General features: G+C 36.7%; 1 protein-coding gene across 1 annotated transcript; it reads left to right on the top strand.

Annotated features, from left to right (window-relative positions):
* The first annotated feature begins 50,050 nt into the window (after nt 1-50,050).
* On the top strand, nt 50,051-105,534 carry LOC129250104 (paired box protein Pax-6-like). The gene is made up of 3 exons (XM_054889745.1): nt 50,051-51,776; nt 101,971-102,151; nt 105,268-105,534. Exons 1-3 carry the CDS (start codon nt 51,526-51,528, stop codon nt 105,532-105,534), a joined length of 699 nt encoding a protein of 232 aa, XP_054745720.1. The 5' UTR covers nt 50,051-51,525.
* Nucleotides 105,535-144,179: the final 38,645 nt, after the last annotated feature.

Raw genomic sequence — 144,179 nt, 5'->3', positions numbered from 1 at the left:
CAACCAACTTCAATTCACTAAGTGTTCAAAAAGAGCACAAGGCCTTGAAACAAAAGTTGAAGCCATAAAACAAATCTCCTTTTACCATGTTAGAGAAAGTTTACATTCAGGTATTTTAGAAACTTACAATCAAATAAAAAATAAAATCTATTTCTCTAAGTTAATGGAATTGGTTCACTAGGGTATAAATCAATGTGAAATTTGCCAAGAAGTAAAGTACGATAAGAAACCCATAAAACCGAAATTAAAATTCTCAGAAATGCCAGTAAAGAAAAATGAAATTATACACATAGATACGTATGTCATGAAGGGAAATCACTTTTTAACAGTTATAGATAAATTCTCAAAGTTCGGAGCAGCGTACACCTTGAATGATAGAAATCATATTACCATTGTTGAACAGTTAGAAGAACATTTTGATTTTGCTAAATTAGGGAAACCAAGGAAAATAATTGCAGATAACGAATTTAAGTCCGAAAGAATAAGCGAGTTTTTGGACAATGAAAATGTAAAGCTTCATCTAACAAAACCTAATAGCCATACTCGCAATGCCGATATTGAAAGGTTTCACAACCCGATCGCGGATCAGTTTAGAATTTTATATAAATTAGAAATAGGTTTGCCAATTAAACACTTAATACAGAAAGCCATACGAAATTATAACGATAGATTCCATTAAATAAAATACAATGTATACCAAACGAAGTACATGACAATAAAATAGATCCGGAAATAGTAAAAGCAATTTAGAAGCAAAGAAGCATAAAATTATTAGCCATCTGAATAAAACCAGGGAAGATTATAAAGAATAACAACCAAAGTATAGGAAGGAAAAATTATAAAACATTCATCCTAACAACATTAAAGGACCACTAAAATTTGCAGATACTAACTATGATACTATGGTTAGTGCTGACATGGATAGGACATGGTGACACCACGATAATTTTAACGGAATTGACGGACCAAACAGGATTTGTTGACATACAAATAAAAGACCCGGACATGGTTAAGGACAGTGATATAGTACTCTATATAACTGACGTTAAACAAATAGAAGATATTATTAACGAAATGACAAAAAATATTATACAAGTAAAGACAATTAACAAAAATGTATTAGAAACAGAATTATTAGAAGCGAGAAATAAGTTAATGACATTAATACCCCTTGTCATGTCGGTCTTCTTGCCGCGGGGATGAGGCTTAAGTGGTGAGTTAACCCCATGCTATGGAGATTAACTTACCACGAACTAAGAGGGCAGCTCCATATAGGAATTGGCTATCCACTCATCCGCGGAACGGCGGAATTGGTGGCCACCCAAGTTCTATGTGGAGAGTACCGTACCGACAACCTGGCAGGAGGTATAAAATGCATTTTCCTACAATGTGGAGGCTAACCAAGGATCTCTCTGCACGAGGTAACCCACTTTCGGGAAATCCTCCCGTCGAGCAATCGACGGTTCGGGCATCGGATGTGCAGGTCCGAACCCCACACCAACTTAAGACCAGAACTGACACCCAGGCTTCCGGAGGAAGCACACTACTAGTGGTGAAATATGCCAATCGAGAGCCGAGTGAGTGTGAGCGATATACCGTCTTCGAAACGATCTGAAGCAACTGAACAAGTTGTGGAGTATGTGGAGATGGCGGACAATCTCTCAGTAGACTCAGACGGATCTCTGGTACCGAGTAAGTCTTTGACAACGGTTAAACCTGGTGTGAATCAGGTAAGTACCAGTAAAAGGACTGAAGTTATTGGAGAGTCCAACGCAGGTGTTGGTCTAATCGGAAGGCAGATCAAACGAAGAAGACAGAAGGCGAGGCAAGCCGAAGCACTAGCTAAGGCAAGGACTCAAGCTCAGTCAACTTCGCCACCTGTAACGGGAACGGGAAAGCGTGGCAGAACAGAGGATTCCTCTGTAGCGCTGCGCTTTTCCGGAAACGAAACCGGGTCTGTGCCAACGACCGGGAAGAGGAGAAAGGCAAAGAAGAGAAAAGTCGAGAGACGGAATTCGGAAATGCCTGAATCCTCGACCCAATCCAAGGCAGACAAACCTTTGCCTGACAAGGCAAAGGCTAAGGGACCTCAAATGTCGAATGACACTCGTCCGTCAACGTCTGGCGAATTATTCGGGGGAATGGCAGCAAAGGCAATGACGGTGGAGATACATACCGACAAAAAAGATGGTCTACTGTCCAAAGGGCAACAAGACTATCTTGACAGCTATCTTTGGAAAGCTATCGGTGAGTCGAAAGACGCGCTGACTTTCGAGGGGAAAAGCGTGGTGGACGGCATCGTAAAGGTGCACTGTTCCAATGCTTTTTCCCGAGAATGGATGGGAAAAGCGATAGCAAAGATTCTAGCCTGCGAAAACAGTTCATTCTTGTTGAGAGTAGCAAAGAAAGGCTGGTACCAGCGAGTGTTTGGATTCCTGTAATTCAGCTGAGCTCCTCACACGCATCCGCAGAACAAGGATCTTGACACGACTCTCTGGAGAGTATACTCGTGCACCAGGCAGAAATCCGCTACCACTTCGGAGGCGGGTTCCCACCTGGTACTGGGCATCGATCTTGGGTCCCTCAAGGTTCTTAAGTCGGAGTACGGGTGCCGTCCTCACCTACTTCTGGGGCGAATCCGCTTCCGTGTCCAGGATAAGGTGGAGGACAAAGCGTAAATATACTCAGTCTCATGACTGACTTACACAGATAAATCTGCAGCATAGCAAAGCGTGTACGGCTCTCTTGTGCCGTAGGCATGCAAAAATGCAAACAAACCCACACATAATACTTATACAAGAACCATGGGTATGTCACAAGCGTATCTGTGGTCTCGGTGCTATGTCGTGGGGACAAATACTTCATTGTGAAGGGAATGTGAGACCACGAGCATGTATTATCATGCCGAGGTTGATCGAACACACGATGTTAAAAGAGTTATGCTCCGGAGATATCGTTGCTGCAAAAATAAAGTACTTGAAAAGTGGGAACAGTGTCGATGCTATCATAGTTTCGGCCTACCTACCCTACGACTCTTTACAGCCACCTCCTTCGAGGGAGCTAAGAGAAGTGGTCAAGTATGCAGAATCCAATAATCTAGTGCTAATAATGGGCTGTGATGCAAATTCACAGAACATTGTATGGGGAAGCAGCAAATGCAACCCCAGAGGTTTCAAGTTACTGGATTTTATCCTGTCATCCGATTTGGTCATTCAAAACACTGGTAACAAACCAACTTTTGTGACCAGAAGGAGACAAGAGGTGATTGATTTAACACTTACCAATAGGTCAGTTGGAAATCAAATCAACCGATGGCGAGTTTTGGAAGAGGACTCTCTTTCTCGACTGGGAATTCACACAATATCAATATCTTCCGGTAGGAATCCTTGAAATGTGGACTGGGACAGGTATGGTGAGCTTGTAACAGAGCGATTACCAAACCTGAAAAAACTCAAATCAGCAGAAATGATTGAAGATGGTACTAAGAAATTAGAAGGTACTTTAATCAATTGCTTTGAGGAACTGTGCCCGCTCAGGCAAAGCAGGCAGGGAAAAGCGGTTGTTTGGTAGAACCCTGAACGGTCGAAGCTTCGTGTACGGTCCAGGAAACTTCTTAATAAGGCCTTGAAGACCAAAACAGAAGTGGACTAGGCTAATCATCGATTTACACAGAGAGAATATAAGAAATAAGTACGGAAAGCCAAACTAGAATCCTATAGAAATTTCTGCAGTAACGTCGAAAAATTAGGGAAACAGCGAGACTTTGTACGGTCCTTCATCTAGACCGCTCAGTAAGGCTGGATTCCATTCGAAAACCTGATGGTTCATATAGCATTTCCAAATCGGAAACGTTTAATGCTCTACTCGAAACCCATTTTCCGGGTAGTAGAACTCTCTCTGAAGTAGAGAGTGGCATGAACAATAATGGTAGCGACGGTGGAACCTCCAGGTACAGCTGGTATATTGCTAGTCGGATAGTGACAACAGATTCGATAAGCTTTTCCTTGTCTTCCTTTGAGAACTTTAAGTCCCCTGGACCTGACGGAATATATCCAGTAATGCTTAAAAAAGGAGGAGACAGGCTGATTGAGGCCCTGAAAAGGATGTTCACAGCCTGTCTTGCACTTGGTTATATACCATCCCAATGGCGACGCGTAAAAGTAGTATTTATTCCGAAACCAGGAAAAGGCGAATGAGACAAGGTCTTTCCGTTAATCCGAACAAAACAACCATAGTCTTGTTTACGAGGAAACGGAAATTGGATGGACTCAGTATTCCAACACTGAAAGGTTAGTGGTGACATTTAGTCTTTCTGATGCAGTTAAATATCTAGGAGTAATCTTGGATAAGAAGCTGACTTGGGAGACTCAAGTTTCACTGAAGGTGAATCGCGCATTAAGGATTTTTCAGCAATGCCGTAGAGCCTTTGGGGTCTGAAACCTGCTGTGCTCCTATGGCACGTCACTTATTAGACCAAACGCCTCTGTGGTCTGGTGGCGGCGGAGCATGGTTAAATCCACAATCCGGAAACTATACAGGCTGCAAAGAAGTGTATGTTTATGCATCACGGGTGCCATGAGTACAAGCTCTGGTGATGCCCTAAATGCTATACTTGATTTGCTCCCCCGGGATCTTAAGATACAACAGGAAGCAATAAAAGCAATGTGTAGACTCCATAAATATGGTTTCTGGCACGAAGATGGAACTTCGGGACACAGAGAAATCTTTTAGTTGCTGTCGGAGCAGTATCCACTGTTTTTGGCACCTTAAGATGACCTGATACCCACAGTTTCATTTGGAAGGAAATTTGATGTCAGATGGAATGTCACGCAATGGAGTAATCCAGAATGCATGCAGGGAGGTTCGACGGATATTTTCTTTACCGATGGGTCCAAGACTGAAATAGGGTCTGGAGCCGGATGGTACGTAAACGGTAGTAAAGGAAATTGCCGAGACAATTCCTGAATATGACCCAACAAGCGAAAAACAGTAGATCAATTCGTTGATAGGGTAAACAGTGCCATTGAAGCATATCAATGGGATGAGAAATGTTTACTCTTAGCAGTATATAGCAAATTAAAGGGTGCTGCGAGACTGTGGCTAGATGCATCACCTAAGTTTCATTCGACTTGGAATGGCTTTTCGAATAGTTTAGTCGAAGAATTTAGGTATAAACTAAATGAAGCAGAAGTGCATATTAAAATGTCGAATGCTACACGTAAGCAAAGTGAGAAAGTAATGGACTATTGCTTTAGAGTGAGTGGACTTGGTCGGCGTTATGGACTGAGTGAAAGTGCGATTATAAAATATTTGCGTGACGGGTTGAAACATAGATAACTACAGGTTGCTATATCGGCGGTACGATTTAAATCATTAAAAGAAATGCGTGAAACGATTGAGGAATATTTACAAAATTCGGTGGTAACGAAAACTATAAGAAACGAAACGGCTGATAAACAGTACGTGAATTGGGTTAAGAACGAAAACGAAAAAAGTGGCTACGATAAAACGAGTTTAAAGTGCTATAATTGCCAAGAATTAGGGCATATCGCACTGTAAGAAGCCAAAACAGCCACGTCGGTGTAAAGACTGCACTAAATTTCATGGTGACGGTGAACCGGTAAATTGCGGAAAAAATTTAATGTGAAACGAGCACAAGTCAACCAGCAAATTAATTTTGGAGAAAAATATATTTCAATAAGCGGTACAATGATTATTTATGGTATTTGTGGCGGTAAAAATTGTTTGACAGAAAAGATAAACACAAACATCAGTTGGGACAATGAGGTTGTGAATTTAGATTTGTTTATTGTCGATTACGATATTTTCTCGACGGACATTCTTCTTGGTCAAGATATATTTCAAGGTAGAGATGTTATTATAAAAATTTCAAATAAAAATTTTGAGTTTACAACGCAAGCTGCAAAAGAAAATTCAAGTAACATAATTTGTAACGTTAATGACGATCAAACTAAAGATAAGTTACAAAAGTTTCTTAACGAAAATTGCGACATTTTCGCTGAAAATTTGCATGATATTGGATTAACTAACGTGATCGATATGAATATCGAGTTGACGACAAAAGAAGCGATTGCACAAAAGCCTTATAGAGTTCCAGAGCCGAAGAAGTGCATCATATCGAAAATGATAAATGATCTCCTCGAGTGTGATATTATTACTAAGTCTCATTCTGAGTATGCGAGTCCAGTTGTACTAGTAGCGAAAAAGAACGGAGGAGAACGCCTTTGTGTCGATTATAGGCGAGTTAATAAACATACAGCAAAAGAAATTTATCCGACTCCGAATATTGAAGAACGTTTAAGTGAAGCTATGAGGTTTAAGTATTTTTCAATGCTGGATCTTAATAGTGGATATTATCAGGTACCTATTCGAGAGGAGTGTAGAAAATTTACAGCTTTTGTTACCACTGAGGGCTTATACGAATTCAAACGAATGCCATTCGGGCTTAAGAATGCGCCAGCCGTATTCCAAAGCTTAATGCAGTGTATAGCGGATAAGGTAAAACCAGGTGACATGATCCATTACATGGATGATATATTAGTAGGCAGTAATAGTATCAACGAAATGTACGAGAAATTAAGCAGAGTATTTGAGGCATTGCGGCAACTAAAGTTAACACTAAACGTAAACAAATGCGAGTTCCTGAAGGAGACTATAGAGTTCTTAGGGCATAAATTACATAAAGATGGCGTGAGCCCAGGAAGTATAAAGACATTAGCGATCGAATGTCGGTTCCGTCGGTTTGTTCCGGGGTATTCAATTATTAGCGAAGCACTGAGAAAATTGTTACGAAAAGACCAAGTATTTGAGTGGGCTGAACAGCAAGAGATAGCTTTTAGCAAATTGAAAAAAGCTTTAATGTCAGAACCTGTAATGACAAAATATAGAGTAGACGCAGAACATCAAATTCACACATATGCAAGTTCAGTGGGCATAGCAGGCGTGTTAATGCAAATTGATGAGGGCGATTGGAAGCCAGTGGCTTAGTAGAGCAGGTCTACAACTGATTGCGAAAGAAACTTTCATAGTTACGAGCTTCAGGCGTTGGCAGTAGTTAGCAGTTTGGAACGTTTTAAGTTTTATGTGCAGGGTAAGCATGTCGTCGTAGTTACCGATTGTAGTGCGGTAACGTCAACAATGAACAAGAGAGAGCTCATACCGAGAATAGCGCGTTGGTGGTTGCGAATCCAAGATTTTGATGTAACTTTCGAACATCGTCCAGGTCGGCGCATGGAACATATTGACCTTTTAAGTAGAATACCTAACGAAAATACTGAAGAGTTAGACACAGCATCGTTAAAGGTATAGAAGACAACATTAGAGACAAGCGATTGGATTTATAGCATGCAACAACAGGACGAGAAAATAAAAGAGATTATTAATAAAATTAAAAATGGCGACAATGTTTTGAATGAAGAGTATACGGTAGAAGATGAGAGGCTTTATCGTAAAGAGAAAGGTAAAAGATTATGGGTAGTGCCAAATGCGATACGCTACAAAATAATACAGAGCATGCATGAAAAAGTAAAGTACTTAAGTATCGAGAAGACTTTAGAAGAGACACAAAAATATTTTTGGTTTCCCAGAATGCGTAATTTTATAAAGTCATTTATAAAATCTTGTATTGAATGTGGTTACAATAAACAACGTAGTGGTAAACAAGAAGGCGAATACCATTATGATGAAAAGGAAGCAATACCTTTTAAGACGGTTCATTTGGATCATCTTGGCCCATTCCCAAAAAGTAAAAAACGAAACGAGCATATATTAGTTTTTGTGGACTCATTTACGAAGTTTACTATTGTGAGAGCTGTAAGAAGCACAGCAACACGACATGTTATTGGATTACTAAATGAGGTGAGCAGTTACTTTGCTGTACCATCGAGAATAGTGACCGATCGAGGGACAGCGTTTACGTCTAACGATTTCCAGAAATACTGTAAAGATAACGACATTAAACATATACTCAATGCCGTAAGAACACCACGAGCGAATGGTCATGCAGAAAGAGCTAATCGTACGATCATGAGTATGTTACTTCCGTCGACAAGCGAGAACAAATGTTGGGATGAAGAAGTACGAGCTATACAATGGACATTGAATTCTACAAAGAACAATACTGCAGGTCGATCACCACAGGAACTATTATTTAACTTCAAGCCAAGAGATATATTGCAAAATAAACTTATACTAGCGCTACATAAAGATGAAATCATAACAAACGAAGAACTCCAGGATGTAGAACGAGAAGCAGCAGAACGAGTGAATCAACAAAGAAGAAAAGCAAAGATAAGGTTCGACGAAAAGCATACTCGACCAATACGCTATACTGTAGGTGACTTAGTACTTACAGAAAATGATCCTGTTAGTACGGGAAGTTCACGCAAATTAGAACCTCCGTACAAAGGGCCATTTATCATAACAAAAGTAATAGGTAATTACCGATATTTAATCGAAGATGTGCCAGGTTCAAGTCGTAAACAGCGGCACTACTCCTCGATACACGCAGCTGACAAACTAAAACCATGGTGTATCCTTCCGAATTTTGACGGTTTCAATGATGGCGGCGGTGGATCCGAGGTCGTATCCAGTGATCAGGATTGGCCGAATGTAAGGTCATAAATCCAATGACCTATTCAAGTAATATAGTTACCATCCATAATACATCCCTGCGATGTAGCTAAATTATTATCTTAGTTTATTAGTTACTCTCTTTTATCTAAACATGTAAATATCTTTTAAAATGAATTCCTAACTGAAATGTAAATTTGGACAATGATGAATAAACAAGTCGTTTTATTTTGCCCTGTTTTTTTGGTAGTTATGGTGCTTTTGCCTAAGGCTTCTTTTGCTGCTTCCAAAATATTCGTTTTGATTTTTTCCCAGGCTGCATTGGGACTATCTTCTTCATCCAGACTTCTTCCTTTGTTGGTTGAGTGTAATGTTCGCACATCCAATATGTTATGTGGCATGAATTATCTGCTTGCAATGATATAATCGATCACTGAATTTTGTCCTTGGGAATTTTCAAACGAATATTTGTATTTTGCAGCATGGTCAAAAAAGGTGTTATTAATTCTTAAGTTATTTAGTGCGCAGAGGTTTAATAGTAACTCACCGTTCTCATTTATGACATTCTCATTAAATCGTTGTTTTAGACCAGCGATCGCTGTTTGGCCTATTCGAGCATTTAAAACAACCATTAATATAATTCGCTCATTATTTTTTATAGAATCCAGCTGGGTTTGCAGATTTGCATAAAATTCTACTCGTTTTTCTTTAGATTTTGTTATATCTGGCGCATACACGCTAATCAGGTTGATATCGTTAAGCGCGTTTTTAATTTTAAAGTGTAGTAACGGCGGCCGCCGTGGCCGATTGAGTTGGTGCGGACTACCATTCGGAATTCAAAGAGAGAACGTCGGTTCGAATCTCGGTGAACTATCAAAATTAAGAAAAAGTTTTTCTAATGGCGGTCGCACCTCGGCAGGCAATAGCAAACCTCCGAGTGTATTTCTGCCATGAAAAACCTCCTCATAAAAAATATCTGCCGTTCGGAGTCGGCTTGAAACTGTAGGTCCCTCCATTTGTGGAACAACATCAAGACGCACACCACAAATAGGAGGAGGAGCTCGGCCAAACACCCAAAGAATCCTACTCCCTGCAACCCTAACTGCTTTAACTTCTTTACTTACTCTACTATATATCAAGATATAATCATCAACCAAAATGTTGCCCCTGCCTTTTTTCTTCGTTTCTAAAAGCGCACAAAGATTAATCTTCTTTTCTTTCAACTCCTAAGGTATTTCTTGATCTTTATTTATCCATGTCTTTATGTTCCATGAACCGATTCTCATGATGTTTTTATGTTTTAATCTCTTAGTCCTTTGACGTTGCCATTGATTTATTGTTATTGTATCCGAGGCTTTCTGTAGCTCTTTGAGCACGAAATTTCTAATGTAGTAGGTTGCTAGCCTGACTATTTAGGATTTTACGGGTTTACTCCTATTGGTTCGCAGGTAGTATTTGATTTTTGTTTTCCTCCTGAGAAGTATTGACACCCGTTTCTAACATAAAATACAGACGCTGACCGAATAGCCGCTCACTCTAAGACAGTCGCTACAGATCCTAATTTTGCAGTCTTGGTCCGCGGGTGGTATTTTATTTCCCACCTACCCCGTGTATCTACAAGGCTTTCCCCTGGCAACACATGCGATGGGAGACCAGAAAACTCCTTAGGGGGCAATACATAGAGATAAAACCATAATTAACCAAAAAACGAGATATATAACTTATTAACAAAACCAAAAAAAAACCTCCTTTATTGAAAATAGCACTTCAAGGATACAAATATACACAGGAAATATACCGTAAAGTAGAGAAGTATATTGAACTTTCACAAGAAACAAAATGCATATGGAAACAAAAAAAGTTCTCGAACAATTCCGGTTATAATGTCAGCCTATGGTATGTTACTGGCGGTCGCCGTAGCCGAATGGATTGAAATTCACAGGGAGAACGTAGATTTGAATCTCGGTGAAACACCCAAATTAAGAAAATCATTTTTCTAATAGCGGTCGCCCTTCGGCAGGCAATGGCAAACCTCCGAGTGTATTTCTGCCATGAAAAAGCTCCTCATAAAAATATATGCCGTCATCACAGAATTCAAAAATCGTTGATTCTTCAAACGTGCAATATATCAACAAAGTTTTTAAATCTTTAAATTATCAACGAAATATAATAAGTAACAATCGGAGTGGCGTGGGATGATATTACATAATAATGGTAATATTTAATAATTATAATAATAGCAAATAGGGAGACACCCTTACACATACATATGTACTTCGCTGCGGTACAGAAGAGTTGTATTTGTGTCCGACATAATTAGCTTTCTTTTTCTCTGTGTTGGCCTACCAATGTTTGCCATTAATATACTTAGCATACCCGTGACCTTTGCTGCTTTGGTAGGCGCATGCCGTATCTGGGCTAAGAAAGTAATCCAAAGTAAGCCAGTCAAGTTGAATGAGTAAGTATTTCACTACTTTTTGGGTCACTAAGGACGTGTCGCCTATTTGCATGCTGACCTCAAGTGGCATGTGGCCTCGTGTCATAAGGATGACCTCGGTCTTATTTTTGGCGAGTTTCAGGCAGTGGTCCTCAAACCGTATTTACCACCTTATCATAACTCGGTTTCAGTGCCTTTACAATGTATATCCATCCTAAGCTCTTAAAGGCGCTTGTACATCAAGCGTTGCCAGAATGGTAATGCGGTTCGGGTGTTGACATCTGCGTTGGAAGCTGCTTACCACCTCGTCTATTACACCAGGGTTGGATTTTCCGCGTCTAAAACCCTATTTCCGAGCTGGCAGTCCTCCTGCACTCTCAACAGACTCTGCAAGCCTGCGCTGTATGAGTTTTTCAAGCAATTTCGCCGCGCTGCCCAGCATGCAAAGCGGACGCCAGGCTAATGGTTGCGCTGAGTCGCCTTTACCCTTACTGATCAGCATCAGTTTCTGTATTTTCCACAGCTTGAGTCATATTCTTGAGCGTAGCTCTGCACGGGGCGCCGATGAATCGCAGATTTTGGCAATGAGGTATATCATGGCGCTTGCAAGGGAGCCAACGTCACCCCTAATGTGAGGCCTGAAATTATCATCAAGATGAGCAAGGATTGCTTCAGTGTTCACTTTGGCCATGTTCCATTTGCGAGTGCCCTTTGTTATAGGTGTCAGGAGTAGGGTCAGTTCTCGCACTGATCCCACCCCCTGTATTGCCCCAGCTAAGCTATTAGCCACTAGGGTAATATCCGGTGTGGTGTGTTCACATATCGCTCTCTTGAAAGTAGTGATGCCGCCTGTGTTTTCCACTGCAAGCCGCAGTCTGGCAGCCATGTGTAGTATATGCCTTCCTCGTGTGTTCGTTATAGGGGAGCCCCACTCGACAGCCTTGGCGTTGATGAAGAGGCCAACTATTTCACGAACCTTATCTTCAATAAGGTCCAGCTTCGTTCTAAATAGATCAATACCGTCGTTGGGGGTAAATTAGCAGCTCAACATTGTGAAGCGTTGACGACGACTGCACTACCACTTGGTGGCCAGAGTGCAGCCGTTTCTGTTTTGCCCTCGAACCACATTCCCTTGACGATCCGTCCGTACTGCTCGCTGATGATGACCGCATCTAGCTCTCTCTCGATAGCTATTTGTTCGAGCGAAGCGTGTGACTTCTATGCATATTTATTTTGAGTATTCTCATCAATTCTTAGCTAGAGGGCATCTCCTTGACGCTGGCAGGGTGTCGGTGTGGTCCCATTTTGCTTCTACGCAGTGAATACAATTGGGAGCCGCTTTGCAGTCTTTTATTTTGTGCCCTGGCTTTCCGCATCTGTTGCACGTATTCCTTCTGTCAGAGCCAGTGCAATTTGCTTGTGTGAGCTATATCCCAAGGCAGAGATAACGTCTCTTAATTTGTTCACATGATCACAGCTTGGCTCGGATCGAGTCGATTTTTATACCGCCGAACTCGACTAGTTTCGCGGCCCCTTATGCAGATAGTGTAAGGAAAGCACTTATTCCCGCGCGTTCAGCGCCATGATCCTCGTCTGTATCTGTTCTACTTGGTTGGTGAGCAGTTTCCGGACTGCTGTTTCCACCACCGCCTTGGCCGTCAAGGAGTCGAGTTCTCGTATCTCAATCGGAACTCCTCCACAGAAGCCGTGTCCTGCCCAGTGCTTCTCGGCTGAGGCACGAACTCTGGCGTAACCTTTTCTCATCTACCAAACTCCAGAATTATTACCCCAGCATTCGTTTTCTTGACGGACCTTACTTGACTAACCCGTCAGTCGTAATCTTCGCGCGCAAGTCCTTCTGCACATCTACATAACAATGGCCTTCTTCGGGTTTTATGACAACAGCTCTGGCTTTACGTGTCGTGTTCGCAGCTTGCTCCTTTTGCTTGGTTCGGTTAGTTTATCCCTATGTTTTTTTTGGTTGCGCCTTTCAGTAAATGTCTGCTAGTCTTCATCCTTTTTCTTAGCGGGTCCTTTTTTGTTCCCGCTGGGTTCATTTGCCCTGGGTTTCTTACAGCTCTCAGGGGCAGTTGAACTGGTTAGTGTTCGTTTTGGGTTTGTCGTCACAGGGGTAGGAGTATTTTCTGTTGGTTCGGTGGCAGTGTTCTTACGGGGCTTCGAGAGCGCTCTTCCTTCTTCTGCTGCCTTCCATGAACGTCTGCAGCGTTACATCCAGCAGCTCAGCCATTTCGGATACTTCGTGGTGTTCTTTTGACGTCTGACTGTCTACTGCATGGGCCTCATTACCAGTTGGCGTTGGGAGATCGCACCTTCCTCCTCATGTTTTTAATCAACTCAAGCCGAGCTCTTTGGTGACGATGGTTTCTGTGCTGCCATTCGTTGGGATGGGAGTGATGTGCCGTTCTGGCACTACAAGACTGCTGATAACTCTGCAATGCAGTGCGGGCTAGTCCGCTTCCAGCTGCATTCAGAATGGGTGCGTGGCAGCGGAGATCTTAGCAGTAAACTATTTATTCTGAAGGCTTCTCTTGTATCCACGTTGTCATTTCGACCTTCTCTGCTTCTCACAAGAACTAGTCAGGATTTCTCAACTGAGCATGCACCACCAACATAATGGTGGCATGTTATGAACGTACACGAAGGCTTGCCAGAGTTTTAACGGGATAAAGGCGATTGTAGCATCAGCCATTTTGGTATGGTGTCACCCTCCTGTACTATTAGCTCAGTATACCTCAGAATACTACTTTCACCAGCCCAAAGACTGTCTAATTTAAAATATTTTCCAGTATAGCGCAATCAGGATCTTACTGATGAGCTTTACAGCCCTGCCACTGTAGGTACTCGGGCTATATGATGCCTTTTCGAGCCCTTCCCCTCCTGCCGGATTTTAGTAGCCTCTTACAACAGGCATGCCTTACCGCGGATGTATTATTTTCCCCGACCCGATGAGGTATTTTCCCGACAATAAGTGGCATTCACTTTGACACGAGGCTCGATAAAAACGATTGGAGAGCGTCCATCAGCTTTCGATACATATTTTGCAGATGTTCCAAAAGGCTCGCTCCGCTTTTCAAGCGAGCTGAAGTTCCTTTTCCACGTTTCATTTCTATCTTTGAAAACTTGAGCTCGGATATTTTAAGAACATAAAGTCACACCCAGATAAAAAATGATGTAAAATCAAGCGAATTGCAGGTTGTAACAACAGATTACACACTTAAATCACATTCAAGGGATAAATATGCTAAATTAGAAAGTTCTCTTCTGCTGAAAAGAGGTTTAACAGTTTCACTATTGAACTCTCAATTGTCTGTAAAACTAATCCAATAAAATTTCTGTTATTAACAGTCCCGATGTTTTGCCGAACAGTCCCAACTGTTGTCTTACCACATATTCATGTCAAAATAATCGTACAATGTTTAAACATCTACAAATTTGCTGTTAATTTAATACTAAATGCAGTTTCATTGACAGTCAAAATTGTTGCATACATCTTTGCTTATAGCAAACAACATATATACCTAACAATGGCTTCACATTTTCATTTTACTTTTGTTCAGCAATAAATTAAATAAATACAATTTAAGAATTCAGAACATTTTATTTATTAGATATACTGAAAAATGCTGAATGTTTTTTGTACACCTTTATATGGAGCAATTTATGTTCACTATTGAAATGAGATATTTACTTCTTAACCCTTTTTAAGGCAGAGGCAATATATTTACCACCAACAAAAACTTTGTTTATCTTTTTATGTAAGTTATCAAAAGAGTCCTAATTTGTTGCACTGGCAACTAAGAAGGTCTGGTTTATTATTATAAAAAAAAAAGAATGACGTTTGTGTGACATATTTTTTCTTGGCGCCACTAGCTGTCAAAAATTGCGGTAATTTTGAAAGAAAATTTGTTACTCCGTGAATCTTCATATTTTTTATTTGAAAGGAGGTAAGAAACTGTTTTTTCATTATGTATTTATGTTTATTCTACAAGTTGTTTGCTATACCTTACAAGTTACTATCGTATTTAGATGTGAGAAGACTTTTTACTCGGTGGGAAAAATATTCGCGCTGCCCGTGGCGTGTTATGTACATTTGTTGAACTAGTTCCTTCTTTTCTCAGATTTTCATGAAAAATACCGCGCTATTTGAATGAAAATGATATTGAGCAGATGTTGGACATGCCCGATGATGGCTCAGAAGACGGATTTGAGTCTGATGAGGCAGAAGAGTTCAACGTGAATACAATACAACGGTTACTTCAAGCACCTGATGATTCAAGTGACCTTTTACAAAATTCTCCCACTCATTTGAATTCTACACCTAACAATTGTTCCGAGTCAAGTACATCTACAATAGCACTATGTTCACAATTAGATAATTCGCAGCCAGAAGAGCCCTTGATAGTACAGTCATCATCACCCTTAGAACAAGAATTGACTGATGAATCTGAATGTGAAGTTGAGTCATGGGGGAAGGTTTTCTGGACATCCAGGCCAGATCCCGATGAATTTGATAAGGTGACAATAAAACCTCGGTATTTATTGAATAGGAGAGCACGTCCAGTAGCGCATTTCAAAAAGTTTTTTACTGATGAAGTCTTCGATTTGATTGTTACTCAGACAAACTTGTATGCGGAGCAGCAAAATATAAAAAATTGGCAGCCTGTTGACACACAGGAAATTAGTGCTTTTTTAGGCATTCTCATTATAATGGGTTATCATATTCTTCCACATATCGATTTATATTGTATATCATCGGATCCTTTCGTGTGAATGAAATAGCTGAAGTTATGCCAGTAAAACGCTTCAAGAAAATTTTAGAGACTTTGCATTTGAACGATAATAGTCAACAACCAAGTAGAGAAGATGTAAATTTTGATAAATTGTATAAAATTCGTCCTCTTATATCTTTACTTAGTCAATCATTTCAAAACAATGCCTTCAATTCCTCTTCCCAAAGTATCGATGAGAGCATGATACTATTCAAAGGAAGGTCCAGTTTGAAGCAGTACATGCCGCTAAAGCCCATAAAAAAGGGCTATAAAGTGTGGTGCTGTTGTGATAGTAGCACAGGGTACTTGTATAACTATGAAATTTATACAGGTAAAACAGGACAAGGAACAAAAGAGGGTCTTGGGGCTAATGTCGTAAAGAAATTGTGAAGTAAATTAGCACAAGAAGATTTCAAGTCTCATGTTACATTCGATAACTTTTTTTGCGATTTTTCTCTCATGCAGTACTTGTATGAAAAAAATATTTATGCCACTGGAACAGTAAGAAGAAATAGAGCAATTTTACCTAACATAATAAAAAATAACACAAAAAGAAACGGCAGAAACTAAAGCCTAAAGTTGAAAAAAGGTGAATTCAAGTGGAGAACTAAACAAGATGTAGCATTTACTGTGTGGCAAGATACTAAAGAGGTTTTATTGTTGACAACTGCATTCCATCCTAAAGTGGAAGTAACAACTGTACAAAGAGCGCAAAAATATGGCACCAGGGAAGCTGTAAGTTGTCCTATGGTTGTGAAAGAATACACCAAAAGAATGGGCGGTGTCGACCGTTTTGACCAAGTGAAGGGGACGTATGCTGTCGGAAGGAGAAGTAAACGCTGGTGGTTGCGGATATTCTACTTCTTGGTGGACGCAAGTTTGAGAAACTCTTTCATTTTATATTCCCTAACGTCGAGAGTAGAACAGCTTACCAACTTAGAATTTCGGGTGGCTGTTGCTAGAGGATTGATTAGTGGCTATAGCAGCAGAAAAAGAAGATCAAGCTTGCCTACCTACATATATCTGCAAGAAATCACGCATAGCATGCCCAGAGGTATATCAAAAAACTGTAAATGCTGTACCTGAAGAACTGCGGTTTGTAAACGTAGGTGACCATATGCCAGCAGAGTTGGAGACCTACCGACGCTGTAAATTGTGCAGCACAAAGGTCAAAGATAAGCGTAGCAAAATAAAATGCAGCAAGTGTAATGCCCCTCTTTGCATCACGCCTTGTTTTGCACAATTTGATAGAAAATAATGTCTCAAATTCAGCTTGCATGTGGCTCTGTTGACGGGCAGTGGGAATATTTTTACCACCTATTTTTCCAAAACTTCCGAAATAATTAGTGTTTTTCTTTTAAGTTTATTTTTGTTATATAAACCATTTTAAAACATAGATCCATTTTTAGTAGTATTAGATCTATGTTTTAAAACGGTTAAGAAGTAAATATCTCATTTCAATAGTGAACATAAATTGAAAAAATTTGCCTCATTTAAATGTGGACAAAAAACTGTTTTCAGCATTTCTCAGTGTATCTAAAAAATAAAATGTGATGAATTCAATTCAGTATATGTAAGAAATAAAATGTTGTAAATTCAATTCAGTATAACTAAGAAATAAAATATTGTGTAACAAAAAACTTAATACTAGAACCAGTTACTATTATAATGGGTTGTAAAGTATTATTGTTCTGCGAAAAACATTGTCTTATTTTGACCAATATTTCTTCTAAACTTATACGTTCCTTCCTGAACAGTTACCCTTTTAACCCTAGAAGATCATTCATATTTTTAGAACGTAAAGACATTCTTCGTCGAAACGACGACAACCACTTTTAAACTCATCCCAGATTGCACCTAGGCCCAATTTTTTTATTCAGAATATTTTTTTAATAATTTGTATAGTTGTTCATTTATTTTAGTGTGATATTAACCCTCTAACCGTTTTTTTTATATAACGATTTAAAATGCATACGAATTTCATTTTCCGGTGAATTTAGCAGTCTGAATAATATTGTAATACTGCAGATCACTAAAATTCCCGAAATGAGGAAATTAGAGAGGAAAAAAGTTTGACCGTCTGGTAAGCAATGCATTTTAATAATTCAATTAAAGTTAAAATATACTACATTGCAATGGTTTAAAATATATTACAAATCATATTAAAAGATTATTAATGAAATTTATTTCGAGTGGAATTCCTTGAAGCAAAATTTTTGTTAGGCGCCAAACACAAGTTTATCTCACATTTCGAGGAATATATTTGAGTATCGGACTATTTGCAATATTTGCATCTCCTTTTTCCTGATTTATCAAACATAGCGGGAATGTGTCCAGTGTTATCAAATCTGATGTCATCGATAGGTCTGACACACCTTTTTCCCTGGCTTGTAGTTGGCTGACAGGAGGTTGTTGATGGTCTCCCTACTTTCTTTGGAAGCGAAAAAGAACAAAGCCCACAAGCGATTTTCTCGCGGAAGTGTGGAAGATTAATTTTATCGCTTGGATTGACGCGATGGTAGAGTATATATGCATTTGTTACGGCCATATCGAGGAAATGGTAAAATATTCGGTTCATTGGGTTGCGCGTCTTAAGTCGGATGTGGTATCGTCCCATCAGTCCATCCATCAAATCCACCCCTCCCATGTGGGTATTGTACTATTTTATTATTTGTGGGCAGTCTACTTCGATATACGATTTTTTTTTTACGATCGTAACGTGGTAATTTCGTTGAGACTGCTGTGGGGTGGGTCTTCAAAAACGGCATGACCCCTACATATGTCGATGCAAGTCGAACTGCTCTGTTATCCTTCCATGTCACTGTTGAAATGTCCACACCATATGCTGCACCAACATACTCCACGGAATATCCCCTGCTCGAAACTGAATATTCTTCGTCTTTCTCACTTGGCAACTTTGAGTTTGGAATTCGATTAGAGCGAATAGTTCCCAAAGAAAAAATTCCTTTTGCACACAGATAAACTAAAAGAGGCAGTGAGGTATAAAAATTGTGAAAATACAAAATGTGATTTTGAAATTCAGGGATCGATTGGCTTAGGCGAACTACTACGTTTGCGATAAATACTTCAAACCTATACGCATATCCAGAAGTATCGCATAAAACAAACAATTGTATACCCCACTTGTGTGGCTTATTCGGCATATATTGACGAAGATGATGCTTAGTTTTAGTTGCACACATTTGTTCGTCAACACAAAGGCGTGCTGTTTTTGGCACAGAGCCAACCTTTCATTAAACACTTCCGCAATACGTCTGGCACGATACAACGGATCATAACCAGCAGTTCCTCTTTCAGCGCGTTGCTCTTTGTCAGCAAATGATAAATAACGCTTTATATTTTCAAACTGCCTGCAAGACATTGCTTTTCGTATTGGCTCAAATGCGTTTTTGCTCCATATATACAACAAAATTCCTACAAATTTGTGAATATCTGCTTCTGTAGCTGAAAACGAAGTATTGATATTTTCCTGATGTGCAGAACGATTTGTTTCCATAACAATTAGGTCGACAATTTCTGAAGAAAAAAAGTATTTGAAGAATTGGAATGGCGTTTCTAAATTATTAATGAATGCTGGCAAAGATGTATTGCCTCGAAATGCGATGTCGTTAACGTGAAGTTGTAATGACTTTTTCTTCCAACAAATTTTTTGAAATTCTTTCGATCTGATATCGATTTCCCCCACATTTTTGCAGCTAAATCCTCCGTAAGATGGAATTGACAAAGGTCCCTCGATTTCAATCACAGGAAGTGGAGATCGTGGTCGCTTTGATGGTTTAAAAGATGTTGCTGCCGAGGTGGTAGGGGCTAGTTTCTCTTAAAAATTAAATCGAAATTCAATGTAAAGGAAAGTACAGAGTTCTCAGATATACTTTGTTCAACAGAGCTGACATTCAAAGACAAATCCAAAACATTCAAAAATGCAGAGCTTGTGTTAGCTTCCTCCATTTCATCTAAGCACTCCAATATTGCCCTATCGGTACTCTCCTCGGTACTCTCCTCAATGAAATCATCAGGTTGAAAGTCAGGGTCAGAAATATCGTCGTCACTATCGAAGCCATCATCGTTGAGTTGCTCATCAACTGACATCATATATGCTTCTATCTCCTCACCCGACATCGTAGACAATTGTCCATTTTGTCCATTACTTGAAAAAATACGTTACAAAATAGCCGATATATAAATGAAAGTCATATTTGGTATGAATATGTAAAATTTCGCATTAACCGTTATGACCGTCTACAGACGGTCATCAGAAAATGCTAGAATAATACATATAACCTTCGGCTTACTCAAAGGAACATGATAAATTATCAAAATATATATTATTTTAAGCTTACCATAAAATTTTAAAGCATCAGCATAAGTAAACATTGCAATTTCTTTCGAATCGTAACTTCACCAGTTTTCAAAATAATTTATTTCACTTATCACACTGACCTGCGGCACTACACTAGCGTTTGCGCTCAAAATAGAGAGAAAACTGAGATTGTTAGCTTCACTTCATAAAAAGCATGCTCACAACAGTGCGGAGTAACGGTTTTTTATTCTAAAATAATATTTAAGGCGTAGTTGTTGGCAAAAAATTATTGACCGTCTACAGACGGTCTAAACGGTTAGAGGGTTAAACTTAAAAATTATATTATTGGTTCATAGCCTCTGACAAAATTAAATAAAAAAGTAACATTAATCAATTTAAATTTCACAAATTAGTTCTGAATGTACATTTTACGCTTTATTAGTTTTAAACTATATTTTGCACATGTGGCACATCTAGTAATTTTCTGGCATTTGGCACATGAAAATTTAGTCATTTGCTGGACAAATCGGGCATTTTTTTCTTTTTTTATTAGTTGCTTACTCTACATTGTTGTCTGCATTGTCATCATATTTAGCTTGCACACTTTGTAAATTTAAAACGTCGGCTCGACCTGTCGACGTTTTTAAATTTACCACATTAAGTCCTTTGATTAAGTGCTTTTGAATGAGAGCACAGTGTAAAGATTTAATAAATTTTATGTGGCCAAGGGGTTTCTGCCCCAATTATAGCATATTATGAGAGTATAAAACATAAATATGTACTTATACAAGCCATACTGAGTATACCAAAAAATGTTGCCATTGGCCATATTGTAGTGGGACCACAATATTTTCGGAAAGCGAGCTACGCAATTCATGCACAATATTTTATTCGTATATCTGAGGCTCAGCTATTTGCGTTGACCACTTGCGACGGCTTTTTCCTCGTAATATAATATATCGCACCATCGTCCTCATCCGACCCAATAATGTCATCGTCCTCGGCCAGCAATTTTTCAATTTCAATTTTTTTCATATTAAATTAAATATGTATAAGACACATCACAATAAATTCTAAAAAAATATTGTTTTCTCGGCAAAAGTCACACAAAAGACATTGTTCGTCGTTTCGACGATGCAAGTTTTTTAAAACAGTACTTACATGCAACTAGCGCAGCTGAACATGTGCACACAACTTAAGCTCACCAACGACTAAAGCTGTACGAAAAATTAAAGAAAAGCAATGGGGAAACAATAATAAAATATAAATTGATATCGAGCGTCGTCAAAACGCTGAAGAATGTACTTCTAGGATTAATGGTGCTCACAGTCGCCAATGTAAACGCAGTCCTGTGTCAGCTGATACGATGAAATTAATGGTAGCCCCATGTATGTAAATGATTTCTTACTACCCTTCCGTTCCGTACTATCGTAGATTTTATCGTAGGATTTTGGACAGTTCCGTAGAATTGATGATTGCTTTCTCCCACACAGTGTTGCCACATTTCGAAGTCAAATCGGATGTGTGAAAAAGTGTGTAGTGAAAAATATCAATGGCGACATTGTGTCGATACAACCAAACACACATACACAAACCGATGTATTGTGTAAATATGTAACTAAAAGAACTCATTTGTTTTCTACGGGATACGTTTTGCTCCATTTTGAGTATCCTACGGGCAACGGAAAGGGACTACAATACGTTGGTGAGTGTGAGCACCATAAACGACGGCAACGGGCAATGGGTGTATTAGCAGCAGTAAAGAAATAACATAATTTTTATTATAATATACATGTATAAGAATAACTTGAAATTCGTATCACTTATTTGTCCTTTATATTTGCCTTATAATATAGCATATGTTATGTTAATTGCATGAAATTACCCGCATTGTATGCAGTTGTTTTCCCTTTTTCGGTTTGAGTATATTAAATATGAGTGTTTTTTTATAAGTAAACAAATTTTACCAGTTGTGGACCCGTAACACAATGTTTGTACAAAGACCATTCTTTTATAAGTGTGGATATCGTTTCCACTCTTTCCAATGAATTCTTGACATTAACTTTTCTATAAAGATGTATCGTTTCCCAATTTTCCTCAATTCCCTCTAGTGGACTGTCATTATATAATATTACAGCCATAATTGATAGTATCTAATACGAACTAGTTTTTCAAAATCGTATAACTCTTCTACTCCTTGTTTCTTCTTGTACCTCTTATTTGTGTCATCTTCCTCTACTTCCCTGATTTCACATAAAAATACACCAAAATCACTATTTCCGACGTTCATGTTATCACCTAATTTGCATTTATTTACGCGCACACACTTTATAAGTCACTAAATTTAATATAATTAATTGCACACACTTATAAAGGCCCAACACTCGCACGTATAAAAAGCATCACCTAATGGGATTTAATGTAGTTGTTTTATACTTATACAATTTTACATAATTGGTATTGATTCAAATGCACCACTTGGCATGCCAACTTCCTTTTCTGTTAACAATTATAAGATTGGATCTGTTGAACTAACAGACAAACGAAATTAACATATGTAGTAGACATTTCATTTAACCGTACTAGTTGACAAAACAACTGTAATTACTATTAATAATCAAGTGTGCTGATCTGTCACACAAACATATACTTATATTCAACAGGTTACAAAGAAAAATATTATGGTTCAAATTAACAGAGTGCAGATTATATCAGCTGTAATTTTTGATAATAATTTTCTAAATTTTTATCGATATCTTCAGGAGAGTTAATCTTTTCTAGATTTGTAGATAAACTAATCATTTAAGCATTTTTTATGAAGCGACGATAGGAAATTCCAATTTGTTTTACTATAATCCATTTTACATAATTGCCATTCCAGCGCTATTGGCTGAGTTCATATAATATATTCAAAGCGGTAAATATTTTACATTTCGATTTTAATTTTTAAAAAAGACAATCGGACTATTGTCCGATTTATTTGTCTTTATTCGTTTAAGCTCAACTTAAGATTAATTACATTATGTTTCTTACTTCTACATTACACCTATTTCGACCATCAATATGCTGACTGTTGTTGACTCATTATTTTTGCTGATTGATACATTTACTAATTTGATGTGAATGTTCGTGGAATGCTGATGCAGCGTCAGCGGTTATAACGAATTCACCGGATGTATTATCGGTACCACTAACCCATGGGGTTATTGTCCAATTCGAGTTTTTGTAAGGTGTGGTGTTAACTCCTCCCCTATTAAGTATGACTGTCCTTGATCATTAATAGAAGGGTAACTCGTTGAATTTTACGTATATTGGAATGTCATTACTTTCTTGTGGCGGGCTTCCTGCTTTAGGCTTTGATACTTCTTTCTCGATGTATTGTATCTTTATTGATTTTTTCTTTAGCAAAATGAAAAGCGCAATGGTTATCACGGATGTTATGGATATTAAGCCTCCGATGGATAGTGTTGCCTTTTTGAGAGAATTTATTCTATGTGTGTTGTTTATATGTAAGTCCTTTAGGGACTCGAGCGAAAGTATCTCGATATAGTCCTTCTCTAATGGAGTTGGCTGTAATATTGCTGGGATAGATGTAATTGGCATTCCTTCTATATTACTATATTCTATGTTGTTGATTCTAATGGTAGCGTTGTAAAATATTACAACATGGGTCCCGTTTATCCCCTGTGCCATTTTATCGGCTTCTATTTTACCACTGAATTTATTGAGTAGAATTACGCCTTTGTTTATTTTTTCTATTGTTGGTATGTGGTGGTCATTGGTGGCATTACACGTAGAATTTAAGCTATTTATTATTCTAGATATACATAAATCATTACTAATATCTATGACATCTGCTTCTTTGCAAATCATTAAATCATTGTAAGTTTCACATTTATTTTATCTTTTCCTTTTAGAATTTCTTTGTATTTTGTTTCAATTATAATATTATTCATTTTCTTAACAGGTCTTACAATTATGCCTTTGAATGTTTCACTTAATGTTAGGGGTATTTTAATAATATAAATAATTTTCATATCTTTACTCAAAACGTTTATTTTTGCTAATCTTAGTGCATCTTCGGCACTCGTAAATGGAACATTTTCCCCTTTTAGTTTGCTAATTGAAAATTCGATTTCTTCTTTACTTAGTAATACAGAGTTATTTATATCGCTCTTTGCCCATTGAATGGCGTATCCTATATTAATTAATTTTTCTTTTATTAATCTAATTTTGTTTTGCAATTGACTATAGTTTCCATTACAATACTATCATCTTTTCTGATGGTGTTCAACATCTTATTTACTATGCCAGTTATATTATTTATACGTTTTTCAAACACATTATTTATCATTGTTTTCATTAAGATTATTCAAATTATTAGTTATTATATTTAAGCCTTCGTGATCAGGAGATCCGGCTATAAATTTCCATGCCGTTCCTAATATACCAATTTATCTTTTCCTTTTAATGTCGTTAATAGGTTTTAGAGTATTAAGGATTTCGAAAGTTTTGATTGTTTCATGTTTTAGGACGGGATATAGGAGGTTGTCTTTGGGGATTTGGCCAGTTATTTCGTCGTAGGTTTCCGGCAGAAATTGTTCGTATTTTTCCAGGTCGATGAGATGAATAAGTCTGAATGTTGCTAAAATGAAGTGGGAATATTTCTTGGATTTTACCCATCAGTCTTTCTGTGGTGTATAGTCCGTTGACGAGTGAAGGGTCGACGTAGCGTTTAAATATGTCTATGATGTCCTGGTTAGAATAATTTGATTTTGTAACAGTATGCCTGTGGAAACTAGGAAATGGTAACTGGAATGAGTAGCTATCGGTGTTGCCAATCATTAAGAACAGTTGGTTTTTAAAAGCGTTTATGGGGGCTTCAGTGGCCGGAATAAGGAGGTGTGAGGAACTTTCGTCGCTATGGTCTGTAGTTGTAAGAGTATTAATGTCCGTTTGTGGGGGTCTCGAAAGTGCGCCTGCTACGACGTTAGTTTTTCCGGGTTTATACTTCATCTCATAGTTATATTCTTCGAGGATGCACTTCCACCTTTTCATTTTTCCATTATGGTCTTTGTTGCTTAATGCAAAGGTGAGCGGTTGGTGATCTGTGAAAATTACAACTTTAGCAGATCCGTATAAATAGTTCCTCAGTGAAGTGAGGGCCTAAATCATTGCCAACATTTCTTTTTCATTCTCGGCATAACTTTCCTCTGTCTTATTGAGTGATCGGGATATGAAGGTAATTGGCTTTCCTGATTGTTTGAGGACAGCACCTAGAGCGTAGTTTGATGCATCTGTCGTAAGGTGAAACTCGTCTTTGAAATTGGGGTATGATAAAATAACTTCTTCTGAAGTTAACGCTGTTTTTATATTCCTGAAGGCAGTTAGGGCGTGACTATTGAACGCAACTAGCTTTTTGCTGGAGGCATTTTTGGACACTCGTCCATCTTCCCCTCTCAAAAGCGAGGTCAGAGGTTTTGCTAGCTTGGCATAATCTCTGATAAAGCGCCGATAATAGCCTGATAGTCCGAGGGAAGATCTAAGGTCTTTTAATGTTTTTGGACATGGAACATTTTGAATTGCACTTACTTTGACGGGATTGGTTTTTGTACCTTGCGGGGATATGATGAATCCTAAAAATTCGACTTCCTTTCGAAAAAACTCACACTTGTCCAATTGGACTTTCATATTCGCTTTTTCTAGCGTGTGAAAATTTTTTTCGACATTTTGGAGGCGGCTCTGTTCGTCTTTGCCAAACACTATTATGTCGTCTAAATAGACATAACATGTTTTACCGATATGTTCCATCAATATGTCGTCTAAAGCTCGCTGAAAAATAGCGGGTGCATTCTTTAGACCGAATGGGAGTCTAGTAAACTCATATTTTCCGTTTTTTAATTGAAAAGGCTGTCTTCTCAATGTCGGATTCCTTTAATGGAACCTGATGGAAGCCACTTTCCAGGTCAAGAACGGAAAAGTATTTGTTATTTCCTAGTTGTGAGATGACTTCGTTAATTTCTGGGATTGGGCTGCCTGGACTAAATTCCGTCCTTCTTGTCTTATAATATTATATTGCCATTGTTAAAAATTTACTTCATTTTGGCTTTTAAAAATTAAACTGAAAATTTATTTAATTTTTGTTTTAAAAATTTGAATTGGAAATTTTGATTTCTTTATTTTAAATTTTTACTAAATTTGGTGCATTTTTTTCCTTTCTTAAAGTATTTTTTTTCTTTTATACTTCTCTGGAGGATCCCTTGGGTGGTGAATCGCAGAGAGTTTATTTTTTATTATAAGCTGGAGGGTCCCCCGTTAGGTGGTAGCTTTAAATTATATTGTATTATTGGCTGTACAGGCCCGATATTATATTTGTGAGTATTATTATTATAGTGGATGAGAGAAGAAAAAAAATCTCGTTAAATAAGCGTTTTTTTTTTTCTTTTTTCCTTTTAGATATTTAACCAAAATTTTTGGTTGCATAATTTCCGATGATTCTATATTTCTAAATAAGTTTTTACTTTTTATTACACAAAATTTTAATTTCAAATGTGAAGTTAATGTTATCCTTGTTTAAAATTTAATGTTAAAATATGTTCACTTTTTTGGTGAGCTAATAACCTTCTTTTTTTACACTTTTTCATCATTTGTTAAATATTTTCTTAATTTATATACTTAAAATAACTTACTTAAGTCCTCCTGGTGTTGCGGTATAATTTCCCTTTTGCTGCAGCTACTCGTGGTACCACCAAACACACTTTGAAGAGGAGTGCGTTTCTGTCCTACAGGAATTTAACGCTGCTGTCTTCTGGACCGGCTCTTTTGTTCACGTTCCTTGGGGGTATTCCTACTTCGCATGCGTGGTATGGAAGTCCTTTTGGGATTATTCCACTTCTTTTGCACGCAGACCAATGTCCTTGTTGCAACCTATTCCACTTTATATGCGTGATGTGAATTTCCTTTTGTGAGTGTCTGCGCGTTAATTTTCGGCTGTTCCTTTTTATTTTATTTTTTCTCACAGGCGTTTTATCGTCACTTAATTATTTTAAGAATTTCCCGCGTTGATACTTCTTTTTTCTTACAGGCGTTATTAGTATTTTTTTTCCACTCACTGCCGATACGCGAACTTTAACCGGTCCCTGCTCGGGCGCCAGTTAATATTTTACATTTCGATTTTAATTTTTAAAAAAGGCAATCGGACTATTGCCCGATTCATTTGTCTTTATTCGTTTAAGCTCAACTTAAGATTAATTACATTATGTTTCTTACTTCTACATTATACCTATTTCGATCATCAATATGCTGACTGTTGTTGACTCATTATTGTTGCTGATCGATACAATTACCAATTTGATGTAAATGTTCGTGGAATGCTGATGCAGCGTCAGCGGTTATAACGAATTCGCCGGATGTATTATAGGTGCCACTAACCCATGGGGTTATTGTGCAATTCGAGGTTTTGTAAGGTGTGGTGTTAACTTATATAATGATATATGTACAATATATGTAGGGTTGTTTGGATATAAAACTGTTCTTGGAAAGAATAGAAAATGAGCTGAAAAATATTTTTTTTTATTATCTGCAGAAATAATTTCTATTCCGATACTTTTCTCTACTCGGTATTATAGTAAAGATGCTGCTGAATGGAAACCGAAGTGGTAAGCAAAATAGTTGACACACTCCTCCCAACACACTGTGTTGAGAGGGATGAAGCAACGGAACCTGCCCCATTCACAGAAGAAGAACTAATAGATGCAAAAGCAATGATGTGCAATGAAGCGCCAGGATCTTATGGCATAGTTGCGAAAATATTGAGACTACTAGCAATCTAACGCCCTCGTTTCCTGTGAACATGTAACACATGCATAAAAAAGGAATTTATCCAGAAGTAAAGGAAAAACAAAATCTAGTAGTAATCAGTAAGGGAAAGGGAGACCCACCATTAGCGTCCGCTTATAGACCGCTATGTATGCTGGATATCGCAGGAAAACTCTTTGAGAAACTGATAAAGCGTAGGCTTAGCCATTCAAGACGGAGTAGCTAGCGTAGAACATGCTCAAGCATTACTATCCACACTGGACATTAGAAATGCTTTCCACAGTTTAAGAGGGGCGACTTAATTCAAGATCCCGAGTAAGCTATTCAAGATTATTCGCAGCTATCTAAGCAATGGCGTGTTCTTATACGAAACCCGAGAAGGATTCAAGACAAAAAAATAAAGCAGGTGCGGCCCAAGGATCAACTTTGGAATATAAGCTACGATGAAACCCTTTGAATAGAGTTGCCTGAGGATGTGCATTTAGTGGGATACGAGGATGATATTGCAGCTGTAATAATCATTCGAAACACTGACGAAGCCAAAAGAAAGGTAAATCAGGTGGTGACCCGAGTTCAGACATGGCTAGAGAACAACGGAATTAAACTGGCCACAGAAAAATCAGAGCCCATCGCTCTAATCAACAGATATATCCCATTAGAACTAGATATACAAGTACTCGATGCCACTTTATCGACAAAAAGAGTGGTCAAATACTAGGAGTGCAATTAGACACAACACTAACTTACTGGGCGCACATAAATCATGCTGCCAAAGTAAGTGGCATGTTATTAAGTAAGCTTATGCCAAACATTGGAGGTCCAGAGCAAGCGAAAACTTTTAATGGGCGAGCTTGATTCTTCTATATGGATGCGAAATATGGGCAGATTCGCTAAGAGTGCAATGCCGGCGAAAAACTTTACAATCGGTTCAACGAACCTGCGCTCTGAGAGTGACTTCTTCATGCAGAACAGTAGCAGAAGCAGCGGTTTTAGTTATCAGCGGAACCATCGCTATTGATATTCTAGCACAAGAGCGCAAACGAGGATGAGAGGCAAAAATCTCAGGAATCTCAGGACCATACTTCTCCGACATTAGAATTCAAACGCTCACACTGTGGCAGGCAACATGGAACTCTGAACGGTATGGTAGATAAACAGCGAGACTAATGCCCGATCTAAAAAAGTGGGTAGAAAGAAAGCACCGTGAGGTTAACTATTTCCCCACACAGTTTTTGTCCGGGGATGGGTTCCTTCGCAAGTATTTGTGGCAAATAGGAAAGGTGAACCTACCAAACTGGATTTATGGAATGCTGATTATGATGATACGGATCACAGCTTCTTCAAATGCGAGAGGTGAAATAGGCAAACAAAATGGAATGCCGTCGCAAATTTCGTGGAGGATATTGTCCGAAAAAATAAGCGAGAAATGGAAACTTATGCTGAAGAGCATTGAGCATAGGTTTTCAAAATAGGCGACCCTGGACGCAGGGTGAGTGATTAAGCGTTCTTCTACGACGCCGTCTTGGCCCTCTACCTCGAAGCAATGCGGAAGCAGTCCCAGTCACACATAGTAGCGACGGTTACTATATGGTGCGAAGGCATTTTTAACCCAACGTTACCGCCAAAAAAATAATAAAGGTAATAAAGATGGTACATTTTCTAACTAATGTGGCAACACCTCCACTTGTGTTGATTCCTCTACAAATACCTATGATAAGGGTGATATAGCTTGCCTGAGTGTTTCAGGCAAGTTTCAGAGAGCATACAAACTTCAATACCTTTTTTAACGAGATAATTAAATAGTTTCATACATTTATTACGGATGCTACGGCAATTTCAGAATATTACTTTCAATTTAGACGTAGAGATTACTCAAAAGTTAGCCCAGTAATCTCTTTCTCAGTAAAGAGGCTGTTGTTACATGCATGTTTTGCTATTGAACATTAGGGGTGCCAATATCAGAACGTTAACCGGCTCTCAGCGACTTTGACAGAATTCGCTAATGGGCTGACGTAGCAGGGGTAATGAATCAGTTTGTTTACGAAAAAACTGAAACTATTTCGGTGATATACGAAAAAAATTAACGCAATCCTCCCTCATGTTGCTTTTTTGCCGCCCGAACCATACATAACTAGATGTGAAACACTTCTTTCGTGATAGCGCTGTCAAAATTTTAAATTTTTATAAGATTTGTCAGAATGCCACATCGGCAGAAACATTGATTGCGTTTTTTTTAACAATAATTTCCCAATTTTAGTTTCCACACTCCAATTGAGGATAGTATTTAGGCTGCGGTTCCCCAGTGGGCTTATAACACCCGCATACACATACATACATCTGGTTTCAGTAATCAGTTTATTTCGAAAAGAGGGGGATTAGCCCAGGCTGCTACCTTTGATATAGCTACTGCTTGGTACTCACGCTTGACCTTATCAACTTCGGTGGCCCTGCCGGTAGCTATTTCACTGATTAAGATCCCTCATTACGATAAGACAACCCTCGAGGAGGAGAACCTTCTGCTCCAACTGGAGTTAAAGGAAATTGTATATACACAAATACATATATGTAGTAATAAAAATATTCACAATAATATCATAGTTAAATACATACAAATCCATTTGTGGAACAACATCAAGACGCACACCACAAATAGGAGGAGGAGCTCGGCCAAACACCTAACAGAAGTGTACGCGCCAATTATTTATTTATTGATTTAAATACATACAAAAATAAGCAAAATATGAAAACATTGAAATGAAACTATCCAAATTTAAACACAAAAGTAAAAAACATGAAAAACATAATTATAAAGAAGTACATAAAGTATTGAAGTTTTTGAATTTAACATAAAAAGTGAGTAATAAAAACATATTTGTAAAACAACGGACAGAGTAAGTTAAAGCAAAATAAAATGAAAGTATCGATTAAGAACGAAGATAACCTTTAATTTTTTATAACAAAAAAAAATATTTATCAAAAATATGTTTCTAAAATATAAAAAATTGCATACATATTTATATACATACCAAGGGTGAGGAAGTCAACAATCGCCTTGTATGGGTGCAAGGGCGCAATTGGCAAAAGATGGGGCCTCTCGCCTCGAGTTGTTTTCTGGCTGTATAATTCTATTGTAAAGCCTATCTTGTTATATGGAGTCATAGTCTGGTGGAACTCACTAGAGAAGACGACATTGGTGAAGAAGCTGGAAAGAGTTCAGAGGTCGGCACTCATTGGAATCAGTGGGGTGCTTCGAACGACTCCTACTCTGGCGCAATGTTAAATGTGGTAACCGTAGATATCGCAGGCAGAACTGCCGCTACACGTACCGCAATCAGACTGAGGGGCTGGAGCTATAAGCTCAACCTCCCTTATGGGCACTCAAGCATCCTTAGAAACTTTGAGTTCATCCCTCTGTCAACAGACCAGTGTATACCCCCGTTTAGTCCAACCGGAACATTTTCCACTCACATCCCGTCAAGGGAAGAGTGGACGGGGGGCTACACTTGGGGGCAGGGCCTGGTGAACTTGTTCACGGATGGATCGAAGTTGGAAGGAAAGGTTGGCGGAGGAGTCTTTTGCGAAGGGCTCCCCATCAGACTAAAATTCAGGTTACCGGACCACTATAGTGTGTTCCAGGCAGAGGTAGCCGCAATCAAGGAGGCAGCTGATTGGCTGCTCAAATGTGTACTAACAGTCAAGAAGGTAAATATTTACTCCGATAGCCAAGCAGCAATAAGGGCCCTCGGGTCTATGACGGTGCATTCGGAATTGGTCAAGGAATGCTTGACCTCACTTTCGACTGCGTCCGAATTCTTTGATATCAGCCTCATCTGGGTTCCCGGTCACAGCGACATTGCGGGAAACTGTGAGGCGGATGAGCTGGCCAGACAAGGGACATGTGAGGTGATTTCCCCGCGGAGGGAGAAAATTGGAATCCCCCTGACTACCTGCGGTCTGCTCCTGGAAAGATGGGCATCGCGCAAACTCAGCGAGCGCTGGGCAAATGCACAAACGTGCAAAGTCGCGAAATCCTTCTGGCCACGTGTGGACTAAAGGCGCTCAGGTGAGCTTCTGAGGCTGACAAAATATCAGCTCTCCAATCTAGTGGGTTCTCTCACAGGACACAATGCGCGAGGAATGCATGCTGTGAGACTTGGAATCACCTCGAGTCCTTTCTGCGCTGGATGTATGGAGGATGATGTGGAATCATCTCAGCACCTTCTCCTTAGCTGCCCTGCTCTGGCGGGGCTAAGATTCAGGCATCTTGGCTCTTACTTCTTTGCCACGCCTGCTGATATAGCTGGCGCTGACATTAAAAATCTGATGAGTTTCATCAGCAGCATTAAGCGGTTGACGCAAACATAGTCATCGTTCATAATCCGCACGCTCCTAACCTTCCCGTCACCACCTCTCCCCGCCCTCTCCCTGCACCTCATCGGTCCTTCCCCTCTCCTCACTTCCTTGACAATGGTATCACAAAGGACGAATCCTTCTTCGTCCAAGTGTGGTCACTCCCTGGGCAACCATACTAACCTAACCTAACCTACATTCACCAATACTCTGTTTTCAAAATACGAACATGTATACAAAATGTATTTGGCTATTTGGTCTAATTGAATTGAATTTGACAGTGCTCACATAAAAAACATACTATAGTAAAACGTGATCAGATTGGAGGGGGTTTTTTGACAAATCACGCGTGACTACTGTTAAATTAAAATTGTGCAAGCAACTTCGGCTGCCAAGTCACCGGTAGTCGACAGTCGAATTCTGGCCGCTTATTTCACACGCATTCACACACTCGTCGAACCAGTCGTTGTTCAGACGGCAAAGAAGCAAAATGAACGAAAGCTGTGTTTTTTTCGTATATCGCAACACAATCTCGGTTCTTTCGGTGTTTAATGGCCAAACCTGGTAAATAAATCATCCTTGTAAGCGGCCGCCAATTCTGCGGCTTGGTTGTTGTTCCAGCTGCGCTCGCCGAAAGCTCTCGGAAGAGAGGTCCACCATGCTCGTACATTTTGCATTTCCGGTACTGAATTATTTTGGCCCCTATTATGAGTTAGATTCGATCTTCGATATTCGTTGGTTGGCGAAGATCGAAAATCGAATGTCAATTTGGTATTATGAGCGGTGCAGCCCTGTCGAAATTTTCGTTGAATACCGAATTTAGAGTCGAATGCAATTTTGCTTTCGATTGTGTTGCGTATTGTGAGTAAACTTGTTAAAATGTAAGTTGTTTGCGATTATTTATGGTTTTATAGTAACAAAATAATAAATATATACTAATTTTGTTAATTTTATGCAGGTCGAAAGTCGTGAGTACCAAACAGCAATTAGAAAGGCTAGTTTCATTAATGGAAGAGAATTTACAACGGAGCTGAATTGCTTGGTACCACCAGTTAGAACGGCAGCAAAATGGATTAAGGTTAATAATGGTTTTTTTTTTGTGATGTTTATAGAAATACATTTTTATTTTCCTTTGGCAGGTATGGGCTGAAATACGTAGAGGAACTGAAATACATATTTTTTTCGAATAACGAATAATTGAATAAAGAAAATTTATAACAAAAATAAAACAGAAACTGTGGCGTAAAGGTTTTTTCTTAATACATTTTAAATTTTTCTATAATATTCAAGAGATTTCATCTCTTATGCTGTATTTGCTATAAAAATGTGCTTTTCTTTGTTGTAGATCAGCCTCTGTACTACTAAATTGTATCCATCTTTGGCAAATATAATTTTCCAGGACATCTATTATTTCCGATAGCACAACAGACACAGTGGTTTGAGCAAGACCTAGCATACCTTCATTACCAATACTCAATTGGTACGATCCCTGATCATAAAATCGTGGCTCGGGTGCACTGCTGCAACTGGTTTTCTGTACTGGACAGTAGGTGCATAAACGCCTATTTAGATAATCTAAAGTTCTTTAAAAAACTGTAAGAAATTTCTGTAATATTAAGGACGTCAACACATTTTGAAAATACTAAACTTACTCAGTGGAAGCCATTTCAAGGGGGTTGGATGCGCCCCTCAGCTGTTTTCTACACCTAGCTAGTTCCACTAATCTTTCGTCGACCGATGAATCGTCGAACCACAACTCCGTTGTACTCATTTTCACAAAAAATACTTTTTTTAACTTTTAAAATTGTTGTTAGCAAAGAATTTCAACACAATCGGTTTTTCTTTTATTTTGAGTTGCTGTATCAGCTGAGAAAAAATATCTATTGTAAATGCGTCGAGCGATCGAAACCACAATAGTCCTATTCTTCAACGAATGAGCACCATAATACCAAATGAAAATTCGTTCGATCAGCACTTTCGACTATAGTCGAAGATCGAATGTTGCTCATAATAAGGGCCTTTGTTTTTATCTTCCGTTGAAAGTCCCATCTTCCAATAACACTAAAGAATGATTATATTTGACGTTTCGGATCATGCAATTTTACCTAGTCACCCTCAAATTGTACGACAAAAATAGGGTCTTTATAATGTTCAAAGGTTTTGGTAACCATTTTGACCTCTTTGCACTTGAAACCAAGAAAAATTAGTTCATTTTTCCCTTCGACTGAGGTTTTATTTTCGGAGAACTGTACTAAGTGGTTGTTTTGCGTTTTTCTTCCATAACTTTGTTGTTTTAAGTTAAAGAACATTTTTTCAGTTTATGTATTGTGATCAAAAGAAGGCTTCAAATAGAAGTTTACTAATAAGTTTTTCAGGCAACTCTTTAAAACTAACGGAAATGGAAGGTATATGTAGACTTTTGTCCATCACTGTAGTTTTGAAAAAAACCGAATTTGAATTGTTTTTATAAACCAATCTATCAATAACCAATCGCGTCTGATTTAAAATATTCACATTTTAACTTTTCATTCGTTCCTTACCTGTTAGTCCACTAAAAAATTATTTTATCTTTTAACATTTTTATATGGAATCATTATACACTACTCCATTTATACGGGACACATCATCATCACCATAAAACAGCGTAAACAACCTTATGTTATGGTCGATGGATAAATAGAGAGAAAAGATGCGCGAAAAAAAATTGCGAACGTTATATAAATGTTCAGAATACATATTCATATAAATTTGCATAAAGTAAATACGTAAACAGAAGGTAAGACAAGTAAAAGAATAATAAAGGCAAAGGAAAATTGTATGTCAAGCGTAACGGACGTGTTTCGCACCGCTCTGCAAAAAAGCGTTTTCAAAAATTCAAACCTGGACACAATTGATGTTCGTATTGAGACAGTGACTTTATATCAGTGGATTTTTGAAGTTTTCTGCCTCTTTCTTTCACCCGTAAAACATATTTCCCATAAGAAAGAGTGTTAAAATAAAAAAGTGCAAAAGAAAGTTTTAGATATTAATATAACTGTATCATAACAATATACGCAATCCATGGATTGCAAAAGGTGCAAACTGCAAATCCGCGGAGAGACGGGAATAAGGTGTGCGGGTGTGTGTGGCAAAACGTATCATTCCCAATCGAAATGCTCGGGAATAGATCAATATACATTAGGAAACCTAGATGAATTTCCCAAACTTCGCTACATGTGTGATGAATGTGTGGTTTACATTGGCAACGTTGACGTTGCAATTAAGGAGGTTCAGAGTGTAGTCTAGAAAAACGGTTCACGATTGCTTGATTACAAGTTTGAATTCGAAAGTGCACTTAAAACTCATGAAAAAGAAAGCAAAAGCTTACTGGAGGTTATCGAGAAAAAATTCAGTAAAAGAATAAGTAGAAGCAAAAAGAGCAAGAAGCATGCAAGCGAGGCGTGCGTGAAATGCATAAAATTCGCGAAATAACTGCAAGCTTCAACGAACAAAGTGGCAAAATATGCAAGAAACTGCAGAAAACCAGAGAGAATTCGAAGACATACAACGAAATCAAAGAATCGAAAAAGGCAAACATAGCAAATGATAACGGCCAAATACCGTATGCAGCAGTGTTAAAAAACAACATTCCTCTCAAAACAGTGATGCCTTAGACTTAAAGAAAGATGCACCATTAGTGATTAAACGAAATCAAAGCAAAAAAGTGAAAAAACAAAATCAGACTTGACTGCAAAAGTTGATCCGGGAAACTTAAAAATCTCAAATATTGAATCCAGAAGAAACGGAGTTATAGTGATTGGAGCTGAAAATGCAAATGAAAGGGAAAAAATTAAAAAAACGATTGCAGAAAACCTTGGTGAAAGCTACGATATTCAAATACCGAAGTTAATAAGACCAAGATTTATGGTATCATTAATGTGGTATAAGCATGATGAAAAGTCATTAGTAGAGAATCTAAAAAAGCAAAATAAAGTTCTAGAAAATAGTGAAATCAAATTAGTAAAAATATATGAAGTTAGAAAGGAGAGCAGGCTTCTTTACAACGCTATTTTGGAAATTGATCCTGAGACTTTCCCCTATGTTTTAAACTGCGAAAAAGTTAATATTGGGTGGGACCGCTGTAAGGTATTTGATGGCGTAGAAGTCTTGAGACGCTTTAAATGTCAGGGGTATAACCATAAAGCTGTCCATTGCAAAAATAAGGAAGTATGTTATAAGTGCCTCGAGCAACATAGATAAAAGGATTGTAATAAAGTTAGTATTCAAAAATGTATAAACTGCATACGAGCTTGCAGTGTACTGTAAAAAATGTTTGAAATTTAGACTGATAGCAAAGTCGAATAACTGCGAAAATGAATATTTATATACTGAAGTATCTGATGGCATGAATAAAATTTTAATTGCATGTGTCTACAATCCTAACGAAAATATTGCTCTTGATACACTATTTGTTGATTTGTCTGAATTTGTCCTAAATTACGAGCGTATCCTGTTGTGTGGTAATTTTAATGTTAACGTTTTAAAAAATGAACCTAGTAGTAGTCGACCAGTTGGCAACAGCAGGACTTTGTGTAGTTAACGCAATTACACCAACGAGATATGCAAATAACTCCCAACCTAGTCTTCTTGATTGTTTTATAACCTGTGACTTGTCACATATTCTTAAATTCGACCAAGCTGACTTTATCTCTGACCATGACTTAATATAATATATATTTTGTAGTTTAGATGTTGTGATGAGTCGTCCAAATTTAAGTGCAACCTACGAGCATCGTGATTTTAAATCCTTGAATATTAATTCTCTGTATTCAGCTATGGGTTCTATAAATTGGAATGAATGTAGGTTTCTTAGTACGGTTGATAATAAACTTAACTTCCTTAACCGTAACTTATCCTCGTTATTTAACATGCATGTTCCGCTTCGTTCTCTAATGTTTTAAATAGTTCATGTCCTTGGTACAACTCGAAAGTTCGAGCTGCCATTAGAAAGCGCAACAAGTGTTATGCTAAGTGGAGAAAAGAATTCTTCTTGGCGCCGGTACAAGGCAACCCAAATAAAACCACTACAATAATACGACAAGCGAAACGTTGGTACAGTTACTCAAAACTTGATCCGTCACTTCCAACAAGATAACTGTGGCGCAATCTAAAAAAAATTAAAATTCATGGCAAGGAAAGTCCCGAATGGGATATTGACCTTGATGAACTTAATGACTACTTTATTAGTGTTGGTACGAAAACCAATTGTGCTTCTATTTTAAAAGAGTCCTCCTCATCTTGTGCTACTCTAAAAGAACAGTTTCAATTTTTGACAGTTAGTCAGGTAGATGTCCTGAAAGCATTATCCATAATCAAGTCTAATGCTGTAGGCGATGATGGCATCTCGCTAAACTTCGTCCGTAAAGTCATCCAATATATAATAGGACCACTTACCCATATAATAAACCATTGCTTGACTAGTTCATGTGTCCCAGCAGTATGGAAGAAGGCTATAGTTTTCCCAGTCGCAAAAAAGACAAATGCTATTTACGCTGGTGACTATAGACCTATCAGCATACTGCCCACATTTCCCAAAGTTTGCGAAAGCTTGATGGCCACGCAAATTTCATCATTTGTACAGAACAATCGTCTACTCTCTCCACTACAATCTGGCTTCAAACAAAGGTACAGTTGTTCGACTGCAATAGTTAAAATACTGGATGATATTAGAATTAGTTTTGACAACGGAGACTTGACTCTACTTTGTTTACTTGATTTTTCTAAAGCATTTGACTCAGTGGATCACAAATTGTTATGTTTGAAGCTTAAACACTATTTCAGCTTCAAAGACGGTGCGGTGAAGCTCATGACTAGCTACCTTGGAGACAGAACGCAGAAGGTCAAGACCAGTAAATCAACATCTCAGTCTAGATACCTGTACGTACACACTGGTGTTACGCAAGGGTCTATCCTTGGTCCACTTTTATCCAGTCTTTTTGTGAATGATGTTTTTACCGTTTGTCAGTACGTGAATGTCCATGCGTATGCTGATGATATACAATTGTACTTGTCCAGTCGTATTGGTCTCGTTGAATATTTATGTTTCAAAATAAACAGTGATTTGTCTGCTATTTCTGTATGGGCTAATGAAAACTCTTTATGTTTGAACGCGTCAAAGTCATATGTCTTACCTATATGTAATAGTGTTGTGCATGTTGACAATATCCCTAAATTGTGGATAAGTAGGTACAAGTTCCCTTACCTTTATGAATAAGGTAAAAAATTTTGGGTTTATTCTTAAAACGAAACTTACCTGTGCTGACCATATAAATAGGGCTGTGGGGAATATTTATGCTACATTGCGTAAGCTGAGAGTCTGTGCAACATTCACGCCAGAGAAAACAAGGCGCAAATTAGTTCTCCAGCTAATTATGCCTCTCATTACCTACTCTGAGGTGGTATACAGCAAACTCGACTCCACATCTTGCCATAAACTTAATGTGGCATTTAATAACGCCACGCGGTATGTATATGGGATTGGCAGATATGACCATATCTCTGACTTCCGATCAAGGTTACTGGGCTGTTTCCTTAATAGTTATTTGTCTGCTAGGATTTGCATATTTTTGTGCAAACTTATATCATTCAGGTCTCTGTGTCTCAGGTCTGTTAAAGTGTGGAACTCATTACCCTACACTGTGAAGGCTCGATTTAACAGATTTAACTTCAGGGCACAAGTCTATAATTACTTTAAAAGTGTTTGATTGCATTAAATTGGGGCATTAAATTTCTCTCTACATTCTCTAATTTCTACTTTTGTTTTTTCTTTTCTAAATCCTTCTTTTCTTCTTATTATTATAGTTAAGTTAAAGATATTGGATTGATTTGTAAATGAACGAACTAACTTCGCCAATTTCCATCCGATTTCGAATTTGTTTTTTTAGTTCGAAAGAACAAAACCAAGCCTTTTTGACAGTGTGTTGACAATTTTTCTGAAATGACAACTGACGAGACTGTTGACAGTAGTACACTACTGTTATAGTAAATTTAATTTTGCATCGAATGAGCTATATTTGACTGTAATTGAATTAAAATTAATAGAGTTGTGTGAGTTTTAAGATTTTACAATTTTTTTTTACTAATTTGGTATATCGGTATAACTTACGCTAAATGGGAATAAGGGCGTGTTTTGATGTGTTATTATAGATACGTAATATTTATTGGAATATATATGTATACATAAGAGTACACTGTACTGCATACAACAGAACTGGTTAGAACTTACGAAAATATCTCACATATTATCACACTTTTTTTTTCAATAGAAATATGAAAAAGCTCCCAAGTGTACCAAAGCTCACACTATACATTGTTTAACAAAAGAAGTTTGTTATTATAATTTAACCTTATTAAAACGTCAAAGTTTTATTGTTTTGCTTCAATTTGTGAGAAAGAAATGTGCGATAATCGCAATAAGTTTTGTTTCATATGTGGTTTGTGGATCAAAAGCATTGTTTGAAGTTACAGAGTAATAAAGCTCTGGTTGATGGCTACAACCATTTCTTTAAGCTTACATATACTAACGGGTGTTCAATTAAGAGGAGTTTTTTCATTTGCGTTTTTTTTACAGATCGCGCGCGAGTTGTGGCAAACTGTCATCGTGGATTTGTTGAACAGCGTTTGGCATTTCATCATGGAAAGACTCACACCGCAACAACGTCTACAAATTGTTCAACTGTATTATGAAAATCAGCGTTCTGTGACAAATGTTTTTCGTGCGCTTAGACCGCATTATGGTCAACATAATCGGCCTGCCTTAAACACTATTCGACATACCATCAACAAATTTGAATCCGAATATTCATTGGTGGATAATTCTCGACCGAATAGACCACGTCCAGCAAGAAGCATTGAGAATATAGCGGCAGTAGCAGAGAGTGTACGTGAAAACCGTGATGAATCGATTCGGCACCGTTCTCAGCAACTTGGACTGTCGTATGGAACAACTTGGTCAATTTTACGGAAGGATCTTCATTTAAAAGCATACAAAATACAGCTCGTACAAGAACTAAAGCCAAATGACCTTCCTGCACGTCACCGTTTTGCTGATTGGGCTCTTGAAAAGATAGAAGAAGATCCGCTGTTTTCGAGCAAAATTTTGTTCAGCGATGAGGCGCATTTCTGGCTGATGAGGCGCATTTCTGGCTCAATGGTTACGTCAATAAGCAAAATTGCCGTATTTGGGATGAAGAGCAACCAGAACAGCTTCAAGAGCTACCTTTACACCCAGAGAAAACAACGGTCTGGTGTGGTTTATGGGCTGGTGGAATCATCGGTCCATATTTTTTCAAAAATGATGATGGCCGCAACGTAACTGTGAATGGTGCTCGCTACCGTACCATGATATCGGACTTTTTGCTACCTGAAATTGAATCTAATGATCTCTACGACATTTGGTTTCAACAAGACGGAGCCACTTGCCATACAGCTCGTGAAACAATGACTTTATTGAGAAGTCATTTCGGAGAGCAGCTGATTTCACGTTTAGGACCTGTGAGTTGGCCACCAAGATCTTGTGATATCACACCTTTGGACTTTTTTCTTTGGGGATTCGTGAAGTCCAAGGTCTATGCTGATAAACCAGCTACGATTGAAGCTCTGGAAGCCAACATTACGCGTGTTATTCACGACATACCAGTCGAAATGCTCGAACGAGTGATTGAAAATTGGACCTTCAGAATGGACCACCTTAAGCGTAGTTGCGGCCAACATTTGAATGAAGTCATATTGAAAAAGTAAATGTCAAAAAATGTCCTTTCAAATGATAAATAAAGGTTTTGAACATAATTTACATTTTTGTTTTTTTTAACTATTGAAAAAAGCACCTCATGATTGATCACCCGTTACTTCTGATCGCTGGTATGAACCGGAATTTGCTTGTACTGGGTGTTCATTGAAATTCAATTCAGAAAAGTCGAATTTCTTCATGTGGCATCATCAGCCTTATCATAAACCAGATGATGGTTATTTTTGTAAAACGGATATAAACGGTCATCATTACAAAACTCGAAAGCACATAAAGTATGCTGATGTTGCAACTGTTAAGAACCCCGTAGTCTTAGACGATATGATTGACTCAACTGCAGGTCGTGAACTGAAGATAGCTCAACTAATTGCTAATGATGATCAAACTGATAACAATAAACCTCATGATGAAGAGTACTTTCCGTCTGGTTCTAAGTCTTCAGAACGACATATTGTATCAAATTCAGATTTTCAGGATTTTTCTCGTGACTTACTTCTATCGGGAAGACAATCTCAAACGCTCGTTTCTCGTTCTAAACAATGGAATTTAGTTGATGACGACTTCAGATGAATGATGATGATCGAATTTCTTACAGAGAAGTATTCAAAACTGATGAAGATAATGACAAATGTACCGTACCATACTAAACTCCAAAGGGCTTTTTCCAATGTTTTTTTAAGTTTGGAACCAGCTGCATAATACTCCAATAAATATTATGTGTTTATAATGATACTTGTTATCATTTTCATGCTTCGAAACGCGCCCTTATTCCCATTTAGCGTAAGTTATACCAACATACCAAATTAGTAAAAAAAAAATTATAAAATCTTAAAACTCACACAACTCTATTAATTTTAATTCAATTACAGTCAAATATAGCTCATTTGATGCAAAATTAAATTTACTATAACAGTAGTGTACTAAAAAAATCCTCCATATCGGATAATATCGCAAAAATTATGCCAAAGTTGAAAAAATAGAGAAAAAATAAAAAAATTCCAAATACTTTCGTCTGCAGTCTCGTCAGTTGTCATTTCAGAAAAATTGTCAACACACTGTCAAAAAGGCTTGGTTTTGTTCTTTCGAACTAAAAGAACAAATTCGAAATCGGATGGAAATTGGCGAAGTTAGGAGTGATTCTTCACATCAACCTACTGAAAAACGGTTTTAGGGCCATAAAATGAGATTTTGGGGGTGTATTGGAAATTTCTCCTATACCATTTTTCTTATTATTACTATACCTACAAGTTGTACTAGGTCTCCATAAAAGTATAATTTCACTCTCACAGTGTTATCGAACAATAATTTTTGTTGCACTTACATTGTTTCTTTATTCCAGCACCGATATATATATTTGAAGTTGATGAATGTGTGAAATATTAATAAAACAATATAAAAACTTTCAAAGGTACCTTAAAACAATTTAATTCGATAATAGGCTGTAACTTGTAAAATTATTGTATTTTACTTTATTCGAAGCGCAGCAAAAACGAAACGTTACAATAAACTCAATCAATATTACAAATGTTAATTATCTTATGGTTTTTGGACATAGGCGATACTTTAACTTCAGGAATAGAGCAGATAGTTCATAACACATTTCCTGAAAAATATTTATTTTCTTAAAACAGAAATGTATCCTAATCACAATATTTGGTTATTGACGCCTTCGATAAATACAACCAAGAATTTTAACATTACAGGTTTTATCCACTTGTCTAAATATTATCTAGAAAGGTTTACGCAATTGATGTTGCCCAAAAAATCAACAAAGCAAAAATAAAATTCAAGCTCCAAAGCTCTTCACAAAAATATATAATACTATAATTATGCAAAACATTCGTATGCAAAAACCAAATTACATATTTAAAATGTATTCCTTTATGTAATTTATTTAATATTTTTTCTGTTAGTAATAAATTGAAATTATAGATATTATATTTTTCCATTTTAATAGTTTTTACATTGGTAATACAGTTTTTATTAAATTTTTTGTTGTGAAAATTACTAGACCGTTTATTGAAATTATTGATTATTGCAATTGTTCTGTTTAATATTTCATGACTTAATACTACACCCTTAGTAGTATTTCTGATTGAAGTAAAATTTGTAAATAAAGTAAAACATGATTCCTGCTATTTATGATCGAATTACCAACATATTAAGGGGTCACGGTGGTCTAGAGATCGAAAATTTGGAGTATTTTCAGGACTTTTTTAGCATAAAAAAAGTTAAAAACGATATTTAAATTCTTCTTCTTTTACATACAAAAATGAAAAAAAATTTTTTTTTTAATTTTATTAATTTTTAAAATGGCGCTGAAGTTGACCCTCCCGAAAAAGTGGTCCTGGACGGCGAGGTCCATTTTGGCTCTTCTATTTATCTGAAACACAAAAACCAAAAAAATTATTAATCAGTATGACTGTAGCTATGTCCGGTACTAGTTTTTTAATAAAAAATATACGAAATCATTAAAATAATAATATAATATGATTCTAGTGCGGCCCATAGCCATTGATGTTGTGAACAACATATTAAAATTTCGAATTATTCGGTTGAATAGTTTTTTTTTTTCAACACCAGGCCGAAAAAAATAGCTTTAAGATAATTCAGTTTAAAGTTTTGAGAGTGGCCGCGTGACGAATCTGGACAGTGCATTCTTAACAGCCTATACTTTCGAAATATCAAAAATCGATTTTTTGAAAATTCTAGACTTCCGGGACCCCTTAAGCCGACGTAAGTTGTCATTTGTTTGTCGCCCAGAGATTTCAATTAGTTAAGAACAAATAATATTTTATTGGTGAAATTATTTCATACAACTTGTATGATATAACTATGAACAAACTTAAATTTATTTCTTCCTTTCTATGATTTTTAAAATATAAGCCACAATTAAGGTAGGCTACCAGTTGGTGAATTTATTATGTAATACAAATATTTAATAGTAACTTTCAAACTTTTCATTCGTTTTTGTGAAAAGAAAGGGCAGCCGATTTCAGATCAAAAAATATAAAATTAAAAACTTTGTGCACCATAGGCACAACAAGAGTACGTGGTGCTTTTAGGGAAAATGAAATAGACTCACTTCAAGAAATCGAGTTTGAGTATTTGGCGGGCTTCAAACTACATTTAAAGGCAAAATTTCACATGAAGCTACATAGACAACTATCGACCAATTGGGCGAGACAGAAAAAAGTTTTTATTTAGTTACTACAAAAATTTTAAATAATCTTTAAAATTAAGTTAATACATATTAGAGAAAAGCTAAAATATACCTTTATTGGAGGAAACCAAAAAAAAAAAAAATTTAAATGTAGATCTCATTTTCATATTGAGTTTTTGAACAAAAGATTTAGGGCTAGGAGAACTATTGCTAAATAAAGTAAAAAAAGTATGACTTAAAAACTAATATAGATTTTTTTCGGGTCTCATTGTTTCCAATGATCATTTATGTGTTAAAGTAATGTAAGCAACCTTTTGACAAAGTTGCTTTGACTTAATAAGTCTGCCGTCAGTACTTAACACACGTTGTTTCTTTCACATTGTGACCAGGTCAAACAATAATTTCATGATAACTTAAAGGCAAAACCTTTCTTTATTAGGGCAATCTAGACAAGTGAATATCACTGTATTAATTAGTTACCACACTGTAGGTGTGCGCGCTAAATAGCACCAGCACAGTACATTTATCACAATCACACCAAGTAAGGGCCGTTTGCTCACTTTCTGATTAATGCTTTAATTTATAAATAAAGGACACAATCGAAAAAAATTCGAATTTTTAATTGCATTTTTATTAGATCTTACCGCTATTTAAGTGTTTGAAATACTTTTGTAGTATGAGGTCATGAAAAGAAGGTAGAATGGAAAAACAAAATTTTGTGAATTATTTTGTAAAATGTTCACAATCATCTAAATAACACGACATTAGCTCTCCATATCTTAGTGAAAACGAATTTGTCATTTCCAGGCATCGTACAATTGAGTGACCACCAAACATTGAGAAAACGGTCCTAAGACTGAATTTGTTTTATTCCGTTTCTTTAGTCGGGATTCCCCTATTTTTTACCGAAAAATGGAATTAAATATCATGTCAAATTTAAAGCCATACATTTTTTGAGCAAAATAGCAAAAACTTATTTTAGAAAAGCAAAAAGTTAACATTTATTTTTCTCTCTCCAATAACTGCTCCTAGTCACGTACATCCATATTTACATATATTCGCAAAAAATCTACGATATGTTACTAATTACACGAATTGTAGCGTCCAACAACTGGATTTTTTTTTATTATATACCAGTATGACTCTAACATAAAAGTCACCTCCTCACGGTCTGCTTTCGTGTATGGGTACAACTTATTCACCCTTTTCACGAATCGATGAGTTTGTTATTCGTTCCTTCGCACTTCCATGAACTGATGCATTTCTTTTCTTTTTATGTTGACTATATTTTCTCTTTTTTGAACAATCGTCACCACCCCTTTGGCAATTACGAAAAGCAACCTCTCTCTTTCGCTCTAGTTGACTTCCTTAACTGTTTCTGAATACCACATGTTTTGTGTGTTTATTATTCTTCTTGGGCGGACGTGTTTCTGTTTATGTGTGTATTCTTATGCCTACATATGGGTGTGTAAACAACCGCTTTGTTAGGTTGCTACACATCTTTGTTTATAGCTGCAGCTGAGGTGTGTTATTTTTGTTGCGTTGCAGGAAGTCCCAGACTTCATTCGTGCATTCTGTTTCATTTATTTCCAACGTTTTGTCTCCGTTCGTGGGCTAGGTCAACTCTCTATTACTGCGTATTCGCCAACTACCCTTTTGCGTATGCTAAGGTATATACAGAATGCACAAAAAGTTTGGATACAAATTTTATAATAGAGACGGAAAAGAAACAGTCCCAAATAACTGATGAAAATGATATCATTAATTAAATGAAAGAAAACTAACTCTTTCGGGTTTTATAAAAGCAATAGTAAATGTTTATTTACATAACGAATTTTATGTAACATATATGTTATATGTATATGTATTTAAAACAAGGGATTCATGTCTCAAGGATATATTGTCATATATAACAATTAACAAGTTTTTCGAGGTAACGCTTCTTCATTTTTGATCCCACCTGATAATCAAAAAGTCGATGTAGTTAAGCAATATTGATTTTAGTAGTTAACAAGTTGTTCGAGGTAACGCTTCTTTAGTTTTGATATCACTTGATAATAAATATAATAAATTTGAAAGAGCTACACTTAAAATTCCATATAAATGTTTGTTTTGCTCCGATTAGGTTAAAATTTTAGCACAATAATTATGGTAGCAATAATTCTTAAAAAATAATAGTTGTACTTAGTTAAGTCAAACAGAAAAGCGACCACTATATCTAATCCCAGTAGCCAACGATATTTTTGTGTTTGGCTTGTATATACACCTACTACTAAACCCTTCATCAAATTGCGATGAGTTCACGATGTACAGAATGCGTAGGTGTGACCAACATTAGACCGTTACCGGCTCTCAGCGATTTAAAGGAATCAGCTGATTTTCCGACGTGATGGCGGTTTGTTTACAAAAAAGAAATGAGATTGTGTTGATGATATACGAAAAAATCAATATAATCGACAGTCACGTCACTTCGTTGTTATCTGAACAATGACTGATTGGACGAGTGTGTGCCAAGTCCTCCATCGCTGAGAGCGGTTTAACGGTCTAGCCTTTCCTGTATAACTTTTTTCAGTATGTTTCGCACGCATTCATACTCTCTTCTTTTTTCAGATGGCAACGATGCAATATGATGGTTGTGTAATTTTTTTCTTTTTCAATAACTAACAAAATCTCAGTTATTTCGTAAAGAAACCGATATCACGACCCCAGTTATGTCATCCATCAGCTGTTTCCTTCAAATTCGTTGAAAGCTGGTTAACGGAGTGATATTGTCGAGCCTTCTGAAATATTTTCCCCATAACATACTCGGCCAGTCAGTTGTTTTTGTTCCGATGCCAACGAAGTAATATGGGGGACGGCTATGTTGATTTTTTTCTTATATCACCGACACAATCTCAGTTTTTTTGTAATCCCGATTACGTCAGTCAATTAGCCAGTTCACGGTCTGATGTTGGCCACACCTCTACATTCTGTACATTGCGAAGAGTTGTTGTAAGAAAGGTTGGTATATTACCAGTATGAGTCGCAACTCTGTCTGTGATGCGGGGTCCCTAGGCAGTTATGTACACTCGCTTATGGTAATCCTCCCCTACTCATAGTTCAAAGCATACATATAAGGCATCCGCAGAAAAACAAACAAAATTTGTATCGGTTTGAGGGTTTTTTAAAGTCGATAATAAACGTTTTTGTATGTATTGGGATTGCCATTAAAGGTGCTGAACTTTGAAATTCAATAAAAAAAACAGTTAAAGTACAGTACATTTTCTTTTGGCACCATACCATTGTAGGCGGCACTGCTTGGCGTACCACTTCTATATTATATCTTATCATGACGTCTTCAATTTCAATGTGGCAATTGCCTGTGTCTTGTCAGCAATAACTTGAAATTTCATGTAATCCCCTGAGTGTAGAGGCACAAACTGAATCTCCCACAGATTTTCATCGCTCCAAATTTGGCAATTATAAAAAAGTCTTATATTCGGCTTGTTTAAGAAGTCACCAGAAAAATGGCTTGACATTAAAGAAGAAGATTTTCTTCCCGAACGTTTGGCGAACAGAGAAATGATTTTGATAACTATTTGTAACAAGCTAAGCGCGCTGTTAAATCATGTAGCTCCACATGATTAAATGTCAAGACTAAGTAAGTATTCTCATCAAATTTGAGTGATGTAGTTTTATCAAAATGTAGTCATATATCACGCCTAATGCAAACTAGGTTTTTATAGTATAACTACTTTACTTGTATTCACAATCTCCGTTCCAAATGAACACGCCAAAAGAAGCTCTACGCAAAAATACTGTGGATTCTATCGAAACTGAAGAAAAAATTATCATTCGTTATACATGCAGATGAAACTTTTATCGATTCCATAGAACTTTTGAATTTATTGGTGTTACTATGTATCCACTCTCAATTGATTGGGCAAGACTTTCCATAAAAAATGTATTCCCAAAATCATTGAAGAACCATTAAAAATGATGAAATGAGTTGATTTGAATCCAAAATTCTGTCGGATCCTCACGGACAGGCCCGACGAGAGGGGGGGAGGGGGATCGGGTACTTTTTCCCCCGGGCCCGGAGTTCTCAGAGGGGCCCAGACTCGAGATTATACGTATTTATATGAATTAGACATTATTGGAAAGGGCCCGCATTTGCAATTTTCCCCCGGGGCCCGGATAAGCTTTCTACGGCCCTGCTCACGGGCATGCATTCCGTTCGAACTCAAGTGGTTGCAGTTCTCCGAATAGCTTTCTCTTTGACAACATATGAAGTTCAAGGTTAATCGCTATAAGTATGGGGATTAAATCTTGTATAATATACATCCTATGTATATGTGTGTAATATACCACACTTAATACCCAAAATAATTTTTCGATAGACAGCAAAACGAGCCAGAGTTACATATTATATTATATAATTATTGTATGTTATTCATATTCAAATTCAAATTCACTATCAATTTTAACTTCATTTTTAAATACGAACTAAATCAAATAATATTAGCATACTACTGTTTTTTAGAAATTCGCTATCAATTTCCACTTCATTTTCAAATTCAAATCAAATCAGATAATATTAAATATTTATGGCGGAAATACACTTGGAGGTTTACCATTGCCTGCCGAGGGGCGGACACGGAGATTCGAACCTACGCACTCCCGAATGGTAGTCACACACCGAACCATTACATGCAAAATAACCATACAAATTAGTGTCCGGGGAAAAGTCTCTTACAGCGCTTTCCCAATACGAGTATCGGGCATATCCGCTTTTGACTCAGTGACTTTAAGAACTGCGGTAATTATTGCATATGGAGCGAGACTTAAACCCCCAATTCACATTGAAAAACCACTGCTAGATTTTGGAATGCAGGCAGTTTGCATCATTGTGACATACTTTCTTCAAACTAAAGTTGGAGCCAACAATACCCTTAATGGTGAACAGATAATTCGCAGATCTTTTGTTTCTAACGTCAACACCAATCGTTTATGGGCGAAAGACCATGGAGATCATGGATTAACCACTGTATTAGTGACCGAAATATTCCAGGAAAAGGACTTGTCAATTTGCGCTTAGGTCAAGTTATTTTACTCCCTCATTAGATTCAAATTTCTGGAATAGAATTTTTCTAGTGTTCGTTAACTTATTTTATATAGTGTACTCGTAAATATACGCGTGCGGTGCTTTTCTTTGTAAAATGTTACCGCCAGCGTTGCCATTTAGAACTACTTGGAGCTATTTTGCTGGCAAATATTATTTGAAACGTTAAATGTATTTTAGTTTAAGAAACTAAAACGAAACGAAACATGCATATACTAAGCCATTTCTTTTGGCATATTATTACGACTTCAGTTAAAATGAAATTCCAATAGCTCAAACCAGCAGCCTCAAGTCAACCCGACTTATCAATTTCAATTAAATAAAACTTTAACAAGAAGATAATAAGGGCTAGTATTCCAAGTATTCTGGCAACGCTGTCTTCTACCTCGATTCGTTAGTTCAGGGTTTAAATTTATGTTGTTGTATTTGATGGTAATTAACTGGGATGGTGTGCGCTCTATCGCTGGCATTCTATTTGTTTATGTTTGTACACATGTATGTATTCTCCATTTATACATACATAAGTATGCTCTTCGATTGGTTGGCTGTCTGTCAACGGTGTCGACACTGTCCCAGCCATTTCGCTTCGATTGATGCAGACTTTATTGCCGCGCCGCACTTTGCTAAATAATTTTAGGCGTTCACTGTTGAGTTTATACGACTCTTCGGCCCGGTTGACGACATGTACAGGGAAAAATGGTTAATAAAAATGTATGGGTGTGCGTACATAAATACTTTCTTGACTGTAGTACCTCTGCCGCGTTTCGGCATTCACGCATGTAAAACACATCAGTTCGTGCGCTTCGATTTGAACATCGACATCGTCGTCTTGGTCGTTTAAGCACGTTCGTGTTTGTTGGTTTGTTGGTTCTCCGATTCATTGGTTTGTTGGTGTATTTTTTCGCTTGAGAGCTCATTAACGTTTCGCTTCGCTAAGTGCGCTGTATCGCCTGGGAGCCAGCAACGCGATAACCCAAGTCAACCAACCCGCCAAGGAAGTCAAGCCAAGCCAAACCAAGTCAAATAACCAAAATCAAAACTCACCAAGCTGTGAAAAAATCCCGAACTAAAATTTTTTATAAAAGTTTTTCTTTATCGGTGTCTATGCGCACTGATACAATATCATATTCCTGTGTAAAGGTGTTCGTCTGTGTATGTATCAATGTATCGGCGGCTCTGATTGCCTAAGATCACTAATTTTGGCACATAAAAATAATAGAATAGAAATAATATTTGAAAATTCAAATTGCTGGCGTACGTTGAGTGCACTTCGCCCTTTCCGCGGCCGAAAAGGCATACATGATAAAAGTTTGGAATTGAGAGAGAATAATAGTAGGAAAACTAAAGTTCAATTAGAAAATATCAAATGAAAATATTTTCTAAAAATATAAGTGAATGCATAAACACTATATGTATATGTATGTAGGTGAGATTCCTGGCTCTGATGAACGCCAAAGTCTTAAGGTATAAACAATTAACAAGACCCACCGATGCATATGAACTAAACTTTTAATTACAACACATCAACGACTGCAAACAAAGTAACAAACTAAATTTATCCAAAACAATTTTTTTTTTCAATAAGTGCGTTCCAACAAAAAGGCGACGGTGCTGCAAAATATGATGGCACGAATTTCGTAAGCGCCGCAGTAAACAATTCCAATAACAATAACCAAATATAAAATTAAACGCTCAATATTTATGACCTTAATATGCGAATTAAAATCTGGCAAAATCAATTGATACAAAATAGTATATCTATTTAGATGCATATGTGTATAATAACCAAATACTGATATATACTTATTTAATGTTTATAAAATGCAAGTTCTAGAAATACATAAAAAAAATAAAAAAATATTTCAAAAACTGTGCACCACCAAAAATTAAAAAAGAAAATTGTGTGAAATAAATATTATATTTCAACTAAAAAACTTGAGGTGGTGAAGAAACTGAAATCAAAATGCGAAACTTTAATTAACCAATGATTTTGTTTTCTTACGCTTGTCAGTGGAAATAATAATAATAAAACGTTTATGAAAACTCAAACGCCTGCTTTCAAAACATTAAAATACATATATCGCCCTGATTTTTAATTATTTTGCGTTGTTTACTCATTTACCTATAATACAGATATTAACAAAACAAAACATAAATAAAAAATTGCAATGATGATGCTAACTACAGAGCATCTTATGCATGGCCATGCGACGTCGGTTAGTCAGAGTGCGCTTTTTGGTTGCTCGACAGCAGGACATAGCGGCATCAATCAGCTTGGTGGCGTCTATGTCAATGGTCGACCTCTACCAGACTCGACTCGCCAGAAGATCGTCGAATTAGCGCATTCCGGTGCGCGCCCTTGTGATATATCACGCATCCTGCAGGTGTCCAACGGATGTGTTAGTAAAATTCTGGGCAGGTAAGAGCATCTAGCGGCTGGCCGAGCAAAATACATATCGAACACATATAAATATCGCTCGAGGGTGCCATGAACAATATAATACGTGATATTTGTTCGTACACATATAGTTTATAAAAATAATAATTTGAGCATTAAATTGATTTACATGTTTTAACCAAATTGTCCAATTTAATGTGCTGTATCAAATTGAAAATAATGATTTTTTGAATGAACTCATATTACTTATTCATAAATAGCTGCATATGTACATAAATGATTTGTATAAAAGTAAAATATTTTTTTCACCAAGCAAAAGGTAAAGCGTGTTTCTTTCAGTAATATTTTAAAAATTCTAATTTCACAGTTATTTCATTCCATAAAAAACTTTAAATTGAATCTAATACTACAAATGATGCAACTAAAATGAAAGTCGCATATTGAAATTAATAAATTATATTTTTTAGATTCTCAGTCGGTTAATCAGCGTTTATGACAGGTTAGACTTTCATAATATCTACAAAAAGGGTTTCACTTAACTGGAATAGTTATGAACTTAAAGTCGGTGTTCGTAAAGTAACCGAATCATTTTATATGCTTTGGTATAAACATTTTACAATGAGCTTATGCTGGCCAAATTCAAAACTTATATCCTAAATTATGAAAATTATATCCAGAGCTTACATTCAGTACGCTCGATTTGCAATTTTCACAATGACCTCCTGGTGTTAGCCCATAACTAACTCATGTGTACATAGTGTTATCTATATTAATGTGAACCTTCCACAAATGTATTACACACCTACTTTACTTAATTTGGTGCTGGTAACACTTGCTGAATGTCAGTTTGTCTCAGCGTAATTTTTCATCATAAAAACATCATATACAATTTTTTACAAATTCAATTTGTTTTTTACTCCAAATTAAATACAATTGGTATATGTTTACAAACAAACAAAAGTATTGTATTACACATTTATGTACATACAGTGGCTCACAGCTAAAATGATGCAGTAAATTTTATAAACCAAATAGTAAAATAAACAGATATAAAGCACATTGTTGACAAAATTTATAAGTCAACTGATAACACAATATGTTTTTATTCAAAACATAAAGAAAAAAATCATTTTAAATGTTCATAATATTGTACAATATAAAACCATAAGCCTTATATACGAGTATAAGTATGTAAACGTGAAAAGGCAGCCAAATGCTGTTCTAAAATCATTGCCTATAACTACTAAAGGGTGGTTAAATTTCAAGGGCCGAAGTTGAATGTGAACCACACCTAAACGTCAACGACACCGTTAGACTTCTTTCTTTGGGGTTTTTTGAAAAAAAGGTGTACGTCGATAAGCCGGCAACAATTCAAGAACTAAAGGATGATATAATTCGGCATATTAATGGCATAGAACCTCAATTATGCCTCAGAGTCATCGAAAATTTGGACCATCGGATGGAGGTGTGCCGCCGTGACCGCGGCGACCATTTGGCCGATATTTTGTTCCATACGTAATTGAACCATACTAATATTATCATAATAAAGAGAAGCGACAATAATTTCCTAAAAAAATTGTAATTTATTCAAAATCAACACCGGCCCTTAAAACTTAATAATTTAAAAAAATAAAATCTCCAGGAACACCATCATTTTTAACCTTTTCAGATCAGAAGGCAAAAGTTTTGATTGGAGAAAACTAAATGCAAATATGCAACTATAAAATCTGTGCAGCTCAATCAGCATGTCGTAGGGCATGTTATGGTATGGGGTTGCACACCATGGGAAGAAACCCCAAATTTAACTTTTATTAGAAGTGATATGGATGATTTAAGTTTTTGGGTATCTTAAAGGTAAATTTACTCCAAAGTGCCACCCAAGAGGCTTCAAGAGGTATTTTATACATATATATATATATATATATATAAGTAACCTCATACCATAGCATTCCCTCCGACGTGTTTGACTGTGCTGCGCAGATTTTATGGTTGCATATTTGCATTTTATCCAAACAAAACTTTTGCCTTGTGATCTGAAAAGGTTAAAAATGATGGAATTCCTGCAGCTTTTATTTTTTGAAATTATTAATAATCTTACAGACCATTAAAACCAGATTAATGCTACACAATTATGTTTTATTTGAACAATTGAATTATAAATAATTTATACTTATGTAGTATAAAATATAAACTTTAAACTTAGTACGTAGAAAATATACAGTTTGTCAAGAATGACTTTTGACATAGAAAATAAATTCAATTTTTCGACTACATTAGCAAAATATAGCACCTTTTATTTATCCTTGACCTCTTTTTTGTACTGATTTATAATTACTCACAGCATTTAAAGGGAATTAATACAAAAACAACTCGAAATTCTTTGGAAAAACAAAAACTAAAGCAACAAAAACATATAACACACTATTTCGACACTGTCAATAAACTGTTTTTACAAACTTTAATACATTCGTTTTTTATTAAATACATAATGTGAATGCGTAATATTTTTTTTAATTTAATATTTGGTATGATAACCGTGGAATAGACCAATTTGTTTATGCTGTATGCATTCGGTATACACTCCTCCATTATTGCAGTTTTTAATGCTGCTGCATTCTTTGGATGCATTTTATGGACTCTTTTCTTTAAAAAGGCCCACAAATTTTCAATCACGTTTATGTCGGGACTCTGGGCTCGTGTGTTTATAACTTTACCGCAATTGTAGAGAAGCCATATCTTCACACTATGCTCCTCATGCTTTGGATCGCTATCTTGGTAAAATTTAAAATTTGTTTTATTCTCAGTGATAAACCCAAGTTTTTTAACAGTGCCATAACGGAAATTTTAGTCTAGTCGATCCATCGTTGTAATACAGCATTACCTTTGTCTCGTCGTAAAATATATATGTATGTAATCTTCTGGATCGGAAATGTGGTTTGAAGCAAAAGACATGCATTTTTCTACGTTTTGTGCAGACAGGAATGGTTTCTTGCGTGCTGATCTCGATGAATATTTGTGGTGCAGCTTCATAAAAGGCAGCAATACTACACTCCTCGTTAAGTTCCTTTGTAAGTGTTCTGAAGGAAATTCTCAGGTTTTTGTCCACTTTTTAGATCATCAAGCGTTCTGAACGTCCAGTAATTTAAGTTTTACAGCCACCTGCATGTTTTTGCTCTAATTTACCCTCTTTTTCCGCTCCATTTATAACATTATAAACTATCTGACGGGCTACCGAAAACATTATAGACAATTACTGAACACTTTTTCCAAAGTGGTAATTATAATATAATAATTCCGTAATATCAAAGGATTATCTTTTGCCAGGCAATATTTAAATTTTAAGCCCGAACAAAAGCAGAGATAACCGTAGATCGAAGTTAATTGTGCAACACATACTAAAGAAATAGAAAATGCACAATGTAAAAATAGTTTATTGGCATTGTCGAAATAGTGCGCTATTTGTTTTTATTGCTTTAGTTGTTGTTTTTCCAAAAAATTTGAAGTTTTGTTTTATTAATTTATTAAATGCTCTACAGAGTGCTATTTTTTACTATTGAAATCGAAAAATTTAATTTATTTTCAATTTTAAAAGTCATTCTTGACAAACTGTATGTTAAATTTCTTACAATTTACTAGAGAGAATATTAAATAATACTAAGAAACTAATATAGTTAGACATTTCAAGCATTTCAAACGTTTCAAACCTGGTTGATTGCCCCAGTAAAGTTCCATAATAGCTTTTTTCTTTTCTGGAGTGGACACTGACACCTTGCCCAAGTTGCAGCATATAGTTGATGCTCGCTTCTTTGCGAGTTTGTCAGAAATCTTATTTCTTTCGATGCCGATGTTACCCGCTACTTAAAGAATGTAGGCTCAAGTATGATATATTATGTCACCATTTGCAATAGAATTATAGTTTTGAATTTGAAAAAATCATATAAATTGACAAATGTCTAAATGTGTCACATATTCTATACGCGCTGTAGTATTTCAAAGGCTCTTAAAAAAATGAAGCCTCGGTGTCAGTAGTGAATAATTCCATGACGGTACCTTTTTTATGTCATCTTTGGCATTTGTCAAGAAAACAGATATACAATTTTATACGATAGAAAAACTCTTTAAAATCATTGAAGTTTATTACGAAAATGATCCATCTTCAAGAACAACATATCTTAAAAAAATTCAAAAACATGCTTCTGTCGGAGATTTATTTATTTATTATTAGAAGGCCATTACGCACTGCGACCAGAGTTGATCTATTGTGAAAGGCCTATTTTGTAACCCTAGAGTTTTAGGCTTTTTAGAAATTTTAGCACAGTTTTGTGTTTGTTGTTCCAAAGATTGCATGGAGATACAACGATACCACCAAGTTGCTTTCTATGTCCATTTCGCAAAAGCGGCAGACATTGGTCTCGGATAGACCAATATTATTTAGATGGTACCTCAGGCTGTAGTGACCTGTAAGGTATCCTGTTAAAAGACGCAGATCTACTCTGTTTAGTGAGAGAAGTTTGTCAGATATTCCTTTGTTGGGACTTAGGAATAGTTTGGCTTGACGCTGACCGGCACAGTTTAGCCAGTGTGCGGCAAGTTTTCTTTCTTCCCATTTCCTAAGGAATTCATTAATGTGGCCTTTTGTCAGTCCACAGAAAGGCTCAGGACCAGTAAGTTGCATATTTGCTCCTTGTTTTGCAAGGTCATCAGCCATTTCATTTCCCTCATGTCCTTCATGTCCCGGAATCCAGCATAGTGTTACTATGTTGAGGTTTCCTAACATGTGTTGAAGGTTTAGGCAATCATTTACCAATTTAGAGGTGATAGTTGTTGATAGAAGGGCTTTTAGAGCCGCTTGGCTATCTGAAAGTATGTAGATGTGAGTACCTCTCATTTTCCTTCTAAGGCATTCTCTCACACATATTTCAATGGCATGTATTTCTGCCTGGAATATTGTTGGGTAGAATCCCATCGGAATCGATTTTTTGAATTTGGGCCCATTGATTCCTGCCCCTGTTCTACGATTTTCCAATTTGGACTCATCAGTAAACCATAGCTGGGAGCCAGGTTTGAAAGTGATAGAGTTAGTTCTCCAGTCTGTTCGTTCATTAATTATAACTTGGAAGTTCCTGAAGAGTATTGGTTTGGGTGATAGTATATCATCCCTATGAAGAATGGGACTATGTAGGAAGTCCTCTAAGATCTTAAAATGTCCTTTCATATCTCCACTTTTAAGTTCAGATATACCTTTTAATCTTAAGGCACTCGAGCGAGCTTCCCTTTCAATTAGAATTGGAAGCGATGGTATATTCAGAAGCACACCCAATGCCTCCGTGGGACATGTTTTCATAGCCCCTGTAATACCAACACATACCAGGCGATGAAGTTTGCTTAATTCGTTTGCTGCCTTTCTTTGCTTGACCTTGGGCCACCATGCTTAGGATGCATAAGTGACTATGGGTTTCACAACTGTGGTGAATGTCCAGAAGGTCATTCTAGGGTTTAGTCCCCATGTCTTACCAAAAAGCCTTGTACAGGCAAAGAATGCCCTTGTGGCTTTTGAAGTAACTCTCTCAATATGGGAATTCCACGTAAGCGTTTTGTCAAGACTGACGCCAAGATAGTTCGCTTCTGTCAAGAGTTCAAGTGTTATTCCATTAAGGGTCAGACATTTGAGATTTATGTTCCTTCTCCTAGTAAACGGTACAAGTGTTGTTTTGGATGGGTTGATGGAGAGCCCTTTTTCCGTGCACCATTTGTTTATTATTGTAAGGGCTTGCTGCATGCGATCCGAAATGGTTTCCTCATGCCAGCCTAATACATAAACTACTAGGTCATCAGCGTAACTCTGAGTGTGAAATCCTAGGTTATTCAGTTTGTGGAGAAGTTCATCTATGACTAGAGTCCACAAAAGAGGAGAAAGTACGCCACCTTGAGGGCAATAGATTTGATTGTTCCTTGTGGCTTTAATAGATTTGATTGTTCCTCCTAGTTCGGTGCTGATCGTCCTAGATTTCAGCATGAATATTATCCATCTAGTGATGGGTTTAGGTACCTCCTTTAGATATAGGGCATTATAGATTGCCTCATAGGAGGTGTTATCAAAAGCTCCTGATATGTCAAAAAATGCACATAGAGCTATCTGTTTGGACTCAATAGCCTTTTCAATAACTGTTACCAGGCTGTGTATTGCAGTCTCAGTGGATTTTCCCTGTTGATAGGCAAATTGAAGTCGATGCAGTGGGAAGTTAGCTAGATTGTTTTCCCTAATATACTGATCAACTATCTTTTCCATTGTTTTGAGGAAAAATGAGCTGAGACTAATTGGTCTGTATGATTTAGGCAATTGTTCTGGTTTTTTCAATAGCTTTGGAATAAATACGACCTTAACCTCAGCCCATTTTGTAGGCAAATATCCTAGCAGTAAGCTAGCTTTGTATAGTCTGGTCAAATTAGGGATAATATGGTGTGCACCCTGCTGTAAAAGACAGGGGAATATCCCATCAGGACCAGGAGATTTGTATGGGCTGAATGTTGATATCGCCCATTGTACCCGCTTTTCGCGGAATAGCTTGTTTGCTAGTTTTAAGTTCTCAGCACCCGCAGATGTAGTAGTTTCTGCCGGTACAGAGATCTCGTCTAGCACAAGTGATCCAGGGAAGTGAGTGTCCAGCAGAAGTTGACTAGTTTCCTCTGGATTCCTTGTGTAGCTTCCGTCTGGCTTTTTCAGGGTACTAATGCCGTTTGAGTGATCTTTTAGTAGGGATTTTTGGATACGAATAGCATCCGGAAGACTACAAATCTTTTCACAGTGATTCCTCCAAGTAGCCATTTAAGATTTCCTCAATTCTTTATTGTAAATAGTTGGTTAGGGCTGTTGCTTTAGCTCTATTTCATAGGGTTCTTGTTTCTTTACGCAGGTTGGAAAGTGTACTATTCCACCAAGGAACATTTCTTTGTGGCTTTTTCACTTTCACTGTCGGAGATAGAAAAAGGACTGACAGACTAAAAACTGGTCGTTCTGTTCAGAGTATTGCTGTTGTAGCGTAAAGTGTTTGCATTCATGAATCGACTGTTTGGCAAATTTTACCTGTAGACATGCTCATGTTGGGTATTTAAAAGATTTCATTTTTCACATATATTTGTAAAAAGCCGTATTTTGAATAAAAATAGTTAAACCTGAAAGAATGACAATTAGTACCCTTTATTTCATATTTTTATTAATTTTTACGTAAGGTCAAATCTTTTTTAATATCTTTAATTTGAAGCCAGTTTTATAATCAGTGTTTTTTACAATCGAATTTTGGGATTAAATATTCTTATCACTGGTCGTAAAATTTAATTTGAGTAAGTGTAAGTACTCAAATTGCCTGTTCCTGGAATTTCACTAGGATCGGTTATTTGCTAATTTGGTTGATTTTAGCTCGATTATAGGTTAGTATAAGATGAAGTGCATTTTGTGGTAGTAATTACACCTTTATCGTTGTGGACGGCAGTCATGGAAGTCAAAGTGACGGATGGATTTTCAGTCAATGAATTTTTAAAGATTGGACTTGATGCTGCACTTGAAAGCAATTTGCCTAGAACGAAGACCCCATTTCCGTATTAATTAGTAGCAAACGCAGCCTTCCTACTAAAACATAATATAATATAATAAAGACTTTCGCTAGGGATATTAATGCAGAAAAAGAAAATAGTAACGCACAAATTTCTCGAGAACGTATGAGCATGGAAATTATATTCGGTTATTATATACAGGGTTTGATAGAAAAGTAATGAGCCTTCCCGCGCGGAGCGTCTGCCAAGCGATCAACCGAATCGGCTGGTGAGGGAAAATGATCGATGGACCTTCCACTAGAAGCCGGTCCCAGTTCGCTGGCAACAGCGGTGCGACCGTGAAAGCTGTTTTAAAAGTGTGTTAGGATTTTGCAGTGACGAAAATGCAGCGATCGTTGGAGCAACGTTACTCGATCAAATTTTGCGTAAAGCTAAACAGTTTGTACCTCCTGGAAGCACTGTAAACGTGGCATTTTACAAAGAAGTGCTCCTTCGGCTGAAAAACCGCGTCGCTCGGGTTCGGCCCGACATAGTCAACAATTGGACCCTTCATCACGACAATGCGCCGGCGCACACCGCCTTCCTCTGCATTGGCGAAGATGGGGGTTCCGGTGCTTCCCCACCCTCCCTACAGCCCAGACTTGCCCCTCCGGACTTCTTCTTGTTCCCGCGCCTGAAAAGAAAGCTAAAGGGGAGGCGCTTCGACTCCATCGAGGCGATCCAAAAAACTGTGACAGCCGAATTGAACGCGATTCCGGCGGATGAGTTTAAAAAATGTTTCCTGCAGTGGAAGGACCGCTACCAGGGGTGTATTGACGCTCAAGGGTCCTATTTTGAAGAATATTAGCTGTATAAGCCAAAAGGTTTAATAAAACTGCTTAAAAAAAATAAGGCTCATTACTTTTCAATCAAACCCTGTTGGTCCTTATTTCTTTCGAAATGAGTAAGGAGCTACCGTTACAGTAAATTTCGAGCGCTAGCTCGATGCCATACTGACTGAATTTTTGTTTCCAAAAATTAATTAGCTAAACATCGGCGACATTTGGTTTCAACAAGACGGCGCAAAAATCCATACAGCGCGCTTAACAATTGATTTACTGCAATATTCAAGCCACCATTGACGCCATGTGGTTAAATTTATTGAAAAAAGTAGTCAAAAATCGGACTGATCGTATGGACCATATAACTCGTAGCAGCGGCTTACATATTCCGGATATCATAAATATGATGAAATTGTCTTGCAGATTATAATAAAAAACAATTCATTCCAACAATATTTCTGTTTTGCATTATCATCTTAAATTCTCAAGCTCTTTAAAAACCCCTCTACAAAACAGAACATTGAATAACTTTTGCAATTTTAACTAATCGTTCAGAAATACTAGCAGCAAAATATCTTTCAAATCCCTATAATCCTATGTAAGTCACTGCTAAAGAAAGTAAGATGTTTGAAAGGAAATTTTTCAAGTTCTTTGATTATCAATCATAATAGGGCCATTCACGTATGCATGTACGTCTGTATACCACAAATTAAGATGTATACTTTACGACTTGGATTTAGTTTTTTGCGTCCATCATTCCATAAAAAAAAAACAAAGAACCACGTACATATATGACATAAAAATCAGTCCTAATTCAGTTGGTTTTGAAGATGCTTTACAGTTCCTTTGAAATATCAAACATTTCCATTGCTCTGCATACCGATTTCGGTGCGTCCGTTAGCACTCTAGTCGCGTGGCTCTAATTTTTTGTGTGAGAAGTGGCTTTTTTGCTAGACGATTTCCTACAAGTTCAACTTCTCGGAGCATTCTGCGCCCGGTTTCAGATCCCTTTTGATTTCCAAAGCACTTTAAATCGATTTTTGAGTTCATGTGGCTTGTAACGCTGTCATGTCGAGTGGTCTATCTTCTGATGTTTTTTTGCTAGGAGCCTCCAACGACTGCATTCTATTTTTCTTCCAAATACACACTTTTTCATCGCGCGTCAAACGCTTGTTAGTATTTTTTAGTATCACGATGCGTATTACATCGCGCTGAATTTCTGCAGGCAGACTCGTGGAAATGTTTTTATTATGTAAAATTAAAAAAAAAAGTTTATCAATTCTCAGATTTTCTTGAATTTTTTTTTTCTAAAAAAAAAATTTTTTTCTATTGTAAATTTTCGGCATAACTTGAAGGGACTCCAAATTTTTAAACAACCTTTAATTTATTGTTTTATACAACACACTCTGTGCCGTTTGTGTGTTTGTTACAGTTCCGGAAGTTCCGATCATCTGACAGTTGCGCTACTAGGAGATGTATACTTTGACAATTGTTTTAAGTTCTGTTGCGCGAAAACGTCTTTCTGTATATTTCATCTTACGAAAAATGCAGTGGCCGACTCGAAATAACTTTTGTTGCGTTTGTGGCTTATTCGCACCAAGTAAAATTTTTAAAAATATTACGTAAACTGTTATTAATTCGTTTCAGAAAATATTCAAGACTGCTTATGTTCCTTACTTGTGGTATACTCCGGAAGTCGTGTGCGACTATTGCTATAGAAATTTATGCAAGTTTACTGATGGAAGGTCAAGAATAAAGTTCTCTGTACCAACAATTTGGCTACCACGTACGGACCACTTCAGTGTACTGTGCTACTTTTGCGTAACTTTTACTCAAACTAAAGGGTACCAATACTTTCGCCGCAACAAAATTCGCTACGCTAATGTAGAATCGGTTATTCCCGCGGTTCTGTACTCACCAGAAGAACGTATAGCGGCTTCAATGGAGATTTTTGATGATGTTCTTGAATTAAGGGATGGAGAACCAACAGTAGCACCAACAGTAGCAGCGATATTGACACAAATGCTTACAAACGCAAAAATAAAAGGCCTAAGTTTCTTTAAAAGCATTAAAATTTTTAATGTAAGAATTTTTAATTTTAATATACAATAATAAAATTAATAAAAAATTCGGCATATCTCATACAATTTTTTTTTAATTTCGAACAGGTGGCAACCCTGTGAAACATTGTCAGTGGCAACACCTAGGTGAAAAGTCTAGAAATGTGATACACTATCTGTGTGCCCAATTTCATTCAAATCCGTTAAGCTAATCCAGAGATCGTGTGGCTATACAGATATGCATACAAGAATTGCTCGTTTAAAGTTATAAAATACAAAAAAAAACTAATTGTGACGTGTACATAAAAATCGCCGATACACGTTTATTTTTTATGCCCTTTCCGAAAAAGTAATTATATTTGGTTCATAGGACAGAATGTGTGTAACGCGGTGTTATGGTATGTAACTGCTTATTAGGTTAGGTTTTTGGGGCAATCGGCTTCGAGTAGCCAAACGCACTTAGACCACGTAGGTCCGTTGTGGTACCATTGTGTAGCACGGAACCTTACTGTTAGTTTTCATGGAACCAGTTAGACTCTCTTATGAAGCGTAGGATAGATTTTATCCCAACACCGGATAGTTCCGTAAGAGGGTCAAAATGGTATTTTCCCAACAACCTTGCTACCTAGGAGTAGCAATGACATGAGCGCTGGACAATTACAAAGGAAGTATTCTATTGTTTCTTTCTCTTCCTTTTCTCTACAACTTCTGCAGTATTCATGCGAAAATACTCCTAGCCTAGAAGATTGCCTACATAACAGCCAATGACCGGTGACACGAGCCACGATCTTCGAGATGTTCGCTCTTGAGAAGTTAAGCAACTTTCCTGATCTTTTCTTATCTATTTGAGATCAAATTAGCCTGCTTGTAACACACATATTTTCTTCTCTCCATGACCTTTTGGTCTCCTGGAGAGTATTATTTCTTATTCTTAAGTTGCAAGTTGTAATAGGGATTTCAATGTTGCCTCTGTTTTCAAGAAGTGGAAGATTAGTACCCTTTCTGGATAGCTCATCGGCCCTGCAATTTCCTTCAATATCTCTATGCCCCGGAATCCATACATATAAGGTTGACCTTGAAGATGGTGCCAATATCATTTAGAGCTGCCAGAAATTTTTGAGCAACCTTTGATCTTAGTATAATTGCCTCTATTGATTTGATGGCCTGACTGTCCGAAAAGATATTTATCGTAGTTCTTTTTACGGCGTGTGTGTTAAGGTACACAGTTACCTCCTTTATGGCTAAGACTTCTGCCTGATATACGCTAGAGTAGTCCGGAAGTCGGACCGAAAATTCAAATCCTAATTCTTCTGAAAAACTCCATATATATATATGTATATATATATAGTATATATATATATATATATTAGTATATTATATATATATATATACCCGTTTTGGATATTTGGCTGAGCTCCTCCTTGTATTTGTGATGTGCGTCTTGATATTGTTCCACAAACGGAGAGACCTACAGTTTTCAGCCGACTCCGAACGGCTGATATTTTTTATGAGGAGATTTTTCATGGCAGAAATACACTTATTGCCTGCCGCGGGGCAACCGCTATTAGAAACAACTTTTTCTTCATTTTGGTATTTCACTGAGATTCGCACCTGCGTTCTTTGAATGGTAGCCACGCACCAACCCAGGAAAATGTGTTTCTCAAACAATTTTAGTTGATGTAGTCGTAACTAGAAAAGGCAAACTCAAGGGCATTGGGGGTTATTTTTTGTAGCATCAGACGGCAGGACGAAAATTAAGTCCTAAACTATAAAAAGTGGATGTGGGTTTTGTGCGACCTCAACGGGGTGGCACAAAAAATCCACACCAACGTTATACAAAAATGTTAGTATCCTTTACTAAACTATCAACAGACTGAAAAGAATGTTGAGAGTTTCGATCATGATATTGTTCTCGAATTTGAAGAAATGTACAATTTGACTAAAATTTCATTTCCACACACGCATATGGTCTGTTTAATTGCATGTTATTATTTTTTCTTTAAGCAAATCTTAGTGTCCATGAACTAAAATATGGACAGAAATAGATAACAGTCGTGCTAATGATACTGAGGAAGTTACTGATGACGCTGATCAGGTTGTTGTAGATTCTGATGATGACCAAGCTAATGGCTTGATAAAGCAATACCAACTCGCTCGAATACGCCATTGTTCTCAAAAATATTAGAGTTATTGCAGAGCAAAAATCACTGGAAGCTAAAAAAAACAAACAAACTTTAATGTACCCTCTCTGTTTATGAGGTTTTTGCACAATTTATTAACATTTTGGAATTAAGCCTCTATTCATAAATTAAACCTACGATGACAAAATATGTGCAAATATATACAAGGCAATGCATTTCAACACTCTCCAGGTCTGCGCTGTTTATCTAAGCGTAGGAGTTTATACCTAATAGGAATTTACATAGCAATGTAGCATACCTGTGACCAGCTTTGCGTTGTTTGTCTTATAGTCATGGCAACACATACAGTTTTAACTTACCTCTCGTATGCGCGGCTTTTAATCAAAGAGATTTAGCAAACAGAGGGTCCCGTTCAACTCGTGCTTTCAGTTAAGCTTTTAGTATAGGTAAAAGCTAAATGGTGAAAGGGCTAGTGTAACCATTGCCATATATTATATAGGATAACTTGTAGCTCATATAAAATGTATTTCTTATTTAAAATAAATACACTAACTGTATATAATATATATGTACATAGTATTAATAACATACAATACAAACTGCAGTATTAATAAACACTGTTCATTCTCAACACAGTTTTGTATATAGTTAATTCAATCTCGACTGAAGCCTCGATTCAATCGTCTGGGTTGAAGCCCTTGTACGAATAAAATCCCTTAGAGTCTACTGTAGTGATAAAACCATCTGGTCCCATAGTTCATACTCTAAATATCGCATTTTCTTTGTACGATTATTTATTTAAATCTGTTCCCACACTCTGGTGAACAGGTTACTACGTATGTAATTGTTAACACTAGAACTACGAAGATTTACCATATACCTATTTCAACTAACCGGTCATTTTGACCGGTTTGTTTGGTTAACTACACAAAACAGTAGAAATTTAGAAACAAAACTAAAAATTCATAAGATAATTAAATTTTCAAGCAAAAGAAACATATTTTATTCATTTATTGTATATAGTTCCATTAGCAATTTCAGTTTGCTGATCTTCACTCTCATCGGAATAGGATGGAAATCTTACACTTTTTCTTTTACATTCCTTGAGTATGCTCTCCTCTTCACTATCACTGGATACATAGACTTTCTCTTTATCAAACTGGACCGTTGAAATATTTGTTGATTTGCAGACAACTTCGGATATATCTTCGCATATATTTGTTATTATATATCTTCAAGAAATTTTGTTTTTTTCGAATGTGACGCCATTTTCAGGGTAATAACTTCTAACTGAAAACTATAATTTTATTTCCCTTTCTAATAATGAAAAAAATATTTAATCAGAAACCACTTACAATGTATGCAAGAATAATGTGAGATTATAAAGAAATAAAAAAAATATTCAATTTATTGTCATTTGCAACTATACACGGTAAGGAAGAATACTAAATTGAAATGTTTATATGCTACGATTTATGATAACTTATCAGTATAGGGGTTACAGACTGACTGTAGAAATTGTATTCATATTACGGATTTAGTATAACTGTATATACCATATTACAGTTATACAAATTTTCGCATAATATATGGAAAACGCAAAATCTTTGAATTCCGGGAATTTTCCATATTCAAAAAGAATATTTCAAGAATATACAAAATGTATTCATGATATTTTTATGACCGATCAAAATGACCGGTTCGTATATTTAGGTATAACACATAGTTAACTCTGAAAATTGGAAGCGTAAGAACAAAATAATCTATAATATTATTCTATACACAAATTTAATAAAAATCATGACATTATCGAAAAAAATGTAATTGGAATATTTAAGAGGAAATGGGAAATAAATGTTCCAACCGGTCATTTTGACCGGTTCGTAGTTCTAGTGTTAAGGAATAGTTAAAGTTCAAGTTCATAAATGGAGCACTTTTGAAAGACGTCGACTCACTCTTTTTATTTCACAATTGGCGCAGTCGATGCGAACTAAACATGCGAAAAAATCTCAAATCATGTACATTAACACATTGTTGACCATCAATTTTAGCCTGAATCTGTCTCATGTCATCGGCTATTATTTTATAATTCAATGTCGAAGTAAAACAATATCAATTTATTTATACGTAATAAATTAAAATTAAATGTTGGACAAATCTTTTATATAACTTTTGATTGACAAAAGCATTAATGAAGTAAGTGAATAAGAACAACGAGACGTGTAGTGTGTTTGTGTACGCCATATACATACATATGTACAGTTAAATATAAGTCTGGAATAAGAACACAAAGCAATAAGACAAGGATTGAAATTGCTCCGCTACTTCCTAGTTTTTAGTTTAACTCTGGCTACTACTCTGAACTTGAACAGATGAGTAGTGGAGCAGGTCGCGCGAAACACACGATCAATTGTTTTATTCCGCTCCAAGTTACGGTTCGTTACTGCTAATACCTCAGAGTACTAGTCAAACACAATTTTTTATACTCTCTGTAGTTGGATTAGTAACAGAAAACTTATAGTGGGCACACTTACCGACGTATCGTAGGCCGTTACCGCAGCCCGTAGAGAACACAAAATTGAGCAAAACTTATCCCGTTGAAAACAACTGCGTTCTCTTGGTTACATATTTACACAATACATCGGTTTGTGTGTACTCGTGTTTGGTTGTATCGACACAAAGTTGCCATTGATATTTGGCACACGTCCGCTTTATCAGTTACAATTTTTCATTGCTTAATAAACCAAAGCGAAAAACCAACAAATGCAAATAGTTCATTTATCTATAATTAACATTATTCAACATTGTTTTGAAGTTATTTTAACAAAAAATAAAATTTTTCCAAGTTTATTTTGTACATGATTTCGAAATGTACTGTTTGGCAAGACTGTGTGGTGAGAGAGCAATCCTGAGAAGAATTTTCAAAAATCCTGCAATAAAATCTACGATACTACGATACGGAAAGGAAGTAATTTTTCATTTACATGGGGTTCTCATTAGTTTGATCGTAACAGCTGACAGGGGACTGCGTTTACGTCGATGACTGTTTGCAGCATTACATATTTACACAATACATCGGTTTGTGTGTGATGGTGTTTGGTTGGTTAATACTACGATACGGAAGGGAAGTAATTTTTCATTTACACGGGGTTCTCATTAGTTTGATCGTAACAGCTGACAGGGGACTGCGTTTACGTCGGTGACTGTTTGCAGCATTATATATTTATACAATACATCGGTTTGTGTGTGCTTGTGTTTGGTTGAATCGACACAATGTTGCCATTGATATTTTTGCATACACACCTTTTCACACATCCGTCCTATCAGTTACAATTTTTCATTGTTTATTAAGCCAAAGCCAAAGCCACCAAACGCAAATAGTTCATTTATCTATAATGAACATTATCCAACATTGTTTTTAAGTTATTTTAATAGAAATTATTATTTTTCTAAGTTCATTTGTAAATCATTTCGATATGTACTGTTTGGCAACACTGTATGGTGAGAGAGCAATCAGTTGACACGATTCTATAGAATTTTCCAAAACCCTACGATAGAATCTACGATACTACGATACGGAAGGGTGGTAATCTTTCATTTACATGGGGCTCTCATTAGTCTGATCGTAACAGTTGACACGGTCCTGCGTTTACGTCAGGGAGTGTGCGCATCATTAAAATCGGCAGGAGAGCAACTTGTAAGATTATTTATGTGTACTCCTGCTAGCGCTGCTACTCTCACTTTTGTTTCGATACTACTACTCTCAGAGCTGCTACTCGTTTTTGTTTTGTTAGATCCATTTTGCATGCGTTTTTGCGGAGGTACACTGAAAACATAACCGACAAATTTATGATGTCAGTATACTGCAAGTTGCAGGTATGATTGAATACTGGTTAAAATTATATTTTTTTATAGTTCCTGAACCATCTACCTTTTAATGTTAAAAAAAAAACGAATGTGGGGCTAATCTATTGATATCTTGATTATTTTTTAAACGTTTTATTATTTATAAATGTCTATAATTTGGAATATGGCGCTATATCACATTCTATGTCGAATCATGTATAAATATATGTATGTATATCGCAAGCTAACAAAAGAATGTTTCTACTTCAGAATTTTTTTGAATATTTGTTTATTTAAATATTGAGAAAGCAGCAACAGTGTGTAGATGCAAACAAGGCGGATATTTTCAGAAATACATCAAGTGGTTGAGATTTATTTACAAACCAATGCCCTTTTAAACACGAAAGTACAGAGAGACAAAAGAAATCTAAATTTTTATTGTTATGTTTTCCCTCGCCGATAATTCTATGGTTCTGAACCTTTTTCCATTTTCACGAATTTTAGCAGGTAGGCGAGTGATGGGTGGCTTGGTTTTACAAATAATGAGGTAATTAGTGCGGCTGTTAACTGCTCCAAATATACATATAAAAATACTTTTAGTTTTATGTAGATTAGCGCGTCACATCAAAACAAGTCAAGTAAATACATATGTATATCTTCGTATTTCATTAATTTTTGTTTTTTCAATATTTCAAGCAAAGATAATTTTATACATTCTGCCAAAAAAGTACCGGGAATCGTTCAATAAGGCGTAAAATAATTGTTTAATCGTCAAAATATATTTGGCGCCTTCAAAATAGGGTCCATTCGAAGCAATACACATATGCCAACCGTTAGTCCAGTCATCAAAGCACCTTTTAAATGCATTTGAAGAGATCTTCTTCAGCTCCCTGCAAAGCTCTCAATTTCGTATCCGAGCTCATCGAGTGTTTCTAAAGGCTCGTCGATGACAAATAGCCAAAGGAGCGATGACAAAACACCTCCTTGAGGGCATCCTTAAGTTGACTTGATACATAACCTTTTCGTCCCAGTTTCAAGCATTGTATTCTTCAGCATGTATAGTAGAGAACCCATGTTATGATTAGTCTATCTATTTCCCTCCTAACCATCCCTTCCTCAATAGAGCTAAAAGATGCCGATGCACAGAGGGCAATTTCTTCACCAGAAACCGCCTTTTCGATCTTAGTCGCAGTCTCAGTCGACTTGCCTGACTGGTAAGCATTTGGTTCAACATGGAGAGGAGAATCCCTAAGATAAGCTTATCTAATGTGTTGATCAATTATTTTTTCCATAGCTTTGTGCAGGAAAGAAGTTAACATTATGGGTCGAAAGGCATTTGGGGTGCAGTATGTTATCAATACTTGGTGATTTAAATTTACTAAAAGTGGAAATCGCCTATTTAGTTTCGTTCGTTATAAAGATTTTACGTCTCAGGGGGAGTTCCCTACGTATAGGCATTAATAACCGAATGTCCCCGTTGTCTTAATTGTCTCAACCACTCTGATACAGTCCGGAAAGCGATTGGAGTCCGGAAATTCTGATATTGAAACGTTGAACGATACATTTACGAATTATAGAAGTTGATAATTAAAAAAAACACATTAAATAAATGATAAGCTTTATAAAATATTTACAAGTTGCTAAATATAAAACTATTCAACAGGACTACATTCAACAACAAAAAACGACCAATTGATTGTATGATTGTATTTGAAAAAAAAAAAAAAAAAATGATAGAGACTACTTAAAAAATTCAAGTGAAGAATATGAGCAAAATAAAAAAGAGAGAATAAATAAATTCAATAAAGATGGAGACCAACAAATTTGTCAATTAGATAATGTTGTCAGTAATAGACAAATAGTTCAGCGCAAACCAAAATACAAAGAACTCATTAGCTACAATAAACAGGGTAATTATACTGCTTAATAAAATAAAAAAAGATACAATTAAAACAATTTACAAAACCAGTGAAATATTTTACTATAAACAATCCTCCCGACTATATCTTGCGCTGAGTAGACGACTCTTTCATCTGCGGAGTTCGACCCTGACCCAACAAAAATGACACTAAAAAATTAGCCTTTAGTAGTAAAGAAGGTGGTAAACCTTCCCCTTCTCCAACGGTTGATACTGCTCAAGCCGTTGTATCCAATCTCCCAACTTCAAAAACTATCATACTTCCCCTACGTCATCTAATTCTCTTAATTTAGCCGCACTAAATTCATCAATATCACTTCAATTTGATTCGCCCACACAAGCGATTACGTCGAATACTTCCTCTTCTCAAATTAATTCTATTTTTACTCCATTTCCGCCTCTTTAAAAATTCTCGCCACAGGAGATGAATCAGTGACAGGTGACGAAACATTATAAATTCAATTAAACTTCTCTTAAAATATTGGTACATCCCCTGATGGAAAGAATAATGAGATGGCGCTTATCGTGGTACCGTTACTTTGCTCTCAGCGAGCTTGACAATGAGTGATGTCATATTAACACAACTCATGACCAGTATGGCCAGATTACCATTTGATTTTTGATTTAGCATTTTTTTTGTTATTTAGTCGCGGAGTTTTAGTTTTTTCTTCATGACATTTCCTAGCCTGTTCTAATTAAAATGTAATGTTTATATTTTTGTAAAATATACATTGTTTTAAAATTAGTTCATTAATTCACTCCGTTTTTTTTAGCTTTCCTTTTTTTTCATCTGGGCGCATTGCCTGAGTTATGTTCCTATCTTCTGAAGGATCTAAAAATTATACTACTTTCTTTCACCACTGAATTACAACTGATTCTTTTATTAAAAGTGCTTAAACATGAAACTTATAATTTAATTACAAAATTGCTTATTCTGCATTTTAATACTAAGTAAATTTCTTAATAATGTTAATATTGCTTAATTAGCATTTTACAAGTTTTTGTTAATTCGGCAATCGGTAATATGAAGCTTATAAATTAATTGAAAAATTGCTTATTCTGTATTTTAATAATTCTTATGAACTCAATTTAGTTACAATTTGCTTATTTTATATTTTAATAGTAATTATTATGAACTCAAATTACAAATTTCTTATTCTTTATTTTAATAATAATTCTTATGAACTCACTTTAGTTCATTGACTTACTTATTTTATATTTAACCTTGGAGGTTTGGTTGGTGGTTGTGCTATGGGGGTAAACATAACTCCCGCGATTGCTGTTATTGTTGATGTTCTTCTCTTTCCAGCAGTCAAATCTCTTTCTTGCTACTGCAGTGTTGCCTAGCTTTGGATATGAAAACGCACTAAAATTTATATTTAAAGGATATAAAATACCAAATTTTTATTGAATTATATTGTATATATATATATATATTGGCGCGTACACCCTTTTTGGGTGTTTGGCTGAGCTCCTCCTCTTATTTGTGGTGTGCGTTTTGATCTTGTTCCACAAATGGAGGGACCTACAGTTTCAAGCCGGCTCCGAACGGCAGATATTTTTATGAGGAGCTTTTTCATGGCAGAAATACACTCGGAGGTTTGCCATTGCCTGCCGAGGGGCGACCGCTATTAGAAAAAACTTTATCTTAATTTAGATGTTTCACCGAGATTCGAACCGACGTTTTCTCTTTGAATTCCGAATGGTAGTCACGCACCAACCCTTCGACTACGGCGGCCGTATTTGAATTACTTAAAGAACTTTATATGCGTGAGAAATTGTCCTTAAATGAGCGTTTTTTAATAAATGTATTATGGTTATGTACAATTGAATTTTTGGGTTTTTTGTTAAGAGAAACTATTTTGTTAAGAAAACGACTTTTGCTATATTTGAGGTTAAGTAACAACATAAGGTACGCTTTTTGTAAAAATGTCGTTAAACTTTATTCCAGTATTTTCGGATATTTTTTTGTTTATTTTTACTATGAATGCACCTCTTGATGCCCTATGTCCTACTAAGGGTTGAGGACCAAAAGAAACGATTACACTTCTTTGGTTTTAATTCGCATTTAGCAAATTCAAACGCTTTTTATAATGTGTAAAAAGGTTTTCAATGTTAAGAAGAGTTGAGAGAAGAAAATTTAATATTCTTGCATGTGACCTTTATTAACCATATTTTGTTTAATAACTCAGGTTTTTTTCGATAGCTTTAAATTAAGAAAAAGAAACAAACAGCAAACTTAAAAAAATGTCGTATTTTGGGTATAAAGTTGCTCTAAATTTTTATCGAAGAGCAAATGGTTGGCAACACTGCACAACCGAGCTAATGTGACGTCACACACTCTCTGATGCGCGCAATTTTATTTCTATCATTCTTGGGTACATCCTCAATATTGTCTGACATAAACATAAACGACATAATCGTACATACATATATATTTATATCTAAGTTTCTCTCTTTAGTTTCATAATTACTTAGAAAATAATTTAATGGAATATAAGCGGATATTTAAACTACCACTATGAAATATTATTATTAATTAGGGAAGAAAATCCAAATATAATATGCATTCCTCAAATTTAAAAAATATTCATGCAAGTAAACAAGAAGTAGGTATACTAATAAAGTCATATATTCCACAAGAAGTCATCAGTGTGATATCCCCTATATACACATTGAAGCTGATGGGCTGACGTCACTTGGGTCACGAAGCGGTTTGTTTACGAAAAACTGAGATTGTGTCAGTGATATACGAAAAAAATCAACAAATGACAACGCTAGTAAATATGTGTCTGGACGAGTGTGTGAAAGTATCGAGTATAATTCGGCTGATTCAGAATCTCCTAAGTTCCATGGCAGCCAAAGTTCCCCTCATTTTTTTTTTGCATAGCTAAATATCAAACCTGCGTATCATCCTTGCGTATATTATATACTCCCGCACCAGAAATTAACAGGCAGTGAGATTAACAATTTATTTCCACATTTCCAGACGACTTCAATGCGTGGAGCTATTTATGGGGCTCGCCAAAATCAAATGCCATATAATTATGGAAAATTTCATTTCTCAGCATCAACTTATCGTCCTCAATAATAACTCACCAATGCATAACCCTTTTCTTTTCCCTCTTTCATACATGTTGATCTTTCTATTATTTCACCTCAACTAAAACCCAGAATCAGTTGAGAATTTTTTTCCATACTCAAGCAGTGACACATTCGAATACATTTACGCATTGAAAAAATTAAGCATATTCCTAAATTAAAAATTCAACATGATAATTGGAATTGTTATAAGCCAGGAATAATCAATTTACATACATCAGAGTAATGAATTAGTCACATCGCAAAATATTAATAAAGAAGTTTAATGTATTACAAAAATCAGGCAATAAGTCTATGCCCCAAACAAAGGGTAGGTAAGATGCGCAAAAAATTTGCAAAACCTCCGAAATAATAAGATTATATCTTGGATTATAGACTTTTTGTGTCGGATGTCAACCTTATTAATTACAAAAAGTCAAATGTATCTAAGAAAGTTGTAAAGAAGTACAAAGTTGTGATTTATTTACTTTTAGAATTTCCCCATTATCCTATCCCAACCGGATTTGGTATGATATAAGACCTCTTATGGTATTTTGCAATACCCGACCTGGGTTATTTTATCCGATCTAAGTCTTTCAGCGTACTTTATTAACACCGCAGAATGTTTTGCACACCTTTGATCTTATTCCTCAAAAGATACTAATTTTTCAGAAGCATACAATAAGAAAAAAACATTTGAATTTCTGAACCATATGTCCCTGCCAGTCTCACCTCATCAGCTAAATATCTCGAGGGAGGAGTTACACTTTTCGAAATGGTAATCGAAATGCAGCACGCTAAAGTAAAACTCTTGGCATTGACCTATCCCTATCCCATGCTAACAGACCTGCCTGATATAGCTAAACAAAGCCTATTCAATCTTAATATATCATAATATTTATAATCAAAGTTTATTTGTACACGTCTGGCGTTCAGCCACTGTTATTTCTATTAATAAATTTAACACTTTTTCGCAACTTTACTCTTCCTAACGACCAATATTGCTGATCATGTATAAGTAAAATCATTGGAAACATTATTGCAAGAAGAATAATGCGGTTCATCACAAAAAATCAATTCATCAGCCACAAACAAACAGCTTTCAAAAATAAACATAGTACAATAGACATTTTGTGTTAGACTCTTTCAGTTCTCAGAATTATGTTTATATTTTAGCGACCGATTTGATCAGGTGGTAGTTTATGTAGTTTTGAGCCAGCTCTTCAACTGGGATATTGCGATTGGCCTTTACTTTTCTGAAGGTTTTATTTATTTATGAAAACCTGCTATATAAAATCATGGCATTTATGATATCAAGCACATGTTCGCCGCGACTACGAATTACATGGTCCAATCGAACAATCCAATTTCGGACTACTTTTTAATAAATCTGGCCGGATGGCGTCAATGGTGCATTGAATATTGCAATACCTATTGTTAAGCGCGTTGTACGGCAAGTTGCGTCTTCTTCTTGTAACTAAATGTCGTCGATGTTAAGCTGACTAATTTTTGGAAACAAAAATTCAGTCAGCATGGCTCCTTTATCATTTCGAAAGAAATAAGAACCGCCAGTTAGGTTAGGTTTGGTTAAATGGCTGCCTTTGCGAGGGGCCCACTTGGACAAAAATTTGAAATTTGTCCGTAGTGATACCATTCAGGGGGAGAGGAGGGGGAAAAGAAGAGTGAGAGGAGGTGTAGCGAAAAAGTGAGAGCCGATATGTTTAATTCTTAGCCCGGCGAGAGCAGGCAGCTGAGAAGAAAGTGCTGAGAGGATTCCACTCGTCCTCTAGATCGCTTGGAGCAATCCGAAGTCTCACCGCATCGCACCTAACGGACAGTGTCCGGTGAGGATACCTACCAAATTCGATAGCTGTAGCTTTGTTAGCCTTAGAAGTTCTCACGAGCGCCCCCGATCTACCCGCAGCCAGAAGGATCTCGTGACTTTGCGAACTAGCCCAGCGCTCACTGAGTTGACGTGAGGCCCATCTTTTCACACAGGTTCTTAAGTGAAATCCAATCCTCCCATATTGCGATGAAGCCGTCGCAAGGGTTCCCTGTCTAGCCAGCTCGTCGGCCCAGCAGTTTCCCTCTGTGACGCTGGGATCGGGAACCCAAATGAGCCTAATATCGAAGTATTCCTATGAAATCGAGAGGGAAGTCAGGTATTCTCCGACTAATTTCGAACGCACAAACGACGAGCCCAAGACGCTAATTGCCGCTCGGCTGTTGAAGTAGTATTTACCTCCTTTATTGTAATTACAGAAGCGAGCAACCAATCCACTGCTTCTTTAATTACGGCTACTTGTGTTTGGAAAATACTACAGTGGTCCGGAAGCCTTAATTTGGGTTTGAGCTCCTCAGAATACTCCCCCACCAACTTTTCCGTCCAACTTGGAGCTATCCGTAAACATGCTTGTCATGCCCTGCCTCTAAATGTTGCGCCCTGCCCACTCTTCCCTTGGATGAATATGAATGGAAAAAGTTCCTCTCGCCCCTAACCAGGGCGTACAATGATACAGCATCATGGGGTGAACTCTGCTCACCTGCTGGCGAAGAGAGGCGCCGCTCTGCTGCGACCGTACTATTGCTAAGCATTTCATGTATTAGCCTAATAAGGTCGGTTCCGACCCCAATTTTATCCAGAAATCTAGTGATTTAACTAGGACATTGTTAAAAGCCCCTCAATGTCAACGAACGTGAACTCTTTCTGAGAGAGGGACACCTCGATATCTTTAACAATTATATGCAAGACAGACTCTACCGATCTGCATTTACAATAGGATCAATCAGCCCCCCAAAGGCTTTTCGCAAGATCGATGATGGGCTGATTGGTCTGAAATCCTTAGGTGATACATGTAAGATTTTACCTGACTTGGGTATGAAAGTAACTCTCACAGCCCTCCAAGATCTGAGTATGTAGCTCCTATCTATGCAACTCGCGTAGATATGGAGAGGTCAACGACAAGATACCTCCATAGATGTCTGCAGTTGAGTAGGTGTAATGACATAGGGCCCAGGTGACTGAAAGGGCTTGAAAGAATCAATCGCCCAAGTCACTCGGCGCTTACTTAGCAAACAGCTATGGATCTGGGAAGTCGTTCGCACACTATCCCAGCTAATATTGCTCGAGTTTGAGTTTGCCGGAAAATGGGCGTCGAGAAGCAACTTGAGCGACTCCTCGCTGCTCACTTTCCAGCACCCCGTTCCATTCCCTAGAAAATATGTCGGAACCTCGCCGGCTCATGGCAGCCTTCCACACCTTCGCAAAATCTCCGATTAAAGAGCCGTCTGAAAAGGGGCCGTAATTTCAGAGTGTTCGGGTTTTCACCAAGGCGGCTTGTTCTTTTTTGGGATGGATCTAGTAGACAAGAGCTCTCGAGGGCCCTGATACACACACAGGCGAATGTCTTCACTAGTTCATCTATCGATTCTTCCGAGAGATCTACAATCCCTGCTCCTAAGGTCTTTAGGAGGATCTAGGAGGTTTGGTTTCATTTAGACGAAACCGAATGTACCTATGATCGGAAAAGCAGTGAACGTTAAGCACCCTCCACTCAGATATTCTATACATCAGTGAAGAAGAGGCTAGGGGGAGGTCAAGCTCCTCCTCCCTGGCCGCAGTAAATAAAGTGGTGTTCGTACCCCTATTAAAAATAACCAAGTCTTTGCTTAGAATAAAATATAAAAGTGACTCATCTCTTCAATTAATATCCGAGCTACACCAACATGTGTGATGGAAATATGCGTCGGTACCAATGATGACGCCGGTTTCTTTCGTCTCGTCTCAGCTAGGGACTCCATTAGCAACTTCGGAGATAGCTCCTTTTCATCGTCGTGCGCCATATAGATTTAGATCATCCAGAGTCTCCCGTTAGTACTTTCCAGGCTTATGGTGACAATGTCCTCATTGCTGAAATTAATCAAAATAAATGCTTTTAGTTCTTTTCTGATGAGTGCTTAGGATCTAGGTTCACCTTCATCTCTCTGCACCATCAGTAAGTAGTTTTTCGTCCTGATTCCAGAAATACCGCTACTGCTCAGCGACGGCTCCTGGATCTTGGTCAAGATGGAGTAATGAACAGGCGGATGCAGCTTTAAGTCCTGAAGATTTATTTATTTGAAATTTTCATCTTCGATAATCTCATCCAACACCCTTGGGTCAGCGAACTCAGTATCCGAGGCCAGAAGCCTCTCCTCCTCCGCCCTGTCGAGTAGTTGCCTGACACTGAAAACGGACCCCGCTTGAGAGCGAGCGTCGTCAGCAGTACCCCCATCCATCGAACTTCACATCAATCTTCACGGACGCTTCCTCTACCGTGGGCCTATTCCCCAAGCCAGTGCTCTATGAGCTCCGTGAACAGATTAATTTTATTCAGAATTCGAGAGCGTTTTTCTGGCATTAAACGATGCATGATGAATTACCAAACCTTACCGAACAGAAATGCCAACAAAGTTTGCCCTTGTCAGCGGTTAAACCATAGTTATCGATATCGATAATTCTCACGCAGCTATAAACACCCGATACAACCGTTATGTGAAATTCAGTGAAGTATTCATATTTCTTTCCGTCCTAACTAATTTTTTTCATTTCATATGAATGCTGGGTTCCGTCTCATTTTAACTAAAATCCGGTTTAAGAATGTTAATTATTGACTAACAGAAAAACAAGTTTGAGTGTTTGGCAGAAAAAAATTCAGTGAAACTTAAATATCAATACTTAACTGCAGTAGCAGTTCGATAATGAAATTCTAATAGAAATTCCAAGGAATGAATAAGATAACATTCATACAATTATCTTAAGCACATGTCCATACTGACAATGAAAGGTTACTTCAGAGCACGCCCAAGCTATTGAACCAGTCCCTCAGTCACCAGAGTAAAGACCTATGGGCATTTGAGCGAATATTTGCATAGACAAATGAAGAAAACAGCGAGCAACACACCACACGAAAAAGTTATAAGACCAACTAAATTTCTTAAATTTTAATTATCAGTTTAGACCTCACAATTTATGTTTTTAAAATTTATTATATATAATAAAGGGCGATATATTTAAAGGTATCGTATTTTAAATTGAAATAAAACTACGAAAATTCAAATTGAATAGGCAGTCTTTAATTTTTTTGTGTACATATGTAGATAATCACTTTCTAATGTTGGTCGCAACTGCGGCGTAATTCGACCACTAATAATCACAAGTTTTGAATGACTCACTGGAAGACTTCGGTCGGTATCTCGTGAATAACTTTAGTACTGTTGGCTTCCAATGCTTCAGTCGACGATGATTTATCCACAAAGCATTTACACTTTACATACGCCCACAATATAGTGGTAGCAAATATAGGCAATGAGCCAACTTTTATAAATATACATATATATGAGAAGGGAGGTCTTGGATCTCACTCTCACTAGTGCATTTATATTGAATAGCATTTCGAATTCGAGGGCATTAGATGAAGTCTCTTTGTCGGACCATCGGTATATTCGATTTGATCTAATAGAGCAAGTTGAAGATATATTTCAGATTAGAAATGTTAGAAAAACTAATTGGTCATTATATCAATTCCACTTGGAGCAAAATATAGGAACCCTGAGCGGAAGAATCACTAGCTCTCAAGAACTTAATCTTGAAGTAAACAAACTGGAGAACGCAATAACGGCCGCCTTCGAAAACAGTTGCGAACTGGTTAAGAAGCGTGCCAGGAATGCTCATTGCTGGAGTAAGGAGTTGAAAGCTCTTCAGAGGGAAGCCCGTCAGTTCTTCAATAGTGCCAAGGCTACTGGAGACTGGGACTCTTATAGAAGTGCCTTAACGGCGTAGAATAGGAAGCTGAGAAAATCAAAAAGAGACTCTTGGAGGAAGCACTGGTACTAGACTTCAAAAGTCACTCAGCAAAGATCACTCAAATGGCCTTTCTACTCTCAAGAAGGCTAACGAAAGTTTTACCGAGAGTCTGCAAGAAAAGGGACAGCTTTTGCTGGATACTCACTTTACGGATTGTGTCAGTGTGGTTGAGGACAGTGAAGACATTAGGGATATCCGGTTCTTAATGTTTACATGCAGGGAACTCTCATTTGGCCGTAAAATTTTTACAGTGAACAAAACCAAATAGGCGATCTTCACGTTCAGACCATTTAAATCACCAGGTGTTGATAACATACAGCCGTGTCTACTCCCGCACGGCGCGAACGTATTATCACCGCTTTTGACAAATATTTTCAGGATAAGCCTGGAATTAGGCATAGTGCTTAAAAATTGGAGTAAAGTTAGGGTAGCTTCCATTCAGAAAGCAGGCAAAAAGGCGGACCACACGCCAAAAGCCTTTCGACCCATAAGCTTAACTTCTTTCCTGTTCAAAGCTATGGAAAAAATAACTGATCAACACGTTAGAGACGCTTATCTTAGAGATTCCTCTCTCCATGTTGAACAATACGCTTATCAGTCAGGCAAGTCGACAGAAACTGCCATACATAGCCTTACGACCAAGATCAAAGAGGCGTTGGTAAAGAAATTGCCCTCTGTACATCGGTTAAAATTACGGGGGCATTCATAACGTGGGTTTTCAATATGCTGAGGAATAGAAAAACAATCTTTGAAACTGGGCCAAAAAGATTATGTGTGAAGTCAACCACGGGATGCCCTCAAGGAGGTGTTTTATCACCGCTCCTTTGGCTACTGGTCAGACTCTCGATGATCTGGGATACGAAGTTGAGAGCTTTGCTGACGATCTAGTCATCATAGTTAGAAGTAAATTTGGCTCTACTATAACTTATCGCGTGCAACTAGGTCTCCACATTACGCAAAACTGGTGTCGGAAGAAAGGACTTTCGTTAAATCCGAATAAAACATGAGCGGTACCCTTCACCCGAAGAACGAAACTAAGTCTAGGGACCTTTAAATTAGAGAACGCCGATTTACAATATACATATTCCGAAGGCTTTACGGCAAAGCACGGTGTCTGCGGACAAAGACACCTAACAAGGTATACAGAATAGCCTGTCTGAGCGTAACGGGAGCAATGCGAACCTGCCCCACAGCGGCTTTAGGAATGGTTACCGGACTCATTCCACTCTATCTTGTAGCCAAAGGGTAGGCAGTCAGTGCAGCTCTAAGGCTTCCCAATTTAGGCAATCTTACAGGACATGTAAGAATTCTGGGTTCAATCCTGAACTCTCTGTGCCTGATAGCCCACGTCAAGATGGAAAGGAAGCTAGAATTCTCCAAGAAACTCAAAGTGGTCATTAGCGACCATCAGCGGGGAGAAACAATAAAATATCCATAAAACAGGGCGCACAGATGTGGTTTACTGATGGGTCCAAAATGAAATACGGTAGTGCAGGGGCTGGAATTGTCGGACCACATTTCAAAAAAGCAATTGCAATGGCAAAAACCACTTCCCTTTTCCATGCGAAGGTCCACGCCTTAGAGCTATGCACCAGAGAATGTCTCTGACAGTTAAGCAGCTCTAAAATCGCTGGATAGCTTATCATTCCAATTAAGGTTGGTCTGATAATGTTTTAAAATCTTCAACACCCTAGCATCAAGAAACTTTGTTACCTTGATGTGGGTTCCGGGACATGAGGGGCATGAAGAGAATAAAATTGTGGACACTTTAGAGAACAAGAAGGTAAACACTCCCTTCAAAAGTCTTGAACCTTTCTGCGCGGTAAATTACAGCTTCAAAAGTGCGTGCGAAAAGACTGATAGATCCTGAAGGGATTATAGCAGAAGCAATCCTTAACCTGAGCAAGGACATACAGGACACTGTAAACTTAATTATCACAAGAAAAAGTTTGATGCGATAGAAAACGATTCCTGTAGACTCTGCAAAGAGACATAAGAAACAGCAGAACATATTTTAAGCGACTGGCCAGCAGTGGCACGACGCTCCTGGTTGAAACTAAGAATACAGCAGTTTTAGAATTTATTAACACCCTACAACTGTTTGAGTAGGCTACATGGCTGCATAATAGATCTCTTCAGGTCGCAGTGCACAAACAGCCAATCAATAATAATAATACCACCACAAATAAGAGCCCACAGGTGTTGGCTATCTTTGTAGCCAATCCACTGGTTCGAGACGAAATATAAATTGCTCACTGAAACGATGATGCAGTAAACCCATTGTTTCACAGGCTTTATGGCAAGTAGTGCCGTCTTGTTGGAATTAATTGTTGTGGAGGTCACATCACATGCTTCAATTTCGGGTATCAAAAAGTCGTTTATCATGGCGCGAAAGTGTTCGCCATTCACTGTTACATTGTCGCCAGCTTCGTCTTTGAAGAAATATGGACCGGTGATTCGTCCAGCCCATATACCGCACCAAACGATTGTTTTCAATGGATATAATGCTCTTCTTGAATGGCCTCGGATTGCTCTTCAGCCCAAATACGGCACTCGAAGTGTAACCAACTTCAGACCGCTAGGTAAAGAACAGTCCAGAGTATTGTTTACAAGCGCGCGGAAGCATTTTGCGAAGAGTAAACGCGAAAAAAGAAAATCAGTAATAGATCTCAAACGTAATAGTGTGATTGCATTATATTCGGCTGGAAAATCACAACCAGCGATTTTTCGTGAACTCAAGCATCTTAAAGTAAATAAAGTTTTTGTTTATCACATCATTACTTCTTACAATAATACTGGCATCATCGCGAAACGTCTTGGAGGTGGTCATCAAAAGACTGCAACGACACGTGAAATGGTTCAAAAAGGGAAGAACCGACTTGAGCGGAATCCCCGACGAAGTGCCAATCAAATTGCGAAAGAACTGAAAATATCTGACCGTAGCATTCGTCGCATACTGAAAAATGATTTCAAAGTCAAGCCTTACAAGAATCAAAAGGAGCATGATCTCACACCAAAGCAGCAAAAAGTCAGACTTGAGAGAGCGAAGGAGTTGCTTCGCTTGGCCGAAAGCGGTCAATTTCCGAATGTTGTGTATTCTGACGAGGAAATTTTTAAAATTGAGCGATTCGTAAACTACCAAAACGATAAAGTTTATTTTACCTGCCGTTCATACGACAATTTAAGTCATCGATTGACCACCAGGAGGTAGCACCCGCCACAGGTAATGGTTTGGCTGTAACCACAAATGGGTGCTCTCCAATCGTTTTTATCGAGCCTGGTGTCATGGTAAATGTGAAATATTATCGGGAAAGTATTCTGGTGCCGTGGGCAGACAAACATTTCGGTGGCAGACCATGGACATTTCTAGAGGACTCGGCACCGTCTCACAAAACTCGAGTGAACCCACAATGACGAAGAAACAACATCTCGAACTCTCAAATTCACCAGACGCAAGGCCGATGGATTATTCTCTTTGAGACGTTTTGGAAGCAAGGTCCGAACTAAAAGATTCACCAGCCTCGAGGTGACAAAAAACCATTGCTTGCGAGTGGGCCAAACTTCCTGCAAGTCCCATTCGGGCAACTTGCGATTCATTTCTGGACCGTCTCAAGGCCATAGTCAAGACAAAAGGTAGTCATATCGAGCCAAAGTAAATTGATCCTTAATTTTGAGCTATGTTCACACATTTTTTACTTTGAATAAAAGTAATTTTCCAAACTAAATTTATGGCCTTTTTAATTGGTAACACTTCGAGTGCCGTATATACATATATATACCGAGTGTATATATATATAACTTCTTTTAACTCCTGTTTGGGTGTAGGGCCAGAACAAAATTATTGAAATCATTTCGATTGTGAGCAAGTTGTTTTAAAGAATTCCAAGTAGAGTTTGAGTTTAATACGAGGGGTGCCTTTTATATTTCGGGATTTGGAAACCCTGGTGTTGCAATCTGGCAACTGACAGCTGTATCGCAAAGTTTGAAATTTTTTGGCTTTTACGTACTCAGAACGTTTTGAAATACCAGCGCTATTTGTGTTGTTTACAGTAACTTAAAAGATTCATCTCGGTCCAAAAATGGAATTAAATTGTGAACATTTTCGTGCGATTATTTTTTACAACTTTCGGCGTGGATTAACTCAGCAACATTGCATGGATGAACTTAATTCATTTTTTGGCGATGAAGCTCCATCAAGGACCAGTGTTTATCGATGGTATGGAGAATTCAATCGGGGTCGTAGTTCACTCCAAGACGAATTTCGTGAAGGTCGTCCAAAATCAGTTGTTGTTCCGAAAACCATTGATGCTGTGCATTAGTGGGACCAGCATACATTCACTATTGCATAAACATTTGACTGTCAAAAAAATTTGTTCGCGTTGGATCCCACACAATTTGTCAATCGCTCAAAAAAAGGCTCGTGTCGATTGGTCGAAGGAAATGCTCAAAAAATACGATTGCAGGGCTTCGAAACACGTCTATGACATCGTGACAGGTGATGAATCATGGATTTACGCGTATGAGCCCGAAGGTAACAGCAGTCGACTGTATGGGTGTTTCAAGATGAGCCAAATCCAACAAAAGTTGTTCGCGCACGAAGCACTTCCAAGCAAATGGTCGCCTGTTTTTTCGGAAAAACTGGACATGTCGCAACCGTACCACTAGAAAAACGCAGAACAGTAAATTCTGAGTGGTACACAACCATTTGTTTGCCAGTTGTTTTCCAAGAAATTAGGAAACCTAACCGCCAAAGACGGATCACTCTTCACCAGGACAATACGAGCTCTCACACCCAAAACCTCGAATTAATAGGTCATCCGCCGTATAGTCCTGACTTGGCACCGAATGACTTCTTTTTATTCCCGTACGTAAAAAACAAACTGAGAGGCTAACGTTTTTCGACACCTGAAGAAGCGGTTGCGGAATTCAGAATGCCGAAATATAAAAGGCACCCCTCGTAGATCTGTGTTCACCATGCGTCGCCAAGGTTCCTTGCACCTTGCGGACTCCACCACAGAGCAGCCCTGCAAACTTCGCCAGCATCTAGCGCAAAGTGTGGCCTATCCAGCCAAATCATCTGCGTTTGATGATAAGATCGATTGGGAGTTCGTTGGTCAAAATAAGCAAATCATGGTTTGAAATAACACGAGGCCACCAGATTCTCAAAAGTTTGCGTAGGCCTGCGTTGACGAAAGATTGCAGCCTTCGAATAAGCACGAATGTAAGCAACCAGAATTCGCAGCCATTTAGCAACACCGATTTTACGTTGGAGCTGAAGATTCGTAGCTTATTTTGGCTGATATGGAATTTGAAACCCATATGTTTTACAACTGTGAAAATGCTGCACGAGCTTTGTTCATGCGGTGTGCGATGTCTTCAATCGTTCCGCCTGCCGGTGTGATTTTACTTCCGAGGTAGCGAAACTCTGTCTTACGATTGATCACTTCTCCATGCACGGTAAACCGGGTGGTCTCAATTTGCGAACAATTTGAAATTAATTCAGTTTTGCCAACATTTATTTTAAGGCCAACTTTGCTTGCGGCGGCGCTGAGCTTGTTCAAATTTGTTTGTAGATCTGACCTTTTGACGAACGAAAGCGCTTTGTCATCTGCATACGCTAATTCTTCTAAATGTTCATGGAAATTCCAGGGTACGTCGCGTTTGCTTGTCAGCGCTTTATTCAGCACATCGTCGAGAACTATGAGAAATAGCAATGGCAACAAGAGGCAACCTTGTTTCACACCGGATGTCGGGCGTATCGCATCCGAGAGTTGTTTGTTATGTAAAATTCTACATTCATAATGAGCTTTGATAATGCTGATGACTTTTTCTGGAATCCTTCTAGAACGCAATGAAATCCAAATAGAGTTGCGATCAATGCTGTGCTGAAATCGATAGAGAAATCTTGCTATTGGTTGACTCAAGACGGTCATTCTCTTTCATTGGCATCGCCAACACTAAAGGATCATGAAAAAAATTATTCCACTATTAAAAAAGAGCTATTGGCAATATTGTGGGGAGTCAAATGCTACAGACCTTATCTTTTTGGAAGATATTTTGTTTCCAAACCGATCACCAACTTTTGAAGTGGTTGAAAGCCAAGAACTCGGGTAAATATTATATATAAACACTAAATGCGGGAGAAGAAGAAAATCAATGTGAAATGTCTGTAAAGTTCAATCAAAACATTGAAACCGCATATTTTCGGGCATATACAATTCTATACATTCTATTTTAGATACCAAGTTAAATAGCTTAAAAAACCAACTGATTTTAGTAAATAATAAGGAAGTTGGAAATTTTCAAAAATAAAAGAACCTTTACGATTAACAAGATATTGATTCTGATAATGTAACCAACAAAGTCCGAAAACATTTTGATAAAGGAAAAGTTGTGATATTTTCCCAAATTAATGATCAGGAACTCTACAAATTACAGCAAATTCTAACTAACAATTTCTTAAGTAGTGAACGGCCATCATTTGTGAGATGCAGTTTTTTAGCACAGGGCATCTAGAACGAAAGCGAACTAAGGAAGCAAATATCTCTGCTTCATAAGTACGAGATTGGGCATTCTGAAATACTCGTAACATACGAGTTTGTGAAGCCCAAGGAGTATCACCCTCAACTAAAAAAATAAAAATGCATGCAATTATAAATAACTGTGACACATGCTCAAGAGGAATATATGATAAAAATCCAATAAAAAATAAATTATATTTAACAGAGAGTCCTACTTTAATTAATCAAATCATTCATATCGAGACTTATATAAATAGTAAATACTCATTTATAATATTTCTTGAAAAATTTTTAAAACATGCTGTAGTGTTTTACCTACTTGATAGAAATAATCAAACTATTACAGGCAAAATAAACGATTTTTTATTAATTAAGGATTCCATTGAAAATTTTGTGTTTGACAATGAGTTTAATTCCAAAAATGTTAGAGAACAGTTATACAGGAAATGCTGATAATGAGAGACTTAATAACACTCTAATAGAACTAATTCGAATATTAAACCTAGAGGATAAACTCCCTGTTATAACGCAAATGCAGAAGGCCATAAAATTGTATAACTCTTTTCATAGTACAATAAAAACTACTCCAAAAAAGTTCAAAATCACAAATTTGATCTCAAACTAATAAAAACTCGGGAGAGATCAAAATCAACCACAATTTATAAACAAAATCAAAAACGAAAAAACTAAAAAAATTAAAAACATTTGAGGAGTAAAGAGAGCCTAAATTTATAAAATGGAAATTGGAAAATATCTATACATCCAATATTAAAAGGACAAACAAATTTTCAGGTGACAACATTTGGTTACACTCAAACTCAACTCAGGTTACACTCAAATTAAATTATTGACAGAAGTGGGAGTAATAAACGAAACAATTACCGTAGTTTAATAAATCTAACCCAAATAAATATAACAATCTCACAAATCGAATCTAATATTAAAAGTTTAGATATTCTCCATAAGGATTCATTGTCCAAAGAAAAAGAAATACTTAAAGACAAAAAGTTAAATCAATTACACCTTCGCCAGTGAATTTTAAACAAAAAATAGGACTTTTAAATATTGTCGGGACTACAAGTAAATGGCTATTTGGCACCTTGGACGAAGATGACCGTCAAGAAATTTTACGGCATTTAAAAGTTACAGACGGAAATAGACCAAATGCAAAAAATCAGAATATATGGAATATAGGCTTAATCAAATTCAAGATAACATATCAGCGGCGGGACATAAGATTTTACACCCTCGTATTTTGACGACCAATGAAATAGAATGTAACAATATTGACTTTTATAAGCTAAAATTTCTAAAATTAGGTATTATGAAGTACGAAAAATCTAAGTTGATTATTACCATTAAAATACCGTCGAATTTCACTAAAACCTACTATGTAAAACCTATAGTACCAATAATATACAAAGAGGTCATGGAAATAAATACGAATATTGAGCATGTTGTGGAAATAGCAAATAGCGTATATGCTTAGAAGAGAAGAAAGATTGGAAAAACTAAAAAAAGTCTAAATTGCATATATTATATTATAGTATAACAACAAATTCGAGATCCTAACCGTGGACGATGAAACTTTAATTGTTATGAATGCAATAAATGAAACTGTTTTACAAAATTGTGCCGATAGAAAAATCACATTCAACAAAAATTACTCAATATTTGCATACAACTGTAAGATAACAATAAAAGAGTACGTCCTCAAAATAAATGGGAAATTTTAAAAGAGAAATATTACATTCGAGTAAACGACGCAAGTTACACGTTTGATAAAGAAATTAACTGTGAAAAAAGTGTATTAGAAAATTTTATATATCATACTTTATTTCGACTGAAGAAAAAAATACAAATGTAAAGATTATGAACAATTTAAAAGAAGACAAAATTGTTTATATAGAATTAGAACGAAAAAATAAAGAAATATAGAAATAACAAGATTCAGGAGAATCTTTAATTAAGGGACGGAGGAGTTACTTCATATACACCTATAAAAATAAAATAAGAAATTAAGAACTCCCATGCAGTAGCATTACCGTTTTGTGTACGCTACTGCATGGCAGACGTTTTCCAGTTCGGTTGAATACCCAAAGGCAAAATCTGCTTATTTGTATATTTACACTTCAAAGTCAACCGAATTTGAATCGAACTTTAGAGTATAATATAAAATAAGTTTTTAATCTTAAGACTCCCTCACAACCAGAAGGTTAAAAAAAGAAATAAAGAACATTTTTTTATTAAAAAACATAACTCCTGTGTAAAAATAAATACTCATTATTATTAAAAAATATAAGTAGCGCGATGAACATTGTTGAGGTGCAAATCCTTCTATGATGAAATGTCAATGAATACTGAAAAAAATTATGATTTAGTTTGACAGTGGTCACGCGTGATCTGTCGAAAACCCCCTATTGGAAAAAGTACCTCCAATCTCACCACTATTTACAATATTTAAACTTTTAATGATAAATGTTTAACATATTTCACGGAACTTAAACTAATTATTAAAAAATCTACAGAACGAATAAAGTATAAAAAGAATGTTATATTTGAAAAAAAAAAATAGTTCTTGGGGTTAATTTATAATTTGGAGCTTAGCAATTTTTTTTTTTCGTGGGTGAGGTAGGGTTCAAAATGCCTTCGCACTTGCAGCGACCGTCGTCTACTGCGTCGTGTGGTGTGGCCACTAAAACGATTCCTCCTCTCCTTCTGAGGAGACACCCTTCTTGGAACTACTTTCTATATTACTTCGGGAGGGCCCAGAACGCCATCCATAAAGGACCAATTCTATTCACCCACGTTCAGGTCTACCACATTTGTAGCCAGCTTTCATGCTATTGGCTCGTCTTCTTGTGTCTCTATATGTGCGGTTTCGCTTTGTTGCATTGTGTTGAGGTCTATCTTCCCAGGTCTTTTTTTTTAGTACGTTCTCAATGCATTTCTTTGCCACATTTCAGCTGTCTTTGCGTTCAAGCATTTCGCTCATTATGTTGCTCGGCGCGATTGCACCAATGTGTCATCTGTCACAACTAGAAAACGTGTGTTCAGCATGGGATCGCTTACCTCACCCATGCGGTATAGGTAACTCCGGAAGTATCTGTGGCCCGGGAGGAACTGAGTTTAGAAGTAGTTCATTTCTCCCGTCACCCTTGCTGCTTTGGTAGCCGCATGCGGTATCTGGGTCCAGAAAGAAAGCCTGCAGTCAAGTTGAATACCAAAGTATTTTAGTACTTTTTGGGTCACTAAGGACGTGTACCTATTAGCATGCTGACCTCGGGTGGCATGTGACCTCGTGTCATAAGGAGGACTTCGGTTCTATGTCTGGCGAGTTCCAGGCCGTGGTTGCGCCAAGGGTTGATTTTCCGCGTCGGAAACCGTATTGCCTTGCTGACAATCCTCCTGCTCTCTCAACAGACTCTGCAGGTCTACGCTGTATGAATTTCTCAAACAATTTCTCGGCGCTGTCCAGCGTGCCAAGCGGACGCCAAGATGAGGGTTGGCTGGGTCGCTTTTACCCTTACTGATCAGCATCAGTTTCTGTATTTTACACAGCTTAGGGAAGACGCCTTGAGCGATGCATGCATTGTTAACGTCGAGCATCACATCTGGTCGGCTTTCAGCAACAAGTTTGAGAGCCTCAGCTGGGATGCCATCTGGGCCTAGAGCTTTGTTTATTTTGAGGCTTCTTCCCGCGGTTTTAAGCTCTTCCTCGGTGAAGAGGGGGAGCATCTCGTCACCTTGGGGGTCTCGGCCCCCACGCAGCATAGGGGTCGTGGAGAACAGTCTGCCCACTATTTTGATGATAGCATCACTGTCTAGATGTACGGTTGTGAAGTTGGCGCTTAGCTTTCCCGTTACAATTTTATAGCCCAGACCCCAAGGTTTGCTATTTAGATCCCTTCAAAGTTCCTCCCATTTTGCCTTCTTACTGGCAATGATCGCTTGCTTCAGCGCTTTTCGGAATTGTCTGAAATCAGTAGCTTCCGCCTATAATTCTATGCTTAGTCTGGCTCTGGTGTAGCTTAATCTACTACTGAAGAAGGTTCTTCTGAGGTCTGCGATCTCTGACGTCTACCAGTACACAGGTCGTCTTCTTGAGCGTAACCCCGCGTGGTGTGTCGTTGCGTCACAGCTGTTGGCAATGCGCTGCATCATTTCGCTTGCAAGCGAGCCAGCGTCACCACTTATGTGCGGCATGGAATTTGCATCAAAGTGATATAGAAACGTTTCAGTGTTCACTTTGGCCGTGTTCCATTTGCGAGCGCCCTCTGTTAAAGGTGTTGGGGTAGGGTCAGTTCGCGTACTGATCCGGAACGTGACATACTGATGGTCACTTCCAGTATATTCTTCCAGAACTTCCCACCCGTTTATTGCCCCAGCCAGACTATCAGTCACTAAGGTGATATCCGGCGTGGTGTGTTCACATCCTGGTCTCCTAAAAGTAGTAGCGTTTCCTGTGTTTGCCACTACAAACCCTAGTCTGGCAGCCATGTCTAGTATGTGTCTTCCCTGTGTGTTCGTAGTAGGGACGCCCCCCTCTACAGCCTTGGCGTTGAAGTCTCCGCCTACGATGAAGGGGCCACAAATTTCCCGAGCCTTATCTTCAGTTAGGTGCAGTTTCGTTCTAAACAGTCAACACTGTCGCTGGGGGTAAGGTAGCAGTTTAGCATTGTGAAGCGTTTATTTTGAAAGTATGTGTAGCAACGAGCGGCTCCGTGCTGCGTGACGGCGACAGCGCATCTGCTTGGTAGACAAAGTGCAGCCATTCCTGTTTCTTCTTCGAACCAGGTTCCCTTGGCAATCCGTCTGCTCGCTGATGATGATCGCATCTAGCTCCCTCTAGATAGCTATTTGTTCGAGCAGGACGTCTGCTCTGCGACTTATATGCATATTTGCCTGGAGTACTCTCATCACTTCTTAGCTAGACTTCATCCCCTTGACCCTGGCAGGTGTTCAGTGCGGTCGCGTTTCGCGTCTGCGCAGTGAACGCAATTGGGGACTGCTTTGTAGTCTTTTTTTTTGTGCCCTGGTTTCCCGCATCTGATGCACGTATCCCTTCTTTTAGAGCCACAGCAGTTTGCTTGTATGTGCCATATCCCAAGGCAGCGCTAGCATCTCTTAATTTGTCCACATAGACGCATCTTTGCTCGGATCTAGCTGATTTTTATATCGCCGATCTCGATTAGCTTCACGGCCCCTTCTGCAGATAGTATGAGGAAGGCACGTACTCGCTTCCGTGCGTTTTCCTGATGGACCTTACTTTAACTGACTCATCAGTCGAAATCTTCGCACGCGAGTCTTTCAGCACATCTATGCTATGGCCTTCTGCGGGTTTTATCACAACAGCTTCTGGCTTTGCGTGTTGTGTTCGTGGCTTGCTCCTTTTGCTTGCCATGGCTAGCTTATTCTTCGGCTTCTTTTGGTTGCCCTTTTTGGTAACTCTCTGCCAGCCTTCATCCGTTTTCTCTGGGTGTCCTTTTTTGTTCCCTGTGGGTCCATTTGCCCTGGATTTCTTACAGCTCTCAGGGGCAGTCGAACTGGTTGCCGTTCGTTTTGGGTTCGTCGTCGCAGAGGTGGAAGTATCCGTTATTTGTTGGGCAATGTACTAACGGGGGCTCGAGAGCGACCTTCCGTCTTCTGCTGCCTTCCACGAACGTCTGTAGTTCAGCGTTACATCTAACAGCTCAGCCATTTTGGATACTCCAGCTTTGACTTCATTGCTAGTGTTCTTTTGGCGTCTGAACGCCTGCTGCATAGACCTTATCACCAACTTACATTGGGAGATTGCATCTTCCTCCATCCTCCTCATGTTTTTATCAGCTGCAGCCGAGGAGACATTTCAATAGCGTCGATTGACGCGCTCTCTTTTGTGAGGATCGTTTCTGTATTGCCATTCGCTGGAATGGGATTTACGAGCCGTTCTGCCACTGCAAGAGTGCTGGTGGGCGTATACTGCGCTGATTTTAGCCCTCCAATGGTGGCATTGGAGGAATCCTTCATCGGAAAGCTGATGTTACTGTCCCCGTTGCCGTTTGCGGGGCTATCAGCTTGGAAATTTTTGAACGCAGTGCGGGCTTGTCCGGTTAGAACTGCATTAAAGCTTGGTGCGATCTTTGCCGGCGGGGATCTTAGTAGCAAACTACTTTTGCTGAAGACCACTCTTAGATCAGCATTATCATTTCGACTATCTCTAATTCCTTCATCTGTTTTTTGCTCGGTGGTTTGTTTTCTATTAAAGCTTTGGAGCTTAGTAATTTGTGTTGGATGTTCCTTTGATTACTTTACCATATAACTTGTTGTAGTCGTCGATTAAGTTTTTACATTATCTTTATCAATTTTTGATCATCCGACAATAATCGCTCTCTACGGGTTTTGCCGCTACCAAACGGTCTCCCATTTTTAAAAATCGGTTGAGAAAGTATTGCCCATTCATTTTCAATTGGGTTAAAGTTCGCTACCAAAAACTCTTTCGGCGTTCTTATGCCGGAAAATCGACTCCTCATTGAAATTGTCATGAAGAAACGTAATAAGTACTTCGTCTAGAAGTTCTATATATTTACTTGACACTATTCGTTTAAATTAAAAGGAAACACTTTTGGTCTTATATTTATAATTATTTCGTTTTGGAATAAAAGCGGAATAATTTCCATTATGAGATACCGTTTTAAACATTCAATCAACGGAACGGGACATTTTCTTATTATAGTTTTAATAGATATCACCATAATCACCTTGGTCTTATAACTTTTTCGTGTGGTGTATAATATGCGCATATTTGAAATCCATTACGGATGAAGGACAAAAATCTCACCAGGTGTAAAGTTATTGTAGAAAAGTTTAAAGTATTGTACTTATATGTACCTTGACGTTTATGAATTGTATGTGCCAAGTAAACTCATATTTTCTAATACAAAATTTGTGAGCGGTCCTAAAATGTAAAACTATTTAAATTATTTCTGATTGCTGGAGATACTATATATTATATAATTATTTTCATTACTTATGTACATCGCACCACCCATTTCGAATTTTCGTTTATTTATACCTAAAGTTGTTCTCATCCTCGAGTTCAACTTCAAACGCCATTTATCGTAAAAAGATCTGTATCATTTCTTGTTTTTGTTTACAATTACATATGTGCATATACATATGTATTCGTTTGAGCAAATCTCCCGAACTGGGTGCTTTAACGTTATGAGCATAGTAAGATTTTTAAATGGATTGTACAAAAATAATTATACACTAAATTGTTGAAACCCTAGAAGATCAAACTGGCACATATTCCGTAGAGAAACCCAGTTGAAACTTCAACACATAAATAAAACCAAACGTCAAGTGAAGACTTATATGAGAAAGTAGGAGCTTTCGAAGCTTCGTTGACGAAAGGGCTTGAAGCTTTATGTCCCGCCACATATGGCAAAAAACAACCTCCCCTACCTGGTGGAATGAAGATTTAAGTCAACTAAGGAAAATGACAAGAGAAATCTTCAACATATGACAAGTACTTCAAGCCCTACAAAGATTGCCTTAGGGAATACAAGAAAGCAATCAAAGATGCTCGGACAGAGACTTGGAGAGATTGTTGTAGCCGTCGTCCATCGAATCAACTAAAGATACGGCCGGACCAGGTAAGCTTTTATCCAAAGAACACTCCTGCCCTTCCTTTTTGAAGAAAGATAACGGAGAATGGACAAAATCCTCGGACGACACACCAGAATATCTTATAAATACACATTACCCAGGCAATACAGAATATGTATATTGAGAACATTAGTAGCAGTGTTCCAACGTCCAACCGGTTCTCCAATACAATCAATCACATCATATCCCAAGATAGAATATTGGGAAACTTGGAACCATACAAAACAGCGGGCCCAGACGGGATATTCCCAACCATGCTGTGGAACACTCGAGAAACGTCGATTCCTTTACTGGAGGTCTTTTTCAGAAAAAGCCTTATGCTAGGACATATTCCAAAAAGCTGGAGGCGGGTTAAACTGATTTTTATCCCCAAAGCTGGTAGACGCGGTCATGATACAGCGAAAGATTTCTGACCCATCAGCTTATCCTCCTTTATTCTCAAAACACTCGAGCGATTGTTGGATGTATATCTCAGGGACACAACGGTACTGTTCACCAAAAAAACCAAGGTACCAAAATTTAATCTATCAAAACTAAACGGCGTTAGTCTCGCGCTAACCCAAGAGGGCAAAATACCTAGGTGTTATCCTAAGCCCCAAATTCAGCTGGAAGTCCAACGTAGAGTAGAGGGTAAAGAAAGCGAATATAGCACTTTACACGTGTAAGAGAATGATAGGTAAAAAATGGGGTATCCAACCAAAATTAACCAATTGGTCCTACACAGCCATTGTAAGGCCAATACTAACATATGCGGCACTAGTCTGGTGGCCTGCAACAGAAAAGAAATACAACAAAACTAAGCTGAACAAAATACAAAGAACAGCGTGTATCTTAACTACAGGAGCGCTAAGCACCAGTCCTACTGAAGCGCTCAATATACTAACTCATCTGCTACCATTAGATTTACACATTAAAACAATCGCTACTTGCAGCGCGGTGAGACTCAGAGGCATAGAAAGCTGGACAACAAGGTCGTACGGTCACAGTAAGATCCTCCTAAAAGCACTCTCGCTGCTCATAAACAGATCAGACTACACTGTCCCCGACCTTAACTTCAAGAAAGACTTTACGGTACGTTTTCCGCCGAGAAACGAATGGAGCAAAGGTAAGGCGATTGGAAGATCCGATATCGAAATCTATACCGATGGTTCTAGGATGAACTGAGGGGAGAGAGCTGGCTTCCATTCGGAGCCGCTCAACCTATCTCAGTCAATACGTCCTCCTGACTATGCCAGCGTGTTCCAGGCAGACCTGTTAGCGATCAGAGGAGCATGCAAATCACTAAAACTCTACAAGGAAGTTGGTGCAAGAGTAGCTATCTTCTCAGACAGTCAAGCAGCTATAAAGGCCTTGGACTCATCGAAGCTAGTCTTACAGTGTAGAGAGGAGCTGGAAATGCTTAGTCATTGGCTTGAAATCACTCTGATATAGGTTCCCGGTCACAGGAACATACAGGGTAATGAGATAGCGGATGAGCTAGCAAGAAAAGGTTCGACACTAGAAATAGCAGAGGCGGTGGTAGTCTCCACCCCACTCAACACAATAAAAGCATCCATTGCTTCTCACCGAGAGAAGATGGAAGCAACTAACTACATGTATTACAAAAAAAAAAACACATGGCCGTCATACAAAATCCAAAGGACGAATGATCTGTTAGGATGCTCTCGGCCAAACATCTCACGCATCACTGCAACCTTACAGGCCATTGGAAGGCAGGGGATCATGCAACTAGACTCAACCTACCCTTGAATCCTATCTGTAGAAGCTGTCGAGCGGAAGGAGCGAAGGAAAGCCTTTTCCACTACTTATGTGAATGTCCAGGGCTAGCTAGGGCACGACTCCGCTCCTTTGGTAAGCCTTTCTTGCAGAAAATTAATGAGATCTCAGACATCGAGATAAAGAATTTGTTGCTATACTTGGACCTCACTAAATAAATCTGACTTAGAACAAAAAAAAGAAAAAACAAACAAACATCATTAAACGATGTCGGTGGTACTAACTACGATCATTAACTACGGTCACTAATTACGATTATTTCAGTGGAAATACTCAACCACTTCAACAGCAACAAGACTAAATTGTTTAAAATTCATTGAGAAAACAATAAATCCTTACATGATTTTCTTTAATTGCTGAAATGCTGAAAGAGTTACAAATTGCAGAGGTATGTTTGCCAGTGGTTGTAGAAAAATTAACACAATTTTCTTTCTTTTATTTAAATATGCATATTTGTATTAAGTATAATTGTTAAATATTTAAATAAACGAATTTAAATTAATTCGAATTATATTGGGAAAGAAAAATACAAAACTTTTTGGTTTTCTCTGAAAATACAAACACAAACAAAAATAAGGGTATAGAAAATGAAGAGAGAAGAAACTTTACTGATGCATAATATATTTTTCTCTGCTTTGTTTGAATATGTAGGACTTTCAAGTAACTAAAGTACCTATACCTATTGTGAATGTGCTTAGTGGCATATTTCCAATTTTTTATTTTACACAGTGATAAAGATAATTTTTTTTATTTGAGGTCATATGAATTCTTATAAAAAATTCTTTGTAACCATTAGATAAACATTTCTAATGTTTTTTTTTACAGATTTATTTTTAAGTATTTGGTCAATGAAAATTTCTGAATAATTCCATATTTACAGGATTAATCCGATATTGGAAATGTGTGCGTTTCATTTTTCTGAATTTCGTGCTTTAATATATAGAGCCCGATTCTTATTCCAAATTTCCATCTTCGGCTCTTTCGAATAGTCCTAATATATACATTATATACATATACATTAATATTCACAATGGATTCAAATCACATCTAATTCATTAAGAGTGGAACCAAAAATATGCCCATTAAATTCTAAATGCTTTAAAAATGCTTTTAATCTTTAAGGCCATTTTAAATTTTATATAAAGTGCATTTAATAAATATAACGTAGAAACTTATTGACAAGTTTTGACAATTTTTTTGTTTTTTATTAAATTTTAGTTTTTATTAAAAATCAATATTAATTTATTAATATGGAATTATGTAAAATATGCTGAAATATGCATTTGTTGCAAAATACGCTCTAAGAAATAGGTAAAATTTCATATATTTTTTTGAAAACGTGGTCACATATCATAACCTTGTTGCTAGCTGTCGTGAACTGGAACTTTTTTCAGTTGCCTTGTTCGAAACAAAGAACATAATTTCTAACTGTAAAGAAATCGGTTTTGGTTTGCAAAATACATCGGTGATGTGTTTTTGCTAAGTACAATGCGATTTCTCTATATTAATATAACTCCAAGTAAATAAATTGGGATTGTACTTGTACAGTTGGATCTGTGTTACGGCACCTTAACAATTTTATATACCGATCTCGTTTGGTTCCTACATAATATTTTATTAAAAAAAACACTAAACTTAAAGTACTTGACGCAAAGAAATTTGCACATACATAAGTAATAGGTTTTTTACTTTCTTTGTTTTTATTCTTTAATATCTAAGAAATCTTATATTATATATAAAAATGGAGACGTTTTTTTGTGTTCGTTAGTCGCCGATTCACGCTTAAACGCATTCACCGATTTCAATCAAACTTTCACAGATCATTGGTGGTTAGATGGTTAGATGGTTTATGTGAAAGAATTTAAAGAAGTCGGTAAAAGTATGCGTGCGTTGTGTAAGTGTGAAAAATACAATATTTGCGTGTTTCCCTTATACGGACATTACGTATACGGAATGAGAATACACGCAAATGAATAGAATATACACAGACATGAATAACATTGTTTCGATGTCGAGTGACGTATGCGACTGTATTATTCGTAACGCAATAGTTGTCCTCTCTTTTCTTTCCTTTTTATGCATGCGTGACACGGCATCAAAGCACATTGCTTTTTTTTTAAGTGGAAAAATATTTTGAGCTTCATTTGAACGTTTTATGATTTAGATAAAATAAAAATTCGTTAAATATATTTGATTCCATTAATAACCAAAAGCCTGTATTTTTCGAAGCTCAAAGTTTTTGGACAAATATTGAAACGTTTACTTAAATTAAATTTTAATACATATATATAAATGCGCAAATGTAAAAGTTTAGACGGATTTAAAATATACGAAATTATTCAGCGGTTGAATCCATACATTTTTTGAAATCCATCATATGGATCGACAGTCGCCATAAATGTTCTTTTAAAAAATAAAATGTGTTAATTTGATGGTAGCTCGAGTATTAAGATCAGGTTTCTATTAGTATAACTTTGTTCATGAGTTTGCGTAATTTTTTTGTGGTGAAAGTCTAAAACCAAGAAAAGAAAACGCGAAAGCCGACGAGAAAAATGTAAAAAATAAATCCTCCTGTATGTATATATACTCGAAAAAGTTATGCTAACACTTTTTTCATGCATTTAGGTAGACAATTTTATATGGGCAAACGTACGTTTACGAGATAAATGCCTAAAAGCAGGTATAACTAAAATGGCGCTCTCAGGGATTTCTGTTACAATACTTCTGTAAATTCCATGCTCCAAGTGTTCGAGCATTGGTATAGCGCTGAAGACAAATGCTCAGGATATAATACAAAAATGCATATTTACTTGATTTCACATAGTAATATTATCATTGTTAAAAGAGAACAAGTTTGTATTAGGTAATAATTAAATAATGCAACCTTATGTGCTGCTTTGACGAGTGGGAAACCCAAAATAAATAATTATATTTGTATGTGTGTTTAACAGAGTTGGATTATTTTGTGAGTGTAAGCAGTTTCAAAGTCAAAGAGTAGTTGCAACATTAAAAAGTACCTGAAACACATTTTCATTTAACAACTAAAATAGCAAATATGAGTGTGTTTTTCATTGTTGTTTTTTTTTTTTGGGGAAAAAATTTATAAAAATAAAATATATTGTGCGTAAAATTTTAATAATAAATGAAAATAAAAAAACGGTGGTTTCGTTGTTGTTGTTAGCTATTGTAATGCACATTGTAAGTTTTTCATGTTTTTTTGATTAAATTCATTACTTTTCAATTATTTTGTTTTAACTTATTGGAAATCAACTTATGCGGCCAAAAGAATTAGAAATTTAATTTCAACAATAGAAAAAAGAAAATTATATTACTTACTGGAATGGGAAGAGTTTTGCAACAATCCAAATTAATTGTGTGGGATGAATGTAGAATGGCACATAAAAAATGAGTGGAAGCATTGGATAGAACTTTGAAAGATTTACGTAATAATCAAGAAATATTTGGTGGTGCTTTAATATTATTATCTGGTGATTTTCGTCAAACTTTGCCAGTAATTCCCCGTTCAACACCAGCAGGTGAATTAAAAGCATGTTTAAAGACATCCCATTTATGGAGGCACGTAAAAACTTTGACTTTGAAAACAAATCTGCGAGTTTATTTGCAAAATTATGCATGGGCTGACGAATTTTCAAGACAACTTCTGAAGATAGGAAATGGACAAATTCCTATTGATGCTGCTATTGGCTTAATCACTTTGCCAGATAATTTTTGTAATTTCGCACACACAAAACAAGAATTAGTTTCAAGTGTTTTTCCAAATATTGCGCAAAATTATCAAAATCACAATTGGTTAGCTGAAAGAGCTGCGAAAAATAAGGATGTTGATCAATTGAATGCGAATATTTTAAATGATGTGCCTGGTGAGATTGTAACATTTAAATCAATTGATACAGTTATAAATCAAGATGACGCTGTAAATTATCCAACAGAATTTTTAAATTCCTTGGACTTACCTGGACTACCGGCTCATCGCTTACAATTGAAAGTTGGTGCACCAATTATTTTACTTAGCAGATTAGCAGGCAAAAAGGTCATTAATAATATTATTGAAGCAACAATTTTAAAAGGAAAATTCAAAGGTGAAGGCGTATTCCGCCGATTCCACCAGATTTAGCTCTTGACTTCAAAAGATTGCAATTTCCAATACGTCTTGCATTTGCAATGACAATAAACAAAGCACAAGGACAATCGCTGGAATTATGCGGAATTGACTTAGAATATCCATGCTTCTCCCACGGACAATTATATGTATCATGTTCGCGTGTAGGAAAGCCATCAATTCTGTTTATTTATACCACAACTCAGGGCAAAACAAAAAATGTAGTTTACGAAAAGGCTTTGCGTTAGTTTAAGTTTAAAATTAACATTAATTTTATATTGTAAAAAAAAGAATAAATACACATAGGGTGAATCTAAATCGAGTGTTCATTATTCATTTCTAATTTTGATATGCCTAGCGAGGCAGGCAGAGGGTCCGCTAGTGTGTGTATAAAAAATAAGAACAATTAATTGACTGAAGTAAAAAACGGAAAATATGTTTTAAAATATTATTATAGTTAAAATTTAGTTGTAAATTAGATAATTACGAGTAACAATTTGCAAAATGTTCAGTTTAAAATAACATTATTAAAATAGTTTTAAACAAGAGTAACAGAAAATCGTCCGGTTATAATGGTTTTTTCAGTTTGTTTCTACTGAACTAGAACATCAAAATTTTATCAGCTTGACTTTGTATTTCATTTCCGATTCACACTTTCCACTAAATGTCCACATATGTTGAATCATAATAAAGTACGACGACTTTGAATTGCATATGAACAGTTCCAAATGAGCCAACTTCCAACAGGTAGAACAGTATGTTTTCATGAATATTCAAATACAAGGCACTTTGTACCAAATTTACTAAAATATTCAAATCGACATTCGTGTTTATGGTACATTTGGAGAAATCGGAATTTCCAAATTCCTTCGTTTCTTTTGCTTATGGCTATTAAGAAAGCATAGGTAGGTATATAATTTTTTCTGTTTAATCTTAAAGCTTTGTCTCACAGTTATGCGAATTTTATCTCCACTCTTCAATTTTTAGCAGCATACGAGTTTATTAAAATCAGTTGTCCATAAGACTCCTCATATGCTTCTTTAAAGGCTTATATTTATCTAATGAATCCCCCGATATGAAGCTGGCCCAAAGTAAACAAAACCAATTTTAGCTTTAGAAATTATTTCTTCAGCGTTATACTGCATTCCTTTTTCTCTTATTGCGACAAAAATTAATTCTATTGGGAGAGTTGTAATATTCTTGAATAAAGAAAGGAAAGCTTTTGGTTGCTAAAATATACTTATACAGGGTGGGCCATATAGCGTTTGCTCTTTGAACCACCTATTTTTTTGAGAATGGTAACACAAATGACATGTCAAATGTGTTCATAATTTACTTAAAGGTTTAACATTTACGAAATGGGACGCTATACGCTTTAACAAAATTGGGAAATATTGAAAACCTATTTCCAAAGTGGTGAGTCTTCTTCTTCTTCCGCGGTTACAGTAAATGGCGAGCGTTACCGTGACATGCTCAACGAGTTTTTGTTTCCAAAAATTGAAGAGGATGACATGGACGACATTTGGTTTCAACAGGACGGTGCAACTTGTCACACTGCCAAAGTTACACTCGAACTTTTGGCTACCGTTTTTGAATTCCGATATCAATTGGCCGCCTCGGAGCTGTGACTTAAGCCCGTTGGACTATTTTTTGTGGAGAGCCGTTAAGGACAAATGCTATGCGAACCATCCAGAAACGATTGATGCTTTAAAACACGAAATCGAAGTTGCCATTCATGAAATTGGAGCCCAAACAATCGAAAATATGCTTAAAAATTGGGTTGATCGAATGGCCCACTGTAACGCCAGTCGTGACAGTCATTTGAACGATATTATTTTTTATTCAAAAATGACAATGTTCAATCTTTAAAATAAAAATAAAAAAGTTTGAAAAAATATTGATTAGTTTTTTTTTATAGCCGATTCAAAAAGCAAATTTTACATGGCCCACCCTATATATATATGTAGAATAATATATGTATAATTGGCGCTTACACTCTTTTTGGGTGTTTGGCAGAGCTCCCCCTCCTATTTGTGGCGTGCGTCTTGAAGTTGTGTCCCAAATGGAGGGACCTACAGTTTAAAGCTGACTCCGAACGTCAAATGCTTTTTCATGACACAAATACACTTACATATTATACTTTTTTATTATATAATTATAGATTTGTTAAACATTTTCTATTGAATAAATCAGCATTTATGCATGTGCATAAACTGGCTTCGATGCCAAGACTTGCTGCAATTATATACATATGTTAGTACAAGTAAATGATATTGACTGGTTTTTTTTCGATTCTGCAAAATTGCGACTGAGAGCCACTGATATTTGTATGTGTGTAGTATGATCTTAAGAAAAACGAGATAAATATTTATATAAAAATATATATATATAAATATATATACATAAATATATACATATATATTAATTTTGGGGAGTTTTAGGGTCCGTTTAAAGAAGTAAAAAAGCCAAGTGGCAAGAGTATTTCATTTTTTAAGAATTGCAATTTTGACTAACAAACTGTTTGTTAACAAATTAAAAAATATTCAAAATCGAAATAAAATAACTACAAAATTTGAAAGGGATAATCAATCGGCCTGAGGGTTAAATATGTGCTGAAAAAAGCGAAATTGTGTTTACCGTCCCAAAAATATATTTTTCCGGCTTAAAAGTACTCTTTCAAAGCATTTTCTGAAATTTGTCCACTATATTTGGCTTTGCTATAATAATTGAGTCACATGTATATACTACACATACACTAGCACATTGATTTACGTATTCTTAAAAATGTATATGCATTAGAGATTTTGTAAACATTGCAGTGCAAAATTTTGTTTTCTACCTAGAATTCTCTGTTCAAAGGCGACGTTAACACTTTTCATTTGCAGATATTACGAAACGGGATCTATTAAGCCACGAGCGATAGGTGGATCAAAGCCACGTGTTGCTACAACTCCTGTCGTACAAAAAATCGCGGATTACAAGCGCGAATGTCCGAGCATTTTCGCCTGGGAGATACGTGATCGATTATTATCGGAGCAAATTTGCAACAGCGATAACATACCAAGTGTAAGTATAATACAATATAATACATGAGAAAGAAAAAAGTGAAGAAGTAAAAACCCTTTCATAATTAGGAATCTTATTTAAAAAACCACTTTTTTTCAAAGTTTGATGTTTTGTCCATTTGTACGTATTCTTGAAAATAATGTTCATCACTAGCCATCAACTTTTTTGTTGTTCTTTTTCGCGGGATTTGCGCCGTCTTTTGGCGCTTATAAATACATACATGCATACTAGGGTGGCAGTTATTTTGCAAGATTACACTGTGGTACAAAAAAAAAAGTTGCAAAAAAACTTTGGATCGGATATGGTGAGGGTTGTAGCTTATGAAAAACTGAAAATAATGGTATAGTTGAAATTTCCAATACACCCCCAAAATCTCATTTTATGGCCATAAAACCGTTTTTCAGTAGGTTGATATGAACAATCACTCCTAACTTCGCCAATTTCCATCCGATTTCGAATTTGCTTTTTTAGTTCGAAAGAACAAAAACAAGCCTTTTTGACAGTGTGTTAACATTTTTTCTGAAATGACAACTGACGAGACTGTAGACGGAAGTATTTGGAATTTTTTTATTTTTTCTCCATTTTTTCGACTTTGACATAATTTTTACGATATTATCCGATACTGAGGGTTTTTTTTAGTACACTACTGTTATAGTAAATTTAATTTTGCGTCAAATGAGCTATATTTGACTGTAATTGAATTAAAATTAATAGAGTTGTGTGGGTTTTAAGATTTTTTCTTTTTTTACTACGAGATTTGGTATGCGTTTCGAAGCATGAAAATAATAACAAGTGCCATTATAAACGCATAATATTTATTGGAGTATTGCGCAGTGCAGCACTGTACGGTATGGTACGGTGCAGTACACAACGGCACTGGTTCCAAACTTAAAAATGCATTGGAAACGGCCCTTTGGAGTTTAGTATGGTACGGTACATTTGTCATTTCTTCATCAGTTTTGAATACTTCTCTGTAAGAAATTCGATCATCATCATTCATCTGAAGTCGTCATCAACTAAATTCCATTGTTTAAATCGAGAAGCGAGCGTTTCAGATTGTCTTCCCGATAGAAGTATGTAAATCAGGAGAAAGATCCTGAAAATCTGAATTTGATACAATGCCTCGTTCTGAAAACTTAGAACCAGACGGAAAGTACTCTTCATCATCAGGTTTATTGTTATCAGTTTGATCATCATCAGCAATGAGTTGAACTTCCTTCAGTTCATGACCTGCAGTTGAGTCAATCATATCGTCCAAGACTACGGGGTTCTTAACAGTTGCAACATCAGCATACTTTATGTGCTTTCGAGTTTTATAATGATGACCGTTTACGTCCGTTTTACAAAAATAACAATCATCTGGTTTATGATAAGGCTGATGATGCCATATCATCGGAGAATATTGAGAAATTTGACTTTTCTGGCAACGTTTTGATTTATATCTTTTGAATTTCAATGAAACAAACAATAAAACTTTGACGTTTTAATAAGGTTAAATTATAATAACAAACTTCTTTTGTTAATCAATGTACAGTGTGAACTTTGGCACACTTGGGAGCTTTTCCATATTTCTATTGAAAAAAATGTGCTATAATATGTCAGATATTTTCGTAAGTTCTAACCAGTTCTGTTGTATGCAGTACAGTGTACTCTTATGTATTCATATATACTCCAATAAATATTACGTATCTATAATAACGCATCAAAACACGTCCTTATTCCCATTTAGCGTAAGCTATACCAACATTCCAAATTAGTAAAAAAAAAAACAAAAAATCTTAAAACTCGCACAACTCTACTAATTTTAATTCAATTACAGTCAAATATAGCTCATTTGACGCAAAATTAAATTTACTATAACAGTAGAGTACTAAAAAAAATCCTCAATATCGGATAATATCGTAAAAATTATGTCAAAGTCGAAAAAATAGAGAAAAAATAAAAAAATTCCAAATACTTCCGTCTACAGTCTCGTCAGTTGTCATTTCAGAAAAAATGTTAACACACTGTCAAAAAGGCTTGTTTTTGTTCTTTCGAACTAAAAAGGCAAATTCGAAATCGGATGGAAATTGGCGAAGTTAGGAGTGATTGTTCATATCAACCTACTGAAAAACGGTTTTATGGCCATAAAATGAGATTTTGGGGTGTATTGGAAATTTCAACTATACCATTATTTTCAGTTTTTCATAAGCTACAACCCTCACCATGTCCGATCCAAAGTTTTTTTGCAACTTTTTTTTTTGTACCACAGTGTTATTTTTTTATTGGTGCTACCCCCCAGATTGGTTCCTTTATATATAAAAATGGTGGAAAAAAGTTTGAAGTAAATCTGGTAAGTGGAAAGTGTGCCCCCGGGCCTTCAAAGTTTCAAAAAACCCGAAAATTCTTCGTATAAGTACTAGTAGTAAGTAAAGTAGCCGGGCACTTAGTTTATCACATTACAATGATAATTCAAATTATTACGCTTAAAAAAAATATATTCAATGCAGAATCTACCAAGTCGTTCGACACTTGCTTTTTGACAACTCTGTCAAAAATTTTCCATTTTTCTTCAATTTCTGAATTACAAAAACAAAACGGAAGTTAAAATATGTGAGATAACTTATCAACTGATCACATTTTGAAATTCGAAATGAAAATAGATTTCTTCAAATAGATTTCCGCGCATAAAAAGTTGGGTTCGCGTTTTGACTAACGTACACATCGTGTCTTGGATAATATCAATATCAAAAACTAGTACTAGTATCAAATAAAGTAGGCGCGCATTTCGTTTCTGAAATAACAACGGCAATTCAAATTTTTATGGCTAAAAAAGTTTTGTATTGAAGTTTTAAAAAAAAATCATTAGTTGCGTACAACATTTGAAGTGCAGACATTCGGTAGTACAACGTCGCGACCTCTATTACGAGAAAAAGTTTATCTGCTCGGGTATTATTCAAATGAAATTTTTGGAAACAAACTTCCATCTGTAAAACAAACGTTACAATTTTTTTTTTAATTTACGGGTGTGTAAGTTAACAATACGAGGCAGTGCTTCACTAGCTGCGCGGGAAGTGATGATATATTGGGAGAAAGCCCGAATTCCGACGCAAGAACTTAAGAACTGTATACCAAAGTTAGAAGGTCTCTATCAGCAGTGGCGGCAACTTCAAAAGCATGCTGCAAGAACGTCGATGGATCATAAGAAAAAAGAAAAAGAATTCGTTGAAAAACTCGAGGATCTCTTCGATATTGCACACGCCAATGCATTGAATATCATATCCATTGAAGAAGATAAGCAGTTCTTAAACAATCAGTGGATGAAGGGACGCCCGGGGTTTATGTATGGAATTGATTACCAGCTAAGTGCGAAAGAGACTCGAGTTTCTGAGCGAAAATTATGAGAGGAGAAGAGAACAGAACGAAGCAATAATGAAGTTTTTCAATTGAGTAAGTATTTATCTTCATCTTCTCTAGCTACCTATTTAACATGAATATTTATGTATATCGAACTAAATCGTACTTATATTGTCAATACTATTTCTAGCTCAATCTGATATACTGATGGCGTCGAGTTCAAGCAGCGGAGAAGATTTAGAAGCGCGTGCTTCAGAGGAAATTCCGCATTGCTCAAAACATTTGTCTGTACCAGCAAAACAAAAAAGAAGACGACAAATAATAATAACTCTTAAGCTTGCTGCTGCTTTGGATAAATGCAAGATCAGTGACAGGAATGCAGTTCATATTCTTATAGCTACACTTGAAGCCCTTGGTCAAGAAGTGGAGAAATTCATTCAATTCTCGTGAGAAACTCCGCGAAAAGAAAACTATCGAAATCAAAAATATCTTTAAGGATAAGGAATTGCCTGCCGCTACGATACATTGGGATAGTAAATTACTGCCATCACTAACCGGTAAAGAGACAGTAGACCGACTTCCTGTTATTCTTTCAAATTGCGGTGCTGATCAACTTCTTGGTGTACCTGCATTGCAATCAGGGAGTGGAAAAGAACAGGCAACAGCTGTTTGCGAAACCCTTGCGGAATGGGGCCTTCAAGACTACGTAAAAGCATTGGTTTTTGACACTACTGTCTCTAATACGGGCGCTTTGAATGGTGCGTGTGTTTTGATTGAAAGCTTTCTAGAAAAAGATCTCTTATATTTCCCTCGCCTTGCCGCCATCACATATACGAAATCATTTAAAAGCCGTTTTCGAGGAGAAGATGGGTAAAACTACCGGCCCAACCGTACCAATCTTAAAAAAGTTTCAAACTGCTTGGCCTAAAATAAATGTAAATAATTTTAAAACCGGAATCGTGAATAAGAAGATCAGAAAACATTTGTGGATGGCTAAGGCTATTTATTGCTTTAAGATATTCATGCAGCCAAAGCACCATTTTTGGATTTCAGTGTTCTTTCCAAAATTTATAAATACCGGACAGTTAACGATTTGGCTTTACAAAAAATCAAAAATCATTTGTGGTATTTATCACCTGTATCCATCGCCTTGGCCTTCTTTGACCCAAATGTGACGGCAGAATCAAAAATTAAAATGGTAAAGGCGTTTAATCGTGAAACTGATGCTGAATGTGAAAAAAGTATTAAAAGGATAACCGTGGAAACAAGCCAAGTTCCTGAATTATTAAACCAAGAACTTGAACAATTTGTCTCCAACAAAACAAAACGATTCTTTGCAAGATTTAACATAAATGACGAATTCCTGTGCACAGATCCTGCCCGGTGGCACAAACATGAAGATTTCGGCCAAGCTTTAAAAGTAGTTAATAAACTTAAAGTAACAAATGATACGGCGGAGAGAGGTGTTAAACTAGTAGAGGATTTTAATAAGTTATATACAAAAAACGAGCGACAAATGCAGTACGTGCTCCAAGTTGTAAGTGACTATCGACAGAAGTTCCCAGACAGCAATAAACAAACTATATCTAAAAATAAAAATTTTTAATTAATATTTATTTTATTTTATTCAATGAGTTATTTCTTTTTTTTTATGCATATATGTATGCTAAATACTGTATGGATAATAATTTCCTTCTTCAATTTATATATGTATAATTTAATATACTTTACCAAGTAAATTCTTTTACTACTTATTTACGCTGTGTATATACTCATGTAAAATAAAAAACACACTTTTAATGAAATTAAATTTTGCATATTGAAAGGCTCGGGGGCACACCTTTCCCCTATCCGATTGGCACCAAATTTCACAGAGGTCATTTTTATATAGAATGGAAACAAACTGGAGGGTAGCCCGCGAAAAAATATTGTATATAAAAAACAGGTCAAATAACTGCCACGCTAATGCAATGTAATTGAATCGATTTTGTGGCTAAGACAGACAATGTGTCATGGGAAGAAAGTCGAAATACTTCCCATTTCAGTGTTGTCAGGGTCAAAAGCAGCAACGTGTATTTGAAGAATGCGTGGTATGAAGCTCTTGCTTAGGTTTCCGCAATCTTTCAATAGCGGATTTAGGATTGAAGCAAATGCAATACTTCCTGCACATCATGCTTATTTGCGTACACAACACTTACATACAATGCTTAGGAGCTTGAACTATCAAATAACATTTCGGCCTGATATTTTTGACTACAACTCCCTCTGACGACATTTTTACCGAAATCGACTTAATGGGTCTGCCGGAATAAATACTTTTTTCAATATGTGACTGACGTGGCATATAAAACAGAGAGGAGTATCATAATAATAGCGTTATCGTACATAAAGAAATCGGGTGATCTGTGTTGGCGGCAATTCTTTCGTTGCATAAGGCATATTCTATTTGCCACTTCTCTGCTCGCTTTCTCTCTGCATGATGAAAAGAAAATGCTTATATATACATGCATATTCCTATGTATAAATACAGAAGTGTTGGCAGTACACATTTGCTATTGTCGCCCATCCTTTGGTAACAATTTCAATTTCAGATCAATTGATCTATGATACTTAAAGTTCTGCTCTTAATGCACACAATTTTTGTAAATATACAATAATATAGTTTCTTTTCTGAGCTCAAACGGTGGGAATAAACTAAAACTTGTTTATAAGTATTAAGTATACACTACACCTCACTACCACATACCTACTTTGATTTGAGGTGCGCGATGAGGTACTTTGCAATTTAGGGTACATATATCAACTTTATGCTCAAACTAAGATTTGTGTTAATCTAAGCGCAATATAATGCAATGCAATATATTTAATGAATTTTTCTTTTTATCTTATATATAGTTGTCATTTTAAATATTTTCAAATTTCAATGAATGTTTAAAATTCAACTACTAATTTAATTCAAAACAGATTTAATTCAACTCAACAGCTAACCTACAGCTTTTTTCTTTCGTATTAGGAAAATAAATAACGTTGAATATATGTTGAATTTATGTGAAAAGAGATATATATATTTTAAAAACCACATTCGCTTTCTTGACGGTACATTTTTGGATACACAAAAGCACAATCCAAGCGAATCCTCTTTAAACTCTTATTCTTACGCTCTGTTTTTTTAAATATGGTTTAGCGCCTAGTGGCCCTCTTTGAAAATAAAAACACTGAAAAATATGGGTTAGCGTCTAGTGCTCTTTTTGGTGTTTTTTCTGAGCGCAAATGCATTTCCCATACATGAAATAAACATGGAATAAGTTTAATTATACATATTTTTAATCGATAGTTGACACAAGCTGAAATTGATAAAGAAATAGGCTTTGAAATTATTTTGTGATATAACTTATACGTAGAACGATTAAATTTTTATTTGTTATTGAAACTTATGATAAATTAAGTTTTTATTTTATTCTTATCTAAAATATAAACTGTTATGAAAAGAAAATATTCTTTGATATAAAAAAGTTTAGTACTTTTAGTGTGTTAAATCGCATTTTCATTTCACTGGTTCCAATCAGTCTTTATTCAGATGACAACGAAGCAACATGACAGTGCCTGCTCACTAATATAATTCCACTCTCAATTTTGACTGCTTCTGTTTTAAGCAGTGGTACCAACTCAGTCGATTTTCCACTAAATTTGGATTTTCAGCTTTTCATCGCGCTGAAATAATGGCTTATATAATGGCACTAGACACTAGATTTTTATATATTGGCATTTTTAAGCCACTGACTTTGAAGATACATTTTCTGATTTTAAAATACAGTTAAGTGGCAGCTCAAATTGATTAATCGATTACTTTACGTTGATTGATTAATTACACAGGTCAACAACGTTTTGTTCTAGGAAAGTGTAGGGTCATTTCCGAAGTAATTTTTGCGTAGAATCCGAATCCGGAGTTTAAATTGCTCTATCACGTCAGGACTTTGAGATATCCTAACCTAAAAGTGCAAAAAACGCTGTTTTTGCCCATTTTTGAGGTTATGTAGCTACGAAGATTTTGCTCTTCATAAGAAAGTAAACATAGTATTTCAAAGTATAAGTCTTCCTCTTTTAAATGCCGTTGAGCTTGCTTTAATACCTTTATTTTTCACTGAGATATCGCATTTTGAAGTTTCCATGTTTGTGAATTTTTCGATATTCGAAAATCCATTGAGATAACATGAGACGTGATACGGTCGATTACATAGTCGCACAAAAAAAAAACATGGAGACTTCGAAATGCGATATCTCAGTGAAAAATTAAGATATTTGAGCAAACTCAACGGCATTTAAAAGAGGAAGACCTATGATTTAAAATACCACATCTACTTTTTTATGAAGAGCAAAGTCTTCGTAGCTACATAACCTCAAAAATGGGCAAAAACAGCGTTTTTTGCACTTTTAGGTTAGGATATCTCAAAGTCCTGATGTGATAGAGTAGTTTAAACCCCGGATTCGGATTCTACGCAAAAAATTACTTCGGAAATGACACTACACTTTTATAGAACATTCCGAACCCATTTTTTTGCACACCTGTGTTATTAACACACTTTTATTAGGTCGGGTTGTATGTATGTATGTATGTATGTATGTATGTAACGGAATCTTTGAGCTTAATTTTCACTGGCTTCTAAAAATCTGATCGACTTGAAATTTTGCACACCTATCAAGGACCGATGACAATGCAATAATTTGATAAAAGTTTTCCAATATCCTTATTAGGATTGCCAGGATTAATATTTTCTTTTTTACCTGTGGGCAAAAAGTAAGGTGAATTTGGTTGTAAAATGAAAAATCTTTATTTATTCTTGTAAATCAGTTTCATCCCCTTCAAAACAATCCCCTCTCGATGAAATACACTTATGCCAACGATTTTTCCAATCCCCGAAACATGCCAAATAGTCCATTTCCGGTATAGCCATCATCATCTTCTTCGATTCAGCTTTTATCTCCTCAATCGACTCGAAACGCGTTTCCCGGAGTGGTCTCTTGAGTTTTGGGAATAGCCAGAAGTCACACCAAATCAGGCGAATACGATGGTTGCGGAACGATATGCGTGGAATTTTTGGCGAAATGGTCACGAAGAACGGGTGCAGTGTGAGACGGTGCATTATCGTGATGCAAAAACCAAGAGTTGTTGGCCCATAATTCTGGTCTTTTTAGATGAATTGATTCACGTAAACGACGCATAACGCTCAAATAATATTCCTTATTAACAGTTTGGCCAGGTGGAAGGAGTTCATAGTGCACCACACCACGAAAATCGAAAAAAACTGGCCAATGGAGTGGGGTAGCCGTTCCTCAGGCACCCTCCACGAAATAAGTTCTTCATCCCGATTACTTCTTTATCACGGCCGATAACTGCATAGCTTTAGACTCACAGTCGATAAGAAAGGAATTAAATATAACACGAATATATCGAATCATTAATTCACTGACTGCAATGATAACAATAATTTTCTTTTATAAAAAAAATAGTTTAAAAAAAAAAACTAAAAAACACGCTTTTTTGCTAATCGAACTAAAAAGTAGAAAATAAAAAATAGTTTAAAAAACTAAAAAACACGCTTTTATTGCGAATCGAACTAAAAAGTATAAAATAAATTTTAATGACAAAGAGACCTATAATGAAGTAATAGCAAATCGAACGATCATCATAGTCAACTACCTCGGAACAGAATTATAACAAAAATTAAGATACAAATAGAATAATTCAAATTAGAGTTAAAAGCGTGGGATGCTTGATATAGTAAATATTACAATCATTCTATTGGCAACTACCTATGTACAGAAGGTTATGAAAGTGAAGCAAAATGCATCCCACGCTTTTAACTCTAATTTGAATTATTCTATTTGTATCTTAATTTTTGTTATAATTCTGTTCTGAGGTAGTTGACTATGATGATCGTTCGATTTGCTAGTACTTCATTATAGGTCTCTTTGTCATTAAAATTTATTTTATACTTTTAGTTCGATTCGCAATAAAAGCGTGTTTTTTAGTTTTTCTAAACTATTTTTTTTTATATTAATTATTTGGCAGTTCGAACACATTAATCTAACTCTACCTGTTCCGCTCGAGTTTAAAGGAGAATCATGGTTTAACAAGCTCATCTGCCTTCCCATTACCCTCGATCTGCCTGTGACCTTGAACCTGTACAAAAATGATATCGAATCATTAACTGAGCGAATTAAGTACTTCTATACACTACAAGTCTGCAGGTGTATCACCTTTATAGCAGCTTGGCTGTCCGTAACTCCAGATTACATGACGTCGGAGATGCTAGGCCATCCTTGATTACCAGTAATTTTGCCTGGCACAGGTTAGCTTTGCCTGGATGGCATATTGATTTGGACAGTTGTAGGGATTCAGAATAGATTCCGATTAAGATCTTAGACTCGTATATAGAAAGCATTCTAGCATGCTTAGTTTGTTTGTGAGAGGCATAAATAAGATACGTATTTTGCGTGTTCGGCGATTTTCTGCTATCGACTCTTGGTTCTCCTGGACTCTTCCATTGGGACGATTGGGCTTTGGTTTCGATTTATATGAAACCCCTATACAACTGGAAGACAGCTGACAGAAATATATATATGCTTGCCAACTGTTAAAATTTCTGGAACAAGATCATTTGGATTTCATCGCTTAAGGCATTGTTCATCTGGATTGGCAAGTTGCGGATCCTCCGGTTTGGTATGTTTTTCGAGCCTCGCAGAGAAATATTTGGGAACTTCTGATACTGATGACTTCTTGAGGTCACTATGTGAATCAGAGTTTCTCACATACCATTCGAAATCGCTGAATTTTTTCACGATGAGTTTGTTTGCACAGCCCCACAACGATATGCCATAAGTCCACACGGGTCTAATTACATGTTATATTGGGTATGGGAATAAGTTTGCGCCCTCGTAAAAGAAGTAACGCTGCTTATACTACTTTTGTGTTCGCTCAAGTAATATACTGGTGATTTGATGGTGTATATGTGAGGTTTCAATGGCAGTAGTTGATATTCGTTTGAAGCGTAAAGATCATACTTCATTATTACCTTTTAAGGAAAAGTGTATCTGAAACGTAACGTATATTGATCAATATTTACGGCAATCAAGCTCCATCAAATACAACTTGTACAGAGCGGTTTCGAAGCTTCCAAATTGACAATTTCGACGTGAGTGATAAAGATCGCAAAGGCGCACCGAAAAAATTCGAAGATACTCAACTACAACAATTATTGGATGAAGACGCATGTCGAACCCTTGATGATATGTCTAAAGAGTTGGATGTTAACATATCAACCGTCGATAACGTTTCCCAAGTCGATGGGAATGGTCCGGAAAGCAGGTAACTGGGTGCCACATCAATTGAAAGAGAGGGATATCGATAGGAGTTTGGTGACGTGTGGGATGCTTCTTGAACGGCAGAAAAGAAAAGATTTCCTGCATCACATTGTCACTGGCGATGAAAAATGAATCTATTATGATAACCCTAAGCGTCGAAAATGTTGGAGCCTGACAGGTAAACCATATCCATCGACAGGAGAAAAGAAAATATTCATGCTTCAAAGGTTATGTTGTGCATCTGGTGGAATCAGAAGGGCGTAATCTATTATGAACTCCTTAAACCATCTGAAACCATCACTGGCGATCGTTCCCGACTGCAACTAATGCGTATGAATCGAGTTTTCAAAGAAAAGCGACCGGAATGGGACGGTAGACATGACAAACTAATTTTTCTGCATGTCAACTCAAGGCGACACGTTGCTAAACCGTTCCAGAAATATTTAGAGGGATTGAATTGGGGGTTTGAATAAGAGCTTGAATAAGAGCTATCGCACTTGATACTGAAATATCTGTTATTTAGATACGAAGTAAAAATATTCGAAAATAAGCTTCGAAGCAAAATTTTAAGCTTATGGAGTAGTCCATCATGCCATACTTTGCCGAAGGCCTGGGCAACATTGGGAAATATGGCTTCTTCTGCTGCTGGAGTTAATGCATGAAACTTTCTTACTTTTACTGCTGCTGCCGTCGCCACTAAAAAAGTAATATGCCGACTACGGAATTTACATTATGCTCTGTTCCTGTTTGTCCTACTAGTGTAGCTGCCAAGAGTTCTGCCGTTGTGTTATCTCCCGCTGCGGCTCAATCGCATACTAACGATTTTTTGTGCCCCTTCACGGTTCAGAGTGTTTCTTTAGACTGAACTTCCTCAATAACTCAACCCTCCAACGACGCGATGCCGACGACGGCCGAAGGCCGCCCACGCGAAAAGGAGTTCTACGCAAAAATACTGTGGATTGCGTAGCCGGAGTTGGACGCCGGGTTGTCCAGGAGGCGGGATAGTCGGGAATTTGCCCATACTTCGCCTATCCTTTCCCTGCTTGACTCAGACGATTACCCGGACTTTGAGTGAATGAGAAGTTTGTGGGCCCGGCTCTCTAGATATGGATCAGAATATGGAACAGGTATCCGGCCTTCTGCTAGCGATCCTCGTTTACTGTTTTTACTGAATCTGAGTTGACTGATCTGTCTCGCTGACTTGACACTTTTTCCCCGCGGAAACATGTTTGCCTAGATTTTTACTGCTGTCTATTTGTTGTTGTTATTTTGGTTTTGATTTTTATTGTTTATCGTGTTTTGTTCGTACGACCCCCTGCTCGACAAGGCAAGCCCAGCAGTCTTCAAATTTTCTGGGGATCTCAATGGGTCCGCCACGTCAGCGGCCCATGTCGCGGTAAGGCCACAGCTACTCCTCAATTTGGCCCGGTGTTGAGGAGGCGCCGTTATAATACAGCCGAATTCACCTCCTGGCTGTAAATCATCCAATGGATAACACCCTGGATTAGCTCCCGGTCATCATTCTTAAGCAGTACCAGATATCAGGGTGAGTTATTATCTGAACGACAATTCTTCCCGGTGCCTGTATCTGTTTTGAGATTCGATTAAGCCCCTTTACCGCGTCAAGATACCTGCCGTATCAACTCCTCCCCCTTTTTATTAGTATTCCGATCGTTCCGCAATAAATTGTATCAGTTTACAGAGAGTTTGAAATCAGGGAGGTCACTATGATACCAGGTCTCAGAAACGCAAGGTACATCGGCTCTGCAAAATCATCGAAATTGTCTCTAGCATAATCCAGCTTTTCTTGGCTTAGGCTTCTTATTCTTCTTATTTGGCGCGATAACCACTTACGCGATTTTGGCCGAGTTTAACAAAGCGCGCCAGTCGTTTCTTTCTCGTGTTAACCAGCGCCAATTGGACAAGTCCTTCTTCACCTGATCTTTCCAACCCAGAGGAGGCCTTCCTCTTCCTCTACTACCATTCGGACGACATGACCCAGCCAACGTAGCAGCTGTGCTATGTCTATGTCGTCGTAAAGTTCATACAGCTCATCGTTCCATCGTCTGCGATATTTGCCGTTGCCAACGTGCAAAGGTCCAAAAATCTTACGCAGAATCTTTCTCTCGAATGCTCCAAGCGTCGCTTCATCGGATGTTGTCATCGTACACGCTTCTGCGCCATACGTTAGGACGGGCATGATGAGAGTCTTGTAGAGTGTTAGATTTGTTCGTCGAGAGAGGACTTTACTACTCAATTGCCTACTTAGTCCAAAGTAGCACTTGTTGGCAAGAGAGATTCTACGTTGGATTCCAAGGCTGACATTGTTATCGGTGTTAATGCTGGTTCCTAAGCATACGAAGTCCTTTATAACCTCGAAATCATAACTGTCAACAGTGACGTGGGTGCCGATACACGAGTGCGCCGCGCCGACTGTTTGTTTGATGACAGGAGGTACTTCGTTTTGTCCTCGTTCACCACCAGACCCATTCGCTTTGCCTCTTTATCCAGTTTGGAGAAGACAGAACTAACAGCGCGGTTGTTAAGGCCGATGATGTCAATATCATCGGCATACGCCAACAGTTGTTCCCGAGCGATTAAGTTCTGCGGCTCGCACCATCCTCTCAAACATCAGGTTGGAGGAGTCACATGACAGCGAGTCAACCTGTCTGAAACCTCGTTTGGTATCAAACGGGTCGGAGAGGTCCTTCCCAATTCTGACGGCGCTGCTGGTGTTGAGCAACGTCATCTTGCATAGCCGTATTAGTTTAGCGGGGATAACAAATTCAGACATCGCGGCATACAGATAACTCCTCTTCGTACTGTCGAATGCGGCTTTGAAATCGACGAAAGGATGGTGTGTGTTGATTCTCCTTTGACCTGTCTTTTCCAAGAATTGGCGTATTGTGAATATTTGGTCGATGGTAGACTCTTTCCAGGTCCAAAGCCACACTGATAAGGTCCAATCAGTTGGTTGACGGTGGGCTTCAGCTTTTCACACAATACGCTCGCTAAAACCTTATAGGCGATATTGAGAAGACTAATCCCGCGGTAATTGGCACAAATTGCAGGATCGCCCTTCTTATGGATTGGGCAGAGCACACTTAAACTCCAACCGGCAGGCATGCCTTCATCCGACCATATTTTGCATAAAAGCTGATGCATGCACCTTACCAGCTCCTCGCCGCCATGTTTGAATAGCTTAGCCGGCAGTCCGTCGGCGCCCGCGACTTTGTTGTTCTTTAGACGCGTTATCGCTATTCTCACCTCGTCATGGTCGGGTAACGGAACGACAATTTCGTCGTCAACGATTGGGGTATCGGGATCTTCACATTCTCGGTGACATGTGCAGCTGTCACTGTTTAATAGGTTCGAGAAGTGTTCCCTCCATAATTTAAGATTGCTCTGGATGTCAGTCACCAGTTCGCCGTCTTTGTTCTTACAGGAAAACGCCCCGGTCTTGAAACCTTCTGTAATCTGCCGAACTTTCTGGTAGAATTTTCGGGCGTTGTTCCTATTGGCCAGCATCACAAGCTCCTCGCACTCACGTATTTCGGCCTCTCGTTTCTTCTGTCAGATAATACGTCTCTCTTCCTTTCTTAGCTCTCTGTAGCGATCCCACATGGCTCGCGTTGCGCCCCATCGCAGCGTGGCTCTATAGGCAGTATGTTTTCTTTCGGTGGCAGCATTACATTCCTCGTCGTACCAACTGTTTTTGCAGGCTCGCCGGAATCCGATTTCTTCTTGGCTTAGGCTACGTGCATTAAAATGTACTACATTAAATCCATCATTTTGTTTGTACATAATATCAATAAGAATTTTCTTATTTTCGCTCCACTAAAAGAGAAACAATAAAATACAAGCACCCAGGAGTACATGGATGTATGTTTTCAAAATTGCATGGCGTAAACAAAGAGCAATAAACAGAATAAATACAGTTGTTAAGAAAACAGAGCAAATTGAGAAGTAACTCAAGATACAGAGAACGTTAATGTATAGAGAGGTCTCAATGACAGGAACGCATGGAATTTTGAGGGGTACTCGTTTTGCGCGCGGAGTTCACCACAGACATATTATCGCCAAAAGTTAACCGGAATATACTCAACTGGTCAAATTAAACAGCAGTTGAGTAAAATTCATTTGTATGAAGGAAGAAATAATGTTAATGCTGTAGGCTAGCTACAGGCACTTTATCATAGAAAACAAATATGTTAAGTTCAATAGAGCTTAGAAACAGCAAATTATCAAAAATACATACATAAACTGTTAAAACTTTGTTGAACTCCCTCCCTTCAACCAAATCAAATCCTTCATAGAGAATTGATTGATTACCAGCCACACAGAAAGATGACATATGCAAATTTAAATATGTGAATGTATATGCATATGTACACAAAAAATATTACGATTCTCTAAAACTGCTCAAGAAATCCAGCGCTATACTGTGATTTCAGAGTAAGTTTCTAACCTTGCAGATATACACGTATGCATATGATTTTGTGCACTTTTTATCAATTGAAGAACTACATACGTAATGTAATATACTAATTAACTATTTACCTACTATCAGAGAACATAAAGTAATTGTTTCGAAATTCTCTCTCAGTATTGAAATGTCCGACACAGGACTATTTAATAAGCTACTTACATATGTTGTTTTTTGCAATTTACTGTATGCTCATGCGCGCACTTGACGCAAAGCTACTCCGGTTGTCGAGCATTTAGAAGACATATTTACATATGTACATACATATATGGGTACAAACATATATACGAGCCGCGACCATTCGACATGAAAAAAATTCAAGATTTACCAAATATTGGCAAATAATTCTACAAGAAATATTCTAATATTGACTATTTTCGAATGGTCGAGAAAATTGGCATATGGGCGGCTCGTTTTATGAATGAAAGTACTTTGCTCTTAGAACTATGAGCTCGAATTTATCAATAAATTTTTTATGATGAGTTTTTGTTGAAACTGCTCAGCGCCGCCGCGACTATTTCAGACTGTTCAGCATTATGGCAAGTAGGGGGTGATTTTTTAGCTATTATCTTTTTAAACAGTTTGTTTAAACAGTTGACGCACGTTTCGTGTTTTGTTTCACTGTCAAACATCTTCCGGGCTATAATTTAACCATGAATCGTCTTACAAACGAACAACGCTTGCAAATCATTGAATTTTATTATAAAAATGCATGTTCTGTTACATACATAAACTGTTAAAACTTTGTTGAACTCCCTCCCTTCAACCAAATCAAATCCTTCATAGAGAATTGATTGATTACCAGCCACACAGAAAGATGACATATGCAAATTTAAATATGTGAATGTATATGCATATGTACACAAAAAATATTACGATTCTCTAAAACTGCTCAAGAAATCCAGCGCTATACTGTGATTTCAGAGTAAGTTTCTAACCTTGCAGATATACACGTATGCATATGATTTTGTGCACTTTTTATCAATTGAAGAACTACATACGTAATGTAATATACTAATTAACTATTTACCTACTATCAGAGAACATAAAGTAATTGTTTCGAAATTCTCTCTCAGTATTGAAATGTCCGACACAGGACTATTTAATAAGCTACTTACATATGTTGTTTTTTGCAATTTACTGTATGCTCATGCGCGCACTTGACGCAAAGCTATGAGCATACAGCATACAACTTTGATAATTTAGTAAAAAACGTCAAAAATGCCTTTTTTTAACTTTCAACAGCTGTTTTGCGAAAACTACGACTTCCATTGACTCGAATTATATATTGCCATGTAGGTTATATGTGTGCCTTTCAAAATTTATGCACTTCAAAGAAATGGCGCGTACTGTTTTCGAAATTGCAGGTAATAACTGCACTATTGCCCAAAAAACAGGTTTTTTTTTTAATATCTCGGAAACCGTTCTTTGAAAAAAAAAAAAATCCATTTTTGGTTTCAGCGACCTCAAATTAGTCTAAAAAACGCTTTTTGGTCGAGGACCATGTTTGAAAGTGAAAATTCGTAAACAAGTGTTATTGAATGAAATATAAAGCGATGGGCATGAGGTAGGTCATGGTTCCTGCAGTGCGTATGCACAAACATAACTAACATAATATATGTATGTATATATTGATATGCATATACATACATATGTATGTCAATATAACAAAACACTTGTATGGTCTATGAATTAATTTCGACTCAAAAATTAGTAAACATTTTCATTAAATTTGTATAGTTTTAAATTTACTAAAACGCACACACCAAAATGTGAGGTCGTTTTATAATGTATTTTTTTAAATTAAATCAGGAAACATTAAAGTTACTTTGATTTTAAATGTTGGTGCTTTTAATTCAAATATTGTTAGTATCCTTTGATTGTACATTTAAATTTGTTTTAAAATAAAAATTGAAAAAAATTACGTTTATCAAGGGAACATAAAATTACACAAGCAAATTCCTTGCAAAATGCCGTCGGCTATTCGTCAATTTGATTTCCTACAGAAGCCAAAAACTGTGCAGAGCCAATATACTTAGGAGAGAATTCGCTGCAATCAGCTCTGCTAAAAGTTTCACCACACCCCGGCGGTGGTTATACTTCATCTTTGACAATTCGCACTATTCGTAGCCCATGAGATTTCTCTATACATTAACGTTCTCTGCAAGATATCATCACAGCTTAGTGAAAGGCAGAAAGACAAAAAGGAAAAAAATAACACAGAGTATATGGAACATACACATAACACATATTAAACGTACTGAATAGCTACCTATGCACTATGGGGATTTTTTTAATTTTTTTGGCATAAATCACAAATTTAAAGATTATGACTTAAATTTTTGCAGGTGAATCACGTAGATTAAAGTAGAATTTCGGTTTTTGTTTATTTTTTCATACGATTACGCCTACACCTCCGCCCTGAACATGATCTTTAAAATAATGTGACAATTTATAGTAAATTTGTGTTTCCATATATTTCATTTATTTCGCGAATTTGTGCATTCTTAAACAATAAGTATTTATTTAAAATTAATTGAATTATTTCTTTGTTTTTATAATTAATTTGTCTGGGTGAATAATTCCCTTCCAAAATGGCTTAGGTACATTTTTAAACTGCACATACCTATGTGTTCTAAGAAGAAAGAAAAATATTACGTAATTTACAAACAGCTTATTGAGACTACTTACTACCAATATGAACTTAGTTTTCTTCTATTTTAATATATTCTTCGTCAGAAGTAATCACATCAAGTTCAATATCAGCCAACAGAAACCAAGGAGTTTTTTATTATTTGATGACCATGTACTAGTACCTTGTGAACAGTAGGAGACATAGGATACCAAGGATAATTATAATGGTACAGTTCAAAAACCTTTCCACAAAAGGTTTCAAACTTGCTTGAGCTAATTTCATGCTCATAGGAAATATTCACTAAAATTATATAGAAGTTTTTCAGTAATTGTTCTTCAACATTTAAAATTGAGGCTAATAAGGCTACGTCAGAAAATGCCCTCCTTGCTGTGTTGCCGCCATTGAAGTTTCCGCTGCCGTTTGGAATAGGCTTGTCTACATTGAGGCCCATTTCCTTTAAAAGTGTCCTTTGTATTAATTGTTTTCGAGCTATTAATTGAGGTTTATCGCAATCTTTAACGTGCCACTTTTTCATCTCGACTCTATATGAAAGTTTCAACACAAACTCGAAAAAGCGGATCCAAGCATGCAAAGGGCTGACTCCATATTGAAGGGCACTTGTTTTGGCCTTGAAAACTTCTGAATTAATATCTTTAATATTAAGTAATTGTGTTGGCTTTGCTCCGCAGATGGGGCAAGACTGGCATGAGTTGCATCCCGACATTATATTTAAAACTTTCCCATCAATTAGGGTAATTTGTCCTAAATATTCCACAAATATCTTTTTACCATTATACCCGTACATATATGATTTCAGATTTCGAATCTACCTTAGATTCATTCAGACTTTCACCAATTTTTTTAATATCTGCTGCTTAACTGCGACCTCTGCCCGATTATTTTTGATATAAATATCTAGCAGCTCTACATTTCCGAACGTATATCCCTCTGTAAAAGGCGATTTTATCAAAAAGGGGCAAATTTGTGCAAACAAAGTTAGTTACATATTATTGTGGACGTTTTACTAAGTAACTCTACATTTAAAACTCTGAGCACTTCTGTGCGCCTCGGAAGATCTATTCTACGAAACGCACCTATACTTGTTAAGACTAATTTAAATAATACATATGAATAAAACACGATATACAAAATCTCAACCACATATAATTGAAAAAATGTTACTAAACTATAATCTTATATACCTGGACTATGACCTTCCATCATTTAAATTTGGATTCTTTGTTTTATTTGGATAACTCGAGCAATCAAACTTTTTTCAATGAATTCCACCAAACTGTGCACAAAGCGAACACGATAATCAGCTGACTTTGAAGGCGTACCGTTCAATCAGTGTGACCGTAAACAATTTTAACGACTAATTTTTCAAATAATTAGGGTATGGTAAAAACAAAAATAAAGCTTATTATAAAATACAGGATACTTTTTTTTTTTAATATATGCCAAAAAAACGTCAAAATCCCCATAGTGCTATGGTGCACGCTACCAACGACAATTTTCCGATTTGAACAGCTCTATACACCGAAAACGCCTAGAATATGCCGATCGGCGTCACAAAGTAATTTTTCTTGATGACAATGCACCGCCACATTGAACAAGAGCAACCCGCGAATTGGTGGAGACGTACGATTGGGAACCGATGGTGCATGCGATGGCTACTATTTTTAGGATTAAATTTGTAACCATTTTTTGTTAATAAACGTTTGAAATCGAAAAAAAGTATCATTTCATAGGTATCTACCTGGTATATTAACTCCCAATCTGTAATTAAAAGGCGAGATTACCCATGCAAAATTGCTCTCTCGAAATCTGAGATTACAATATAGTCCTAGATTATAACCATACTGTTTTAAATGTAGCCCTGTATTATCGATAATTATTTTTACAAATGTAAGGAGAAACGTCAAAATACAAACTAAATAAAATGGCCGCCGGCAAAGAAAACAGGTTTGTAGACATAATTCTAATAAAATTTTTCTTAAATATTATTAATTATGCATTAATTTTACAGAAAAAAGGCCTGTTTCCATAGACGCTTTTGCCTGTTATTGCTTATTATAAAACGTTATACCGAATTTCGCATGCATATTGCTGTCATAATTTTTTGCAACCTCCGTAAACGTCGTTCACGAATTTCCTCCAACTGTATATGAATAGCAGATAATCGCGCAATTAAATTAGCTAATCCTTCTCCTTGTCTTTTCTTTACATCGTTAATAATAATTAAACAAAACCAAAAACTCCAAACTATTCCACCAAAGCCATTTCTATGAAAAAAACCTTTCAAAACAGTATTGTCAGCTGATTGTCAATTTTGGAAGTAATCTGCCATATGTGAACGGGTAGATTAATTTGGTAAGTTTATAGGTGATTAATGCATATGCGAACGTAATTTTAGAAGTACTTTAGGGGACTGCAGTTACTGTATTTTGAAAGCACTCGATATTAACCACCATAACCGCTTCGCATTTAGGGCGAACACGTACATGCACGTAACCACGAATTGAGAAAGCAGCTGTTAGCTTTTATTCTCTTCTAAGCTGCATTGCAAAACGCATTAGCTCGCGAAGATTTTTTTCTTGGCACCCACGTATATGTATCTTCCTGATTTGTCTCCAGATTGCTGAGTAATAGGCCTGTGACAATGGGTCTGTTAGGTCCATTGCGGCAACGAATACTATTGACGCGGCTACGGAAGTAGAATGTACAATGAGTATTCAAAGAGAACCGTATTCACGTATACTCAGCTCGATAGCGTTGCAAAATAATGTTTACGTTTACAATTGTGCGAATTTGTGATACCAAAATAGTAAGGCAATGGTCCTGCAGGCAATTTGTAGCAATCGTCCATATACATTAATAAAAATTACTTAAAAATTTTAAAATAACACAAAAACCGCAAAAAGTCATTCCGTCAATGCATGCAAATATAAATGTTTATTTATGAAACAATCAATTTGCCATTTCTGTTAAGTTGTTGTTGCACTGACATTAAACTTTGTTAAATGGCGATTGGCTGCTGCACAATGAACCAATCACAAAGGTTGGAACGGTCGGTATACTCATACTCATTCGCAACACCGTTGTTGTATAGTATATTTTTTTTAAGGGAAAGAAGTGTAGTGAGCATTTCATGCTTTTATTTTGAATGAAAACTGTGAACATACATATGTATGCATATATATATGTACATATGAATGGGTATGCATTAGGGCGGGTCAGTTTGTTCTTAGAAAATATAACCAACTTTGTTTCAACGACTGAAATATTCTGCTAGAAATTCTGAACAAAAAAATCTGTTTTTGATTTTAGTTATTAATCCAAAATAATTTTTTTCCTGCTAAATTTTTTGGAAAAATGTCGGTATTTAAAAAAATTTATTTTTGATGTTTTTTTGTTCAAAACCCACCGGTAGAGAGCATGGCGTCAGCTACATCTAGTGTGGCCCTAAGGTGCCAGTTGAGGTCCGTGTTCTACTTGTTTTTGATTATTCCAATGCACCACTTAGCGCCGAAATGGCAGTGTATCTCGAATTGTCTAACTACACTGTACAACACACTCAAGGTCATGGTTCTGACTATTCTAGTTGAGGAGACAACAGAAAATAAATGTATAAATGTATATCGGCGATTTGAAAATGTACGTCTGAATTTTATTTTAGGGAGGGTCAAACTTTGCACTTTTTTGCAGATTCTTATGTTAAATCGGCGAAGTAAACTATGTGAACCCTGGAATTTAAATATGTAATCAGATATTCAAAAAAAAATTTACTAAATTACAATTTTTTCTTATGCTTTACCTTCAAGCTCCGGTATCGCTTCTTATCTATTAAAATTTGGTTTTTCGGCCCTGAGTCCAGATTTTGAGGATCAATCAAAAATTCGGATTATGCAGTTTTTTCTACTTGACCAAGTCTTAAAAAAAATACTTTGAACGCCTTTTTTTGCCCCACAATGTAATATTAGAGTAAGTTCGGTAAATATGGCCCATGTGTATAATACGGCCCACATCAATATTTTCTGAATTACAAGTTCAACAAGCAATGTGGCAACTTCATTGGATACATTTTTCGTCACAGCGCAGCTCAGTCTTGTTTGGTCAGTGTAGTGAACAAGACGTACGCTCTACAGAGGAATATATTTTTTCGTGATAACTTAAGACTTTTTTGGTGAATTTTCGTAAGTGCTTTCCTCCTTAATTTTAATATAAAAAAATTCTGTCATAGTGTGAAAAGATTAGTGAATAAACATATGTTTCTGATATGGAATTAAATTTTACTGAATAACGTTAAATCTATAGCAAAATTTAAAAGTTTAGAAAACTCCTTAGTGTGGACAATATGGCCCACTATGATGTTGATAATATGGACCAGTGGGCCATATTTGATTACATTATTTTCAGGTAAGTAGATAACATTATTTCCTTTCTTTTGAGGGATTAAGATGCCTTCAAAATCGACTCACGATTCGAAAAAAAGACAGAAGTGGGAGAAGAAAAATATGATTGAGGCGATTTCTGCGGTAAAGATCAAGAAAATGGGATTCCTGAAGGCGTCCAAGGAATATAAAGTACCCAAAACTATTGTACATTGCGGCGTTTTTTTGCTGATGATAGACGACCTGTTGAGGAAGTAGTGGCAGCTAAGCTAGGAAGGAAACCGGTTTTGCTTCCAGAACTGGAAGATTCACTTGTCGAATATATATTGCTCATGGAGGCGAAATTGTTCGGGCTAACGCGGAATGACATAAGATCCCTAGCTTTTCAAGTGGCGCTAAAAAACGATTTACCTAACCCCTTTTCTATACGAAGGAAACAGCGGGAAGAGATTGGTTGTGTTTGTTACTAAAACGCCACCCTTCTTTATCGTTCCGCCAACCAACCAGTACATCTGTAGCTCGACCTAAGGGATTTTCCAGAGAAAACGTGGCAATTTTTTTCGATCTGCTGCAAAAGGAGATGGAAACATATAAATTTTCCCCTAATATTGTAATATATTTAATGTGGATGGAATATCAGTAGTTCCTACGAAACTACCGAAGGTTTTGGCTCTGAAAGGTCGAAAGCAAATGCGTGTTCTGGGTTCTGCTGAAAGAGGATCTTTAATTACAGCGATTTTGTGTATGAGTGCAGATGGATCCTTCATACCACCCATGTTCATTTTTCCTAGAAAAAGGGATAATCCCCTTCTAATGAAAGGAGCACCTCCTGGATCCATACATGCTAATCATCCCTCGGGATGGGTTCAAACCAACTTGTTCACCAAATGGTTCAAGCACTTCCTATCAGTAGTTAAACCTTCAGAAGCATCTCCGGTATTACTTATTTTAGACGGACATGCAAGTCATACCAGAAATATTGAAATCATAGAGCTAGCTAGGAAAAACCACGTTCGCATTCTCTCGATTCCCCCACACTCAAGCCACTAAATTCAATCCCTGGACAAAACTTTTATGGGACCCTTGAAAAAATATTTGACAGAGGAAATCAGATGTTGGCTCGTAACTAATGCAAGCGCGTTGACACATTATGACATTATTGAATTATTTGGTCGAGCTTACATGAAAGCACAAAGTGGTGAACTTGCTGTCAAAGGGTTTTCTTCAACGGGAATACACCCCTTCAATAGTCAAATATTTAACGATCATGATTTTTTGGCTTCAGAGAAAGTTGAGGCACCAATAGAAAGCGTGGAGAATTATAATCAGGTTTTTGTATCACCTATACACAATCAATTGCCCGAACCACAACAAAATATTGATATAGAGGAACCTATTTCCTTCGAACCGTCTTCATCCTCTGGTGCAAGGTCAAGCTCCTTCATATTGCCTCAAGAGATGCCCCCTATTCCGGTCCGTATCAAGAAAACAACAAATCGAGAACGAAAACCAGGAAAAGCAGAAATCATTTCATCTTCAGCATACAAACAGGCGTTGGAAGAATCGTTGAAGAAAATAAAGGGCAAAAAACATGTCAAGAAAAGCAAGCGTAAACCTGAAAAATGCAATAAAAAGGGAAAGATTTTAAAAAATAAGGTATGCATAAGTACAAAAACTTAAATTTTATTTGTTTTTTACTTGAAACCTCTTCATCAGAAAGCGAAAATTTAATCTTATCTGATTCACCAGATTTTAGTCCAGACAGATCTAATCAAGAAGACGCCAAATGTATCTATTGTTCCTGTTTATTTTCGAATGACAAGGGCGGAGAGTCATGGTTGCAATGCGTTGTATGCACAATGTGGGCACATGAACTTTGTTGAGGAAACGAGAAAGAATATTTAATTGCGAATTTTGCTGCTCATAAGCTGCGTTAAATATGGACCACCGTAGGCCATATTTAACACGGTGTGGTCCATATTATCTACACATTTCTGATATGTTCGAAATTTAAGCTCTTTAAGTTTTTTAATAATATCTTTTTTGTATCTTATTTTTTTGCTGTTTCTTATTGTAAGACTGAATAAGTATTATCTTCGAAGCATTTTAAAATAAAAACTGAATTGACAAGCTTTGAATTTACTTTTTTATTTACAAATAATATGGACCACCCTATTTACCGAACTTACTCTATATTGACAGATATAGTGGATTATAGTGAACTAAATTATATCTTGAACACCTTTCTACTAGAGGTTTTTTTTTATCAATTACTTATGTGTTTTTAATAATTTGAAGTAAATTAATTGCAATAAATAGTTTTGTTTTTTTGTATCATAAGTAGGGACAATATTATCTACTCTCTCTAGTGGAAAATAAACATAAAAAATTTTATTTTTATACCCAAAAACACTACATCCACAAATTTTCTTCGGAAAAATTAAAAAAAAGTTAACTAAAATTAAAAATAAGGAGGCTCGAAATTCATTTTCTTCTATGCACATTTTTGGTGAGAATCGCAATAGTAGAATACTTCAGTTGCCGAAACAAAGTAGAGAAAAAATGTAGTACGTACTAATGTACATATGATAATAATATAATGCATATGATACATTAGCAAGAAAGTTTAAAACTTGAACACAGTTTAACAGAAACAAAGTTGGCCACAAAATGTTATAGGTAATTGACTTTATAATAATTCTAGCTATTTGAATTTATGTTTAGAGAAATTAAAAGAATAAATACCTTGCCACATATTATGGTTGCAAATTCACTGGGCATAGTAAATTAAACTTCGGTGTGCATTTCCGCCATGGAAATGCTTGTAGTGGCCCCCATATGAAGGAGAAAATTAAGATGCACATTACAAATTGTAAGAGCAATTGTAAGATCTTACAAGGATTTAAGCAACACACTATTGTTATATTCGCCAGCTAAGAGGATATGTAGCGCTAAAATCAAACTTAATAATCAGGAACTGACCGCTTTATTTCTCAATGGTTAAACATTCACATTGGCGGCCGCCGTAGCCGAATGGGTTGGTGCGTGACTGCCATTCGGAATTCACAGAGAGAACGTCGGTTCGAATCTCGGTGAAACACCAAAATTAAAAAAAAGAGTTTTCTAATAGCGGTCGCCCCTTGGCTGGCAATGGCAAACCTCCGAGTGTATTTCTGCCGTTCGGAGTATATATAAACATTTTCAGCCATCGAAAAATTAGTTTAAACACTTTAAGGACTGTAATAAAATGAAACAATTTGTCACAATGAAATTAATACCATTAAATAAATTTAAATTCTGGAACTATTGAAATCAAAGAGGCTTTGTTCGTCAGGCGTCATTTCAAACAGACCAAAGAATGGTCCGTGTTATCGTAAATTAAAGTAATGTAATTAAAAGGAACTTAGATCACCTATTAATAATCAACCACCATCGCTTGAGTATCGGCGTCGCCGCTCTATTTCATCTAAGCTGCGGTGGCGTCGCCACCTTCGGTTTTTCTTTAAACAAATCAACGTTGTTGTCATGTTGTTATTGTTGCTGTTGAAAATTTTGAAGAGTTTGTGCACGTGCGCCGCGTGGATATCGTCATATTGCACAAACATGCCAGTTGGATGGCCTTCGCAGTGAGGTCAAAGTGTCATTTAACCTGTTAATAAAATATTTAACATATAAAATGAATCAATCGTTCGGACGCGTAGGGTAGCACTCTCGCTTAAGCTGTTGATAAATAATATACTTTCACCTAAGAAAGAATAAATATATATTATATATAATATATAAATACTAGCGGACCCTCACCCGCTTCGCTGGGTGCAAGAAAAATATAAATGAAAAGTCTTCTTTGTTTTTTTCTTGTTTCATCATTTAATTCATGCTCGGCCATTATTTTGTGACTTATTCTAATAACAATGTTTTATTTATTTTAGTGACTTACTCTAATGATTGTAAACTAACAACTTATTCTAAAGCCTTCTGATACACAAAATTTTTGGTTTTATTTTCATGCGGTGTATAAATATAAAGTAATGATGGTTTCCCTACTCGAGAAAATCCTACATACAGTTGCCCATGTCCAAAGCATGGATAAGTTAGGTCAATTCCACATAATTGAAGTGTTTGACCTTGAGACTTATTGATTGTTATAGCAAAAGCAAGGCGAATGGGAAATTGAAGTCGCTTAAAATCAAAAGGCAAATCTGTTGAAATCATTGGAATGTGCGGAATCAAAACATCTTCACCTTTAAATTTGCCTTTGAAAATTGTTGCTTCAATTACATTGTTCATTGTCCGTGTCACTGCTAATCTTGTCCCATTGCATAGTTTCGGCTGATTGATATTTCGCAACATAATGATCACTGCGCCGACTTTCAATTGCAAACGATGTGGTGGCAAGCCAGGCAAATTAAGTGAATTCAACAATTCATTTGGATAATTCACTACATCGTCGGGATTAGTGATTGAGTCAATTGATTTATAGATGACAACTTTACCTGGAATTTGAGTCAAAATACTGGCATTGATTTCATTGACATCGACATTTTTGGCAATCTTGATTTCGATAGTTTTGTGCAATATTTGGGAACACATTTTGCACTAATTGTACTCTCGATTCTGTTACGGTACAAAAATTAGTTGGAAGTGTGATCATGCCTGTATTCTTATCAATTGGCTTCCGTCCATTTCCAATTTGCAACAAATGTTCGGAAAATTGAGCAGCTGTTGGATCATTCTGTAACTGCACACGAACATTAGTAGTTAATGTTAGTTTTTGCACCACCAAATATGTTTGTGTTATTTCGAAAATCTTTCAATGTTCTATTTAAAACTTCCAGTGATTGTTTATGAGCCATCGTACATTCATCGCATACAATAATTTTACATGTTTGTAAAACCTTTCCCATTCCAGAATTTTTAGAAATGTTGCAAGTTGGTTCTTCATTTACTTGCATATTTAATGGTAACTTTAATGCAGAATGTGCAGTGCGACCGCCGTCCAATAAAGTTGCCGCTATTCCAGATGATGCCAAAGCCCATGCAATATTATTCTGTGATCGAATGGTAGCCAAAATTAACGACAACAAAAACGTTTTTCCAGTCCCACCTGGTGCATCTAAGAAGAATATTCCTCCTCTTTCACTTGCAACATTGTCTATAATTGTGTCATATGCCTGCCTTTGTTGTGTGTTTAATTTTGGTAGGTTTGTTGTTACAAATGTGTTCAGATCATTTCGATCATATTCTTTTTCACGTCTTAATTCTGCATTGTATGCATCATGCATCGGACGATTTGGTGCGATCATACCTAACTCACTCAGAGTTTTATTTGCAATCATCAGGCAAAAGTCTTCGATTTTAATTAATGCGGCCCGGTACGTGCTTCGCTACGTATAAAGTGAAATATTAAAACAAACTCATTTATAAAAAAAAAATATATTTAATTATTTGCTAGCTATTTTAAAACTTAATCCAAAACATTTGGATAAACAATATTTTTTGTTTTTCCATTTTGAGCATGAATAAACAAACGGCTGGGGGTACCGACTCTGGAACAGGCAACATAAAGTTGGCCATGTGAAAAACATGATTCTTCTAAATTCACACCACAAACGTTAAGTGTTTGCCCTTGAGCTTTGTTGATGGACGTCGCAAATGACAAACGCACAGGATATTGTAATCGTCTGAATTCAAACGGCATATCAGTTGGAATCATAGGGATACGCGGTATTAAACAAACTTCTCCTTTTGATTTACCAGTTAAGATCGTAGCTTCAATCAAATTTGGCAATAAATTTTTCACTGCCAATCTGGTGCCATTACACAGTTTTGGTGGATTAATATATCGCAATAATATAATCAAAGAACCCACTTTCAGATTCAAGCAATGCGGTGGCATACCAGCCGGTTCTAATGAATTTAAAAATTCAGTTGGATAATTCATTGTCTCATCTTGATTCACAGCACTGTCAATTGATTTATATGTCGTGACTACACCTGGGAGTTTTGCTTGAATTTGAAAATTAATGGCATTGATATGAATGTTCTTCGGTGCTAAAATGGGCGCGTTATCTCAACCAATCATGATTTCTGTAATTCTGAAGAATATTTGGAAAAACACATTCAATCAATTCATCTATCGATTTCGTAATTGTACAAAAATTGTTCGGTACAGTGATCAATCCGTTGGTTCTGTCGATTTGTATTTTGCCATCACCAATTTGTAACAATTCTTTTGAAAACTCATGGGCAGCTGGATCAGTTTATAGGTGAATACGCATATTAATGTTCAGTGTCAATTTTTGTACATATCTCCAAAGAACTGATGACTTCAAACAGGCATTTATTTCATCAGCAGGAGTTGACCGAGGAATGACAGGCAATGTTTGTCGTAAATCCCCTGACAGTAATATCAAAGCATCACCAAAAAACTGTTGGTTACCACGTAAATCTTGCATTGTTCGATTAAATGCTTCTAGTAATTTTTCATTCGCCATTGTACACTCATCCCATAAAATAGTTGACGTTAATCGCAGAACGTTTGCCATAGCAGAATTTCTTGAAATATTGCAAGTTGGAGTTTCAATCACCTGTACATTCAATGGCAATTTTAATGCAGAGTGTGCTGTCCGACCACCTTCTAATAATGTAGCAGCAATTCCCGAAGATGCAAGTGCCAATGCAATTTTCTGTTCCGATCGAATAGTGGCTAAAATCAGTAATATAAGGAACGTTTTGCCTGTACCACCAGGTGCATCCCAGAAATATAACCCACCTGCGTTATTGGAAATGGCTTGCATGATTGTGTCATATACATGTAATTTTCTGAATATTCATTTTGGTTATATTCGATTGTACAAATAAACGCAAATCATTAGAATTGAATTCCTGCTCACGTTGCAATTCACGATCAAACAGATCATGCATGTCACGATTTGGTGCGGTCATACCCAATTGTACTACATAATGTTTTATTTGCAATCCGTAGACACATATCTTCAATTATTATCAAAGCTTCGTTGTACATTTCCAAAGTTATCAACATATCAGGATTTCTTGAATGATGATGCATACGAATTAAAATATCTTCTGCAATATTATGTTTATATTTGTTCCATAATTCAAGTGGATTTGATGGCATACATGTTGATAATATAACGGCAAACAGCATTCGTATTTGTTGAGGATGAGCCGAAATAGATGCATCATGATGTGTTGAATCCCAATGTGCATCATCCTCTAACAAATGCAAAAGTTGGCATGCTTCACGGTATGTTTCACACAAATGACCGTTGACTGTTCTCAATTCTTGAAATGATTTTGGGCCATTCACGTTAACTAATAACAATCTCAAATAAAAACAATCAACATTGTTTGGATGTACTGTATATTTTCTGCCAATTGCATCTGTTCGGAAAATGCCAGGATGTCCATGAACTGCTGTTCCTTGTTTACGTCTTTCAAATTTTTTCGAAGACACATTCCATGTGTAATACTGAGGCACTTCAGAATATAACAAAGTTATCGCAAATGTATCAGTTTCGCATAATTTGAAAAAAGCTGTTAACGTAGTTGCTGGGGGTTGCGCTGCTCTTTCCAACAAATTTGCTACATTAAAATAAACACGTTGGCCATTCTCAAGATGCACAGCCAAGTGAACAACCGCAGGATGTATTTCGTGCATTGGAAACAACATAATCCTCCAGACAGCTTCATTGCTACTAATATAGCTACCCATTTGATGCTGAGTAATTTCATCATTTCTATTATCACCAGCAACACCGAAAATAGCCATATCGCTCCCTTTATTTACATACTTGCAAATATATTTAATGGACTTGACAGAATTACAATATTCCACATTTATATGAGCGTTAAGTATTTTCGATAATAATGGACAATACGGAACCACCCAACGATTATCAACTTCAACCTCCTGGTTATGCATTCTAATGATTGCCGTTTTGCCATTATCATTAGGTGATCTACGTCGATACAACGGATATCCGTCATTGCCCGTTATTGTGTCTGAAGTAAATTGCCTTGGGTATCGTTTCGAACACTTTTCATCAATCATACATGGTGAATTCACATTTAGTTCACCGCACGGTCCATGTATCATGTTTTTAACGACAACTTGAAATAACTCAGGATCAGCAGTGTGGTTAGGAATTTTAGCTGATATAAGGTTTTCGATTTGATCCGGAGTTATTTTATGTACCAGCCAAATTAGTATATGTGCGTGCGGCAATCCTCTTTTCTGCCATTCGATGGAGTACATATGGCAACGCACCTCCCCAAATATATATAATTTCACAATTAAATCCATAAGTACTTTACATTTTTGCCGAAAAACACGCGCAGTAATGTCATGACGATCTGTTGTCGACTGTCCTGCAAATAAATTGTTTTTGATGTCATCTCACTGCGGATGACATGTAAATGTAATGAACAGATCCGGTCGACCGTATTTTCGTACATAACACATTGCGTCTTGTGCATATTCGTTCATATTCCGTGGGCTACCAATATACGAAGAAGGCAATATAGTTAAACGTCCAATGTCATTAATATTAGCATCATTCGCTATCGCATCTTGCAAATGAATATTTTGTTCAGATCTTAATTTTGCTTGGTTGAAACGAATAAAATTAAGACGTTCTGTTTCTATTTTGGCATACATATCAACGATGTACTGGTGATATAGTTTACGACATCTCAAGATATAATTTTGTTCTTGTGGACGAACCATCAATCGATAAGAATAAAAATTCATGGCACTAACTTTTTTCTGTACATGTAGACCTGAAAATAAGTGAGAAAAGTGACTTAAGAAATTTCTACAAATGATGAAATGTCAACACACTGAAAATATTATTTACCTGTTCGTGGACCATTTTAACTGGTTGTACACAAGAATGCAATCTCTTAACCTGAAGGCGAGTCCCCAATTGGTCTATATCTGGAGTCCTTAGTTACCCAGCGAAATGAAAAGTCCTCTTTTCATTAGCATTTATCAATAACTTACAATGGATACTCATGTGGTTCAAACACATCCTAGGGTTATCCAGGTCCACGTTTTGGTCTATATCTCGAGACCCTAGTTACGGAGGGGCATTAAAAATACTCTATACTATAGCAATCATCAACAGCTCCCATTTGCTACCCATATTGTACAAACACATCCTTAAGTTATCGGGGTCCACATTTTGGCCGATATCTCGAGACCCTAGTCAGGGAGCGGCATCAAAAATACTCTATACTATAGCAATCATCAGCAGCTTCCATTTGCTACCCATATTGTCACGGAACGGTATGAAAAATACTCTATACTATAGAAATCATCAACAGCTTCCATTTGCTACCCATATTGTACAAACACATCCTAGGGTTACCCGGGTCCGCGTTTTGGCCTATTTCTCGAGACCCTGGTATCCGATTCTTAAAACTTCAAAACACAAACCTTCTCCACATGTGTCTTTTCAATGTGGCAAAGTTTGGTTAAAATCGGTTGAGCCATTCTCCGTAGAGTTCATCACAACGCGAAAAACGGCTGAATTTTTATATATATAGAAGAGATGTGGTACACATGAATTTACTGCCCACCTACCACCTACCTTCATAGTTTCATGCTAACTCAGTAAAGCAAATGGTTTTATGAAAAACTTCTTCATGGCACAAATACACTGCCTGCCGAGGAGCGAGCGTCATTATAAAAAACTTGCTCTATAATCACAATTAGCTGTAAGCATCTCAGACAGTGTACTCTGCCCAGCTTGTGAAGAGGAGGATGAGACGGCAGACCACTTCCTGTGTGTCTGCCCCGCCTTCGCTCGAATCAGGGACCATCTTGGCTCCTTGGCACCACAAGATCTACTCAGATTTCTTCGGAGATCGGGTAGATTTAAAGAAAAGGGAATCCAAGTGTAGTACAATGGACTTAATTAATGTCTGAGTGCTGCACTTGCTAGTTGTCCCGACAAAAAAAAAAAAGAAAAAAAAAAGCTGTGAGCAGGAACCCACCCACACGCATATAATTATCAAAAGCGCCTAAGTGGCCCACTGCCACTCTACTCCGTACACAGAATGTAGGCCCAAATGCTATATGTGCTCTGACTTTCATAAAACTTCATTTTACTATATTTAGTCCGGAAAGTGAAAAGGATTGGCGCAGTGACATGCCCACAACGTTAAAATCCAAATAAATGTTTTACAGTAACTCCTCTGAGTTCGATCACTAGAATGCAATATAAAAGTCTCAAATTGATGGCAACACACTTGCTTTACTTTATTTCCAACACTTTACTTTAAATTTACACGTTCAGCTTAAAACTGAATCACTCTATTACTTTTCGTTTATTCGCTTACAAGTTTAATTTCCAACTGCGCATGCACCTCTGCTTATATATGTACATATGTACATGTATTTAATAACTATTGTAATTTCTAGATTTTGCAACTCATATCTTGTAACGAGTTCTGTCTCGCCACCTAGTGACACCTAATCAAACACCGCAACTAGTTGTCCAACGATGTCTTTTGACTTGATACTTACATAGTACATATGTATATTGTTACGAATTTTCTTTACGTTAATACCATAATTCCTCTGAGTTCGATCGTCAGATTGTCAAATAAAAGTCTCAAATTAATGGCAACACACTTGCTTGCTTTAGTGAATCACTTTATTTTCGTTTATTCGCCTACACGTTTAACTTGCGACTAATTACCCTATGCGCATGCACCTCTGCTTATAACATGTGCTTCAAGAATGATAGAAAGAAGATTGCGCCCATCAGAGCGTACGTGACGTCACGTTTGCTGAGTTGTGCAGTATTGCCAACCATTTGCTCTTCGCAATAAATTTAGTGCTTTTTTATACCCAAAATGCAAACATTTTTAAGTTTCGTGTTTGTTTCTTTTTTTTAATTTAAAGCTGCCGAAACTTTAAGTTAAAAAAACAAACTACAATATATTATTAAACAAAAAAAGGTTAAAAAAGGTCACTCTGAGAAGATTTTAGTGCTAATGAAAATTTTTTTACTCTTATAAAATTTGATAATTTGAAAGTGCAAATTTAATTTTTGGCTCCATTAAAGGTTATGCAAAAATATTAAATGCCCCTCTCTCAACTCTTCTTAAGATTGAAAACCTTTTTACACATTTTAAAAAACCTTTGAATTTATTGAATGCGAATTAAAACCATAGAGGTGTAATCGTTTCCTCCGGCCATCAATCCTTAGTGAGACATAGGACATTAAGAGTTATATTCATTGTAAAAATAAACAAGAAAATACCAGAAAATACTAAAGAAACCATACTGACATTTTTACAAAAAGAGTACCTTATCTAGTTACATAACTTCAAATATGGGAAAAAAGTCGTTCCCTTAACAAAAGAGTCTCGCTTAACAAAAAAACCTCGTAAATTAAATTGTACATAAGCATAACACATTTATTTAAAAAAAAACGCACATTTTAAAGACAATTTGTCACGCATACAAAGTTCTTTAAGTAATTCAATTAAAATTTGGTATTTTATTTTCTTTGAACGGGCATTTTAGTGCGTTTTTATATCTAAAGCTAGGCAACACTGCAGTAGCGAAAGAGAGATTTGACTGCCGAAGGCAGAAGAACACCAACAACACCTGCAATCGCGGGCAATGCCACCAGATTTAAAAAAAGTAAAGCTAAATAAAACTGAGTGAATTATTTAAATAATTATTAAAAAATGTATATTTTACAAAATTATAAACAAGACATTTTAATTAGAACAGCTAGAAACAGAACGTAACTAGTTGTCAAATTCGCTGAGCGCAAAGTAACGGGACCACGATAGGCGCCATCTCATTATTCTTTCCACCATGCATGTGCTTAATAACTATCGAAATTCCTAGATCTGACAGCTGATTCATGTTTTTGTTTTGACAATTCATTCGTGTAATAATAATTGTTAGTCGTTTCGGGAAGTCTTCCGTTTCAATACATGTATAAGTATATATGTATAACTGCGGCTTACACCCTTTCATTAGGTGTTTGGCCGAGCTCCTCCTCCTATTTGTGGTGTGCGTATTTATGGTGTTCCACAAATGGAAAACCTACATTTTTAAGCCGACTACGAACGGCAAATGTTTTTTTGTAGGGAGCTTTTTTATGGAAGAAATACACTCGGAGGTTTACACAATTAGTATGCACAAGACTATTGCCCTAACCCTTACCACATACAGCACTCCGTTTCGAATACTTTCAAAATTTGAGAATTAGAATTTCAGTCGCAGTTCAAAAGAGAGAAATTTCAAAATCACTTCAACCATATCGAATGTGCCTTGGGTTTGAGCAAATATACCACAAATGAATTTATCGTATGCAATAACCACATATGTACATACATATATTTCCTTACGAAATAATTTACCAAATAAAAAAATGATTGAGGATTAATTACTAAAATTAAAAATAAATAGGCTCGAAATCCATTTTAGATCTATGCTTCTATGGACTTTTTTGTTCAGAATTGGCAGTAGAATATCTCAGTCGCCGAAACAAAGTAGAGAAAACATTTGAACCGCCCTAATGTACATATATTCACACGAGTTTTCGTAAGTATTTGTATCTAGGGTGAATATCTTACATATGTATGCGCGCTTATTTATCCAGAAAGAACAGTCGCAGTCGCGCAAAGCATTGCGTAATTTAGTTCGAATATGTGTAATCTTGCATCACCTTCTTACTTACACATTTTCCCCATTTACCCTTATCGCTCTCATCGTTTCTTGGCGTTCGACGAAAATTGTATAGCCTATTAACCTAATAATAATAATAGTAGCACATTTGCTTCCAATCGAAATCCACCGATTTAATATCAAGCACATGTCTAAAACACAATTTTTTTATTTATTTAAAATGCTTATTTATTATTTCAATTAAAGATGATGTACATACGAGTACATAGTTTTGACAACTAACGGAGGGACGTACAGTTTTATGCTCCCTCCAAACGGCACATGGTTCTCATGAGATTTTCAATGGCAGAAATATGTATGCTCGGAATGCTTGCCATTGCCTAGCGAGAGGCAACCCATGATGGAAAGACTAATAAGATGGCGCCTATCGTGGTACCGTTACTTTGCTCTCAGCGAATTTGACAATGAGTGACGTCGTATTAGCACCAATATGTTCAGATTACCATTTTCTCAACTTGATTTAGCATATTTTTTTTTGTTATTTAGTCTCGGAGTTTTAGTTCTTTCTTCATGACATTTTTCTAGCCTGTTCTAATTAAAAGTAATGTTTATAATTTTGTAAAATATAAATTTTGTAAAAATTAGATTAGTTCAATATTTCACACAGTTTTATATAGCTTCACTTTTTTTAACATCTGGTCGCTTTGCCCGCGATTTCAGTTGTTGTTGGTGTTCTTCTGCTTTCAGCAGTCAAATCTCTCTCTCGCTACTGCAGTGTTGCCTAGCTTTGGATATAAAATGACCATTTAAAGAAAATAAAATACCAAATTTTTATTGAATTACTTAAAGCACTTTGTATGCGTGACAAATTGCCTTAAAAATTTGCGTTTTTGTTTTAAATAAATGTGTTATGGATGTGTTCAATTTAATTTATGAGTTTTTTTGTTAAATGAAACTCTTTTGTTAAGGGAACGACTTATTTGCTATAAGGTCCTCTTTTTGTAAAAATTTCGTTATGGTTTTTTCAGTATTTTCTAGTATTTTTTTGCTTATTTTTGCTTTGAATACACCTCTTGATGCCCTTCGTCCCACTAAGGATTGAGGACCGGACGAAACGATTACACCTCTATGGTTTTAATTCGCATTTAGTAAATTCAAACGCTTTTTAAAATGTGTGAAAAGATTTTCAATGTTAAGAAGAGTTGAGAGAATAACACTTAATATTCTTGCATTAACTTAAAATAAGAAAAATATTAAATTTGCACTTTCAAAATATCAAACTTTATAAGAATCAACAAATTTGCATTAGCTCTAAAATCTTCTCAGAGTGACCTTTTTAACACACTTTTATTAGGACGGGTTGTATGTATGTATGTATGTATGTATGCATGTATGTATGTATGTAACGGAATCTTTGAGCTTAATTTTCACTGGCTTCTAAACATCTGATCGACTTGAAATTTTGCACACCTATCAAGGACCGATGACAATGCAATAATTTGATAAAAGTTGAATATCCTTATTGGGATTGCCAGGATTAATATTTTCTGTTTTTATCTGTGGGCAAAAAGTAAGGTGAATTTGAATCTTTGAATCTTTTTTTTAACACACTTTTATTAGGTCGGGTTGTATGTATGTATGTATGTATGTATGTATATATGCATGTAACGGAATCTATGAGCTTAATTTTCACTGGCTTCTAAAAATCTGATTGACTTGAAATTTTGCACACCTATCAAGGACCGATGACAATGCAATAATTTGATAAAAGTTTTTCATTATCCTTATTAGGATTGCCAGGATTAATATTTTCTTTTTTTTTACTGTGGGCAAAAAGTAAGGTGAATTTGGTTGTAAAATGAAAAATCTTTATTTATTCTTGTAAATCAGTTTCTCAGGCTCCCTCCACGAAATAAGTTCTTCATCCCGATTACTTCTTTATCACGGCCGATAACTGCATAGCTTTAGACTCACAGTCGATAAGAAAGGAATTAAATATAACACGAATATATCGAATCATTTATTCACTGACTGCAATGATAACAATAATTTTCATTCATAATAAACAAAAAATAGTTTAAAGAAACTAAAAAACATGCTTTTTTGCTAATCGAACTAAAAAGTAGAAAATAAAAAATAGTTTAAAAAAACTAAAAAACACGCTTTTATTGCTAATCGAACTAAAAAGTAGAAAATAAATTTTAATGACAAAGAGACCTATAATGAAGTAATAGCAAATCGAACGATCAGTCATAGTCAACTACCTCAGAACAGAATTATAACAAAAATTAAGATACAAATAGGGTAATTCAAATTAGAGTTAAAAGCGTGGGATGCTTGATATAGTAAATATTACAATCATTCTATTGGCAACTTTCTATGTACAGAGGGTTATGAAAGTGAAGCAAAATGCATCCCACGCTTTTAACTCTAATTTGAATTATTCTATTTGTATCTTAATTTTTGTTATAGTTCTGTTCTGAGGTAGTTGACTATGACTCATCGTTCGATTTGCTATTACTTCATTATAGGTATCTTTGTCATTAAAATTTATTTTCTACTTTCTAGTTCGATTGGCAATAAAAGCGTGTTTTTTAGTTTTTTTAAACTATTTTTTATTTAACATTCTTTTGTTTAATAATACACTTTTTTTTAACTTACAGTTTCGGTAGCTGTAAATTAAAAACAAAAATAAACAAACACCAAACTTACAAATTTTCGCATTTTGGGAATAAAAAAGCTCTAAATTTATTGTGAAGAGCAAATGGTTGGCAACACTGCACAACTTGGCAAACGTGACGTCACGCACTCTCTGATGGGCGCAATCTTGTTTCTATCATTCTACCGCTATTAGAAAAAAACTCATTATATCATTTTGGTGTTTCGTGCCCACAATTTGCCTTAGATGAACACGGACCAAATGGTAGACACGCATGAAAATAGAATAAATTGAATTACCATAAAAAATTATTGTAGGTGTTTAGTAACACCATAAAATTTCCATTTGTGTTAGAGTTTAGGTTACGCTGGTTTCGCAGAGTTTCATACTATACTCATATATAAATATGTATATATATTATGACTAAGACGCGTATGCAGCGGAAACAAATATTATGTTTAAGGTTTTCCAATAGGGGAAAGTAAATATCAATAGGGGCCATGTTGCCACTGAAGCCAAATCCACGTCGCAAATGATAAAACTTATTATCCAAATGGGTGTTCTTTGCCAAACAAGAATCAATATTTGGATATGTGATGCCTTCACTGTATACCCCGGGTGCTAGAGCTGTCCAACTAACACCAATAGTCTCAATAGTGTGTGTTATTATATGATATGTCGATGATTTTGTGACTATCGATACTATCGCGCCAAACTTGTTTAATTTTTTCATCCCTATTGATATCAATTATTGAATGCATGCATCCCAAGCCCGCTGCTGTATTGGAAGATACATATGTATATACTAATGTTATGTATTATAGATGTAAATTACTTTATTTTTTATTTGTTTTTAATATTGTATTTCTTTTTTCGAGGTGACGGGAAGTCAATTACAGCCGCCGTCTGGGAACGACATTCACGTATGAACAACTGAATCAATCATACGTGTGTAGCCAAACATTACATCGAACCGTTCGTCAACATTCACAGTATCCTCCACATTTATAACACTCGAGGAAGGTTGATGTGGTATTTAAGTACTTTAATGCGGCCTGGTAACACAATGTTTTTGAAAAAGTAATTTGGAAAACAATTAGAGATTGAATTAAGAAATAAGTAAAAAAGGACATTTCAGTATCAAAATTATTTATTATTTGCATTATTTTCATTACCACTTCTATGACTATTATCCAGTATGTCTCTTCTGTGTATAAATTCGTTGTGCCATCTAATATTTGCTGCCGACTTGCCACATAATTGCCGTTTGCAAGCTTTCTTTGTGGTGCTTGCCTTCTTTAATATTTTCTACTTAGGCCACATATTGAATGTTCGGGAACGGTTCGATGCAACGTTTAGCTACACCTATGTCTGAATGAATGCATATTTGATTTACTTGCTCATACGAGAATAAACTACAACGACAATTTGTCTACGCGAATGCGCGAATCTGAACGACTCAGAAAATTTTTAAACGTAGTGGTTCGTGAATCTTATACAATGTGGTCAGTATAGTGTTTTTTAACCATATGCTATTTGGAACATGACAGATTTTTTCCGCGGGGATCGTAAAGCCTGCACGTCATCGTCGAATAGTTAATGCATGCGCAGAGAGTGATAGATTGGTGCGGATTTTGGAGAGGTGGCATCATTGGCCCATTTTTCTTTGAAAATGCTGCTGGTAATGCCATTTTCGTCAACGGTCAAGCTCTTACGGTGAGTATCGAACATTCGTAAGAGCCAGAAACCAGAAACTGGGTAAGCAGGATGCGTTACTGCGAAGTCAGCCGAGGCAGTCACTTGAATAAAATCGTGTTCCATAAATAATAGGAATACTATATTTGCACTTTCGAATAAACCAATAATATATTGAAAAAAAAAAAGAAATTGAATTTTGATACAAATAAAGCACTATATGAACCATCCTGTATACAAAACTTTTGTTGATTTTCCACGTATTCTTGTGATCAGTAACTCGAAAAAGTAGTCAGCTCATTGAGTTCAAACTCACAGGGTAAGTTTGTCTTGAAGTTTGTTAGAAGAAAATCGCACGATTCTCCGATGGGTGACGCTGGGGTCGAAATATTTATAAAACTTATATTTATGGTCCGATTCGTTTCATATTGTGATGTGTTTCATAATATACATATGTATAACACATATGCATATATTTTTTAATAACTTTTTTTCTAAATAAAAATTTGTTTTTTGACATTTGAGCGCTATACTGCTTGTCTGTTTGTATACTACAGCTGCCTCGTTCAGAAGTGTCAAATATGATTAGATAGAGTGAAAAGTGTTTATCGCGCGTTCAGGCCAACTTATAGTGTAAATAACCGTCCTTAGTGGCTACGTCAATAAGCAAAGTTGTTTATAGTAAATATATCCATAACCATTGTTAGACATAAACATATCTTCTTCAATCATATCCAGTTTATGGAGCAATCACGTCATAAAAATATGGATATGGGCCTTACTGTTCTATTCGAAAACTCACTACCTACATAACAAAATGAAGGTAGTGCGCTGTGAGCTGTTATGTACTTTCAAAGTAGAGGTATTCCAAGTGATGTGCAGAATATTTTGCTTTGCTGCCTCCTTACTTGAGCGCGCATATAAGATACCTTACCCTATTATATTATTTCTTTCTGTATAACTGCACATTCTTAGTATTTACCACATTAATTATGCCACTTAAAATAATTTTTAAATAAACTATAACGTGTACCCGAATTGATGTAACCTAACGATTTCTATACGTATTTCAACAACCAAATCTGTTAGTACACACACTATTGAGTACGAGGGCGGGTCAATAAGTCCGTGACTTTTTGTATTTCTGGCCATTTTACTGAAAAAGAAATACCGCTCCTGTCAACAGGCATCTGTCAGTTGACTCTTGTCAAAACTTGAACGTGCTGCGTCAGTTAGTTTGTGTTTTACAGCTACCTTTATCAGACTACACAGTCAAGATGGGTAGGCCCGTTAGTGGCTTATCTATAGTGAAAAAAGTTATAGAATTACAAATGCTGTGAACAGAAAACATCTTTGCGGAGTTTCACGAAACGCAAACAAAACAAAATGTCTTGTCAAATGGGGAAATCCACAGCGCAGGCAGCAACTAAGAAGTGCGCACGAAAACGTTGAAAATGCTTGTTGTTGTCGACTCATTCCCATTGCAGCTGGTCTACGTTACCGGAATGACTCGTGTTTTTCCCGGCCAAAGGCTGTTGCCCCAGTTAACTAGTCTTAACTAGTCCCAAATTGCGTCAGATAAAAACTCACTTTGCCAGCTTCGCACGTCTGGAATGCAGCGATGCGTTCAGCGACATTTTGTTGTATTGTCCCATTTTTCCTGCCAAGTTTGGGTACTAGTTTCCCGTGCTACGATGCGCTGCGTTTCACTGTCAGCCAATACTGCAGCTTCGTTTGTCAATATCCCTATTGGATACATTCCAGCGATAGCCAGCGCTGCTTCTTCTGAAACCGTTTTAAAGGCGGAACAGACTCGAAGCGCACATAAGCGATACGCTGCCTTTATTCCGCGGAAGTAGGAAGGATGTTGCGTAGCCATGTGCCAAACAGGAGCACCATATAATAGTTGTTTCTCCACCACGCCTGCTAGAAGTTGGCGTCGCCGTTGTTTTGGACCGCGGGCGTTTAGCATTATTCGCGATAAGGCTGCTACAGTTACTGATGCTTTTTTGGTCGCATACTCTAGGTGATTTTTAAAAGATAACCTCCTGTCTATCACTATTCCCAAATATTTAACTTCTGGTACTGTCGTGATGCTCTGATTGCCAACTTGTATAGTTACCACTTCTACTTTTTTCCGGCTCGATATGAGAACGCACTCCGTTTTTTGCTCGGCGAGTTGAAGACCGTTTCGCACCAGTCATGAACTAAGGGACGCTATTGTCCGATTTACTTTTTCGCAGATGTCGCCCATATATTGAGGCGCAAAACACCATCGTACATGATGTTCCAGAGCAGTGGTCCAAGAACTGAGCCTTGAGGGACCCCGCCTGAAACCTTATAATTCTTTCTGCCTACTGCTGTGTCGTAATCCAGTACGCGGTCTTCGAAGTACCTTCGTATCATTGCTCGCAGGTACGGTGATACTCCGATAGCTCCAGTATTTTGGCCCAGTTTGCGGTGTTGAATGCATTTCTTACATCCAAGGTTACTATTAAGCAGTACTATTTGGCACCTTCGAGCCATCGGGTACCACTTATTGCCTGTTGTGCAATTGTTTTGGCGGTATTTACAGCGTCAACGGTGGACCTGCCTTTTCTGAAACCAAACTGGTTCTCCGATATTCCTCTGGCAAAATCGATCTCGTTCTCGAGGCGGTTGTAGATTATTCTCTCCAGTACTTTACCTGCCGAGTCGAGCAGGCAAATCGGTCTGAAGCTAGACGGTTCCATGGGTGGTTTGCCGGGTTTGGGCAGTAGAACCAGCCTTTGTCGCTTCCATA

This window comes from Anastrepha obliqua, chromosome 6 (assembly GCF_027943255.1).
Source record: "Anastrepha obliqua isolate idAnaObli1 chromosome 6, idAnaObli1_1.0, whole genome shotgun sequence".
In the NCBI taxonomy this organism is placed as follows: domain Eukaryota; kingdom Metazoa; phylum Arthropoda; class Insecta; order Diptera; family Tephritidae; genus Anastrepha; species Anastrepha obliqua.
Note: the sequence above shows the minus strand (reverse complement) of the source record. Positions and strands in the feature narration are given on the sequence as shown.

Excerpts from the sequence above, each read along its gene's own strand:
- LOC129250104 (XM_054889745.1), top strand. The coding sequence starts at position 51,526 with ATGATGATGCTAACTACAGAGCATCTTATGCATGGCCATGCGACGTCG. Across the intron at positions 51,777-101,970 it reads GTTAGTAAAATTCTGGGCAG|ATATTACGAAACGGGATCTA; the intron begins GTAAGAGCATCT and ends TTTCATTTGCAG. Across the intron at positions 102,152-105,267 it reads ACAGCGATAACATACCAAGT|TTAGAAGGTCTCTATCAGCA; the intron begins GTAAGTATAATA and ends TGTATACCAAAG.